General features: G+C 42.6%; 7 protein-coding genes across 12 annotated transcripts in view; 2 read left to right on the forward strand and 5 right to left on the reverse strand.

Moving 5' to 3' along the window:
• Window positions 1-3,327: 3,327 nt before the first annotated feature.
• On the reverse strand, window positions 3,328-18,112 carry amfra (autocrine motility factor receptor a). The gene is made up of 13 exons (XM_020456445.2): window positions 16,971-18,112; window positions 10,885-10,977; window positions 10,309-10,473; window positions 9,933-10,085; window positions 9,609-9,649; window positions 8,749-8,881; window positions 8,401-8,534; window positions 8,090-8,200; window positions 7,713-7,912; window positions 5,338-5,444; window positions 5,021-5,155; window positions 4,596-4,786; window positions 3,328-3,730 (listed from the first exon to the last, which is right to left on the reverse strand). The coding sequence occupies exons 1-13, from the start codon at window positions 17,217-17,219 to the stop codon at window positions 3,550-3,552; spliced, it is 1,893 nt and encodes a 630-aa protein (XP_020312034.1). The 5' UTR covers window positions 17,220-18,112; the 3' UTR covers window positions 3,328-3,549.
• Window positions 18,113-31,648: 13,536 nt separating this feature from the next.
• On the reverse strand, window positions 31,649-53,530 carry nfatc3b (nuclear factor of activated T cells 3b). Of its 3 annotated transcripts, XM_031801073.1 has the most exons (10): window positions 53,069-53,174; window positions 49,299-49,387; window positions 47,825-49,010; window positions 47,239-47,401; window positions 44,369-44,568; window positions 40,859-41,031; window positions 39,907-40,047; window positions 39,774-39,829; window positions 38,602-39,664; window positions 31,649-33,232 (listed from the first exon to the last, which is right to left on the reverse strand). In XM_031801073.1, the coding sequence occupies exons 3-10, from the start codon at window positions 48,583-48,585 to the stop codon at window positions 33,123-33,125; spliced, it is 2,667 nt and encodes an 888-aa protein (XP_031656933.1). In that variant the 5' UTR covers window positions 48,586-49,010; window positions 49,299-49,387; window positions 53,069-53,174; the 3' UTR covers window positions 31,649-33,122. The 3 variants fall into 3 exon arrangements, with proteins under 3 accessions (XP_031656933.1, XP_031656932.1, XP_031656934.1); XM_031801072.1 differs by lacking the exon at window positions 49,299-49,387 and having other exon boundaries at window positions 53,069-53,530; XM_031801074.1 differs by lacking the exon at window positions 49,299-49,387 and having other exon boundaries at window positions 53,073-53,520.
• Window positions 53,531-53,665: 135 nt separating this feature from the next.
• dus2 (dihydrouridine synthase 2) lies at window positions 53,666-61,732 on the reverse strand. Its single transcript, XM_020456167.2, has 16 exons — window positions 61,600-61,732; window positions 61,131-61,274; window positions 60,960-61,005; window positions 60,764-60,855; window positions 60,589-60,632; window positions 58,682-58,742; window positions 58,506-58,553; window positions 58,348-58,413; window positions 58,113-58,183; window positions 56,802-56,888; window positions 56,543-56,711; window positions 56,131-56,252; window positions 55,795-55,938; window positions 55,144-55,231; window positions 54,965-55,038; window positions 53,666-54,721 (listed from the first exon to the last, which is right to left on the reverse strand). The coding sequence occupies exons 1-16, from the start codon at window positions 61,603-61,605 to the stop codon at window positions 54,487-54,489; spliced, it is 1,497 nt and encodes a 498-aa protein (XP_020311756.1). The 5' UTR covers window positions 61,606-61,732; the 3' UTR covers window positions 53,666-54,486.
• Window positions 61,733-62,164: 432 nt separating this feature from the next.
• slc7a10b (solute carrier family 7 member 10b) lies at window positions 62,165-83,333 on the reverse strand. The gene is made up of 11 exons (XM_020456166.2): window positions 82,631-83,333; window positions 77,189-77,393; window positions 76,786-76,937; window positions 67,971-68,096; window positions 67,540-67,693; window positions 66,860-66,983; window positions 66,546-66,649; window positions 66,284-66,380; window positions 65,899-66,048; window positions 63,957-64,134; window positions 62,165-63,693 (listed from the first exon to the last, which is right to left on the reverse strand). Exons 1-11 carry the CDS (start codon window positions 82,800-82,802, stop codon window positions 63,569-63,571), a joined length of 1,587 nt encoding a protein of 528 aa, XP_020311755.1. The 5' UTR covers window positions 82,803-83,333; the 3' UTR covers window positions 62,165-63,568.
• A 1,724-nt stretch (window positions 83,334-85,057) lies between these two features.
• Window positions 85,058-87,166, reverse strand: LOC109867595 (FA core complex associated protein 24). The gene is made up of 4 exons (XM_020456836.2): window positions 86,981-87,166; window positions 86,406-86,551; window positions 86,085-86,240; window positions 85,058-85,795 (listed from the first exon to the last, which is right to left on the reverse strand). Exons 1-4 carry the CDS (start codon window positions 87,081-87,083, stop codon window positions 85,553-85,555), a joined length of 648 nt encoding a protein of 215 aa, XP_020312425.1. The 5' UTR covers window positions 87,084-87,166; the 3' UTR covers window positions 85,058-85,552.
• An 8,313-nt stretch (window positions 87,167-95,479) lies between these two features.
• Window positions 95,480-121,914, forward strand: tdrd12 (tudor domain containing 12). Its single transcript, XM_020455931.2, has 34 exons — window positions 95,480-95,530; window positions 95,678-95,845; window positions 96,110-96,246; window positions 96,420-96,542; window positions 96,682-96,737; window positions 96,871-96,956; window positions 97,054-97,276; window positions 97,432-97,505; window positions 97,616-97,728; window positions 97,849-97,920; window positions 98,015-98,069; window positions 98,273-98,397; window positions 99,660-99,804; window positions 99,979-100,086; window positions 100,467-100,652; window positions 101,026-101,179; window positions 101,274-101,401; window positions 101,864-102,055; window positions 102,717-102,845; window positions 103,097-103,214; window positions 103,392-103,531; window positions 103,754-103,974; window positions 104,234-104,315; window positions 104,419-104,600; window positions 104,828-105,035; window positions 109,553-109,645; window positions 109,902-110,077; window positions 110,386-110,901; window positions 111,267-111,334; window positions 113,597-113,675; window positions 113,859-113,972; window positions 114,224-114,377; window positions 114,635-114,695; window positions 119,934-121,914. The coding sequence occupies exons 1-34, from the start codon at window positions 95,507-95,509 to the stop codon at window positions 119,999-120,001; spliced, it is 4,578 nt and encodes a 1,525-aa protein (XP_020311520.2). The 5' UTR covers window positions 95,480-95,506; the 3' UTR covers window positions 120,002-121,914.
• A 6,001-nt stretch (window positions 121,915-127,915) lies between these two features.
• Window positions 127,916-143,396, forward strand: part of ankrd27 (ankyrin repeat domain 27 (VPS9 domain)) — a 34,888-nt gene continuing 19,407 nt past the window's right edge. For 3 of the 4 annotated variants that reach the window (XM_020456975.2, XM_020456978.2, XM_020456979.2), the window contains exons 1-18: window positions 127,916-128,066; window positions 137,186-137,305; window positions 138,160-138,270; window positions 138,615-138,771; window positions 138,896-139,050; window positions 139,355-139,414; window positions 139,527-139,580; window positions 139,762-139,827; window positions 139,936-140,012; window positions 140,326-140,447; window positions 141,152-141,230; window positions 141,398-141,536; window positions 141,811-141,903; window positions 142,116-142,234; window positions 142,424-142,506; window positions 142,681-142,796; window positions 143,008-143,100; window positions 143,387-143,396. The exon at window positions 143,387-143,396 is cut by the window's right edge and continues 188 nt beyond it. In XM_020456975.2, the coding sequence (XP_020312564.1) occupies window positions 137,204-137,305; window positions 138,160-138,270; window positions 138,615-138,771; window positions 138,896-139,050; window positions 139,355-139,414; window positions 139,527-139,580; window positions 139,762-139,827; window positions 139,936-140,012; window positions 140,326-140,447; window positions 141,152-141,230; window positions 141,398-141,536; window positions 141,811-141,903; window positions 142,116-142,234; window positions 142,424-142,506; window positions 142,681-142,796; window positions 143,008-143,100; window positions 143,387-143,396 (1,636 nt within the window). In that variant the 5' untranslated portion in view covers window positions 127,916-128,066; window positions 137,186-137,203. The remainder of the gene's footprint in view (window positions 128,067-137,185; window positions 137,306-138,159; window positions 138,271-138,614; window positions 138,772-138,895; window positions 139,051-139,354; window positions 139,415-139,526; window positions 139,581-139,761; window positions 139,828-139,935; window positions 140,013-140,325; window positions 140,448-141,151; window positions 141,231-141,397; window positions 141,537-141,810; window positions 141,904-142,115; window positions 142,235-142,423; window positions 142,507-142,680; window positions 142,797-143,007; window positions 143,101-143,386) is intronic. The other variant, XM_020456977.2, reaches the window with a different exon arrangement.

The raw sequence follows: 143,396 nt of genomic DNA on the forward strand, positions 1-143,396 counted from the left end.
TATATATATATCTATATATATATATATATATATATATATATCTATCTCTAATATATATCTATCTCTATATATATATCTATCTCTATATATAATATATCTTATATATAATATATCTATCTCTAATATATATATCTATCTCTATATATATCTATCTCATATATATATATAGAGAGATAGATAGATAGATATATATATATATATATAGATATATAGATAGATATATATATATATATATAGATTATATATATATCTATATAGATTATATATATCTATCTATATATCTATATATATATATATATATATATATATAATATCAAGAAATACTGTTTCAAGGTGCAAATGTGCAACCAAAACAAAACACAAACGTCATAGTATAGTCAAGGTCTACAAAGACCAAGCCTAACATTTTGTGACACGTAAAAAGCTGTTCATCTCAGGAGAGTTGTAACTACAAAACACAAGTCCCAAACTTCCCTGGCGTTCCAGAAAAAAAACTTTGCAACTCTACTAGGGATTACTAGGAAGAGAAGCCTCGGGCAGATCATGATGATCCAGATGCATGCATAGAGAGACATAAAAAAATGTTTTTTTTTAAAGGACAACACCGCATGAATTCAATAAAATATCACTACAAATACTTCTCGCAATGCAAAATAAAATGAGTAACACGTAGATGTCTATGTACAGGTATGAAGATGTTATGGCAACGTTTCCTAAACGCATTCCTCGGGACCCCATGGGGTGCAAGATTTGTTTTGACGTAACACTATACAGCTTATTCAAAATATAAAATCTTTATGATTAGTTGAATCAGCTGTGAAGTACTAGGGTAAAAAACAAAATGGGCACCACTTGGGACCCCCGAGGACCGAGTTTGGGAAACCCTGTATTATGAAATCCTTACATGCAGTGCCTTTGGAAAGTATTCAGACCCCTTGACTTTTTAAAATGGATTAAATAAACAAATCCTCAGCAATCTACACACAATACCCCATAATGATGATGCAAAAAACAGGTTTTTAGAAATGTTTGCAAATGTATAAAAACATTTAAACAGAAATACCTTATTTACTTAAGTATTCAGACCCTTTGCTATGAGACTCAAAATTGAGCTCAGGTGCATCCTGTTTCCAATGATAATCCTTGAGATGTTTCTAGAACTTGATTGAAGTCCACCTTTGGTAAATTCAATTGATTGGACATGATTTGGAAAGTCACACCTGTCTATATAAGGACCTATAGTTGACAGTGCATATCAGAGCAAAAACCAAGTCTTGAGGTCGAAAGAATTGTGTCGAGGCACAGATCTGGGGAAAGGTACCAAAATATTTCTGCAGCATTGAAGCTCCCCAAGAACACAGCGGCCTCCATCATTCTTAAATGGAAGAAGTTTGGAACTAACAAGACTGTTACCCGATGGTCACTCTGACAGACTTCCTTTGTGGAGATGGGAGAACCTTCCAGAAGGACAACCATCTCTGCAGCACTCCACCAATCAGGCCTTTATGGTAGAGCGGCCAGATGGAAGCCACTGCTCAGTAAAAGGCACATGACAGCTCGCTTAGAGTTTCTCAAAAGGCACCTAAAAGACTCTCAGACCATGAGAAATAAGATTAGTGTGGAAGAAACCTGGAGGAAACCTGGCAGCATGGTGGTGGCAGCATCATGCTGTGGTGATATTTTTCAGCGGTTGGGACTGGGAGACTAGTCAGGATCGAGGCAAAGATGAACAGATCAAGGTACAGAGAGATCCTTGATGAAAACCTGCTCCAGAGCGCTAAGGACCTCAGACTGGGGCGAAGGTTCACCTTCCAACAGGACAACGACCCATAAGCACACAGCCAAGACAATGCAGGAGTGACTTCGGAACAAGTCTCTGAATATCCATGAATGGCCCAAAAAGAGCCTGGATTTGAACCCAGTTGAACATCTCTGGAGAGACCTGAAAATAGCTGTGCGGCAACACTTCATCCAACCTGACAGAGCTTGAGAGGAATGGGAGAAACTCCCCAAATACAGGTGTGTCAAGCTTTTAGCGTCCTACCCAAGAAGACTCAGGGCTATAATTGCTGCCAAAAGTGCTTCAACAAAGTACTTAGTAAACTGTCTGGATACTTATGTAAAGGTGATATCTGTTATTTGGGGCATTGTGTATAAATTGACGAGGGAAAAAACAATTGAATAAATTTTATAATAAGGCTGTAAAATAACAAAATGTGGAAAAAGTGAAAGGGTCTGAATACTTTCCGAAGGCCCTGTAGGTCAGTAACATTCAAATAAAGTGTGATCCAGCTAAAGCCTTTACCCAAGGTTTTGAAGAATCATGTAGACAATCTAAATGCTACTTATGCCATCTACGCATGTACACAAATAAAGAATCAATTCATATTTCAACTCCTTATAATACAAATTCAAATGTGGCTTTTAGCTATGAATCATAGTGGTACACTATCAATACACAAGGCAATGGAACTGAACGTTTTTCTTGAAAAGTGAAGAGTACGTGCGCCTATATATGTATTCAGGACAGAAAATAGATCTTTCCTACATCAAACTGTACTAGACTCTGCAGTATCAGAAAGTAGATGGAGACTGTCTGTTCAATGTTTCTTCATGGTAGAGATAAGAGCAGAAATGTGGACAATACAATATCTCCCGTCTCAGTACTAACCAGGCCTGACCCTGAAACAGGCGTGTTCTGGGTGTTATGGCCACAAGCAGTTTTTAAAAAACATAGTTTTCTCCCCGAATTAGGTCCCTTGGCATCTCTGCAACTCCTCAATGGGCTCGGGAGAGGCAAAGGCCAAGTCATGGGTCCTCCGAAACATGACCCGCCTGGCTGGCTGCATTCTTACCACACCGCCTGCTTGAGCTGGATGTCAGCCACACCAATATGTTCAATTGACGACGGGATTCAGCTTGCAGGTGCCCGGCCCTATCACAAGGAGTTGCTAGAGCATGATGAGCCAAGGAAAGCCCCACCGGCCAAACCCTCCCCTACCCCAGACAGTGCTGGGCCAATTGTGCGCCCTCCTATGGGGCTCCCGGTCACGGTCCATTGTGACAAAGCCTGGGATCTCATGTTTAAAACACAGCGTGGGGAAAAAATGTAATCATGCACATTTCTCAGGTTAATTTAACAGATAGACAGTCCATTCAGTAGTAGGTTATTTACTCCGGCCCTAGATGGACTGTAGAGGGGCAGGTTTGGTGGTACAGTGAGACCTGTCGTAACCAGTATAAATCTTACTGGTTCCCACTAGGGCTGTAACAATACCAGTATCACAAAAGAATGTCCATGACCAAAATTAAAACACGAAGCAGATCTAACTCTGGTCCTTTAATAACCTGCTGTATGCAAGATATTGTTTGCTACAGCTTGGAAAATAAATACATGTGACTCTGGATGACAACATAATTTCATTTGATTCCAACATTAGGGATGTTTTCCTAAAGTTAATTCCGCTTTGTGTTTGGTTTCCTTGCCATGATACTAACGAGTATGGTAATACTGGTATCATCCCGGCCCTAGTTCCCAGTCCAGCCTCTTCACTGGTAAGTGTGCATGCGGCGCTCAGCAGCTGCCGCTAACTTTCTGCGTCGCAGGGTCATAGAGTCTAAAACTGAACCTGCTGGGATGTCATCCTCAAGAGAGGGCAGACCTTCATCGTACTCATCGTCGTCGTTCATAGCAGCAGCGTTTTCCTCTGGGCTCTTGCTCAGATATCTCCTGAGAGGGGCGCAGGAAGAGCAGGTTTTAGTTTAAGACCTCTGCTGAGTTCTTAGGGTTACAGTTGAGCCAGGATGTGGACATGAAGCTAGGGTTAGGGTTGAGCCGGGACGTGGACATGAAGCTAGGGTTAGGGTTGAGGCTACGGTTGAGCAGGGACGTGGACATGAAGCTAAGGTTAGGGTTGAGGCTAGAGTTAGGGTTGTGGTTGAGGCTAGTGTTGAGGCTAGAGTTAGGGTTGAGGCTAGGGTTAAGGTTGAGCCGGGATGTGGACATGAAGCTAGGGTGGTATTTAATATTTGCTTATTTTAAAAAAATACTTTGGCTCAGCTTGATTTAGCTTGCCTGGTGCAATGGAACCAATAGAATACTCCCAAAAGTGCAACTGCAGACCCTGCCCATCTAACAAACTGTATTTGAAAGAAGACAAGTACTATTTAAAGCCAGGCATGTTAATGTCCTGGTGCCGGGGGACATGTCTATCGGTGAGCTAATGGGGTCAGTGCTGCTCAGAGCCTCACGACCAGGTCGTATTATTAGCCATCGCTGACAATAGAGATCAGTACCATTAATAGGAGCATGAGAAACACAATGAGCTGAATGGAATAGAGCAGTATGAAAAGGTGAAAAGCACAGGGTACGACCCCTTTAGCATACAATACCAAATATTCTAACAAAAACACCAATAGACAAGTGGGCACAAACAGAGCATAGAAAGGTAGTAAATATGATAAAATAGACAATTTGCTTCATTTGCAACATCCATAATAGATTAATTTGAAATCCAGGCTAGCAGGTTAGGAACTGGAAGTGTTCCATTGAAGTCAGTGCTTTCTTTTTAACTTTAAATAAGCAGATCCAGTACCTCTGTGCTCGTAGCAGTAGCTCATCTTTCCTCTGTAGCAGTATCTTCTGTCTCTCCTCGGCTGACTTGGAGAAGCGGCTGCCTCTGACCTCAAAGTCCTCCACCTCGGGGGTCACGAACTCTGAACTCCCGCTGGCCCCACCCACATCTTGTGGGGAGGGGTTGACCTGGGAGGCAGAGTGATCCACAGGCTGGAGAGGGAGACAGCAGACATTTTAAGCAGACCTGGAAGTCAGGTATGCTCTAAACTTACTGTGGAAGTCAAGTGTCCCAAGAAGGCTTTTCTCAAGTAATTTTGGGTATCGGCTCATGGGATGAATTGACCCTGAACTCTATTTTAGCCCTTCCTTATGTTAATGTCACATCCAAGGAGACCACATAAGCACCCACACAACCAGCGTGTGGAGTAGCAGTGTTGGACTGACCTGTATGGGGAAAGGAACCACGATGCGTCCGTCCAGGATGTTGTCAGTGGTGACCTCTACAGAGTGGGTCAGCTGCAGATCCTGCAGCACAAGATGGTAGGGAACCTCCGGAAACATCTCCCCGATTTGATGGGCCTAAAGATAGCGAGAGAGGAGATGTAGCATTATTTCAAACATCTAATGTAGCCTCCTTTCTTTACCTCCTTATCTTCATTGTTACTGACATGAGAGAATAGCACAGGTGAAAGTTAACAAGAATATAATGAGACACTGGTAAAAAGAAAAACAAGTAATGGATGGACCCCACAAACACTGACCATGGCATTGAGCTGGGAGTTGTTGGCCTGTTGTACGATTCCCAGGATGTTGGTTGTGTGCATCACTTCCACAGAGAAACTGGGCAGCCAGCTGGCAATGCGAGAACCTAGTAGGGGTGAAATACATGCACGGTCAAGCTCATTTGATATTCATGGAGAGGTGTCCTCTCTAATCTGTATATGGATTTAGAGTGGTGAGAGAAAAGCCTGAATAGTCGCCAACTGTGTCAGATTAACCACTGAGAGGATGTCTATCTGCATATTTTATGGGTGTTACTCTTGGCCCTAAAGATACTGAGGCCTGATCCAGAAAACAACAAAACTAATAGGGACTACAGATGTAATTTAGTTTCATAGCCAACACTGACATTTACATTGATGAGTAAAGAATTTGACAGGATATTAACTACTGTAATCAAAAATATCCTGTCAATGGGGCTGAGGCCTGAAATAGTCCCATGGGTTTGGGACTTTCTCTCTGACAGGAGACAACAGGTCATTATGGTGCCACATCTGAATGCGAGTCCCTCATGTGGGGAGCCCAGGGGACCCTCCTTGGCCCGGTCCTTTTCCTTGCCTCAATGACGCTGAACATGAAGCTGCCAACCCTGTGTGGAAATATGTATTTTCTAGATATGTGGTAGTAGAGTAGTGGCCTGAGGAAACACACTGAATGTATTGTGTAAAGTGTTATGAAATGTAATGTAATATTTTAAGTTGTATATAACGGCCTTAATGTTGCTGGACCCCAGGAAGAGTAACTGGCAGGAACTAAATGGGGATCCTTAATAAATACAAATACAAAGCTGCCACCCACACCATGTCTTTATAGTATTGTTGTTTGTATACAAAACATTAAGAACACCTGCTCTTTCCATGACATAGACTGACCAATGGCTGCACCATTGAGAGCATCCCGACTAGCTGCATCACCGCCTGGTATGGCAACTGCTCGGCATCCAACCGCAACATGCTACAGAGGGTAATGTGTATGGCCCATTACATCACTGGGGCCGAGATCCCTGCCATCCAGGACCTCTATACCAGGTGGTGTCAGAGGAAGGCCCTAAAAATTGTCAAAGACTCCAGCCACCCAAGTCGTAGACGGTTCACTCGGTTACCGCACGGCAAGCAGTACCGGAAAGCCCAGTCTGGTACCAAAAGGCTTAACAGCTTCAACCCCCAAGCCATAAGACTGCTGAACAGTTAATCAAATGGCTACACGGACTATTTACATTGACACCCTTATTTTATTATTACTTGTAGCACTGACTCTTGCACAGGCTTGATGTACACTCAGTGGAATCCACACACACAAACTACTCTGTTATTATCTATGCCTAGTCACTTTACCCCAACCTACATGTACATATTACCTCTACGTCGTACCCCCGCCTATTGACTATATAGCCTAGTTATTGCTATTTTATTGTGTGTTACTATTTTTCCTTTAGTTTATTTTGATTTTTTTTCACGGTAAGGTTGTATTTGGTGCATGTGACAAATAACATTTGATGTCACTTGTTGAATCCACTTCAATCAGTGTAGATGATGGGGAGGAGACAGGTTAAAGAAGGATTTTTAAACCTTGAGACAATTGAGAGATGGATGGTGTATGTGTGCCATTCAGAGACAAAAGATTGAAGTGTTTTTGAACGGGGTAGGGTAGTAGCTGGCAGGCAACCCGGTTTGTGACAAGAACTGCAACACTGCCAGGTTCAAACTCAACAAGTATCCTGTGTATCAAGAAGGGTCCAGCATCCCATCGAGTCTACTCCCTGATGAATTGAGGCTGTTCTGAGGGCAAAGGTGGGGTGCAACTCAATATTAGGAATGCGCTCTTAATGTTTTGTACACTCAGCGTATATTGCATATTTTAACATTGTATTATATTAAGTGTTTTACTGGTTTAGGATTTTAATATTTGATAATGATTTAATTATTCATATTATGAATGTAAATTGGTGTACAATTCAGTCTGACTGAGAGAAACCAATAAAACCTACTACTTATTTACATACTTTTAAAGCACCAAAACATGTATGCAAAGCAATGTTCTAGAATATTGGACCGTTGGCTATGATACTTTTTGAATTCTCAGCACGGCTCAAGCAATTTCTCCAACTGTCAACACACTCAAATGAATATAGAGGACACATACCGGAGATACGTTGGTTGGGAATTTAGTGCGTCCCCCGCAGACGGTGGTCTCAGAAACGCATAGCTATGTCACAATGGGATGCGGGACTATGATTTACACTTAAGCCTAAATGTTGATTAATGTCTCCTGTCCCTGTGAAATAAATTGGTTCTGATTCTGGGTGCTAGTAAAAAAGTAGAAAAGTGAGTATACTGGGTGAGTGTTGGGGCCTCACCATCAAAGTGGAAGAAGTGGTTGTGTTGGTTGAGGTGTTGCCTTGCATCTGGCCCGGGGCCTCCAGGGCCCATGTTGTCTTCCAGCATGGGCTCCCTCTGCCTCTCCTCTCTCTCTCCTCCAGCCCCCTCGCTGATGTTCAGAGACATACGGCATGTGGGACACGACGTGTCCTGCTCCAACCAGGAACGCAGGCAAGAGCTGGGCACACAAAAACACACTGTTAATAGTGACCATAATAATGCTTTAATTTTATGTAGCACTAGGCACAATGTTCAATCATGATAATGGACTGGAGTTATGTATAGCAGAATAGATAGTTGTGGTTGCTGAAATGCACACTGCATGGGGGTTAAGCGTTTTTGCATATCTGCTCACTTGTGGAAGAGATGTCCACAGGGCAGCTTGCGTGCTGTCAACATGGAGTCCCAGCAGATAGCACAGTCATCATTGTTCGCTACCAGCTCATCAGAGGTGGCCACAGCAAACCTGCAATCAACAATATACTTCGAAGAACAATACTTTGCCCATGTTCTTTTCAGATCATGGAAATTAATATTTTGCTTTCAACCTTTTGCCTTCAAATATCCCTCAGAGCATAGATGGATACAGCTATAACACAATGTAATGTAAATAAATACAGGTACTGTTCAGTATGTAGAAAGATAAAGCTTGACTGAGCAACAAACCTGGCCTCCATGTTGTTGATGACACGGAGGTAGTTCTTGTGGCGACGGATTCTCTTCTGCACCTCATGGAACAGGTAACGCAGCTGCATGAAAATCACCAGGCTGGCCATAGAGAGCCAGATGTTACCAAACAGCTGAGAGGAGAAGGGGAGAAGAGGGAGAGAAAGAGGAGAAAAGAGCAGAGGAGAGGATAGGAGAAAGAGTTGGTAGAAAGAAGACATTCTGGTTACAACATGAAGGGAACTAAAGATAAATGGACACTAGTAACAAGTCAAATAGGAACATGCCGCTCTTGTGCAGTTGTTTTGTGTGAAAGTGAGTGGATGTGAGGATGGGTGTTGAACTCACCAGCATGTGGATGTGGTGCATAAGGTCCAGCCCCAGCAGCGCCAGCTCCATCACAAAGTCAGTGTAGTAAACGTAGGATCCTTTACTCTCCCAGGTGCCCTCATGGTTCAAGTCCCACAGGTGGATAAAGTACCTGGAGGAAGCAGGAACAGGTGTTCAGTGCGTGCGTGCAGCCTTTTCAGATTGTTACAGGCTTTTCCATTTATATTTAGAGGTTTGACGTTAGCACGTGGGGCGCACAGACTGGTGTCACTTTGTTAGTCAGCTTGTGTTACACCTGTGCTGGTTTGTCATCTTGTTAGTGGGAAGGTGTTTCAAATAAAATCAAATGTATTTATATAGCCCTTCGTACATCAGCTGATATCTCAAATATGGCCCAGGTGATGGCCCAGGTGATTTTTAAGAGTGGCTGGCCCAGTGCCCCAGTTGTCTGGAGAGATGTGGAAGGTCAACTCCCTATTCGATTTCTAGAAAAACAATCCGTTATCTGATCTTCCCCGTTTTTGTTTTGCTCCAACATTTTGGTTTGCTTCCTGTCTTTGAGTTTGGTGTGGGTTTTTATTTTATTTGTCTCTTAGTGGGCACATTTAGTGGGTGCTCATGGTGGGTGTCGTTTAGGTTCCAGTTGTTGTTGCTATGCAACTTTCAGTGGACAGCCCCAAGAGTATCTTTCAGAACCCTTCCTAAAACCCCACCTCTTTAATTTTGTTTGATGTCAGTGACTATTTGTTAGATACCCCTTCTGTTTGAGTACCATGTTTGATTTTCATGCTGGGGAACCTTAACAAGATGTACCACCAGTTGGTAATGGTTTATACAAGATATACAATATTTTGGCAATTGCCTGCACAATCACTTACCGGATAATGACATGTCCAGTTCTAACGGACACCAGCATACACTGAAAGAAAACATAAGAGAACAATGGTCTGGTTAGATAATGGGGAGCATCATCAGATAAGACCATGATGTATACATTAAAAACAGGCAGATAAGCACTACACCGCAAATGTTTATCCATATAGAATAGAGAAACAAAGGCAAGAGGACCCAAAATACTTTTTAAATGTCGACTCCATCTCAAAATGCATTGGAGAAACATTCCTCTCCTGAGGCGAGGAGACACGATGAATCAAGGAAAAACAGTTGAGATCCACCTGGGGAGCGGGCTCCAGGCATCCTACCTCAGCGGCCATGAAGGTGACGGTGTGTACGCCGTGGGGGTTTCCCAGGAGCCCACAGAGCAGAGCCAAGCCACAGCAGGTCAGCAGCATACCCACCAGCAGGGTCAGAACCCTCACATGGCTGTCCATAGGAGTGGTGGGTGAGAATGCCAGCTGTAACAACACACACAAGACTCAATGATAAAGTACGATACTGCCGTGGATGATAATAGAATATCATAACATTAAAAACCCTATTCATGAACCGGGGAAATTAGAGTTTGTTTTACAAAACAAAGACACTATTGATTAGCCTTACAGATATTGGCTAAATACAAATGATGAAACAATATTGTGAGAAGAGGATAACTCCTATATAGGACTATTGGAAACGAACATATTCAAAGCGGTCCTTGCAGAGCTGGACCATGAGGTGCATGAAGACGAGGACAGCAAACCACAGACACCACATCACCACCTCCTCCACCGTCTGAACGTTGAGCACCCCGAAGATGAAGATAAACTTGTAGAAGATGAAGTTCCAGAACTTGTCCTTTAGGTGCTGTTTCGACAGAGAAAGCAGCCAGGGCAGATAAGGCATTACAACATTTGATTTAGTCGCAATAGCTTTTTTGTTTTGAGGAAGGATTGTTGACATATTTTACAGTTGTATCTAAAAGCATAATTGAGCAATGATTTATCAAAGATTGGCATATTTATTACATTTTGGCCTTATCCAGGCATCTCATCTGGGTTTCGTGAGGATTTAATTCAGCTGCATAATAAAATGTTTATGATAGTGGCCTCGATCTTAGCATGCATATCTCAATGACTACTAATGAAATTACATTCCCATTATACCCCAGTTACAGGGGACCTGGCAGTTTGCAGTAAGTGTTTCAAAGAAAAACATTAGGCTACCTGGTTAATGAATGACATTACCTAGAAAAACACCAAACACATTCCTACTTACCTGTTTTTCACTGACACGGAGTGGCCCAAAGACAATGCACTGGATCACCTTTGCAATCAGCATCAGGACACAGCAGGCTGTATTCACCATCACCTGATCAACATGACATATTGAATTGAAAGTTAAATCAGCCACCAAATGAAACAGCAAATTGACACTATCCCAAATCCATTATTTCAATATCAAGGTAAAAGTTTGTCCCGGGTTACGAAAGTCTCAATTGCAATATCAGCACAATATCTAGCGGACTAATCTCCACGGTACAGGACGTTTCTGATGAACTTCACCAACAGTGTGGAGCCAAGACCAAGCTTTCTGGAATATACTGTACAAAGTCAAAAGTTTGGACAATCCTGATGAATTTACTGTGTTAAATGAGGCCTCACCTCCTGGTTACACTAGTGACCATATCCCCCGTGCATCCCGCAAAGGCGGGGGTGTTGCTAACATTTACGATAGCAAATTTCAATATAGAAATCTATGCAGCCTACTCAATCACTTTATATAGCTACTGTTTACAGGCCTCCTGGGCCATATACAGCATTCCTCATTGAGTTCCCTGAATTCCTATCGGACCTTGTAGTCATAGCAGATAATATTCTAATTATTGGTGACTTTAATATTCACATGGAAAAGTCCACAGACCCACTCCAAAAGGCTTTTCGGAGCCATCATCGACTCAGTGGGTTTTGTCCAACATGTCTCTGGACCTACTCACTGTCATACTCTGGACCTAGTTTTGTCCCATGGAATAAATGTTGTGGATCTTAATGTTTTTCCTCATAATCCTGGACTATCGGACCACCATTTTATGACATTTGCAAATGCAACAAATAATCTGCTCAGACCCCAACCAAGGAGCATCAAAAGTCGTGCTATAAATTCACAGACAACACAAAGATTCCTTGATGCCCTTCCAGACTCCCTCTGCCTACCCAAGGACGTCAGAGGACAAAAATCAGTTAACCACCTAACCGAGGAACTCAATTTAACCTTGCGCAATAGCCTAGATGCAGTTGCACCCCTAAAAACTAAAAACATTTCTCATAAGAAACTAGCTCCCTGATATACAGAAAATACCTGAGCTCTGAAGCAAGCTTCCAGAAAATTGGAACAGAAATGGCGCCACACCAAACTGGAAGTCTTCCGACTAGCTTGGAAAGACAGTACCGTGCAGTATCGAAGAGCCCTCACTGCTGCTCGATCATCCTATTTTTCCAACTTAATTGAGGAAAATAAGAACAATCCTAAATTTATTTTTGATACTGTCGCAAAGCTAACTAAAATACAGCATTCCCCAAGTGAGGATGGCTTTCACTTCAGCAGTAATAAATTCATGAACTTCTTTGAGGAAAAGATCATGATTATTAGAAAGCAAATTACGGACTCCTCTTTAAATCTGCGTATTCCTTCAAAGCTCAGTTGTCCTGAGTCTGCACAACTCTGCCAGGACCTAGGATCAAGAGAGACGCTCAAGTGTTTTAGTACTATATCTCTTGACACAATGATGAAAATAATCATGGCCTCTAAACCGTCAAGCTGCATACTGGACCCTAATCCAACTAAACTACTGAAAGAGCTGCTTCCTGTGATTAGCCCTCCTATGCTGAACATAATAAACGGCTCTCTATCCACCGGATGTGTACCAAACTCACTAAAAGTGGCAGTAATAAAGCCTCTCTTGAAAAAGCCAAACCTTGACCCAGAAAATATTTAAAAAACTATCGGCCTATATCGAATCTTCCATTCCTCTCAAATTTTAGAAAAGGCTGTTGCGCAGCAACTCACTGCCTTCCTGATGACTAACAATGTATACGAAATGCTTCAGTCTGGTTTTAGACACCATCATAGCACTGAGACTGCACTTGTGAAGGTGGTAAATTACCTTTTAATGGCATCAGACCGAGGCTCTGCATCTGTCCTCGTGCTCCTAGACCTTAGTGCTGCTTTTGATACCATCGATCACCACATTCTTTTGGAGAGATTGGAAACCCAAATTGGTCTACACGAACAAGTTCTGGCCTGGTTTAGATCTTATCTGTCGGAAAGATATCAGTTTGTCTCTGTGAATGGTTTGTCCTCTGACAAATCAACTATAAATGTAGGTGTTCCTCAAGGTTCCATTTTAGGACCACTATTGTTTTCACTATATATTTTACCTCTTGGGGATGTCATTCGAAAACATAATGTTAACTTTCACTGCTATGCGGATGACACACAGCTGTACATTTCAATGAAACATAGTGAAGCCCCAAAATTACCCACGCTAGAAGTCTGTGTTTCAGACATAAGGAAGTGGACGGCTGCAAACGTTCTACTTTTAAACTCGGACAAAACAGAGATGCTTGTTCTAGGTCCCAAGAAACAAAGAGATCTTCTGTTGAATCTGACAATTAATCTTAATGGTTGTACAGTCGTCTCAAATAAAACTGAAGGACCTTGGTGTTACTCAGGACCCTGATCTCTCTTTTGACAAACATATCAAGACTGTTTCAAGGACAGCTTTTTTCCATCTACGTAACATTGCAAAAATATGAAACTTTCTGTCCAAAAATGATGCAGAAAAATGTATCCATGCTTTTGCTACTTCTAGGTTAGACTACTGCAATGCTCTACTTTCCGGCTACCTGGATAAAGCACGAAATAAACTTCAGTTAGTGTTAAATACGGCTGCTAGAATCCTGACTAGAACCAAAAAATGTGATCATATTACTCCAGTGCTAGCCTCCCTACACTGGCTTCCTGTTAAGGCAAGGGCTGATTTGAAGGTTTTACTGCTAACCTACAAAGCATTACATGGACTTGCTCCTATCTATCTCTCTCATTTGGTCCTGCCGTATATACCTACACGTACGCTACGGTCACAAGACGCAGGCCTCCTAATTGTCCCTAGAATTTCTAAGCAAACAGCTGGAGGCAGGGCTTTCTCCTACAGAGCTCCATTTTTATGGAATGGTCTGCCTACCCATGTGAGAGATGCAGACTCGGTCTCAACCTTTAAGTCTTTACTGAAGACTCATCTCTTCAGTGGGTCATATGATTGAGTGTAGTCTGGCCCAGGAGTGTGAAGGTGAACGGAAAGGATCTGGAGCAACGAACCGCCCTTGCTGTCTCTCCCTGGCCGGTTCCCCTCTTTCCACTGGGATTCTCTGCCTCTAACCCTATTACAGGGGCTGAGTCACTGGCTTACTGGTGCTCTTTCATGCCATCACTTGAGTGGGTTGAGTCACTGATGTGATCTTCCTGTCTGGGTTGGGCCGTGGAGGAGATCTTTGTGGGCTATACTCCGGCCTTGTCTCAGGATGGTAAGTTGATGGTTGAAGATATCCCTCTAGTGTACTGGGGGCCGTGCTTTGGCAAAGTGGGTGGGGTTATACCCTTCCTGTTTGGCCCTGTCCGGGGGTATCATCAGATGGGGCCACAGTGTCTCCTGACCCCTCCTGTCTCAGCCTCTAGTATTTATGCTGCAGTAGTTTGTATCGGGGGGCTAGGTTCAGTTTGTTATATCTGGAGTACTTCTCATGTCTTATCCGGTGTCCTGTGTGAATTTAAGTATGCCCTCTCTAATTCTCTCTTTCTCTCTCTCAGAGGACCTGAGCCCTAGGACCATGCCTCAGGACTACCTGGCATGAGGACTCCTTGCTGTCCCCAGTCCACCTGGCCGTGCTGCTGCTCCAGTTTCAACTGTTCTGCCTGCGGCTATGGAATCCTGACCTGTTCACTGGATGTGCTACCTGTCCCAGACCTGCTGTTTTAAACTCTCTAGACACAGCAGGAGTGGTAGAGATACTCTTAATGATCGGCTATGAAAAGCCAACTGACATTTACTCCTGAGGTGCTGACTTGCTGCACCCTTGACAACTACTGTGATTATTATTATTTGACCATGCTGGTCATTTATTAACATTTGAACATCTTGGCCATGTTCTGTTATAATCTCCACTCGGCACAGCAAGAAGAGAACTGGCCACCCCTCATAGCCTGGTTCCTCTCTAGGTTTTTCTTTATTTTTTACTATTTTCTACATTGTAGAATAATAGTGAAGACATCAAAACTATGAAATAACACATGGAATCATGTAGTAACCAACAACAACAAAAAAGTGTTAAACAACCCAAAATATATTTTATATTTGAGATTCTTCAAAGTAGCCACCCTTTACCTTGATGACAGCTTTGTACACTCCTGCCATTCTCTCAACCAGCTTCTTTAGGTAGTCACCTTGAATGCATTTCAGTTAAAAAGGTGTGCATTGTTAAAGATATGTTGTGGAATTTCTTTCCTTCTTAATGTGTTTGAGCCAATCAGTTGTGTTGTGACAAGGTGGGGTTGGTATACAGAAGATAGCCCTATTTGTTAAAAGACGAAGTCCATATTTTAGCAAGAACAGCTCAAATAAGCATAGAGAAACGACTGTGCATCATTACTTTAAGACATGAAGGTCAGTCAATCTGGAAAATGTCAAGAACTTGAAAATTTCTTCAAGTGCAGTTGCAAAAACCATCAAGGGCTATAATGAAACTGGTTCTCATGAGAACCGCCACAGGAAAGGAAGATCCATAGTTACTTCTGCTGCAAAGGATAAGTTCATTAGAGTTACCAGCCTCAGAAATAAGCAATTAACTTGACCTCAGAATGCAGCCCAAATAAATGCTTCAGAGTTCAAGTAACAGACATCAACTGTTCAGAGGAGACTGCGTGAATCAGGCCATCATGGTCGAATTCCTGATAAGAAACCACTACTAAAGGACAACAATAATAATAAGAAACTTGCTTGGGCCAAGAAACATGAGCAATGGACATTAGACCGGTAGAAATCTGTCCTTTGGTCTGATGAGTACAAATTTGAGATTTTTGGTTCCAACCGCCATGTCTTTGTGAGACGCAAAGTACGTGAATGGATGATCTCCGCATGTGTGGTTCCCACCGTGAAGCATGGAAGTGTGATGGTCTGTGATTTATTTAGAATTCAAGGCACACTTAACCAGCATAGCTACCACAGCATTTTGCAGCTGACACATCATCCCATCTGGGTTGCGCTTAGTGGGACTATGATTTGTTTTTCAACAGAACAATGACCCAAAACACACCTCCTGGATGTGTAAGGGCTATTTGACCAAGGAGAGTGATGGAGTGCTGCATCAGATTACTTGGCCTCCAAAATCACCCAACCTCAAGCCAATTGAGATGGTATGGGATGAGTTGGACCGCAGAATGAAGGAAAAGCAGACAACAAGTGCTCAGCATATGTGGGAACTCATTCAAGACTGTTTGAAAAGCATTCCAGGTGACTACCTCATGAAGCTGGTTTCAGAGAATGCCAAGAGTGTACAAAGCTGTCACCAAGGCAAAGGGTGGCTACATTGAAGAATCTCAAATATATTTTGATTTGTTTAACACTTTTTTGGTTACTACATGATTCCATGGTGTGGTATTTCATAGCTTTGATGTCTTCATTATTATTATACAATGTAGAAAATTGTTTAAAAAATAAAGAAAATCCCTTAAATAAGTAGGTGTCCAAACGTTTGAATTGTACTGTAGCTCGGACTATATCGATTCACCCAAGGTTAATACTTCAAAAAATATTAAAAACACCCACCGTGTACCTGTGTTTGTCCTCTGTAGATGGTTGCCTTTATTTACTGAAATGTATACTTTTTCAATAAACATTAATCAAATACCACCACTGATTATTTAATTGTTGAAATTCAATAGGCACATGCACATTTACACTGAGTTGCCATCTTAGAGCAACACCGATGAGCAAACAGTCGGTAGTTGTATGTGATTAACCCTTCATTGAAAAAGTATGGATTTCAGCAAACAAAGAAAGGCACGCAACTACAGAGGATAAACATGGGCCGTTTCATAATTTATATTTAAGTATTGACCTCAGGCAAATCGATGTGGTCGGAGCTAGATTCCACAAAGCCTGTTCTCAGCTCCACGCCGTTGGTGAAGTATATCATTAAACATCCTTTACCATGTAGTGGAGTTTAGTCCGCTACACAATATTCAGATAGTCATGCTTTGAATTGTACTGAATTATCAACAAACCACAGGAGCAGAGTTCATGAACTTACCCAAACAAAAACAGTGTCTGAGACCAGGTACAACCGGACAGTGGCTGCCACATCGGTAAGGCTGGTGATTGGGTCCTCATCAACATCATCACTTTCTACAGGAGAACTGCTCTGTGTCTGTGTGTACTCTACTGGCTCTGGGACAGTACAGTAGCCACTCAATATTGACCCAGCGAGAAATACAGCACTCAGAGCTGTGTATGTCTGCAAACTGGGCCATGGAAATCTCTCCAAAAACAGCAAAGGCATATTGACTGGTGCAAGGTTTGCCACTTTGGAAAGTTCCGAAAAATACGTATTGAGTGAACACCTATTTCGAGATTCTTGTATCAACTAGTGATTTCAAGATGAAATGTCACTTTTTGGAAGACCCCACCAAAATACACATAGAAATTTAAGTAATAGATATGTAATTCGCAAGTCCAAGAAACGGTAGATATGTTGTGTGCGCTATATCTTTCCTTCCCGTTTTAAATTTTCTCTTTTACTTTCAGTTCAATACACCAGCTTCAAACAGATAAATACTATATTTTTGGTTATTGAAAATATATTTATCGACGGTTTATATGGTACACTGATTCTGATTTTATCACAAACTGAAATTAGGCGAACTATTAGAATTTTAGCAAGCAAGCAGGAAATGGCGCAGCGATTTATGCGTAGTGCACATTTAATTTAGCGTTATTTAGAAAACGTTAACTTAATTATCTCGTTTGTAGCTAATACCGTGGTAACATTTGATATGTATCCTCCTTGGCTAGCTAGCTAGCTAGGTACATGGACGACTGGTAAATCAACAACAACAGTTTAGCTAGCTAGTAACCAGGATTAAAAACTCTTGACATTTCGTCCACGCTGATAACTATGTACGATGTCGCCAAATACCAACTGTATATCGGCGTCTCTGAAAAAACCCGTCAAAGGCTTAACTGTGTCGACCCTCCTATTGCATGTTGCTGTAGCAATATCTCTGAGTTTCCACTTTATTGCCTCTATTTCGGTGTACTTCCGGTTTTGGAGCATCTGGATTCCTCTCTAGATTGGCTGGATCAGAGAGCGCTCTAGTTACATAAAAAATATCAGAATTTGTCTGCCTGTGTGAACGCAGCCATGTTGTCTCAGCAAGGGACCTCATTCGGAGTAAGGCATCATACCTACAGTGCCTTCAGAAAGTATTCATACCCCTTTACTTATTCCACATTTTGTTATGTTACAGCCTGAATTCAAAATGGATTAAATATATGTTCTTCTCACCCATCTACACACAATACGCACAATACAATAATGACAAAGTGAAAACATGTTTTTAGAACTTTTAACACATTTATTGAAAATTAAATACAGAAATATCTCATTTACATAAGTTTTCACACCCCTGAGTCAATACATGTTAGAATCACCTTTGACAGCGATTACAGCTGTGAATGTTTCTGGGTACATCACTAAGAGCTTTGCACACATGAATTGTACAATATTTTCACATTATTATTTTAAAAAATGTTCAAGCTCTGTCAAATTGGTTGTTGATCATTGCTAGACAGCCATTTTCAAGTCTTGCCATAGATTTTCAAGCAGATTTTATTCAAAACTGTAACTAGGCCACTCAGGAACCTTCAATGTCCTCTTGGTAAGCAGCAGTATAGTTGGCCTTGTGTTTTAGGTTATTGTCCTGCTGAAAGGTGAATTTATCTCCCAGTGTCTGTGGAAAAAAGACTGAACCAGGTTTTCCTTTAAGATTTTGCCTCTGCTTAGCTCTATTCTGTTTATTTTTATCCTAAAAAAAACTCCCTAGTCCTTGCCAATGACAAGTATACCCATAACATGATGCAGCCACCACCATGCTTGAAAATATGAAGAGTGTGTTGTGTTGGATTTGCACCAAACATAACACTTTATATTCAATCAAATCAAATGTATTTATGAAGCTTTTTTTTTACAACAGCAGATGTCACAAAGTGCTTATACAGAAACCCAGCCTGAAACCCCAAACAGCAAGCAATGCAGATCTAGAAGCATGGTGGCTAGGAAAAACTCCCTAGAAAGGCAGAAACCTAGGAAGAAACCTAGAGAGGAACCAGACCCTGAGGGGTGGCCATTCCTCTTCTGGCTGTGCTGGGTGGAGATTATAAGCGTACATGGCCATTAAGGCCAGATCTTACTTCAAGATGTTCAAACGTTCATAGATGACCAGCAGGGTCAAATAATAATCACAGTGGTTGTAGAGGGTGCAACAGGTCAGCACCTCAGGATTAAATAGCCACAGTCAAAACAGCAGAAACTGGATCAGCAGCACGACCAGGTGAACTGGGGACAGACACAGCCAGGAGTCATCAGGTCAGGTAGTCCTGAGGCATGGTCCTAAGGCTCAGGTTCTCTGGGAGGGGAGAGAGAGAGAGATGGGTGCATACTTAAGTTTATACAGGACATCAGATAAGACAGGATAATTACACCAGATAGGACAGACTGACCCTAGACCACCAGCACATAGACTATTGCAGCATAGATACTGGATGCTGAGAATGGGGGGGTGGGGGACACTGTGGCCCTGTCCGACGATACCCCCGGACAGGGCCAACCAGGCTCCCGGCTAGCCCGAAGAGGTCCACCAGCTAATTCTTGGGCTCCAATAGCTCTTTTGCCAATTGGCCTGGACCCTTTATTTCCGACACGGAGCCCCGTCGATCCATCACGACTGGTCTGCCGATGTCATCATCCAAGATGGTTTCAAAAGGCTCTTCCGTTGCGACGTCACCGAAGGACCATCTGCCAGGCCCCGGCCCGCTAGCTGTCTGAATCGTCATGTCTCCAGCTTGCCTACCGTAGTAGCGACTACCGAACGGCTCCCTGACTCACCTATTGCTGCTCATTGGACCCTGTGATCACTTGGCTACACATGCCTCTCCCTAATATCAATATGCCTTGTCTATTGCTGTTTTGGTTAGTTATTATTGTCTTATTTCACTGTAGAGCCCCCCTGCCCTACATGCCTTAGATAGCTCATTTGTTCCACCCCCCACACATGCGGTGACCTCACCTGGCTTAACTGGTGCCTCTAGACAAAACCTCTCTCATCATTACTCAATGCATAGGATTAACTCCACTGTACTCAGATCCTACCATACCCTTGTCTGTACATTATGCCTTGAATCTATTCTTCTAAGACCAGAAATCTTATCCTTTTACTCTCTGTTCCGAACGCACTAGACATCCTTTTCTTATAGCCTTTAGGCGTACCTTTATCCTACTCCTCCTATGTTCCTCTGGTGATGTAGAGGTTAACCCAGGCCCTGCAGCCCCCAGCATCACTCCTATTCCCCAGGTGTTCTCATTTGTTGACTTCTGTAACCGTAAAAGCTTGGTTTAATGCATGTTAACATCAGAAGCCTCCTCCCTACGCTTGTTTTATTCACTGCTTTAGCACACTTCGCCAACCCTGATGTCCTAGCCGTGTCTGAATCCTGGCTTAGGAAGGCCACCAAAAATTCTGAAATTTTCATCCCCAACTACAACATTTTCCAACAAGATATAACTGTCAAAGGGGGCGGAGTTGCAATCTACTGCAGAGATAGCCTGCAGAGTTCTGTCATACTATCCAGGTCTGTGCCTAAACAATTCAAGCTTCTACTTTCAAAAATCCACCTCTCCAGAAACAACCGTTGCCACTTGTTATAGAGCCCCCTCAGCCCCCAGCTGTGCCCTGGACACCATATGTGAATTGATTGCCCCCCATCTATCTTCAGAGTTCGTACTGTTAGGTGACCTAAACTGGGAATTGCTTAACACCCCGGCTGTCCTACAATCTAAGCTAGATGCCCTCAATCTCACACAAATGATCAAGGAACCTACCAGGTACAACCCTAAATCCGTAACCATAGGCACCCTCTTAGATATCATCCTGACCAACTTTCCCTCTAAATACACCTCTGCTGTCTTCAACCAGGATCTCAGGGATCACTGCCTCATTGTCTGTGTCTGTAACGGGTCCGGAGTCAAACGACCACCCCTCATCAATGTCAAAAGCTCCCTAAAACACTTCAGTGAGCAGGCCTTTCTAATCGACCTGGCCTTGATATCCTGGAAGGAAGGACCTCATCCCGTCAGTAGAGGATGCCTGGTTGCTCTTTTAAAAGTGCTTTCCTCACCATCTTACATAAGCATGCCCCATTCAAAAAATGTAGAACTATGAACCGATATAGCCCTTGGTTCACCCCAGACTTCACTACCCTTGACCAGCACAAAAACATCTTGTGGCATTCAGCATTAGCATCGAATAGCCCCCGCGATATGCAACTTTTCAGGGAAGTCAGGAAACAATATACACAGTCAGTTAAGAAAGCTAAGGCTAGCTTTTTCAAACAGAAATGTGCATCCTGTAACACAAACTCCAAAAAGTTCTGGGACACTGTAAAGTCCATGGAGAATAAGAGCACCGCCTCCCAGCTGTCCACTGCACTGAGGCTAGGAAACACTGTCAAAACCGATAAATCTACGATAATCGATCATTTCAATAAGCATTTTTCTACGGCTGGCCATGCTTTCCACCTGGCTACCCCTACCCCGGCCACACCTCTGCACCCCTGCAGCAACTTGCCCAAGCCCCCCTCCCCATTTCTCCTTCACCCAAATCCAGACAGCTGATGTTCTGAAAAACCTGGATCCCTACAAATCAGCTGGGCTAGACAATCTGGACCCACTCTTTTTAAAATGATCGGCCAAAATTGTTGTAACCCCCATTACTAGCCTGTTCAACCTCTCTTTCGCATCGTCTGAGATCCCCAAAGATTGGAAAGCTGCCGTGGTCATACCCCTCTTCAAAGGGGGAGACACTCTCGACCCAAACTGCTGTAGACCTATATCCATCCTGCCCTGCCTTTCTAAAATCTTCAAAAGCCAAGTTAACAAACAGATCATCGACCATTTCGAATCCCAACATACCTTCTCCACTATGCAATCTGGTTTCCGAGCTGGTCATGGGTGCACCTAAGCCACGCTCAAGGTCCTAAATGATATCATAACCGCCATCGATAAAAGAAAGTACTGTGCAGCCGTCTTCATTGACCTGGCCAAGGCTTTCGACTCTGTCAATCACCGCATTCTTATCGGCAGACTCAATAACCTTGGTTTCTCAAATGACTGCCTCGCCTGGTTCACCAACTACTTCTCAGATAGAGTTCAGTGTGTCAAATCAGAGGGCCTGTTGTCCGGACCTCTGTCAGTCTCTATCGGGGTGCCACAGGGTTCAATTCTCGGACCGACTCTTTTCTCTGTATATATTAATGATGTCGCTCTTGCTGCTGGTGATTCTCTGATCCACCTCTACGCATACGACACCATTCTGTATACATCTGGCCCTTCTTTGGACACTGTGTTAACAAATCTCCAAACGAGCTTCAATGCCATACAACTCTCCTTCCATGGCCTCCAACTGCTTTTAAATGCTAGTTAAACTAAATGCATGCTCTTCAACCGATTGCTGCCTGCACCCGCTCGCCTAACTAGCATCACTACTCTGGACGGTTCTGACTTAGAATATGTGGACAACTACCTCTCAACTACCTCTGCTACCTCTGGCGAGCACATGGAGGGCTGTGCGGCCCCCCAAATAAATGCCACCCCACACCATGACTGACCCACCGCCAAACCGGTCATGCTGGAGGATGTTGCAGGCAGCAGAACGTTCTCCACGGCGTCTCCAGACTCTGTCACGTCTGTCACATGTGCTCAGTGTGAACCTGCTTTCATCTGTGAAGAGCACAGGGCGCCAGTGGCGAATTTGCCAATCTTGGTGTTCTCTGGCAAATGCCAAACGTCCTGCACGGTGTTGGGCTGTAAGCACAATCCCCACCTGTGGATGTCGGGCCCTCATACCACCCTCATGGAGTCTGTTTCTGACCATTTGAGCAGACACATGCACATTTGTGGCCTGCTGGAGGTCATATTGCAGGGCTCTGGCAGTGCTCCTCCTTGCACAAAGGCGGAGGTAGCGGTCCTGCTGCTGGGTTGTTGCCCTCTTACGTCTCCTGATGTACTGGCCTGTCTCCTGGTAGTGCCTCCATGCTCTGGACACTACGCTGACAGACACAGCAAACCTTCTTGCCACAGCTCGCATTGATGTTCCATCCTGGATGAGCTGCACTACCTGAGCCACTTGTGTGGGTTGTAGACTCCGTCTCATGCTACCACTAGAGTGAAAGCACTGACAGCATTCAAAAGTGACCAAAGCATCAGCCAGGAAGCATAGGAACTGAGAAGTGGTCTGTGGTCCCCACCTGCAGAACCACTCCTTTATTGGTGGGTGTCTTGCTAATTGCCTATAATTTCCACCTGTTGTCTATTCCATTTGCACAACAGCATGTGAAATTTATTGTCAATCAGTGTTGCTTCCTAAGTAGACATTTTGATTTCACAGAAGTGTGATTGACTTGGAGTTACATTGTGTTGTTTAAGTGTTCCCTTTATTTTTTTGAGCAGTGTATAACTTAGCCAAATACATTTCAACTCAGTTTTTCACAATTACTGAAATGTAATCCTCATAAAAATTCCCTGTCTTAGGTCAGTTAGGATCACCACTTTATTTTAAGAATGTGAAATGTCAGAATAATAGTAGAGAGAGTGATTTCTTTCATCACATTCCCAGTGGGTCAGAAGTTTACATACACTCAATTAGTATTTGGAATCATTGCCTTTAAATTGTTTATCTTGGGTCAAACGTTTCAGGTAACCTTCCACAAGCGTCCCACAATAAGTTGGGTGAATTTTGGCCCATTCCTCCCGACAGAGCTGGTGTAACTGAGTCAGGTTTGTAGGCCTCCTTGCACGCACACGCTTTTTCAGTTCTGCCCACAGATTTTCTATAGGTTTGAGGTCACTCGAATACCTTGACTTTGTTTCCCTTAAGCCATTTTGCTACAACTTTGGAAGTATGCTTGGGGTCATTGTCGATTTCAAAGACCAAACAGTTCTATTTTTATTTCATCATACCAGAGGACATGATGAAAAAAAAGTATGATCTTTGTCCCCATGTGCAGTTGCAAACCATAGTCTGGCTTTTTTATGGTGGTTTTGGAGCAATGGCTTCTTCATTGCTAAGCAGCCTGTCAGGTTAGGTCGATATAGGACTCGTTTTACTGTGGATATAGATACTTTGGTACCCGTTTCCTCCAGCATTTTCACAAGGTCCTTTGCTGTTGTTCTGGGATTGATTTGCACTTTTCGCACCAAAGTACATTCATCTCTAAGAGACAGAACGCGCCTCCTTCCTGAGCGGTATGACGGCTGCGTGGTCCCATGGTGTTTATACTTACTATTGTTTGTACAGATGAACGTGGTACTTTCAGGCATTTGGAAATTGCTCCCAAGGATGAACCAGCCTTGTGGAGGTCTACACTTGATTTCTGAGGTGTTGGCTGATTTCCCCATGATGTCAAGCAAAGAGGCACTGAGTTTGAAGGTAGGCCTTGAAATACATCCACAGGTACACCTCCAATTGACTCAAATTATGTCAATTAGCCTATCAGAAGCTTCTAAAGCCATGACATAATTTTCGGGAATTTTCCAAGCTGTTTGAAGTCACAGTCAACTTAGTGTATGTAAACTTCTGACCCACTGGAATTGTGATACAGTGAATTATAAGTGAAATAATCTGTCTGTAAACAATTGTTGGAAAAATGACTTGTGTCATGCACAAAGTAGATGTCCTAACCAACAAACTATAGTTTGTTAACAATACATTTGTGGAGTGGTTGAAAAACTAGTTTTAATGACTCCAACCTAAGTGTATATAAACTTTTGACTTCAACTGTACCTAGGTGTCTGGTTAGACTGTAAACTCTCCTTCCAGACTAACATGAAGCATCTCCAATCCAAAATTAAATCTAGAATTAGCTTCCTATTTTGCAACAAAGCCTCCTTCACTCATGCTGCCAAACATACCCTCATAAATCTGACTTTGGCGATGTCATTTACAAAATAGCCTCCAACTCTCTACAAACTGGATGTAGTCTATCACAAGGGCAGCATGGGTGGCAGGTAGCGTAGTGGTTAGAGCGTTGGACTAGTAACCGAAAGGCTGCAAGATCGAGTCCCCGAGCTGACAAGGTAAAAAATCTGTCGTCGTTGAAAATAAGAATTTGTTCTTAACTGAGTTGTCTAGTTAAATAAAGGTAAAAAATAAACGATGCCATCCATTTTGTCACCAAAGCCCCATATACTACCCACCACTGTGACCTGTATGCCCTCGTTGGCTGGCCCTTGCTACATAGTCATCGAAAACCCACTTGCTCCAGGTCATCTATAAGTTTTTGCTAGGGAAAGCCCCGCCTTATCTCAGCTCATTGGTCACAATAGCAACACCCACCGGTAGCACGCGCTCCAGGAGGTATATTTCACTGGTCCTCCCCAAGCCAACACCTGCTTTGGCCCGCCTTTCCTTCCAGTTCTCTGCTGCCTATGACTGGAACGAATGACAAAAATCACTAAAGCTGGAGACTTATATCTCCCTCTCTAACTTTAAGCATCAGCTGTCAGAGCAGCTTACCGATCACTGTGCCTGTACACAGCCAATCTGCAAGTAGCACACCCAACTACCTCATTCCCATATTCTTATTTATCTTTTTGCTCTTTTGCACCCCAGTATCTCTACTTGCACATCATCATCTGCACATCTTCACTCCAGTGGTAATGCTAGTGTAATTATTTTGCCTCTATGGCCTATTTATTGCCTTACTTCTGACGTGGCCCTTTCTGGGTATAGAGCGTGGCATCCCCCTCTCTCTCCTCTCCTACACCCAGGTTCTGTTATCTCAGGTTGTAAATTCCTGGAGGAGACTCTCTCCTCCTGGCCACACAGTATAGAGAGAGTTTCACAATAGAACAAAGGAACTTCTTCTACATCACAGAACTTGAGAACTGAACAATATCCATGTTTTGGAGAATGTGTAAACGGTCGGTGGAGAAGCCAGCTACGACCCGGTCCGTTTTGTTTCATGTTTGTGACCTCATGATAGACAATACAGCCACATTACAATAACTATGTTTATACAGGAGCCTCCATTATGAGGTTTGCGTCCAATTATTGTATAACATGAATGAGTAAAGATGAAACTATTTGTGAAATGATGTGATGCTGTGTTAAACCATTAATGTGAGAGAATTGTATTCCCTTTAAAGTTGAACTAAGTCCTTGGCCCGCCCCCAGGAGCACAGACATTATCTGGCTCATGGGACAGCCCTTTTCTACTGTTACAAATAAAAAACCCACCTGAAGAAATCCTCTTCAGATCATGCGTACCTCGATCACCGAGGGGGCAAAGGTTGGAGTAGAGACCACAAAAACCTCAGTATAAGCTAAGGTTGTAATGGTTGTTGAATTCCCAACCATACCACGTTGAGCATTGGCTACACAGGTGGTAATGGTTCAACTCTGAGACTATCGATCCCAACAAAATATGAGCAAATCTTCGATACTAATTACTAGTCTGCAGCTAGAAATTATATCGACCTGGAATGCAAAGACTGACAACCGCCGAAACATCTATACAACAACATTCTATAAGAACATTTCTGAATGGTACTCTGAAGTATCCATTCTAACCACGAAAGACTCCAGGGAAGCAGAGAGATGCTTGGATGAACATTCCAACAGAAAGACAGACGATTCCAACAGAGATCACAGCGACAGACTGAGCGTAAATATATATTGATTGCAATTATTCCCGAATGAGTGAGCGTTCATGTGCAAAGGATTAGGATTTCAATTAATATAATTATCAACTGTTTTAGTGACTCTTTTGTCTTTCGCACACTTCTCAGTCCACACCCACTTCCCTTTGTCCGCCAAGCCAATGATTAAGGCACTTCAGGATTTTAATCCATGACGGCGTAGTGTGTTACTAATGGTTTTCTTTGAGACTGTGGTCCTAGCTCTCTTCAGGTCATTGACCAGGTCTTGTCATGTAGTTCTGGGCTGATCCCTCACCTTCCTCATGATCATTGATGCCCCAGGAGGTGAGATCTTGCATGGAGCCCCAGACCGAGGGTGATTGACCGTCATCTTGAACTTTTTCCATTTTCTAATAATTGCGCCAACAGTTGTTGCCTTCTCACCAAGCTGCTTGCCTATTGTCCTGTAGCCAGTCCCAGCCTTGTGCAGGTCTACAATTTACCCCTGATGTCCTTACACATCTATCTGGGACTTGGCCATTGTGGAGAGGTTGGAGTCTGTTTGATTGAGTGTGTGGACAGGTGTCTTTTATACAGGTAACGAGTTCAAACAGGTGCAGTTAATACAGGTAATGAGTGGGGAACAGGAGAGAACAGGAGGGATTCTTAACAGGTCTGTGAGAGCTGGAATTCTTACTGGTTGGTAGGTGATCAAATACTTACAGTATGTCATGCAATAAAATGCAAATTAATTACTTAAAAATCATACAATGTGATTATCTGGATTTTTGTTTTAGATTCCGTCTCTCACAGTTGAAGTGTACCTATGATTTAAAAAAATTATAGACCTCTACATGCTTTGTAAGTAGGAAACACTGCCGATTTTGCAGGTTATCAAATACTTGTTCTCCCCACTATATATTCCTCCATAGAATCCCCATACTTTAATGAAGACAGCTCCAACCTGGAGGGGGAAATCAATCATTTCCAGGCCCAGGGACATGTACTAGTCTCTGGCAACCTAAATGCCAGAACCGGACAAGAACCTGACACCCTCAGCACACAAGGGGACCAAACACCTGCCTGGAGGTGACAGCATTCCCTCCCCCATATGCCCCGCTAAGCACAACTATGACAACATAACCAACAAAAACGGGTCACAACTCGGGTCACAAAATGGTTTGATGAAGAATTCAAAAATCTAAGAAAGAAATTGAGAAACCTGTCCAACCAAAAACATAGAGGCCCGGAAAACCGGAGTCTACGCCTTCCCTACGGTGAATCACTAAAACAATACAGAAATCCACTACGGAAAAAGAAAGAACAGCACGTCAGAAATCAGCTCAATGTAATTGAAGAATCCATAGACTCTAACCACTTCTGGGAAAATTGGAAAACACTAAACAAACAACAACACGAATAATTATCTATCCAAAATGGAGATGTATGGGTAAACCACTTCTCCAATCTTTTGGCTCTATAACAAAGAACAAACAGCAAAAACATATACATGATCAAATACAAATCTTAGAATAAACTATTAAAAACTAGCAGAACCCACTGGATTCTCCAATTAACTTGAATGAGCTACAGGACAAAATAAAAACCCTCCAACCCAAAAAGGCTTGTGGTGTTGATGGTGTCCTCAATGAAATGATCAAATATACAGACAACAAATTCCAATTGGCTATACTAAAGCTCTTTAACATCATCCTTAGCTCTGGCATGTTCCCCAATATTTGGAACCAAGGACTGATCACCCCAATCCACAAAAGTGGAAACAAATTTGACCCCAAAAACTACCTTGGGATATGCGTCAACAGCAACCTTGGGACAATCCTCTGCATTATCATTAACAGCAGACTCGTACATTTCCTCAGTGAAAACAATGAACTAAGCAAATGTCAAACTGGCTTTTCACCAAATTACTGTACAACAGACCACGTATTCACCTTGCACACCCTAATTGACAAACAAACAAACCAAAGGCAAAGTCTTCTCATGCTTTGTTGATTTCAAAAAAGTCTTCGACTCAGAGGGTCTGCTATATAAATTGATGGTAAGTGGTGTTGGGGGAAAAACATACGACATTATAAAATCCATGTACACAAACAACAAGTGTGCTGTTAAAATAGGCAAACACACACACATTTCTAGGGTGAGACACGGATGCAGCTTAAGCCCCACCCTCTTCAACATATATATCAACGAATTGGAATGGGCACTAGAAAGGTTTGCAGCATCCGGCCTCACCCTACTAGATCCTGAAGTCAAATGTCTACTGTTTGCTGATGATTTGGTGCTTTTGTCACCAACCAAGGAGGGCCTACAGCAGCACCTAGATATTCTGCACAGATTCTGCCAGACCTGGGCCCAGACAGTAAATCTCAGTAAGACCAAAATAATGCTGTTCCAAAAAAGGTCCAGTTGCCATGACCACAAATACAAATTCCATCTAGACACCGTTGCTTTAGAGCACACAAAAAACTATACATACCTTGGCCTAAACATCAGCGCCACAGGTAACTTCCACAAAGCTGTGAACAATCTGAGAGACAAGGCAAGAAGGGCATTCTATGCCATCAAAAGGAACATAAAATTCAACATACCAATTAGGATCTGGTCAAAAATACTTGAATCAGTTATAGAACCCATTGCCCTTTATGGTTGTGAGGTCTGGGGTCCGCTCACCAAGAATTCACAAAATGGGACAATCACCAAATTGAGTCTGCATGCAGAATTCTGCAAAAAATATCCTCTGTGTACAACGTTGAACACCAAATAATGCATGCAGAGCAGAATTAGGCTGATACCTTCCATAACAAAGCCATCACCTACAGAGAGATGAACCTGGAGAAGAGTCCCCTAAGCAAGCTGGTGGGTCTCTGTTCACAAACACAAACACACCCCACAGAGCCCCAGGACAGCAACACAATTAGAACCAACCAAGTCATGAGAAAACAAAAAGATAATTACTTGACACATTGGAAAGAGTTACCAAAAAAACAGAGCAAACTAGAATGCTATTTGGCCCTAAACAGAGAGTACACAGTGGCAAAATACCTGACCACTGTGACTGACCCAAACTTAAGGAAAGCTTTGACTATGTACAGACTCAGTGAGCATAGCCTTGCTATTGAGAAAGGCCGCCGTAGGCAGACCTAGCTCTCAAGAGAAGACAGGCTATGTGCCCACTGCCCACAAAATTAGGTGGAAACTGAGCTGCCCTTCCTCCTGCCCAATGTATGACCATATTAGAGACACATATTTCCCTCAGATTACACAGATCCACAAAGAATTCAAAAACAAAAACGATTTTGATGAACTCCCATATCTACTGGGTGAAATACCACAGTGTGCCATCACAGCAACAAGATTTGTGACCTATTGCCTCAAGAAAAGGTCCACCAGTGAAGAACAAACACCATTGTAAATACAACTGATATTTATGCTTATTTATTTTCCCTTTTGTACTTTAACCATTTGTACATTGTCGCAACACTGTATATATACATTATATGACATTTGTAATGTCTTTATTATTTTGGAACTTCTGTGAGTGTAATGTTTACTGTTAATTTTGATTGTTTATTTCACTTTTGTATATTATCTACCTCACTTGCTTTGGCAATGTTAACATATATTTCTGTTAAGGGAATTTTTATCAATAATGACTAATTATGTATACATTTCAATCAGGACTGACTAATCAGAATACTATTATGTTACTGTATATGTACTAATCAGAATACTATTATGTTACTGTATATGTACTAATCAGAATACTCTTATGTTACTGTATATGTATGAATTTTCTTTTAAATCCTAGTACTGAATATAATGTGTGTAAATATAATCAAGAATTAGAACAATGACTGTCTGTTCCTTGGTAGAAATGAATTAACTATATCGCCAGACTGGCTAGAATGCTTATCTACACTGGCTGACCTTGGCTCTAGCAAGGCTAGAGGGAAGGCTTGAGAACTATAGAGCCTTTCTACCAGTGTCAAGAAGAGACAGAACATTTAGAAAACGCTGATGTCACTTTCAGTTTATAACCTGTGGTAAAATGTGTAAGGAGCAGTACTCTCGTGAATAAAAGCTGCTGTTTGACTTTAAGACTAGGCTCTGTCCATTTTTATAAAATAAGGGTCATACAAATCCTTATGAATTGACAGAGTGTTTAATTTTAATTGGGTATTAAAACAGAGGAATTTAATTCCTGCAACAGTTTCCCATGCCAATAAAGCCCCTTGAATTGAATTGAGAGGGGAGCCGGCCAGGCAGAGACAGGAAGGGCAGTTCATCAATCCTTGCCGTCCACCTTCGCTGCCATGGGCCAAACAACACTCAATCATAGGATCTACTGAAGAGATGTGTCCTCAGTAAAGACTTAGAGGTCGAGACTGAGTCTCGCGTCTCTCACATGGATCGGCAAACCATTCCATCAAAATTAAGCTCTATAGGAGAAAGCCCTGCCTCCAGCTGCTTGTGTAGAAATTCTAGGGACAATAAGGAGGCCTGCATCTTGTGACCATAGCATAGTCTCCAAATCGGAGAGATAGGTAGGAGAAAGTCCATGAAATGCTTTGTAGGTTAGCAGTAAAACCTTGAAATAAGCCCGAGCCTTAACAGGATGGCAGGCTACCACTGGAGTAAAATTATCACATTTTTGGGTTCTCGTCAAGATTCTAGCAGTCGTATTTAACACGGACTGAAGTACCTTAAGAAGGATGCCTGTATCTTTGTAGTGAATGGGTGAATGTGATTTTTTTTACCCATCTACCAATAGGTGCCCTTCTTTGCATGTCATTCGAAAACCTCCCAGGTATTTCTGTTTGAGTCTGTGTTTGAAATCCACTGCTCGACTGTGGGACCTTACATATAATTGTATGTGTGGGGTACAGAGATGAGATAGTCATTCCAAAATCATGTTAAACACAATTGTTGCACACAGTGTCCATGCAACTTATTATGTGACTTGTTAAGCTTTCCATAACAAAGGGGTTGAATACTTATTGACTCAAGATATTTCAGATTTTAATTTGAAAATAATTTACAAAAATTTCTAAAAACATAATTCCACTTTGACATTATGGGCTATTGTGTAGGCCAGTGACACAAAATCTGAATTTAATCAATTTTAAAAAAGTCAAGGGGTGTGAATACTTTCTGAAAACACTGTACATGTTGTCCCATTCCTGTGGTCGCAACATCATGCATATGTTGACTGAGTGGGAAAAAAGGAGAAAGTGTAACCACCTACACCCACGACCCACCTGTTGTAGGCCTATATCATTTTGATACCACTCATAGATACAGCTAACAAGATTTTTAAAAATCTGTTTTCTTTTAATTGAACAAAACCACCTGATGAAGAAACTTTGACTTTGAAATAGCTGCTTCACACCTGACATATTGCCAAAGAGTGTCATATAATTCTTTATTATATTGTACATTCTTTGGAAAGTAAAATCTTAAAACAGAAAATGGGCATACAATACCAGGCCGGGAATACAAGGCTATGAAAATTTATCATTATTCTAAAGAATCATACAACTGCAAGAGCTACAGTATAAAAAAATAGATTAAAATCTAATGTATTTTGCCAATAAATATTACATTAATACAGCATTTACTATTTGGCCTTCTTCAGCCTCTTCATTGACATCAATGTTCTTTCAACAGCAAATTAGTCATTTTTATGCATTTATAGACATTTTAGCTGTGACATATTTTAGCTGTGCCTCCATCTGCTCTTTTTCAAAAGGCAGCAGGAAAATCTTTGGTATGAGAGACATAGCCATCTTTTTTCCTGAAAGATACTTAGTTTGACTAGAAAATCGTGATCTGTTAAACAGGCATAACTTCTCTACAACCTAACCACCTGTATGAATTACCAGTGACTGGGTTGGTAATTGCACCAGTTAAAGACATGCTTGGGAACTTTGGTGACTACTAATTATTTGTTCAACCTCCCGCTTTGGGATGTATGTGTCAATGTGTAGTTCATACATGCATAATCTATGAGCAGAATTACTGTCTTATCTCAATTAGTTACGAAATCCCTAGTTTGAAAGCGACTGTTTTTTGTGAAGCTGTGCTGTGCCATTTTTGCCACATTTTCCCCCACATGGGCCAGCCCCCTAGCAATTCAAGTTCTAGCCAATGAGCTTCAGCCCCTCACCATTTGACAGCTAGCAAGATGCACACACAGCAGAGCGACAGAGAGAGCAATGACTTGGTGCACATATGTGATATAATATGCAATTTCCAGGGACAACTTTTGGCTTGTAAGCGCTACTTTCAAAACTACTGGCTAAAAAGTATACAAAAGGACAGGAAAATCTCTTTAAGCCACCACAGTTTTGCCATCAAAATTGTGATCAGTTAATAATAGAACTGCCAAATGCATTGATAGCACCAGTCAACTCATGTCCTGAGTAATGATGATTAGAAAATGAATGAAAGACAAAGAATGGAAGAACATTATCACTGGAGAATCACAGAATCCCATTCATAAGGATCCTGTCCTGGTTGGCTGGACTCTGCTGCACTACCACCAATGAGCTGAGATATGTCTCTGTCGATGATCTCATTCACTGCAAAAGAGAGACACACAGGGGTTTAGTTTCAAGTCTCTTGTTGTTGGTATCTTTATAGTTGATTCAGCCATCTGAGGGCAGCATTGCCCATCTCCTAAATATAAACCAAATCACAAATGTAAAAAAAAATGTAAAATGTAAAAGTAAGTAAATGATACTATTTTATGCAATACAACACTGACACATACAGATGTAGGATCTTAATTTGAGCCAGTTTGCTACAGCTGGAAAATAATCATGCAGCAACAGGAAATGTGAATTATTATGTTGATTATAATTCATAAATTTTTTTTGTAAGGGATGATACACATTACGTTAGGGCAAATCAGGTTTAAATTTTAAAGTGGGAATTACAAACTTTAGAAGTATTTGCATTTCTTGCTGTGCAGGAAAACTCTCATCAACAAAAGACTGATCAAATTAAGATCCTACATCTGTACATTGTATTATTTTAATGACACTCTCCATCTACAGATGTCACGCATTATGAAAAACGACCAAGCATTGAGGCCTGGTCTAAAGGTTAGAATTGGCTGTATGGTGAAACATATTTTGGAGCTTTATCAAATGGTGTGATCCATGTCGATGGCTGAGGCTCCGGTCTGTATTTGTGATGTCTATTTATATTCCCCACAGTGCAACAAAAACACATGGATTATAAGGCCACATATACACTGTCTATTCATAGCCTGCCCATGAAAATGTGATGTGTATGAAACCCGAGCTGTGTATGAGGGTAGATGAAAGACCACATGTAAAAAAGCAAGGAAAAAAACATGTTTAATTGTCACATACACTGGACAGGTGCAGTGAAATGTGTTGTTTTACAGGGTCAGCCATAGTAGTACGGCACCCATGAAGCAAATTGGGGTTAAATCCCTTGCTGAAGGGCACAGCGACAGATGTTTCACCTTGTCGGCTCGGATATTCAAATTATCAGGCCTTTTGGTTACTGGCCCAACGCTCTAACTGCTTACCTGCCGCCCAAACAAACATATGTAAACAAACACACAGCACCAGGCTAGCACTGTTGGGACCGAAATAACAAGTCCCTGGCTTTCCCAACCAACAGACTGACGGGAACTCAAGACAGCTTGACTGCACCAGCTCCCTTCCTCCAAGACCAGTTACAAGACACTGTAAGGGCCTTAAACTATTTTATGCTTTAAGCAAAACAAAATTACTAAACCTAAAAGATCCCAGCACTGTAAATCAATGAAATCACTGTCATTTGAAATTAAAATGAATTAAATCATTTGAATTAAATCATTATCACCTAATGTGGCATAAGCTTGCTGTACCCTAATTTATGTATCAGAGTCGCAGAAACCCTGCAGGGTGAAAGTCCAAGTTCAAAGAGGACCCTTCCACCAAACTCAGACCAGGGGTCTTATTTCCAAGCCATATGTAGTGAGGGGGTTGTGGGGTTGTTATGAATACCTGTCATCACTGCACTGTGACAGCTGTGCCACAGACGGTAACTGAAGAAGATTAGCATGCAAAGTACCTTTAGTCTCTTCTGTGTGATTATAGTGTCTATGCTATACCAATCACAGTTAAAAGTGTTATCTCCTCAACTAGCAACCAGGGCCCCTGCCTATAATTAACCTAGATCAGCATTCTTCAACTCTGTTCCTGGAGAGCTTACCTGGTAATAGGTTTTCACTCCAACCCCAGTTGTGACTAACCTGATGCAGCTGATCAACCAGCTAATTATTAGAATCAGGTATGCTAGATAACCTACGGGACAGTAGCTCTCCAGGAACAGGGTTGGAGAGCCCTGACCTAGATCATATTGTACGCAAACACACATAGACATATGTGCACAAGCGTGCACACACACATACATGGGCAGGCAGCCATGCAGCCCTGTAGGACAGCAAACAAAGACCCAGTGGGCATATGCCTATGGTGACAAGAAAACTGGGCAACAGTGACTGACTGTGTGGTTGGGACAAACACAGTCCGTCCAGCGAGAGGTGATTCATTAAAATATCTGGTCGGCATGGTGAGAGCCTGAGAGCTTAATGGTTCATTGCCTGGCCCCTGAAGGCTTGTAATTACAGCCAGCCCTACTGCTGCCTATCACCTACCCCACAGTGCAATGGCATCCATTGATTCCTGCACTGTAATGTTCTTTATTTTTGCTTTCTAACCGATTTCTTTAAAGTAACTCCCCTGAGAATAAAATAAATAAGACCGATCAGATAGGGAAAAATCATCTATTCTACCCCTTCATTCATAACTAATGGCCCAGTAATAACTGTGCTCTAAATACCCAAGATCAAACATTTTATAGTCCCGTACCCCTTTAAACATTCAACCTCCAGCTACATACCCCCTCTAGCACAAGGGTCAGCGCACTCTCAAATGTTGTTTTTTGTCATCATTGTAAGTCTGCCACACACACACTATACGATACATTTATTAAACATAAGAATAAGTGTGAGCTTTTGTCACATGGCAGGTCGTGGGAAGTGACAAAGAGCTCTTATAGGACCAGGTCACAAATAAAATAATAATAATAACTTTGCTCTTTATTTTGCCATCTTACATATAAAACTTTATTTGTTAATTGAAAATTGTGAATAACTCACCACAGGTTAATGAGAAGGGTGTGAATAACTCACCACAGGTTAATGAGAAGGGTGTGAATAACTCACCACAGGTTAATGAGAAGGGTGTGAATAACTCACCACAGGTTAATGAGAAGGGTGTGAATAACTCACCACAGCTTAATGAGAAGGGTGTGAATAACTCACCACAGGTTAATGAGAAGGGTGTGAATAACTCACCACAGGTTAATGAGAAGGGTGTGAATAACTCACCACAGGTTAATGAGAAGGGTGTGAATAACTCACCACAGGTTAATGAGAAGGGTGTGCTTAAAATTATGCACATAACTCTGCAATTTTGTTTTGTATTGGACAGAGTCTCAGTCTTAAATCATTTTCCACACACAGTCTGTGCCTGTATTTATTTTTTCATGCTAGTGAGGGCCGAGAATCCACTCTCACATAGGTACGTGGTTGCAAAAGACATCAGTGTCTTAACAGTGCGATTTTCCAATGCAGGATAGAAATCTGCCCATGGCTTCTGATTAAATTACATTTTCACAGAACCGCTTGTTTCAATTTCGATGAGGCTCTCTTGTTCAGATATCGGTAAGTGGACTGGAGGCAGGGCATGAAAGGGATAACGAATCCAGTTGTTTGTGTCATCTGTTTCGGGAATGTAACTGCGTAATTGCACACCCAACTCACTCAGGTGCTTCGCTATATCACATTTGATGTTGTCCATTTGCACACAAAAAAATCATACAATGATGGAAAGACCTGTGTGTTGTCCTTGTTAATGCAGACCGAGAAGAGCTCCAACTTCTTAATCATATCCTCAATTTTGTCCCGCTCATTGAATATAGTTGCAGACAGTCCATTGAATATAGTTCCTGTAATCCTAGTTTCAGATCATTCAGGTGAGAAAAAACATCCCCCAGATAGGCCAGTCGTGTGAGAAACCCGTCATCATGCAAGCGGTCAGACAAGTGACTATTATGGTCAGTAAAGAAAACTTTAAGCTCGTCTCTCAATTCAAAAAACGTGTCAATACATCGCCCCTTGATAACCAGCTTCGGTAAGTTGTAAAAGTGTTACATGGTCGCTGCCCATATCATTGTATAGTGCAGAAATTACACGAGAGTTCAGGGGCCTTGCGTTAACAAAGTTAACCATTTTTACTGTAGTGTCCAAAACGTCTTTCAAGCTGTCAGACATTCCTTTGGCAGCAAGAGCCTCTCCGTGGATGCTGCAGTGTACCCAAGTGGCGTCTGGAGCAACTGCTTGCACGCTCGTTACCACTCCGTTATGTCTCCCTGTCATTTTGCGGCATCAGTACAGATACCAACACATCTTGACCACCAAAGTCCATTTGATGTCACAAAGCTGTCCAGTACTTAAAAAATATCCTCTCCTGTTGTCCTAGTTTCCAGTGGTTTGCAGACGAGGATTTCTTCCTTAATTGACCCCCCCATAAATGTAACAGACATATACCAGGAGCTGTGTCAGGTCCACCATGTCTGTTGACTCATCCAGCTGTAACGCATAGAATTCACTGGCTTTTATGCGAAGAAGTAATTGTTTCAAAACATCTCCTGCCATATCACTGATGCGTCCTGAAACAGTGTTGTTTGATAAAGCCATTGTCTGTATTGCTTTTTTGGCCTTTTCCCCCAGCCATATATATATTTTTTTACCTTCATTTAACTAGGCAAGTCAGTTAAGAACAAATTATTATTTTCAATGACAGCCTAGGAACAGTGGGTTAACTGCCTGTTTAGGGGCAGAATGACAGATTTGTACCTTGTCAGCTCAGGGGTTTGAACTTGCAACATTCCAGTTACTAGTCCAATGTTCAAACCACTAGGCTACCCTGCCGCCGATATCTGCAGCAGCAGGAAGAATGAAGTCCTCCACAATAGTATGGGGCTTGCCTGTCCTCATCACTTGGTAGCTCACCATATAAGACTCTTCCCAGCCCCTTCTTATTAATGGTATCTGCTTTTATACATAAAAGTAGCCTTAATTCTCGCTCAAAAAACGTATTTTTCAAATGGCCGTGTTTTGTTTCTAAATGTCTGCGCAAGAGTGATGGTCTCATCAAGTTGTGAGATAGTACTTTTGCACATATAGCTGTGGATGAGGAAAGGCACTACTCCCAATATAAGTGAACCCCAAATCAATGTAGTTCTCATCATATTTGTGTCTCTTCGATGGTCCAACGTCCCTGTCTGTTGTTAGGTGCTTTCCTGGGTAAGGGGGCAGTAGCTCTTCGGCTGCATCAGATTCACAACGGTCAGTGTCCATGCTAGCTGGGCTAACAACAAATGTAGAATTACTGATGTGCTTGTGGAAGCAGAACAACTTGTGTCTTTTTTTTATTTTTACCATTTAACTATTTTTGAGCAAACGGAATGAGCAGCAGCTACGTATGACTACATTAGTGGAATTCCCGAAAGAGTAACGGTTAATGTAATTGGATGTTCATTATTTGACTAGGCTACCTGTATTTGACATTGTGTTGTTATTTTGCTGAACACCAGATTGTTTAATTTTATCTTTGGCAGTAAAACGAGGATACTCAGGCGAGAAAAAAACCTCACACAAATGTATAGCGCCATTGAAAAATATACTGTTTGAAAATGTTAGAATATTTAAATGTTTTATATAAATGTTTTTAATAATAAAAAATAAATATTTTTATATTAATCACATGTTTATTTGCCGTATCCTCAACAGCATTGCGCATACCCCAGTACCCCAGTTTGGGAATACCTGCCCTAGAGAACATTTATCATCTGAGCCTCTTACCATCATCCAATGTGATCTCCTGGAGCCCCATGTTGCCGAGAGGCAGCTTCTCCTCTGGTTCCTGCTTGATGTTCACTTTCCCTTGGTCGTTTGAGAAATGGAAATGGGGGGCCGGGGGCCACTCCTGGGGGTCACTACTAGAGGCCAGGCCCTGGGCTCTGCTGGGGGACAGTTGCCTCAGAGGACCCCCAGAGGAGGCTGATGCTGACGGGGAGGTGGAGCAGGTTGCTTGTGCTCCAGGGGTGGGGGAATACGAGGCAGGCAAGTTTCTTGCAGAGTGATAGCTCAGATTATACTCAGCCTGTAGGGCTGCCAGATCAGAGTCTGATTGAGAGCAGTGGTAGCTTAGAGAGTGCAGCTGGGTTGTATTCTGGGTGTGGTTTCCCGCAGACTGGAGAGTGGTGCCAGAGAGATCATGTCCAACGAGGCTCTGGTACATTTCCCTGTGAGGGCTGGAGGCAGCTGGTCTGGTCTGGGCAGACTGAGGTCGATTGACCTGGGGTGCGGCAGGGCCAGGTCTCATGGGAGAGCTGGCCTGGCCACTGTAAGGCACATTGTGTTGTGTGACCTGATAGACAGGCCTTGTCCGAATGGGTGGCATGGGGTCAGGTGTATGCACAAGGCTTATCTGCTGGTATCCCATACGGGGGCTGTAGCTGTGGAGGTGAGGGGAGTGCTGAAGAGGCGAGGAGCCAGAGGGAGTGTATGCTGCCTGGGAGGGTGGATCACAAGGCACTGGGTGACCACCAGAGGAACCATACAAGGGCTTGTCCTGAGAGAAGGCCCCGTCAGGAGAAGTCAGCTGGCTGCTGGTTGGATATAGGCCAGGGAGATTGGTGCAGGTAGACAGATAGGCTGAGTCTCCGTGCTCTTGCTTCACCCGAGTAGCCACAACTGCACAGTCAATGGCAGTGGGATAATGGTGTGGAGAAGCACCAGCCAAGTATGTGAAGTTTTGTGTCTGGCTTCTTCTCCTCTTCCCGTTACACACATAGAACTGCACCTGGACTGCAGAGCTCACAGTTGTGTTGTGGTAGGTAGGAATCTCAACCACGATTCTGGACTACAAAGAGAGTGTTTCAAAATGATTTATTATCTATTCAAGTGATTCACGGTTTCTGTGAGGTCCATTTCATGTAACTTTTATTAACGTAATGTACATTACTACTTACTATTTTACTCTTTTCACCAATAACTTTTCCATCAACTTCCCATTGTGTGTGTCCATCTGGAGAGATAAAACATCACAATTAATAACACGTTAATAAACCTCTGCTAAAGTTGGGCAGCATCACCATCTCTTACCCGGGCTTTTCTCCAGGAAGATGACCTTTGACTCTGGGGATATGTTGGAGCCGGTGATGACCATCTCCTCCCCCCCACTGACCAAGCAGCTGACGGGACTGCAGCTCTCCATCTGGGGAAGGTCTGTGGCCGAGCGCTGGGCTGCAAGCCAATTACATTTAACTATTAAATATACTATACAGTAAAACAACATTATGTAAGCTACTGTATAAAATAAATTCAAGGGGAAACCTCTGACTTCTAGTTATAGCTTTGCCTAATTATTATAGCCAATAACTTACTACAGGTTACATAAATAAAGAGTATCCCTGGTCAAGTCGGCAGGGTAGCCTAGTGGTTAGAGCGTTGGACTAGTAACCAAAAGGTTGCAAGATCGAATCCCCGAGCTGACAAGGTAAAAATGTGTTGTTCTGCCCCCGAACAAGGCAGTTAACCCACTGATCCTAAGCTGTCATTGAAAATAAGAATTTGTTCTTAACTGACTTGTTAAATAAAGGTAAAAAAGAAAATGTAAAGTCCCATAATGGAGAAAAACTCAGGACTCTATGAATCATGTACATGTATCTTTGAATGTATGTACATACCATATACCAGGGACCATCAACTAGAGGATGGACAGGGGGCCGGTACATAATTACAGATCATTTGTGGACCAGATATATTTAACTAAAACATAATCATTTCAAACCTTGCTACATTTGTATACGATCATATATATTTCTCTATTATGCATGGGAATACTTTGGAACAGATTTCCAAAATTATGATATGCTGGTGTTTTTAGTCTTTTATGTCCAACAATCTATAAAAAATATATCTTAAAAAAAAATATATATATATTATTATTTTTTGCTCAGAAAAATAAAATCCAGAGCGGGCCAAATTTGGCCTGTGGGCCGCCAGTTGGGGAACCCTGCCATATACAATATGTAGCCCTACTGAAGATACTCACAGCACTCCACAGGAATAGAGGCAGCTTGCAAACACATGACCTTTCCACTGGGCTGAGGGATATACACACGGAATGCCACTCGCACACGCGTGTTCTTCCTCCCGATGTCTGTCTCCCCCTTCCTGAGCTCAATGTCAGAGTTCCTCAGCTTCAAGATGCCTGCACAGTCAATACTATAGAGGGGGACATACAAGTACAAGACAACATTATATAAAGGCCATGTGAATATAAAAGCTAATAATTGAATATACACTAAAGGGAACACTAAAATAACATCCTAGATCTGAATGAATGAAATGTTCTTATTAAATACTTTTTCCTTTACATAGATGAATGTGCTGACAACAATATCACACCAAAATGATCAATGGAAATCAAATTTATCAACCCATGGAGGTCTGGATTTGGAGTCACACTCAAAATTAAAGTGGAAAACCACACTACAGGCTGATCCAACTTTGATGTAATGTCCTTAAAACAAGTCAAAATGAGGCTCAGTTGTGTGTGTGGCCTCCACATGCCTGTATGACCTCCCTACAACCCCTGGGCATGCTCCTGATGAGGTGGCGGATGGTCTCCTGAGGGATCTCCTCCCAGACCTGGACTAAAGCATCCGCCAACTCCTGGACAGTCTGTGGTGCAACGTGGTGTTGGTGGATGGAGCGAGACATGATGTCCCTGATGTGTTCAATTGGATTCAGGTCTGGGGAACGGGCGGGCCAGTCCATAGCATTAATGCCTTCCTCTTGCAGGAACTGCTGACACACTCCAGCCACATGAGTTCTAGCATTGTCTTGCATTAGGAGGAACCCAGGGCCAACCGCACCCGCATATGTTCTCACAAGGGGTCTGAGGATCTCATCTCGGTACCTAATGGCAGTCAGGCTACGTCTGGCGAGCACATGGAGGGCTTTGCCAATCTTGGTGTTCTCTGGCAAATGCCAAACGTCCTGCACGGTGTTGGGCTGTAAAGCACAACACCCACCTGTGGACGTCGGGCCCTCATACCACCCTCATGGAGTCTGAGCAGACACATGCACATTTGTGGCCTGCTGGAGGTCATTTTGCAGGGCTCTGGCAGTGCTCCTCCTTGCACAAAGGCGGAGGTAGCGGTCCTGCTGCTGGGTTGTTGCCCTCCTACGGCCTCCTCCACATCTCCTGATGTACTGGCCTGTCTCCTGGTAGCGCCTCCATGCTCTGGACACTACGCTGACAGACACAGCAAACCTTCTTGCCACAGCTCGCATTGATGTGCCATCCTGGATGAACTGCACTACCTGAGCCACTTGTGTGGGTTGTAGACTCCGTCTCATGCTACCACTAGAGTGAAAGCACCGCCAGCATTCAAAAGTGACCAAAACATCAGCCAGGAAGCATAAGAACTGAGAAGTGGTCTGTGGTCACCACCTGCAGAACCACTCCTTTATTGGGGGTGTCTTGCTAATTGCCTATAATTTCCACTTGTTGTCTATTCCATTTGCACAACAGCATGTAAAATGTATTGTCAATCAGTGTTGCTTCCTAAGTGGACAGTTTTGATTTCACAGAAGTGTGATTGACTTGGAGTTACATTGTGTTGTTTAAGTGTTCCCTTTGAGCAGTGTAGTAAGCTAATAAAATAGGCCCATAATGCTATGAATAGTTCAAGTTTTTCATGTGTAATTTGATGGTGTTATGCAGTTTGTTGATTAGTCACAACATGTATCAGATAGTGTGAGAGAGATCTAGTTTTGAGACAAAATAATACCTGGATTTTTCTACTATGGAAGGCAGCCACATTTCCATGACAAAATAAACTCAGCAAAAAAGGAAACCTCCCCTTTTCAGGACCCTGTCTTCCAAAGATAATTCGTAAAAATCCAAATAACTTCACAGATCTTCATTGTAAAGGGTTTAAACACGGTTTCCCATGCTTGTTCAATGAACCATAACCAATTAATGAACATGCATCTATGGAATGGTCGTTAAGACACTAACAGCTTACAGACAGTAGGCAATGAAAGTCACAGAAAACTTAGGACACTAAAGAGGCCTTTCTACTGACTCTGAAAAACACCAAAAGAAAGATGCCCAGGATCCCTGCTTATCTGCGTGAACGTGCCTTAGGCATGCTGCAAGGAGGCATGAGGACTGCAGATGTGGCCAGGGCATAAAATTGCAATGTCCGTACTGTGAGACGCCTAAGACTGCAATACAGGGAGACAGGATGGACAGCTGATCGTCCTCGCAGTGGCAGACCACGTATAACAACACCTGCACAGGATCGGTACATCCGAACATCACACCTGCGGGACAGGTACAGGATGGCAACAACAACTCTCCGAGTTACACCAGGAATGCACAATCCCTCCATCAGTGCTCAGATTGTCCGCAATAGGCTGAGAGAAGCGGGACTGAGGGCTTGTAGGCCTGTTGTAAGGCAGGTCCTCACCAAACTTTACCGGCAACAACGGGCACAAACCCGCCGTCACTGGACCAGACAGGACTGGCAAAAAGTGCTCCTCACTGCTGAGTCGCGGTTTTGTCTCACCGGGGGTGATGGTCAGATTCGAGTTTATCGTCGAAAGAATGAGCGTTACACCCAGGCCTGTACTCTGGAGTGGGAACGATTTGGAGATGTAGGGTCCGTCATGGTCTGGGGCGGTGTGTCACAGCATCATCGGACTGAGCTTGTTGTCATTGCAGGCAATCTCAATGCTGTGCATTACAGGGAAGACATCCTCCTCCCTCATGTGGTATCCTTCCTGCAGGCTCATCCTGATATGACCCTCCAGCATGACAATGCCATCAGCCACACTGCTCGTTCTGTGCGTGATTTCCTGCAAGACAGGAATGTCAGTGTTCTGCCATGGCCAGCGAAGAGCCCGGATCTCAATCCCATTGAGCACGTCTGGGACCTGTTGGATCGGAGGATGAGGGCTTGGGCCATTCCCCCCAGAAATGTCTGGAAACTTGCAGGTGCCTTGGTGGAAGAGTGGGGTAACAACTCACAGCAAGAACTGGCAAATCTGGTGCAGTCCATGAGGATGAGATGCACTGCAGTACTTAATGCAGCTGGTGGCCCCACCAGATACTGACTGTTACTTTTGATTTTGACCCCCCTTTGTTCAGGGACACATTATTCCATTTCTATAAGTCACATGTCTGTGGAACTTGTCCAGTTTATGTCTCAGTTGTTGAATCTTGTTATGTTCATGCAAATATTTACACATGTTAAGTTTGCTGAAAATAAACGGAGTTGACAGTGAGAGGACATTTCTTTTTTTGCTGAGTTTAGCAAAGCTATGGTCTGTTTAAAAAAAAAATCACTATGTAGAAATATGCTTATTCTTCAGATGACAATCCATTCCCATCTTTACATGCTATGGTCTGTTCTAAATCTTAAAAAAGGAATAGAATTCACAGTGGAAACCATTTTACATTTTAGATCATAAAACCAATAAATCAGAAGCACAAATGTTATATTTTTAGCATTTGAAAACATAAATCTTGCATGGTTATGACCAGTACCTGCTGGACATATTGTTTTCGGGGAGCAGAGGTATTTCCAGAACCTTTGTACTGCTTATTACACTTTCCTGGCAAGCAGTAGCCACCGTTTTCCCTGTTACTCTGTGCACCTGGTAGAAGGCATGTGGTCTCAAGTAGCGATCGTCTGCCGTTCCAATGAAAATCTGCAGGTTGACTGGCTTCTCGTTGTATCCAATGAGCTGAAAATGAAACCAATCCATAGAGATATTAATAAGCATACGATTGAAACATACTAGAGCATTTGATTTACAAAGCTATAAATACACTGTTTCACTTCTTCTTATGAGCACTATTTTTCTGAGCTGTTTTCTAAGAAGACCTGATTATAATGTGATTATAATGACAACATGAACTGAATAATGTATATTTCACTACATATGCATAACTCTGTTCATCATGTTTGGGTCTATATATAAACAGTATGCCAAAACAATACCAAAGCTCTGTACAGATAGCATTACACTCAGAGAACATCTAAAATGTGACCTGAAGGATGAGCACTATTTAGTTTACTTATGGAGGGTTTGTAGTGCGCTTTCCCTACAGGAGTCCTGTAAGGAATATCCAGAATTGCCCGCAATGAAATGTCCAAATTGAAACCAATTGAGGTCACCACAAATTTGTTGTGCCATAAAGGAGCATGAGATTGAGGAATGTTGAACCCGCCTATGTGATGTAATGTACGGGGAAACACTGTTAGTGGCATTACAGAGGACTAGAGAGTGAAGCTGTGTGGCTTTAACACCAGAGTAATGAAGCCCCTCCCCCCCCAAAAAAATAAACCAGCTGGTGTACATTACATGAGGGCCTTGGTAAAGCTTTGTTTATCTCAACTTTCATCTGTTCCAGAATGGCTGCACCCTGATCCAGAGTAGTAGTCCAGTCCCACTGCAGCCCACTGGCAAAAAGTGCTCTGCTAGACGTTAGGTGATACAGTCCCACTGTAGCCCACTGGCAAAAAGTGCTCTGCTAGACGTTAGGTGATGCAGTCCCACTGCAGCCCACTGGCAAAAAGGCTGTCTGTCTGAGGGTTACCATGTATCAATCATTTACATAATGCAATGTCAATAAACTGAGAGGGGGAGAGACAGAGAGAGACAGAGAGAGAGGGTGGAGAGAGAGACAGACAGAGAGAGATGGGGGAGAGAGATATAGTGGGGAGGGAGAGAGAGGGAGGAGAGAGAAACAAAGAGAGAGAGAGACAGAGAGAGAGGGGGGAGAGAGAGAGAGAGAGAGAGAGAGAGAGAGAGAGAGAGAGAGAGAGAGAGAGAGAGAGAGAGAAAGAGAGAGACAAAGAGATACAGAGAGATACAGAGAGAGACAGAGAGAGAGAGAGGGGGGAGAGATATAGGGAGAGGGAGGGGGGAGAGAAAGAGAGAGGGAGAGAGAGAGGGAGAGAGAGATATAGGGGGAGAGGGAGAGAGAGAGGGGAGATAGAGCGAGAGGGAGAGACAAAGAGAGAGCAACTGAGAGACAGAGAGAGAGGGGGGAGAGCGAGTGAGACAGAGAGAGACAGAGAGAGAGGGGGGATGTAGGGGGGGAGAGGGAGAGAGAGGCGGGAGAGAGAGAGAGTCTAGTCCATTTTTATTGTTTATTTCAATTTTGTATATTATCTACTTCACTTGCTTTGGCAATGTTAAAATATGTTTCCCATACCAATAAAGCCCCTTGAATTGAATTGAGAGAGGGGGGGAGAGAGAAAGGGGGAGAGAAAGAGAGAGGGGGAGAGAGAGAGAGAGAGAGAGAGAGAGAGAGAGGGCGGAGGGGGGAGCTCTGTATATTTTTGCTATTGGGGACTTGGCTATCATACAGTATGAGATTAGTGCTTTTGTGGTTGGTAGAATTTGAATACGCTACCCCCATATTTACTGAACCTAATATACTGTATATCAACAAGCTTCACAAACCTCTGATAAACCTGATTGTTATATAAATGTCTGATTCAAGCAACAGCAGTGAGTAATTGCACAAAATGCCAACTCAATTCCAACTCATAGTCAATTATGAGCACTCTTTTTCTGAGCTGTTTTCTAAGAAGACCTGATTATAATGTGATTATAATGACAACATGAACTGAATAATGTATATTTCACTACATATGCATAACTGTGTTCATCATGTTTGGGTCTATTTATAAACCGTATGCCAAAACAATACCAAAGCTCTGTATAGATATTACATTACACTCAGAGAACGTCTAAAATGTGACCTGAAGGATGAGCACTATTTAGTTTACTTATGGAGGGTTTGTAGTGCGCTTTCCCTACAGGAGTCCAGTAAGGAATATCCAGAATTGCCCACAATGAAATGTCCAAATTGAAACCAATTGAGGTCACCACAAATTTGTTGTGCCATAAAGGAGCATGAGATTGAGGTATGTTGAACCCGCCTATGTGATGTAATGTACGGGGAAACACTGTTAGTGGCATTACAGAGGACTAGAGAGTGAAGCTGTGTGGCTTTAGCACCAGAGTCAATTCAATGTAACACTTCCTTTGATATCTCAGGATATAACAAGTTGATTGACACTTCAAGGCTACAACTGAACTGCAAACAGCAGCTAATCAAAACACAATTTATGCGAACCAGGCATAAAGTTTGAACCATTTTCTGTTTTGCTTTGATCTCTTAGAGACCCTCAAAGTTTGCATTGTATCAATAGCACAATCATATTGATATTCTAGTTGAGAGCCTGACACTGACCCTCTATAGATACATTTGTCATGTTGACTTGGATTTACATAGAAGGTGTCTAAATACTTTAGCTGTGCTAGATTGAGCTTGCCAAGTTAAAATACTAATTGAATCCAGGTCTGGTGTCATGATTTTGTGTAAGTCTTGCTTTTTACCTTGACTAAAGGGTGTCCACCTGAGGCAGCTTTGATGGCCCCCCGACTGCCCTCTGTCTCATAGTGGGCCCTGTGGTGGCCCCGCGGCTGCACATCCACCTTCAGCTCACACTGGCCAAACTGGCTGGGCAGGGGCCAGTCCAGAGGGGGCAGGGACGAGGTTCTGGGTGGGGGAGGCAACACAGGGCTGTATTAATTAGGCAGCAAATGGAAGAAAACAGACTGAAACAGGGAGGGAACTACCTGAACTTGTCCAATAAGCAATGCTCATTTTAAATTGAATTTTTTTTGTTACGTTTTGGTCAATTTTGCTACAGTGTGTCCGCTAATGAATATGACCCAGCAGTTCTTTCTCATAAACATACAGTCATTCAGATTTGGTGTTAAAAATACCATGGGGGTCTGTGTTTTGTTCTTCACCTTTAGTTAAGCTGTGCTGACCCTTTGCCTTGCTAGGATTCTATGGTAGTACAATGTCTGCACCATGCTGAGTGATCGGGGAAATGAGAGCACGTTTTCAACCAGTGGTTGGCATTATGAAGCACGCATGTGAGTATTGATGCCAATGTGATTATGAATAACAAACCTGAAAAGGGGTGTGTTGCCAAGTTTGGGTTTGCTCCAGGTGAAGTGTGAGGGAACCGAGAGAAAAAGTTCTTCAAAAAGACCATCCTGTTTTAGATTAGACCCAGACTCCTCTGCAGGTGAATCCAGGTTAGGCAAAGCCGCTCTGTGGTCTTCCAGCCTCTGCCCGGAATCTCCCTGTGCTTGCAATAGACCCATGTGATGAGAGGTCCTCCTGGTCTTGGACGGAACGTCTACCTCAGGGAAGCTGTACAGGAGGGCCCCCATGGCACCAGGGCTTCCAACCACCCAGGTATCCTCTGTCACACTGCCCCTGGGAGAGTGGCCCGGTGTGGGGCTGGGGGAGTGGTGTGGCGAGGGGGAGGGGGAGGCTAAGTGGACGTCGGCACTGGAGTGCCTTCTTTTCCCACAAGGGGATGTGGGTCTTGAGCCAGACCTGGAGGTGGGATGCAGGTTCAGCCAGTTCTCATCTGTGACGCTGTTGCGTGGGGAGTGACAGGGTGACTGGCGGGGCGATTGGCGAGGGGACTGGTGGGGGGACCCGCGAGGGGACTGTCGGGGTGAGAGTGAGTAGGTGCTCATGAAGTACTGCTGCTGCCACAGCTCTACCCCAAATCCCCCTGCGGCCTGGCCCTGTGGCGAGCAGACAGGGGAGACCAGGGGAGAGGCCAGAGGGGAGCCCAGGGTGAAGCGGGCGGCCGCCTCGTTTAGCTCAGCCTCCACGTCGTCATACACATGGGAGAAGGACTCGCAGGAAGACATGTCAGACAGCCAGCTCCTGGAGGACAGGCTGCTGCAGGGGCTGGGGTTCAGGGAGGATGAGTCCCTGTAACAGGGGTCCAGGGACAGGTAGAGGTGGTCCGTGGACAAGGAACGCTCGTGGCTGCACTCCTCCCCGCCATCTGCCCCGCTGATGAGCACGGCATCCTGGCTGGAGACCAGCTCTTGGTGACTAATGGATGTGATTTGGATGCTTGGGCAGTCAAATGCCTTGGGGATGTGTCCAGTGGCACTGTATCTGGAACCGTGATCTTCATAGCTGGAGCTAGGGTGGTAGTTACCATGGGCCTGCAGAGGCGCCTGGTTAGAGACAGCTTGATGGCGCTGGTGACTCTGTTGTACGTCCTGGGCCTGGCCAATAAGCTGGGTGGTGTAGTATTGCGTGCTGTCATCAGGGTCTGGACCAGCTGGGTATAGAAAGAAAGTAGGCCAATTGAGAGGGTTGTTCATTTGCAATGAAAAGTGTCGACTCTTTAGAGCGTAGCAGATAAAAACAGTGCCACTGCGCCCTGTATTAATCCGGAGTCCAGACAAAGGAACAGACAAACAAATTATAATTCTCTGATCTATTACGCTCTATTTGCATCTCTCCGACAACAGCCTAGACTAGTCATCTATAGGTTAACCCACTGGGAAAGGTTTGTCATAAATGTCATTGCAGTCTCTACAAAATGTGGGGAAGACTAGAGACTGACCTGTTTAGCAGGGGCCACTGTGGAATGGCGATATATAGATTAACAGCAGCACTCGCCAGGCTAATTCGCATAACTGTATGTGCTCACAGCTGTCAACAGAGCAGAAGCAGCAGCATTAGAAGTGGCCTACTACTAATAAACAGTTTCACACAGGACACATGCCCACACACACTGTTTCTCTTTGGCCTGGTCTGGTCTGCATGCAAAATGCAAAGAGGGTGAAAGGTCAAATGGCTGATTGTGCCTTGATATGGAGCACATAAAATAATTGCCTTTGGCCTTGACTTATTTGCAAATGCAATGAATGTAATGAATATAAATATTATCTGATGCAACATGGGCTCAGCAACCCCTCTGGCTGAGTGGTAGAGTGTGGCGCCTGAATGAGCTGCGGGTGCCATTTACAACCGTTAGAAATAAGGAAGGAAACAGACAAGAGAAGGGCTTATGGCAAGAAGGGAGTGGGCGGCTGTTATTATGATTTATGCTCTTATATTACAGTAGACATCACCTTTCACTTTTCATACCCCAATGTCGCTGGCATTTGACCCCTTTGAGTACATTTCTACTGAAATCTTTATCTAAAATGGCAAAATGGGCAGTTGTCAGTAAAATAGTATTTTATCCTACAAAGTACATAGTTATACACTGAGTACACCAAACCTTAAGAACACCTTCGTAATATTGAGTTGCACCCCCCCCCCCCCCTGAATGGCACACATACACAATCCATGTCTCAATTGTCTCTAGGCTTAAAATTCCTTCTTTACCTTTCTCCTCCCCTTCATCTACACTGATTGAAGTGGATTTAAAGTTGCACTATGCAGAACCCGCTACACCATTTCCTGGTTGCTATAACTCTAGTTCGCCTATTTTCAGTTTTTGTAACAAAATAAGCTGGTATAGTGTAAAGAATCCTTGTACCATCTAAACCTCTGTGAAATATATTTTCGATAATCAAAAATATTGTATTTTCAGCTGGTGACAAAACCAAAAGTAAAAGAGCAAAAACACAACTTAAGAACAGGAAGCATAGAAATAGCGCACATAGAACAGATCTACAACTTCTTAGACTTACTTTCAAGTAGAATGATAGATCTATAACTCACATTTCTGTGAATTTGGTCAGGTTGCCCAAAAAGTTACATATTGCCATTTTAACAAGTGACATCAATAAGGGATCATAGCTTTCACCTGTATTCACCTGGTCAGTCTATGTCATGGAAAGAGCAGGTGTTCATAATGTGTTGTGCACTCAGCGTATATTGAGCCACTGGGATTTTGCATGTCAGTGCTGTCCAAATTTCAACTGGACCAGGCTCTGATTAGATATAATCCAATGTATCAGTGCAATTTATAACTGTGTAATAAACTCAGTGGTGGAAAATTGCCCAATTGTCATACTTGAGTATAAATAAAGATACTGTAATAGAAAATGAAGTGAAAGTCTCCCAGTAAAATACTACTTGAGAAAGAGTCTAAAAAGTATTTGGTTTTAAATATAATGAAGTATGTAATTCCTTATATTAAAGCAAACCAGATGGCAAAATTGTCTTGTTTTATTTTTACAGATAGCCACTCAGACATTATTTACAATAAAGCATTTGTGTTTAGTGAGGTAGGCCAGAACAGAGGCAGTAGGGATGACAATGGGATGTTCTCTTGATAAGTGCATGAATTGGACCATTTTCCTGTACTGCTAATGAGTACTTTTGGGTGTCGGGGAAAATGTTTGGAGTAAAAATTATACTGACCTAAAATATAAACGCAACATGTAAAGTGTTGGTCCCATGTTTCATGAGCTGAAATAAAACATCCCAGAAATTTGCCGCATGCACAAAAAGCTTATTTATCTCAAATTGTGTGCACAAATTTGCTTACATCCCTGAAAGTGAGCAGTACATCCAACCGGCCTCACAACCACAGACCACGTGTAACCATGCTAGCCCAGGATCTCCACATCCAGCTTCACCTGCAGGATTGTCTGAGACCAGCCATCCGGACAGCTGATGAAACTGTGGGTTTGCACAATCAAAGAATTTCTGCACAAACTGTCAGAAAACGTCTCAGGGAAGCTTATCTGCATGCTCGTCGTCCTCTCCAGGGTCTTGACCTGACTGCAGTTTGTCGTATTAACCGACATCAGTGGGCAAATGCTCACCTTCGATGGCCACTGGCACACTGGAGAAGTGTGCTCTTCATGGATGCATCCTGATTTCAACTGTACCGGGCAGGTGGCAGACGTATGGCAACGTGTTGGTGAGCAGTTTGCTGATGTCAACGTTGTGAACAGAGTGCCCCATGGTGGAGGTGGGGTTATGGTATAGGCAGGGATAAGCTACAGACAATAAACACAATTGGATTTTATTGATGGCAATTTGAAAGCACAGAGATACCGTTACGAGATCCTGTGTTTTGGATCATTGTCTTGCTGCATGACCCAGCTGCATTTCAGCTTCAGCGCACAGATGCGCTCCAGGTCCTGAGGAAAATAAGAAAATCATCCCCAAACCATCACACTACCACCACCATGCTTGACTGTTGGTATAAGGTTCTTACTGTGGAATACAGAGCTTGGTTTTCGCCAGGCATAATGGGACCCATGTTGTCCAAAAAAGTTATACTTTTGACTCATCTGTCCATAGAACATTCCTCCAAGAGTCTTGATGATCATCCAGGTGATTTTTGGCAAACTTCAGTCAACTTTTTGGACGAGATTAGTCCCATTGGGACGGCAGGAAGCCTAGTGGTTGGAGTGTTGGGCCAGTAACCGAAAGGTTGCTGGATCGAATCCCTGAGCTGACAAGGTAAAAATCTGTCATTGTGCCCCTGAACAAGGCAGTTAACCCACTGATCCCTGGTAGGCTGTCATTGTAAATAAGAATTTGTTCTTAACGGACTTGCCTAGTTAAATAAATTGTCTGGTACAGATACCCAAAAAAACGACTTAAGTAGTACTGTCAAGTATTTTTCCGTAAGTACTTTACACCACTGAATAAACTCCACATCATTCAGAATGGCTGGTGTATTATGCAGTGTGATCGTAAAACACTGGTCTAGTATTTTACATGTGTGTTATACGTTTTAGAACTTTCAAAATATTCATGTTGCCTAAGTAAGCTACACATTTAAAGTCATGTTGCCTAAGTAAGCTACACATTTAAAGATATAACAAGTAAATGCTTATTTAACTGAATCTGACAGTCTAGGTTTATTAAGCTACAATTGATACCTTACAACGGGGATAATTAACTAGATTCAGCAGCGGGACGATTTTTTCTTGAGCGGGTGGTTTAGGGGGCCAGAACATAATTACAAATCATTTGTAGACCAGATATATTTGATTAAAACACAATTTCAAACCTTGTTTACATTTGTGTACAATCACATATCTCTTTATTATGCGTACTTTGGAACAGATTTCAAACATTTAAATCACTTGGGAGATGATTTGCTGGTGTTTTTACAGTATTTTATGTTCAACAAATAAAAATAAAAACATTTGGGGTTTTTTGTTCCAGAAAATCTTGGGGCCAAATAAAATCACCCGTGAGCCAAATTCGGTCCGTGGGCCGCCAGTTCGTGAACCCTGCCCTACAAGACAGTAGCGACACATATAGGTCAATGACTGCAGCCTACATTCGTAGTTCTTCTACTTTCGCTCCAGGACCAGGTAGCCAAGGCAAATTGGCATCGAATGGTTAACTTTATAACATTCTATTACGGCTTTGGCGAATACATTGTTGCATCAAAAAAAGAAGAGAACTCACCTACGGGGCCTAGCTGTTGTTGCGCCTCCTCCCCGAAAATAAGTCTGAAGTCCAGCTCCTCATTGCCGCTAAAATTTACAGTACTCATTCGGTCTGACGAGTCGTTTTTTTTTTGCCGTTGTTTCAGAACTGCATTCAAGATTTTAACGATGTAAGGAGGAAATACTTTTTGTTTTTACTATTAACAGCAAGAAGCCTATCCGAAGTTGTAAATAGTTAAAACGACTCCAAAATGCGTGTTCCCTCCAGACGACATTTATAACGACGTTATAATCTCTCGATACTTTACCAGTTCAGTTATGCAAATAAAAAAGACGCATAGACAATAGTTTGTCCGTACTTATTCTCGATTACCCTTGAAGAAGCAGTCGGTCTACTCACTAAACTTCCATATTACAAACAAAGCATTGACAGACAGCTCCGTTCATGACGTCAGCTAAATCCACCACAGGCATCAGCCTGCGTACAAGTACAGTAGCTGGTGAGAGATTATTAGAGTGTCAAATCACCTGACACGGCAGTGTCTCTGGATACGAATAAAGATAATTAGAATCAAACTGTTTAATTAAAAACAATTGATTCAATAGCAGCCAACTGTCAATGTATACAATCAACAAAAACGTTTATTGTTTAACGTGAAAGAGCAACAACCAATTAATTTAGGATGAAAACATAAAAAGCAAGTTTTCCTAATTTTCTAAAGTCCCATGTGAGACAATGGTGCAATAAATACTGCCTGAGAAAATGAACTCTCTTTATACAGCTCCTGTGCCGCCCTCCTCTGGCAGATTTCATTACACTGTACATACACTCCTGTCAAGAATTATAAAATAAAAACTTGCTTCTGGTCAATATGAGTAGTGCAGAAAGTTGATAAGTGGTTTTCTATTGTGACTTTACAGAAGAAACATTTGAATATTGCAAGAGTAAGCAGAATGCATGATTTCAAGTAGCCTGACAAACTGTCTTGTTACACATTTGGACCGGTTTCTTTGTAAACTAATCCGATTACCAGTTTGGTTTATCAAAAAATAAAATAATAATAGGGCCATTAAATCATCCCATGCGGAGCATGTTTTCTGCAAACCAACACCAAACAGGCTTGTTGTCACTAAACAAAATAATCCAGGAGAAAAAATAAATAGCATTGAACACCGCATGCTGATGTCTGTTTGACTATTTGGGGGGGGGGGTGACAGAATATCTCAGACACTGTACACTACTCGTTGCCATGTCTCAATCTCACAATAATATGGCCGCTACTGTATCAATCATTCCCCATGGTAAGAGCTGACACCTGCTGCAAAACAGTCACCATTTAATATAAAAGGTACATGCTGTCTTATTGCGGTCGTAAAGCAATCATTTTACAGTTGTTACAGTGTAGTAGTCAGGCTGTGCATGTCTTGTGCAGTACACTATTTGGAATAGTTGGTGACCCGTTGCTTTTCTGGGTTTTCAGACAGGTGTCTTTTCCTGGCTCCAAAGTATGTAGTGGTGTCCTCCTCATCTGGCGTCTCGTTGCTCTTCTCCTCCCTCTTCCTCTTGCCCACCAACCCAGAGTACTCTTCACCAGCCCGCCCCTCTGGTAGCCCCAAAACACGTAGACATACTATAGCAGAAGCCTGCTCTGCATATTTCTTTGACTTCTCCCTGCATGGTTATAAAAGATAATGTGTTTTTATGTGTGATACAGTGTACTTTAGCATTTGTATGGGTAAATAACACTGTTTTAAGCATTGTGTGTTATAACAGTGTTATCAAGCTTTAACTTCCCAGGGTTTAACTTGGTCATAAATATAAATAAAAATGAATTAAGCCTTTTGTGAACTAACACTGGCATCTGCTAAATGACTAACATTTAAAATGTCTATAACACTTTCACTATTAACTCACCACAGAGTGGATCTGTACTTTTTCCCTGTCATCGTTACCATGGATTGGAAGGCCCGGTCTTGAGAGCGCTGTACCTGAAAACATCATACACAATGCACATAGGCACACTACACATGAATGCACTCTGGTTTTGACATGTATGTTGAATGACCATGTCTAATCTAAAGTGGTCATCTTACTGTCTCATATCGTGGTTGCTCTAAGTTCTCCTTGCGGCTCCACTCCAGCAGGAACATCTTAGGGCTGAATTCTCCAGGGTACTCCCTCCTGACACACCAACATCACATGTCCATCATACTATGTACAGTCATAATAATATGTGCAATATGTAATATTCACAGTAATATATTACAGGACTTCCCACTACCTGCCTACACAACTCAACTAGTGACTTACTAGACATAAACCAATGGTCTTAAAGGTGCACTATGCAGAAATCGCTCCGCCGTTTCCTGGTTGCTGAAATTCTAAGAGTTCGCCTAATTTCAGATTGTGACAAAACCACCAGTCATTGTGTAGAGAATCATTGTACCATCTAAACCGCTGTGACATATCTTTTCCATAACCAAAAATATAGTAGCTGGTGTACAAAACTAACAGTACAAGATGCAAAAACTAAACTTAAGAACAGGGAGCATAGAAATAATGCACATAGAACAGATCTACAGCTTCTTAGTATTGCTTTCAATTAGAGTAACAATCTGTAAATTACATTTCTATGCAAATTTGGTCAGGTCATCCCTTAAACATTATCCACCAGACAGAGTAGAGCTGCTGTAACCCGATGAGAGAGATGTGTAAGAGGAGTTCCAAATGGCCTTAGAACAAACCGTTCAAATTTGACATGCATTGTGGTGACATCACCATCTAGAACAGGCTGGTTGGGGTGATTGTGGTTGGTTTGTATGGCTTCCCTTCTGGCTTGTAGTTCTGCCTGGGTCTTCTTATAGTACTCCTGCAGCCCATATCCCTCACTGGAAAACACAGGTGTAGAGTTAAATACCCAAACATCAAACTTGAGTACCAATACTACAATTTTTGAGTACTTATTACCAAAAAGGTTCACCAATAGAATAATATATGAAATAGAACTACATTTACTAGGAAATTAAATAGAATACTGGAATTCTGAAGTTCTCTGACATCATGATTCAAAAGACATGTACCAGATCTCTTTGTTGGTTTGGGCAGATTTGAGTTGCTTCCCCAGTGGAGACTCCACCTTATCCCTCAGCATCTGACAGAGGCAGTACTTGGTGTTGAAGGCATGGTTGTCGTAGCGGATGGCCTACAAATAAAAAAAGCACAAATGTTTCTTAATTGGCCTCTAACATGACACAATGTATTTTATGCTTGGTAAAGTTGGCATATAGAAAGTCATCTTTGATTAACTTCCCTGTAGTTTGTGATTGCGTCATTATCAGATCAAAAAACAAGCCTTGGATTACCTAGGTAACTTTCCTATGTCATACCACAATATGTCAATCAACAATATGAAAGTGACAGTTGAGTTTGGCATTTTAACACAGTGGGTCTCCTGCAGAGTGAGGTAAAGTGGACGGAGGGCGGTAGACTCACGTATTTGAGGTATTCCTCCATGACCTCCTCCACAGACAGCAGTCCCTGACTGCGGAACACTGAGGGGTTCCACATAGCCGCCCTGGCAACCATCACAGAGGACGCCCCGGTGACCTTCCGGAACTCCTCGATGTCAGCGTGGGCTTTGACCCGGTCCAGAGAACCTCCGCTACACAAAATACAGTCAGGACAGTCAGTCACATAATAATTTATTTATCTCCGTGTTCACAACACCTTTGAGAGAGACAGAGAGACTCACTTAGCGATGACAGGAATGGACACCGCCTCAGCTATAGCCTGGATGAAGTCACAGTGAACAGGGTGTCTTGGTCTTTCATCTTTTAACCTGAGGAAGTAGAGGCAGTCACAAATCAATATGCAAAACGCCAAAAAAGAAAATGAGCCACAAAAAGGTTTGGGTCTCTATAAATCACTAGCTTTACACAAAATCAAGCATCTAAAATCAGATGAATGTAAAATACAATATATATACAAAAGTATGTGGACACCCTTTCAAATGAGTGGATTTGGCTATTTCAGCCACACCTGTTGCTGACAGGTGTATGAAATCGAGCACACAGCCATGCAATCTCCACAGATAATTATTGGCAGTAGAATGGCCTTACTATAGAGCCTAGTGACTTTCAACGTGGCACCGTCATAGAATGCCACCTTTCTAGCAAGTCAGTTCGTTAAAATTCTGCCCTGCTAGAGCTGCCCTGGTCAACTATAAGTTCTGTTATTGTGAAGTGAATACTTCTAGGAGCAACAACGGCTCAGCCTCAAAGTGGTAGGCTACACAAGCTCAAAGAACTGGACCGCTGATTGCTGAAGCATGTAAAAATCATCTGTCATCGGTTGTAACACTCACTACCGAGTTCCAATCTGCCTCTGGAAGCAACGTCGGCACAATAATTGTTCGCTGGGAGCATCATGGCCAAGCAGCCGCACACAAGCCTAAGATCACCATGAGCAATGCCAAGCGTCGGCTCAGGAGCCGTGGCAAAGCGTTCTCTGGAGTGATGAATCACGCTTCACCATCTGGCAGTCTGACGGACAAATCTGGGTTTGGCGGATGCTAGGAGAACGCTACCTGCCCCAATGCATAGTGCCAACTGTAAAGTTTTGTGGAGGAGGAATAATGGTCTGGGGCCCCTTTGTTTCAGTTTCCTGTTTCAGCATTACAATGCCCCCATGCACAAAGAAAGGTCCATACAGAAATGGTTTGTCGAGATCAGTGTGGAAGAACTTGACTGGCCTGCACAGAGCCCTGACCTCAACCCCATCGAACACCTTTGGGATGAACGCCAACTGCGAGCCTGGCCTAATCACCCAACATCAGTGCCCGACCTCACTAATGCTTGTGGCTGAATGGAACCAAGTCCCCGCAGCAACGTTCCAACATCTAGTGGAAAGCCTTCCCAGAAGAGTGGAGGCTGTTATAGAAGCAAAGGGGGGACCAAATCAATATTAATGCCCATGATTTTGAAATGAGATGTTCGACGAGCAGGTGTCCACAAACTTTTGATCATGTAGTGTAACAAAGGGTATGATAAGAACAGGACTTTACCTGCCATGAACGGCAATAGCTGCCACACCTGTGTTCTCAATTCTCTTTACCAGACTAACAGTATCTTCCAGCTGAACACACACATAAACACAGGGGTCAGTCAGTCTGCCTCACAAGTACAATTTTAATGGCGAATGTAATCTTTAAGTGAGGTCAAAAGACTAATGAATTTGGCTCAAAACACATGACACCCATCTAATTGCTGTAGAAAAGGCATTGTCCTTTTAAAACTTACTGTGGGCAATATTCTGATTTTACATGTCACTGGTTTGGACACTCCTTTCACAAGTGTTCTAAGAATCTAGAAAAAGAGAGATGACAAAAATATAGATATTATTTCATAAGTGCTCTATTCAATTAGCTTTCTGATGGGGGAGAAGATTGACGACTCACCGCTTCGATTTTGTCGGGGTCTGAGAGCAGAGCAGCTCCCATCCCACCCTACAGGAGATACAGAAAAGTGAGGGGTCAGCAGACAGTCACCTTAGTGTGAACATTATATTAGGTCTGAACTGACTGACCATTCATTGACTATTTGTTGGCTGCTGACTGTGTCACTCATAGCCCACCTTAGTAGAGTATTCCTTAGGACAGCCCATGTTCACATCGATGGCAGCCACATCATTCTCCCTACACATTACAAAGAGGAATATATAAAAACAGGTGCCAAGGGGCAATAAGGCTTTTCTTTTCACTTGTGAGGTAGACCATAGAACAGACTGTAGTGCCACTCAACCTAGACCTCAGTTGCTGACAAAATATGCTTACATGTTCTTCCTATATACCAGTAGAAATGGAACAGAAAGAATAGATGGACAACAGAAATACAGTGCCTTGCGAAAGTATTCGGCCCCCTTGAACTTTGTGACCTTTTGACACATTTCAGGCTTCAAACATAAAGATATAAAACTGTATTTTTTTGTGAAGAATCAACAACAAGTGGGACACAATCATGAAGTGGAACGACATTTATTGGATATTTCAAACTTTTTTAACAAATCAAAAACTGAAAAATTGGGTGTGCAAAATTATTCAGCCCCTTTACTTTCAGTGCAGCAAACTCTCTCCAGAAGTTCAGTGAGGATCTCTGAATGATCCAATGTTGACCTAAATGACTAATGATGATAAATACAATCCACCTGTGTGTAATCAAGTCTCCGTATAAATGCACCTGCACTGTGATAGTCTCAGAGGTCCGTTAAAAGCGCAGAGAGCATCATGAAGAACAAGGAACACACCAGGCAGGTCCGAGATACTGTTGTGAAGAAGTTTAAAGCCGGATTTGGATACAAAAAGATTTCCCAAGCTTTAAACATCCCAAGGAGCACTGTGCAAGCGATAATATTGAAATGGAAGGAGTATCAGACCACTGCAAATCTACCAAGACCTGGCCGTCCCTCTAAACTTTCAGCTCATACAAGGAGAAGACTGATCAGAGATGCAGCCAAGAGGCCCATGATCACCCTGGATGAACTGCAGAGATCTACAGCTGAGGTGGGAGACTCTGTCCATAGGACAACAATCAGTCGTATATTGCACAAATCTGGCCTTTATGGAAGAGTGGCAAGAAGAAAGCCATTTCTTAAAGATATCCATAAAAAGTGTCGTTTAAAGTTTGCCACAAGCCACCTGGGAGACACACCAAACATGTGGAAGAAGGTGCTCTGGTCAGATGAAACTAAAATTGAACTTTTTGGCAACAATGCAAAACGTTATGTTTGGCGTAAAAGCAACACAGCTCATCACCCTGAACACCCTATCCCCACTGTCAAACATGGTGGTGGCAGCATCATGGTTTGGGCCTGCTTTTCTTCAGCAGGGACAGGGAAGATGGTTAAAATTGATGGGAAGATGGATGGAGCCAAATACAGGACCATTCTGGAAGAAAACCTGATGGAGTCTGCAAAAGACCTGAGACTGGGACGGAGATTTGTCTTCCAACAAGACAATGATCCAAAACATAAAGCAAAATCTACAATGGAATGGTTAAAAAATAAACATATCCAGGTGTTAGAATGGCCAAGTCAAAGTCCAGACCTGAATCCAATCGAGAATCTGTGGAAAGAACTGAAAACTGCTGTTCACAAATGCTCTCCATCCAACCTCACTGAGCTCGAGCTGTTTTGCAAGGAGGAATGGGAAAAAATGTCAGTCTCTCGATGTGCAAAACTGATAGAGACATACCCCAAGCGACTTACAGCTGTAATCGCAGCAAAAGGTGGCGCTACAAAGTATTAACTGAAGGGGGCTGAATAATTTTACACGCCCAATTTTTCAGTTTTTGATTTGTTAAAAAAGTTTGAAATATCCAATAAATGTCGTTCCACTTCATGATTGTGTCCCACTTGTTGTTGATTCTTCACAAAAAAATACAGTTTTATATCTTTATGTTTGAAGCCTGAAATGTGGCAAAAGGTCACAAAGTTCAAGGGGGCCGAATACTTTCGCAAGGCACTGTACAATGTTCAAGACTCACACTAGTCGTGCCACAATCAGTGCTCTGTCTGGGTCCGCAGTTCCCTGCAGAAACAGTAAAAGGCATAGTCATGTTGGTCCCATCTTTGACATGTTGAATAAATAAGGACATGAGTCCCCCCCCAATTCCTCTAATGAAACATTGCAGACAGTGAAGGCTCTCATGTATAGCCTACCATCTGGAAGACAACACGGTCTTTCTCCTTTTCGCAGGTCCTGAACATTACTCTCTCATCAGGAGCCACGAAATCCACCGTCTCCAAGACCTCTGCAAATCACAGCGCGTGCACACACACACACACACCTCACAGTGACAGTTGTTACAACAACAGTAATCAAAGGACTGTAGTTGGGTAGGTGAGACAAACTTACCATTGACAACTCTCTGACACTGTGCCATTTTGATGTCAATCAACTCCTACAAAACATACAATAAAATGGATTGAACACAGTAATCAAAGACAATAGTTTCAAAAGATAGATTGACAGGCAATTGCCCCAAATCCATCAAATGAAGCGCACCTTCTCCACTGACAGACTTACCTCAGAGTACACAATATCAGCACCATAATCCAGGGACAGCAGTCTCGTTGGTAAGGTGCCAACACGCACCATAGGTGCCAGTGCATTTACATTGCGGAAACACAGTCTACCCACTGTATTGGCCGTCATATTTTCTTTATTCGCCTGGTTCGAATGGAAACAGAAAACAGGCAAAGCTATTACAACAAGCTGTCCATGTCCTGAGTCTCTTCTTGGTGAAGAGGTTAGGTTATGTGAAGTAATCAACAACGAATGCTGGGTGTAATTCTATACGAATCAGGGTTAATAACAGCATTGCTTTAGCCAAAGACAGTTTTAGCTGCGTTGACAAACATGTTTGGTGTCGCTGTTCGCTTGCGTACAACCAGAGAAACGTGGCAGATATAACGTATTGCTGGTAATATAATTGGAGGACACACATCTGGCACTTACGATATGCTGTTTTTACTCCATAATCAAAATAACTCACCGTCATTTACAGAAAGTACATTATAGTTGTCTTCATTTGATACCCCGGAACGCGTGTTGACTCTACTTCCTGTTTGAAATCTTGCATCATCAAACCTCGCCGATTTGGAATAGAAATTACTGCATAGAACAGACAAATTCACTACGAGTAACGTTGTCCTAAAGTGGTCCTTTGTGTGTTGTGTGCTGCATACCTAACTGTACCGGTGGTGTAAACCTGATGAATGTAAAACACACTATAAGCTACAATATTTTAAAGCCACATATTTTTTTTACATTTTCTCTCTGGCTGGCAGTTACTGGTACATTATTGGCAAATTTAAACAGTTGAATACTTTATAGTGAGTGCAACATTATGATAAATTATGATGGCAATGAAACAAAGCAGACAAAGCATGAAGTCATTCATTTCCGATAGGTATTTGATTTATTGTGGTATTATTGTCATTTTCTCATTTACAAAAAAGTGCACTAAAATACATTCCAGTTAACATTCCAAGTACTGAACCCATTGTAAACACCTGATGCTTTACAAATAATTTACAGTGTAAAAGCTCTTCATATCAAGACTGCTCTAGAAATCTGAACTAAAATGGATATAAAGTAGTAATAAATCTTGCATAAGCACTGTGTTTTACCTGACTGGCTTAATGATCATGGCAGCTGTTGGAGAGACAACTCAAACTCTCGTAGTACTAACAAACTACATAATGATATCCTAAACCTACATCATTATCTGGTTATTGGCATTAAATATGTTCCTTGAGTAATGTGTGGTATCAAGTACAGTATCCATATATCTACTACAATACAGTATATATATCTATACATCTAGGCTACTTAAAATGTATGTTAATTTCAAAAGAAATGCAACATATCATCTTTTTTTTTTTTTTTTTTACAGTAACAGTCAAGGGCCTGGTCATATGAAGAGCACAATATCAGTTAAAGAGCTCTGTTTAGGGAACATAAATGGAATGGCAGTACAGTGCACCACAGGAAAAGCAAAGGCCTTTTGTATGTTTTTGTCAGGTTACCAGCACAGCATTTAGTTTTAAGTGTGGTAGAGAATAGAAAATAAAATAAGTTAACTTGATATTAGAATCTTAGTTTAGAAACAAGCATTAGAAAAGTCCAGCAAGCATTTTGTGAGCAGTTTTACTTCCACATAACATCGGTATAAATTGGTGTTTGGGTCATTATGTCAGCTGTGAAGATTACAGTTGTTGTGTATTTACAGTATATGAAATATAATCAGTAGTGTTAAAGGCAATGGCAAAAGTTAAACAAACTAATTACTGTAAAAACATAGTGACACTCAACTATCAACTACAACCATCTATCCTTCAGCAGTATACAATCAGAACACATCTATGTTGTTGGCTGTTGCTGGCTAAAGAGATTCATTTCCAAAGGATTCCAGTCAAAGGCTCTGAGGTCTTTGTTCAGATACTTTTCAATATGTTCACAAATCTGAGGAAGTCATGACATGTGGCAAATTAACAACTGGCAAGAAGCAGAACATGGAAGACCACAGTGCTTTTCAAATTCTCATAAGGAACACACAAAGCAAAGCAAATTCCAAATTCAAATAATAGGTAAGGTACATTTTTGTTAATAAGGTACACAATTTCCCCTAAAAGGCACAATGATGCACAGTAAATCTTAGGTCAATTAAAACCCAAAGGCTCAAATACTTCCTTAGGGCATATGAAGTCTGTTTCAAAATGTGATACTGTTGCCATTAGCTTGTTGTCCTTGACGACTTAGTACAAAAAGAGAATACATTTTTTTGCAAGTGGCCCATGCATCAAAACGCAGGCAATTCCACCTAGCTGTAAAGAAATGGATATGAGTCTGAGGTTACCAGAGACCAGACAAGGGGCTCCACTATAAGGAACGGGCCGTGTCTGTACTCATACAGTGACAGAATATACAAAAAGAAAAATACTTCAGAAGGCAAAAAGAGTTTAAGACTTCCTAGATAGAGTGTCAGAAGATTTGTCGGGCCATTCTTCGATTGGACTGATCTCGATGGGGTCGAACTGAGGGAAGACCACGAAACACAGCCTCTGTGCCACGTAGGTTGCTGACTCTGTGAGAAAACAGGTCCCATGTTTAGCATCACAAAAAAGTGTCTGACCAGACCACTAACGTAGTATTCCTTTTAAATGCCATATATCTGGGTCTCCTTAAATATAGAATGGTTTGATACTTGTTATATATAGGGTTTAGGGAGTTTGAATACCATTAAAAATATGTGGTTGAATTCAGAAATTCAGATATAATGGGGGGCAAAGAAAGAGGCCAGGATTACTAAAACAAGCATGTATTTGCAGGACTCAAGAGGACACTCACCGATGAAGTCATAGATACACTTGGGCTTGGCTTTCCAGTGCACCCCCAGGAAGTAGACTGGTACACCAGTGAGCATGATGACCAGCCCAACACCACACACTACAGGCTCAGAGTACAGGCTGAAGCCCAGTAACAGGGCCCAGAACATCAGGTAGGTGATAGGAACAAGTAGGTTTACCTGATGAGAAGGGATTTATTTTCATTTAATTTTATTTAACCTTTATTTAACCAGGTAGGCTAGTTGAGAACAAGTTGTCATTTGCAACTGCGACCTGACCAAGATAAAGCAAAGCAGTGTGACACAGACAACAACACAGAGTTACACATGGAGTAAACAATAAACAAGCCAATAACACAATAAACAAGTCAATGACACAGTAGTAAAACTAAAGTCTATATACAGTGTGTGCAAAATGCATGAGGAGGTAGGCAATAAATAGGCCATAGGAGCGAATAATTACAATTTAGCAGATTAACACTGGAGTGATAAATGAGAAGATGATGATGTGCAAGTAGAGATACTGGTGTGCAAAAGAGCAGAAAAATAAATCAAATAAAAACAGTATGGGGATGAGGTAGGTAGATTGGATGGGCTATTTACAGAGGGACTATGTACAGCTGCAGCAATTGGTTAGCTGCTCAGATAGTTGATGTTTAAAGTTGGTGAGGGAAATAAAAGTCTCCAACTTCAGCGATTTTTGCAATTCGTTCAAGTCACTGGCAGCAGAGAACTGGAAGGAAAGGCGGCCAAATGAGGTGTTGGCTTTGGGGATGATCAGTGAGATATACCTGCTGGAACGTGTGCTACTGGTGGGTGTTGTTATCATGACCAGTGAACTGAGATAAGGCGGAGCTTTACCTAGCATACACTTATAGATGACCTGGAGCCAGTGGGTTTGGCGACAAATATGTAGCGAGGGCCAGGCGACTAGAGCATACAGGTCGCAGTGGTGGGTGGTATAAGGTGCTTTAGTAACAAAACGGATGGCACTGTGATAAACTCCATCCAGTTTGCCGAGTAGAGTATTGGAAGCTATTTTGTAGATGACATCGCCGAGGATCGGTAGGATAGTCAGTTTTACATGGTAAGTTTGGCGGCGTAAGTGAAGGAGGCTTTGTTGCAAAATAGAAAGCAGATTCTAGATTTGATTTTGGATTGGAGATGTTTGATATGAGTCTGGAAGGAGAGTTTACAGGCTAGCCAGACACCTAGGTATTTATCGTTGTCCACATATTCTAGGTCGGAACCGTCCAGGGTGGTGCTAGTCGGGCGAGCGAATGTGGCCAGCGACGGGTTGAAAAGCATGCATTTTGTTTTACTAGCGTTTAAGAGCAGTTGGAGGCCACGGAAGGAGTGTTGTATGGCATTGAAGCTTGTTTGGAGGTTAGATAGCAGTGTCCAAGGACGGGCCGGAAGTATACAGAATGGTGTCGTCTGCATAGGTGTGGATCAGAGAATCGTGCGCAGCAAGAGCGACATCATTGATATATACAGAGAAAAGAGTTGGCCTGAGAATTGAACCCTGTGGTACCCCCATAGAGACTGCCAGAGGTCCGGACAACATGCCCTCCGATTTGACACACTGAACTCTGTCTGCAAAGTAGTTGGTGAACCAGGTGAGGCAGTCATTAGAAAAACCAAGGCTATTGAGGCTAATAGAAAAACCAAGGCTAATACGGTGATTGACAGAGTCGAAAGCCTTGGCCAGGTCGATGAGAACAGATTGTGTTTTTATAATGAAGAGAGAGTCAACATGACGTCTCACCTTCCAATGAATCACCCGAGTGAAGAGGACAGAGGAAAATAGCTGCTTCTACTCTGTTTTCAACAGGTGATGAGAACAGGTTCACTGTGTTGCTGTAGTTTGTTATTTTTTGTCAATTACTGTGTCAATCATTTATCTGAGGGGCCATGATTGAACCATGCCTGTATTAATAATACCTTAATTGGTCTGTAAAGTTTGGGCTTCTTCCATCGGTAATAGAGCAGGCCTGCGATGGTGACTCCATAGGAGAGGTAGTTGATGAAGGACACATAGTTGATCAAGTTGTGTGTCTCTCCTATACACAGGATTACAATGGTGGCAGTACACTGCAAGACAGAGAGAGATGGAGAGAAGGGAGAGAGACAGAGGGAGAGAGAGAGAGAGAGAGAGAGAGAGAGAGAGAGAGAGAGAGAGAGAGAGAGAGAGAGAGAGAGAGAGAGGCCGTTATTGAAGACATAAGGTAGAGGGATATAGGACCTGCATGTTGGCCACTGAGTATCGTTTAAGAAAAAAAACATACAGTAGACCTAGTAGAGACGTAGTAGTGTTAGGTAGTCTTACGCAGCAGAGGAGAGCAGGGATAGGGGTGCAGTTCTTAAAGTGGATCATAGCCAGCAGGCTGGGTAGATGTCCCTCTCTGGCCCCAGAGAAACACAATCTAGAAAGACAAATAAAAACCTAGAGGGCTTATAAACATTTAATTTACTTAAAAAACACACACACGCCTCTGTTTCTATGGCTGTGTCTCAATCAAAGGCTGCATCCTTATGGATTGAGACAAAGCCAGTCTAGAGGACACCATCCACCGGGGTTGACCTCTCACCTAGAAGATGTGAAGAGGTAGCCGTTGATGCCTCCAAACGTAGACAAGGCTACAGAGATGGGCATAATGACAGAGAACATCCCCAGCAGCTTCTCTCCAAATGTCTGCAGCAGAACAAGAAGGTTTACATTTAAGACACAATTCAAGCCAGGGATAACTCTTGATGTACAGCAAGTTAAAGGTCATCTCTATGTAAACATGCATTATGTTGAACATTCATTAAAGGTCAATAAATCAAATAAGGGCACCATTAAAGTACAGTACGCAACGCAGTTTTTGTCATTTTGCAAAGCAAAGCGAACAGCGTTACTCACAACAGCCACAGCATTGGATGACAGCAGCTCCTCGGGTGACATGGCGGAGAAGTAGGCGATGTTGGTGAGCGTGTACACAAAGGTCACCAATGGGATAGAGATGTAAATGGCACGAGGTAGGTTCCTGATGAGGTAATCCACACGGTACACAAACTACCGATGAGGTCATCCACACGGTACACAAACTACCGATGAGGTCATCCACACGGTACACAAACTACCGATGAGGTCATCCACACGGTACACAAACCATTGATGAGGTAATCTACACTGTATACAAACCATGCAATCAACACACAGTCTCATATATCATGCACTGTTAGAGAAATAAGAAGGCAGCGGATATGCAAAATATAACTCTATAGAATGTAAAAGCATCCAATGCTGTGTACTGAATATGCAGTCCGGATGTGAATGCATGAACGCAAGCATTGTGGAGTGATGCACAGTTGTATGTTGTGATGTTATATCAATGAACATGTTGCTAAGGAAAAAAAAGTGATATCCTGCAATTTTACATTCTATAGAGTTATATTTTGCATATCAGCTGCCTTCTTATTTCTCTAACAGTGCATGATATATGAGACTGTGTGTTGATTGCATGGTAAACAGAATAGAATAGATAAACAGAATAGAATAGAATGCAAAGGAAAATAATGTTTGGTGAACCAGAAGCTCACCGTCGCGGTTCAACCACTTCCTCTGTGACATAGTTCAGGAAGTTCCATCCACTGAAGGCGAATGAGGCCTGAAGGAAAGCCAGAGCGATCTGCCCAACCGAGGGAGTCGTGCTGAACTCAAAGGCCACCTGAGGCGTCAGTCCCTCGTAGTTACCTGGAGAAGTACAAATTCACCATCAATGTCTGGGTGGCTGTTTTAGGGAAATAGCTTGATAGTCTCTTTGACCATTAAAAGGTGCTATTGACCTTCGGCACCTGGGTCATGTTCAGTAGACACAAAACCGAAGAAAGCAATCCGAAACGGGGAGGTACTATCTGAACTTGCTAAATAAGAAACCTACTACTCATTTTCAGTTGCAAAACGTCTTGCATGTCCCAGGATTGCTATAATGAAAACCAATCTAGAGAGAGGGTGAGTGTGTGTGTCTCACCCTTGCAGATCTGCACCAGGCCGACTACTATGATGAGACCCAGGGCCGCCAGCTTCCCCACCGTGAACACATCCTGGATCCTGGTGGCCAGACGTACACTGGAACAGTTCACCCAGGTCAGGAACACTGCAGACACACACACACACACACACACACACACACACACACACACACACACACACACACACACACACACACACACACACACACACACACACACACACACACACACACACACACACACACACACACACACACACATATACACACACATATACACACACACACACACACACAAATACTTTCATGTAATTGTCCAGTGAAAATCGGACTTTTGAAACTTCTGTTAACTCATACACAAATAACGTTGTTGACTCGTCCTATACTCGTATTTGTGGCCAAAGCATAAATTGGAGAAAAAAACAGTAAAAAAAAACACCTCAAGCTTGTATCTCAAACAGAATGTTTAAAATTGCTTGCTATTTCTCATAGAGGCTGGCCAATCAGCAGTCGACTTGCATTAATATTTTTTATGATCAGTATACGCCCACACCATTCTGTTGTTGGGGTACGCCCACACCATTCTGTTGTTGGGGTAAGCCCACACCATTCTGTTGTTGGTTTACGACCACACCATTCTGTTGTTGAGGTATGCCCACACCATTCTGTTGTTGAGGTATGCCCACACCATTCTGTTGTTGAGGTACGCCCACACCATTCTGTTGTTGGGGTACGCCCACACCATTCTGTGGTTGGGGTAAGCCCACACCATTCTGTTGTTGGGGTAAGCCCACACCATTCTGTTGTTGGGGTACGCCCACACCATTCTGTTGTTGAGGTATGCCCACACCATTCTGTTGTTGAGGTATGCCCACACCATTCTGTTGTTGAGGTACGCCCACACCATTCTGTTGTTGGGGTATGCCCACACCATTCTGTTGTTGGGGTAATCCCACACCATTCTGTTGTTGGGGTAAGCCCACACCATTCTGTTGTTGAGGTATGCCCACACCATTCTGTTGTTGAGGTATGCCCACACCATTCTGTTGTTGGGGTAATCCCACACCATTCTGTTGTTGGGGTACGCCCACACCATTCTGTTGTTGGGGTAATCCCACACCATTCTGTTGTTGGGGTACGCCCACACCATTCTGTTGTTGGGGTAATCCCACACCATTCTGTTGTTGGGGTACGCCCACACCATTCTGTTGTTGGGGTAATCCCACACCATTCTGTTGTTGGGGTAAGCCCACACCATTCTGTTGTTGGGGTAATCCCACACCATTCTGTTGTTGGGGTACGCCCACACCATTCTGTTGTTGGGGTAATCCCACACCATTCTGTTGTTGGGGTACGCCCACACCATTCTGTTGTTGGGGTAAACCCACACCATTCTGTTGTTGGGGTAATCCCACACCATTCTGTTGTTGGGGTAATCCCACACCATTCTGTTGTTGGGGTAATCCCACACCATTCTGTTGTTGGGGTAATCCCACACCATTCTGTTGTTGGGGTACGCCCACACCATTCTGTTGTTGGGGTACGCCCACACCATTCTGTTGTTGGGGTACGCCCACACCATTCTGTTGTTGGGGTAATCCCACACCATTCTGTTGTTGGGGTACGCCCACACCATTCTGTTGTTGGGGTACGCCCACACCATTCTGTTGTTGGGGTAATCCCACACCATTCTGTTGTTGGGGTATGCCCACACCATTCTGTTGTTGGGGTACGCCCACACCATTCTGTTGTTGGGGTAATCCCACACCATTCTGTTGTTGGGGTAATCCCACACCATTCTGTTGTTGGGGTACGCCCACACCATTCTGTTGTTGGGGTACGCCCACACCATTCTGTTGTTGGGGTAATCCCACACCATTCTGTTGTTGGGGTATGCCCACACCATTCTGTTGTTGGGGTACGCCCACACCATTCTGTTGTTGGGGTAATCCCACACCATTCTGTTGTTGGGGTAATCCCACACCATTCTGTTGTTGGGGTATGCCCACACCATTCTGTTGTTGGGGTAATCCCACACCATTCTGTTGTTGAGGTATGCCCACACCATTCTGTTGTTGGGGTAATCCCACACCATTCTGTTGTTGGGGTAATCCCACACCATTCTGTTGTTGGGGTAATCCCACACCATTCTGTTGTTGGGGTAATCCCACACCATTCTGTTGTTGGGGTAATCCCACACCATTCTGTTGTTGGGGTAATCCCACACCATTCTGTTGTTGGGGTAATCCCACACCATTCTGTTGTTGGGGTAATCCCACACCATTCTGTTGTTGGGGTAATCCCACACCATTCTGTTGTTGGGGTAATCCCACACCATTCTGTTGTTGGGGTAATCCCACACCATTCTGTTGTTGGGGTACGCCCACACCATTCTGTTGTTGGGGTAATCCCACACCATTCTGTTGTTGGGGTAATCCCACACCATTCTGTTGTTGGGGTATGCCCACACCATTCTGTTGTTGGGGTAATCCCACACCATTCTGTTGTTGAGGTATGCCCACACCATTCTGTTGTTGGGGTAATCCCACACCATTCTGTTGTTGGGGTAATCCCACACCATTCTGTTGTTGGGGTAATCCCACACCATTCTGTTGTTGGGGTAATCCCACACCATTCTGTTGTTGGGGTAATCCCACACCATTCTGTTGTTGGGGTAATCCCACACCATTCTGTTGTTGGGGTAATCCCACACCATTCTGTTGTTGGGGTAATCCCACACCATTCTGTTGTTGGGGTAATCCCACACCATTCTGTTGTTGGGGTAATCCCACACCATTCTGTTGTTGGGGTAATCCCACACCATTCTGTTGTTGGGGTACGCCCACACCATTCTGTTGTTGGGGTACGCCCACACCATTCTGTTGTTGGGGTAATCCCACACCATTCTGTTGTTGAGGTATGCCCACACCATTCTGTTGTTGGGGTATGCCCACACCATTCTGTTGTTGGGGTAATCCCACACCATTCTGTTGTTGGGGTAAGCCCACACCATTCTGTTGTTGGGGTACGCCCACACCATTCTGTTGTTGGGGTAATCCCACACCATTCTGTTGTTGGGGTAAGCCCACACCATTCTGTTGTTGGGGTACGCCCACACCATTCTGTTGTTGGGGTAATCCCACACCATTCTGTTGTTGGGGTAATCCCACACCATTCTGTTGTTGGGGTAATCCCACACCATTCTGTTGTTGGGGTACGCCCACACCATTCTGTTGTTGGGGTAATCCCACACCATTCTGTTGTTGGGGTACGCCCACACCATTCTGTTGTTGGGGTACGCCCACACCATTCTGTTGTTGGGGTACGCCCACACCATTCTGTTGTTGGGGTAATCCCACACCATTCTGTTGTTGGGGTAATCCCACACCATTCTGTTGTTGGGGTAAGCCCACACCATTCTGTTGTTGGGGTAATCCCACACCATTCTGTTGTTGGGGTAATCCCACACCATTCTGTTGTTGGGGTAAGCCCACACCATTCTGTTGTTGGGGTAAGCCCACACCATTCTGTTGTTGGGGTATGCCCACACCATTCTGTTGTTGGGGTACGCCCACACCATTCTGTTGTTGGGGTAAGCCCACACCATTCTGTTGTTGGGGTACGCCCACACCATTCTGTTGTTGGGGTACGCCCACACCATTCTGTTGTTGGGGTACGCCCACACCATTCTGTTGTTGGGGTACGCCCACACCATTCTGTTGTTGGGGTACGCCCACACCATTCTGTTGTTGGGGTAATCCCACACCATTCTGTTGTTGGGGTATGCCCACACCATTCTGTTGTTGGGGTAATCCCACACCATTCTGTTGTTGGGGTACGCCCATACCATTCTGTTGTTGGGGTAATCCCACACCATTCTGTTGTTGGGGTAATCCCACACCATTCTGTTGTTGGGGTATGCCCACACCATTCTGTTGTTGGGGTAATCCCACACCATTCTGTTGTTGGGGTATGCCCACACCATTCTGTTGTTGGGGTACGCCCACACCATTCTGTTGTTGAGGTATGCCCACACCATTCTGTTGTTGGGGTACGCCCACACCATTCTGTTGTTGGGGTACGCCCACACCATTCTGTTGTTGGGGTACGCCCACACCATTCTGTTGTTGGGGTAATCCCACACCATTCTGTTGTTGGGGTATGCCCACACCATTCTGTTGTTGGGGTACGCCCACACCATTCTGTTGTTGGGGTACGCCCACACCATTCTGTTGTTGGGGTAATCCCACACCATTCTGTTGTTGGGGTATGCCCACACCATTCTGTTGTTGGGGTACGCCCACACCATTCTGTTGTTGGGGTACGCCCACACCATTCTGTTGTTGGGGTACGCCCACACCATTCTGTTGTTGGGGTACGCCCACACCATTCTGTTGTTGGGGTAATCCCACACCATTCTGTTGTTGGGGTATGCCCACACCATTCTGTTGTTGGGGTACGCCCACACCATTCTGTTGTTGGGGTACGCCCACACCATTCTGTTGTTGGGGTAATCCCACACCATTCTGTTGTTGGGGTATGCCCACACCATTCTGTTGTTGGGGTAATCCCACACCATTCTGTTGTTGGGGTATGCCCACACCATTCTGTTGTTGGGGTACGCCCACACCATTCTGTTGTTGGGGTACACCCACACCATTCTGTTGTTGGGGTACGCCCACACCATTCTGTTGTTGGGGTACACCCACACCATTCTGTTGTTGGGGTACGCCCACACCATTCTGTTGTTGGGGTAATCCCACACCATTCTGTTGTTGGGGTATGCCCACACCATTCTGTTGTTGGGGTACGCCCACACCATTCTGTTGTTGGGGTACGCCCACACCATTCTGTTGTTGGGGTAATCCCACACCATTCTGTTGTTGGGGTAATCCCACACCATTCTGTTGTTGGGGTAATCCCACACCATTCTGTTGTTGGGGTAATCCCACACCATTCTGTTGTTGGGGTAATCCCACACCATTCTGTTGTTGGGGTACGCCCACACCATTCTGTTGTTGGGGTAATCCCACACCATTCTGTTGTTGGGGTACGCCCACACCATTCTGTTGTTGGGGTAATCCCACACCATTCTGTTGTTGGGGTACGCCCACACCATTCTGTTGTTGGGGTACGCCCACACCATTCTGTTGTTGGGGTACGCCCACACCATTCTGTTGTTGGGGTACGCCCACACCATTCTGTTGTTGGGGTACGCCCACACCATTCTGTTGTTGGGGTATGCCCACACCATTCTGTTGTTGGGGTAATCCCACACCATTCTGTTGTTGGGGTACGCCCACACCATTCTGTTGTTGGGGTAAGCCCACACCATTCTGTTGTTGGGGTATGCCCACACCATTCTGTTGTTGGGGTATGCCCACACCATTCTGTTGTTGGGGTAAGCCCACACCATTCTGTTGTTGGGGTACGCCCACACCATTCTGTTGTTGGGGTAAGCCCACACCATTCTGTTGTTGGGGTACGCCCACACCATTCTGTTGTTGGGGTATGCCCACACCATTCTGTTGTTGGGGTAATCCCACACCATTCTGTTGTTGGGGTACGCCCACACCATTCTGTTGTTGGGGTATGCCCACACCATTCTGTTGTTGGGGTACGCCCACACCATTCTGTTGTTGGGGTAATCCCACACCATTCTGTTGTTGGGGTACGCCCACACCATTCTGTTGTTGGGGTATGCCCACACCATTCTGTTGTTGGGGTACGCCCACACCATTCTGTTGTTGGGGTACGCCCACACCATTCTGTTGTTGGGGTACGCCCACACCATTCTGTTGTTGGGGTATGCCCACACCATTCTGTTGTTGGGGTAATCCCACACCATTCTGTTGTTGGGGTAATCCCACACCATTCTGTTGTTGGGGTAAGCCCACACCATTCTGTTGTTGGGGTACGCCCACACCATTCTGTTGTTGGGGTAATCCCACACCATTCTGTTGTTGGGGTACGCCCACACCATTCTGTTGTTGGGGTATGCCCACACCATTCTGTTGTTGGGGTAATCCCACACCATTCTGTTGTTGGGGTATGCCCACACCATTCTGTTGTTGGGGTATGCCCACACCATTCTGTTGTTGGGGTACGCCCACACCATTCTGTTGTTGGGGTAATCCCACACCATTCTGTTGTTGGGGTAATCCCACACCATTCTGTTGTTGGGGTAATCCCACACCATTCTGTTGTTGGGGTAATCCCACACCATTCTGTTGTTGGGGTAATCCCACACCATTCTGTTGTTGGGGTAATCCCACACCATTCTGTTGTTGGGGTAATCCCACACCATTCTGTTGTTGGGGTAATCCCACACCATTCTTACACAGAAAAGCTGCTTTTTAGCATACTTAAATAATAAAAACATTGTAAAGAAAACTATTTCACTCATATTATAATTAATTATAGGTCATATTTCATAGAAATCTGGAAACACTGGACAGTTACTTTAAGGCAAGCATTTATTGAGAAAACAAAATACAATTTAAACCCAGGTATAGAATATGGTAGCCTAAGAATGTTACCAACAATGATTAGTCAAAAGTCATGTTTGTCCTCACATAGGGGAGCTATCGCCCAATCGGAATGTGGCATTAGGGATGCCAGGCAAGCCGTGAGGTGCACAGTAATGTGACATGTTCTCTCCCAGTCAGTCAGGGCTCACTCCTGGGCACATGGTGTTGGTCGGGCGGCAGCGGCCTAGCAGTTGCCATGGCAGACTGGAATGTGGGAAATGGTAAGGCAAAGGGGTGGACACGATTGTTTCACCTCGTCCATCACTGTCATTGGCTTGCCTCTCTTTCTCATGGTGGCCTGGCTCTCACAAACAAAGGCTAGGTGTCAAGGCCCCCAAAACAAACCGCTTCCGATGCAACAGAACAAAACCCAGAGAGGACAGGCGGGCAGGTCCCTGAAGAGGCTGAGAGAAAGCTCACGTTTTCTCCAGATCCTTGGCATCCAGTCCCCCAAAAAACAAGTGAGAATAATGGCCCCTAAAAGCAAGGAACACAATAAAAAAAACATGGGCCACAATGCTGTTGGCTTGTTGGCTTTTCCGCAGCTCAATCATGGTACAATGGGGATTTTTTTTTCTCTACTTCATGGGGTTCAGTGGAGGTACAGTGGAGGTCCCCTCAGGCTTGTTGCCAAGTAATTAGTAATACTAGCATGTCCAAATTGTAGACAGAGTGAGGGGTGCAACCCTGTGAAAAGCAATACACAAATCACAGGCGACAAAAATGGCTCTAACTTTGGCGGATGGGACAGACACTGTACATGACATTGAATTTAAGTCCAAGTTCCTTCAGGTTCACAAAAATGGTTGCAGTGACGTCATTCGAATGTCTTTTGTGGCGTCACAGTCAACTTCGTTGTAAAAGGATGTTTTTAGATGTATTTTTAGCGACCAATAAAAGGATGTCTATAACCACCTAAAAACCAAATGTTTCCTTGATAAAGAACTTAAAACTAATTTACAACCAGAGAATTAGGCCACTAGGACATCCCATGGCATATTTTGCCCATTGAGATGATTTTATATATACTTTAGAAACTGTACTCTTCATCAGTCTTTGTTTCCCTAACTTTCCGGCTCACTCTTCCCCCTCCTGTCTCCCCCTTCCATTTTCTATTTGATAAACCATGCATGTTAATATCCCTGTCTCCCCCTTCCATTTTCTATTTGATACACCATGCATGTTAATATCCCTGTCACCCCCTTCCATTTTCTATTTGATACACCATGCATGTTAATATCCCTGTCTCCCCCTTCCATTTTCTATTTGATACACCATGCATGTTAATATCCCTGTCTCCCCCTTCCATTTTCTATTTGATACACCATGCATGTTAATATCCCTGTCTCCCCTTACATTCTGTAAATGATACACCATGCATGTTAATATCCCTGTCTCCCCCTTCCATTTTCTATTTGATACACCATGCATGTTAATATCCCTGTCTCCCCCTTCCATTTTCTATTTGATACACCATGCATGTTAATATCCCTGTCTCCCCCTTCCATTTTCTATTTGATACACCATGCATGTTAATATCCCTGTCTCCCCCTTCCATTTTCTATTTGATACACCATGCATGTTAATATCCCTGCCTCCCCCTTCCATTTTCTATTTGATACACCATGCATGTTAATATCCCTGTCTCCCCCTTCCATTTTCTATTTGATACACCATGCATGTTAATATCCCTGTCTCCTCCTTCCATTTTCTATTTGATACACCATGCATGTTAATATCCCTGTCTCCCCCTTCCATTTTCTATTTGATACACCATGCATGTTAATATCCCTGTCTCCCCCTTCCATTTTCTATTTGATACACCATGCATGTTAATATCCCTGTCTCCCCCTTCCATTCTCTATTTGATACACCATGCATGTTAATATCCCTGTCTCCCCCTTCCATTTTCTATTTGATACACCATGCATGTTAATATCCCTGTCTCCCCCTTCCATTTTCTATTTGATACACCATTCATGTTAATATCCCTGTCTCCCCCTTCCATGTTCTATTTGATACACCATGCATGTTAAGATCCCTGTCTCCCCCTTCCATTTTCTATTTGATACACCATGCATGTTAATATTCGTCTCCCCCTTCCATTTTCTATTTGATACACCATGCATGTTAATATTCCTGCCTCCTCTCTGAGAGTTTTAAAAGGCTTAGAGGCAAATGTTACATAAGATATATTTTACTCTGTTGCACCAGATAAACTTCCCATAAAACATAACACAAGCAAGCATGCACACACACAGTCAGACACACGGTGCAGTACTCACATAGACAGACTGTTGACAGCAAGCGTGTGGCCATGTAGGGAGGGACACAGTCTGGGAAGACAGGCTGTAGGACATAGTTAGAAAAGGTCAGGGCGATGACAGCCAGGGTGGTAGGGTACATGATGAGCACTGCACTCCACAGCAGAAGGAACCTAGGATGGGAAAGAAACAGAATTGAACAGAATTGTATTTGGGGTAAAAAGTTATGCATAGGCTACATCAACAACATGTGAATTTCATTACAGAGAAAAGCACATGAAAGTATTAATTAAAAATGTATTCCCAAAGTAGTCTGCATAGTCTGCATTGATCCAACCTAATGTTACATATTTCATAATCAGCTTGCAAACTATACACATTGGGTGTGAAATAAACTGTAGGTGTGGGAGACAGAGGTACCTACCCAACAAGGCCTCCAAATATTTCTGTGACGTAGGAGTAGTCCCCCCCTGACTTGGGGATGGTGACCCCCAGCTCAGCATAGCAGAGGGATCCCAGGGCAGCTATACATCCCCCTAGTATCCACACAATCAGGGCTAGACCCACTGAACCCGAGTGCTCTAGAACCCCTTTAGGAGATATGAAGATTCCAGAACCTATGATGTTCCCTGTGGAGAGGGAGAAGGTATTACTAGAATGCATATACACAAAAACAAGCAATGTAAATATTGTTTAAAAATGTACACTACCGTTCAAAAGTTTGGGGTCGCTTAGATTTTCCTTGTTTTTTAAAGAAAATCACATTTATTTGCCCCTTAAAATAACATCAAATTGATCAGAAATACAGTGCAGACATTGTTAATGTTGTAAATGACTATTGTAGCTGAAAACGGCCGATTTTTATGGAATATCAACATATGCGTATAGAGGCCTATTATCAGCAACCATCACCAATGGCATGTTGTGTTAGATAATCCAAGTCTAGCATTTTAAAAGGCTAATTGAACATTAGAAAACCCTTTTGCAATTATGTTAGCACAGTAGAAAACTGGTGTTCTGATTTAAGAAGCAATAAAACTGGCCTTCTTTAGACTAGTTGTGTATCTGGAGTATCAGCATTTGTGGGTTCGATTACAGGCTCAAAATGGCCAGAAGCAAAGAACTTTCTTCTGAAACTCGTCAGTCTATTCTTGTTCTGAGAAATGAAGGCTATTCCATGCAAGAAATTGCCAAGAAACTGAAGATCTCTTGCAACCCTGTGTACTACTCCCTTCACAGGACAGCACAAACTGGCCCTAAACAGAATAGAAAGAGGCGTGGGAGGCCCCGGTGCACAACTGAGCAAGAAGATAAGTACATTAGAGTCTCTAGTTTAAGAAACAGATGCCTCCAAGTCCTCAACTGGCAGTTTCAATAAATAGTACCCGCAAAACACCAGTCTCAACGTCAACAGTGAAGAGGCAACTCCGGAATGCTGGCCTTCTAGGCAGAGCTGCAAAGAAAAGGTCATGTCTCAGACTGGCCAATAAAAAGAAAAGATTAAGATGGGCAAAAAAACACAGTCACTGTACAGAGGAACTCTGCCTAGAAGGCCAGCATCCCGGAGTTGCCTCTTCACTGTTGACGTTGAGACTGGTGTTTTGTGGCCAGATGAGGACTTGTGAGGCGTCTGTTTCTCAAACTAGACACTCTAAAGTACTTGTCTTCTTGCTCAATTGTGCACCGGGGCCTCCCACTCCTCTTTCTATTCTGGTTAGGGCCAGTTTGCGCTGTTCTGTGAAGGGAGTACTATACAGCGTTGTACAAGATCTTCAGTTTCTTGGAAATGTCTCGCATGGAATTGCCTTCCTTTCTCAAAACAAGAATAAACTGACGAGTTTCAGAAGAGTTCTTTGCTTCTGGCCATTTTGAGCCTGTAATCGAACCCACAAATGCTGATGCTCCAGATACTCAACTAGTTTAAAGAAGGCCAGTTTTATTCCTTCTGTAAATCAGAACAACAGTTTTATACTGTGCTAACATAATTGCAAAAGGGTTTTATAATGATCAATTAGCCTTCTAAAATGATAAACTTGGATTAGCTAACACAACGTCCCATTGGAACACAGGAGTGATGGTTGCCGATAGTGGGCCTCTGTATGCCTATGTAGATATTCCATTACAAAAATCTGCCGTTTCCAGCTACAAGGTTTTAGAACACCTACTCATTCAAGGGTTTTTCTTTATTTTTACTATTTTCTACATTGTGGAATAATAGTGAAGATATTAAAACTATGAAATAACACATTTGGAATCATGTAGTAACCAAAGAAAGTGTTTAACAAATCAAAATATACTTCAATTAGTCACCCTTTGCCTAGATGACAGCTTTGCACACTCTTGGCATCTCTCAACTAGCTTAACTTGGAATGCTTTCCCAACTGTCTTGAAGGAGTTCCCACATATGCTGAGAACTTGTTGGCTGCTTTTCCTTCACTCGGCAGTCCGACTAATCCCAAACCATTTCAATTTGTTTGAGGTCGGGGGGTTGTGGAGGCCGGGTCATCTCATGCAGCACTCCATCACTCTCCTTCTTGGTCAAATAGCCCTTACACAGCCTGGAGGTGTGTTTTTGCTTATTGTCCTGTTGAAAAACAAATGATAGTCCCACAAAGTGCAAACCAGAAGGGATGGCGTATCGCTGAAGAATGCTCTGGTAGCTATGCTGGTGAAGTGTGCATTGAATTCTAAATAAATCCCAGACAGTGTCACCAGCAAAGCACCCGCACACCATCACACCTCCTCCTCCATGCTTCAAAGTGGGAACCACACATGCGGAGATCATATGTTCACCTACTTGGCGTCTCACAACGACACAGCGGTTGGAACCAAAAATCGCAAATTTGGACTCATCAGACTAAAGGACAGATTTCCACCAGTCTAATGTCCATTGCTCGTGTTTCTTGGCCCAAGCAAGTCTCTTCTTATTATTGGTGACCTTTAGTAGTGTTTCTTTGCAGAATTTTTACCATGAAGGCCTGATTCACGCAGTCTCCACTGAACAGTTGATGTTGAGATGTGTCTGATACTTTAACCCTTTTAAGCTTTTATTTGAGCTGTAGTCTGAGGTGCAGTTAACTCTGGGTATTCCTTTCCTGTGGCGAGCCAGTTTCATCATAGCGCTTGATGGTTTTTGCGACTGCACTTGAAGAAACCTTCAAAGTTCTTGAAATGTTCCGTATTGACTGACCTTCATGTCTTAAAGTAATGATGGACTATTGTTTCTCTTTGCATTAAGAAGGACGTAAATTCCACAAATTAACTTCTAACAAGGCACACCTGTTAATTGAAATGCATTCCAGGTGACTACCTCATGAAGCTGGTTGAGAGAATTCCAAGAGTGTTCAAAGCTGTCATCAAAGCAAAGGGTGACTACTTTGAAGAATCTCAAATATAAAATATATTTTGATTTGTTTAACACTTTTTTGGTTACTACATGACTCAACGTGTTATTTCATAGTTTTGATGTCTTCAAAAATATTCTACAATGTAGAAAATAAATACAAACCCTTGAATGAGTAGGTGTGTCCAAACCTTTAACTGGTACTGTATATATTTATATGACTATTATAAAATCTGATAGAACTGTATCATGTGTTTGGAAACAAAGAAAAACACTAAACAATACATTGAGATCTAAACAACAGATATATTGCAGTGTGTAGAAAGTGGGGATATTATATATTCTGGTCTATACACTTCCGATTGAGCTAGCTAAAGGGTACTCACTGATTTATCCTCACATCAACCCTGAAATGATATGGCTCTCTCTCTCTTCAGATATACTTGAGAAAAATATCCTCTCTGACGATCATTACAAGTTAACACATCGTCCACAGCGGACCTCAGAAATGGAACAATTATACTGTTGATATGAGTGAACAGAGCTTTAGACAGGAGATCAAGCAGTCAAAGTAGGAAGTGCTACCATCTAACTCAAGAGGCTTGCTTCAACATCAACCACACTCATTGAAGTAATAAAATGAGCTGGGTTCCAATATGGCTGTACCATGTTCAAGGGAAATGGCCCCGTTGAAAAGTAGTGCCATTATGGAATTGGGTGCCATTTTAGACGCAGACCAAGTGTATCCCAACCAACACATTCAGGGTAGAGCACTCAGAGTAGCACAGCAGAAGGCAGCCAAGTGGCACAGACCTCCATTACATAACTGGACATAAATTATTTACTCTTAACTGTCGAGCTCAGGCATGAGCCATCCGCAAGAATTGAATTCAACTCATCTCCTGCATTATTTCTAGACTCTACACGGCCGGCTTTCATTTAGGTTTGTGCCCCTGTCAGAAATGCTAATACTGGGATGTATAACTTTTAAACAACAGGGTGGATGCCAGCATAGACTTCCTGGTCTGGATTGCTCAATTTGTCCAATCACAGTTGGTGGTCTGTACTGTGTTTCTCTTCCACACACGCATTGGTGCATCAATTTGTGTACTATTTTCTATGATTGTGATTTGCTTTTCGTGTTTTGATGTGCATAATATGGTGTATAGTGATGTGTGTAGTGCATATTGATGTGTATACAGGGCTCATCTGTGAAAAGAGACCGTGGTCTCAGCATGACTCCCTGTCAAAATAAAGGTTAAATAAAAAATATCTGCATTCTGTGGTGGAACAGACCTTCCAGGAGTCAAAGGGATTTTCACTTTTTTCTCCAGGACCGATCTTGATGAAAAAAAGTTTAATTAATGTAACTTATCAAAAGCCACTAGAGTAGGTTGGGGCCTGCTGTGAGGAAATGTAATTGAAAAACATAACTGTCAGTAGAAATGGCATAGAGCATAGGCCTATTCTTTACACTTTAGACTTTCAGTTTAATAACCATTTTACAGTAACTCTAAAACAAATGTAAACAATCAAGTCAGAACATATGTAATAATGGCAACAGAGCATGCTGAAATCTTCAGCATATGTATCATTAGTCTGAAAACCAAAACCACCTAAAATGGACTTTATGATACATATGCATCTTCCAGACTGTATAGTGGGATTTACTTTACTGTAAATCAGTAGCGATATTTTGGGATTACCCCAAATCAGTCATGTAACCTGATTACTTTGGCCTGATGAGGATCCATCTAACACATGTGGTGTGTCATTGTAGTGGCCTCTGACTTATGGACTCCCTCAGGTGGAACAAATGTAAATTTGCTATTTTTTTTCCAATGCTGAATTGAATGTCATTGCGAAAACAGAAAGGTGTGGTAATGTATTTTTTGCAAACATCTTGAACATTTCTGAATTTAAAAGTAATCCATCTAGTTTTTCAAAAGTATCTGTAATCTGATTACAATATTTCTTCCTAGTAATGTAACTGGGTAGTTCGTTTTTTTGTAATCAGATTACATGTCAGTTATTTTACTCTCCAATCCTGTGTAGGTGACACTTGGGTTTATATCTTAATTTGCACCCTTCAACAAGCAGATTAGATTTATTAAAGCAGTCCCTGCAATTTCTTCTGCTTCAGCAGAAAATTTGCTTCTGCTTGACAACCAATGTGCTACTTGACTGACTTAATATATTTTGGCCACGTAAGCATTGAGGTAGATATTTAATGCACATATTTATTTGTCATGTTACCACACGATCAGATCAAATAGTACCATATTCTTAGCATCACAGGTGAGAAGATGGGCCTATTTCTAAACATTAAACTTGTGACTAAATATAGGATATTAACTTGAATAATAGGCCTACATAATCCATCGTTGGAAAACTTCATTCAGTAAGGGCAAATGTTGTCAATAGCAAATTTACAACGTTATTTTATAAAGTGCGCATTCAAATAAAACAATGAACAAACACCCCCTAAGTCTCTAAAATGCAATACATTTTTACCAACCTTACCTATGATTATTGTACAGGCGCTTAAAAGTCCTATTTCTTTTTTCAGAGTCACTCTATCGGGGATTTCGTCACGCTTGTTGTTCCCATCTTTCAAGATCTTCAGTGCAGCCAACGGCTCTTGCCGTGAGCAGATACTTCTTTTCCGCTTTCCTCCATCCATGTCTGCAACCATATCAAAGGCTTTCTCGAATCCCTCTCTTGAACTCACACACGGTATTGATGCACACTGAATAGGGTGCGCTTGCGCAATAATCTGCCGCTGTCCAGGGTAGAATGCTAACTACCCCACTCTCGTGCCATGGCCCATCAAGTACTTGAGCGTCGCTGCGCAGGACTTTTCGTACAATCACTCAACCTCACTCGAAGATCCCCTCGAACTTCGAAGTCCATAGTTTCACCATACATGGTTATACCAAATGTTCTGTTTCAATACCGGACATTATAGGATGGCATGCTTTTTAGCTGAGGCTTGCAAACATCATAGTTTGGTGAACTCTCCAATTTGAGTAAACCCCCCATCTTGAACACAACTGTGTGCATAATCTCGACTGCTCAGTGTTCATGCCCTCCTTTCAGAGTACACACATTCTCTTCATCAATGTCCTCAACTATCAGAGTATTACATCTTGTGAATTGCAAACAGTCATAGAAAATACATGTTAAATAAAACTATACAACTGTGAACACAGTGAACATAAGCACTCCATTATGGAGTAATAGAGTATACTAAATTATTGACCAACTGATCAATATTTTATAGGGGATGAAAGAGCAAATGCAATAATGAATTTAACAAGCATACACACCACCTACTATGCCTTATCTACTACTACAGTACAAACGGACCCCAAATAAAAGTAGCCTAATCATCCTCAACATAATTACTATTTTCAATTCTAGGGGAAAAAAAGAGCATAAATAGATTACAAAACATATGGATGAAAGGGACCCCCCCCCCCAAAAAAAAATCATAAAAATCATGTACCAGCTTTATAATTTACTTGTGAACATATTTTACCAAATACTCTCCTCTGTGTACATTTCATGCCAGATACACTCCCATTCACACAACTCTGCCCCTCTGTTGTCTTGTTTCTAAAATTAGCCTGTCATGTTACATTGATGCAACTCTGAACAGCCTCCTGATGAGAGAGCCCACATTTGAACTGTCCGGGAGAGGAAACCCAAAGAGGAGGGCTCACGCCTCTGCTCCACCAGCGCACGCATCCCAAAGGCGGCCTTCTTCATGCTTCCCTTCCTCTCTAAAGGACCCTAGTGGAATTTAGGAAGTCAAGTTGTGCAGTCGTACCAGGTCTTTTCTCTGCCTCTCTCGCTAACACCACAGACTGCACAATAAAGGGCCTGGATTCAGCTGATCCTGTTAGAAGGCCAATAAAACGGCCAGCTGCTTTGTGTGCAGGCAGGGAGGGAGGAAAGACGAACACTGCCAGCAGTGTGCTGCGACGCTTAAAGGAGGAAGCCGAGCAGAAAACCAATACGTCACAGGAGCCACTCTGGATAACTGGATGGTGGACAGAGGGAAGGAGTGATAAAAACAAAGAGAAGACTTCTTCAACCAAATGCCTTTTAACTGCCAGCAGGGTATTATCTCATTGTGAAACGCAAACGTTCACAGCATCACACTGGGTCAAAAGTTTAGATGAAGCACAACATTGAAATAGATATTTTATTTAACCCTTAAATAGGCAAGTCAGTTAAGAACAAATTCTTATTTACAGTGACAGCCTACCCCTGCCAAACCCTAACGACGCTGGGTTAATTGTGTGCCGCCAAATGGGACTCCCAATCACAGCCGGTTGTGATACAGCTTGGAATCGAACCAGGGTCTGTAGTGACACCTCTAGCACTAAGATGCAGTGCCTTAGACCGCTGCACCACTGAGGAGCCCATATCAATAAACAAGCAAACAAAGTTTGTCCTGTCCAAACGCATTAACACTCATAAGATCCCAAAATGAGTAAAGTATTTTTTTTTGTTGAAGAAATGTAGTTCCAGTTCTTAAGAATGGGGGAGCTGAGGTAGGAGTCAATTCATTCAGTCAATTCATGCTTTGGCCAGCATGCCAGTGTTAGTTCCTGTTGGATTTGGAAGGGATGGAATGGCATCACAGAGAGAAGTCACTGGCCAGGGAAAGCTCCACGCAGCCAACCCAGGTCACATGGACAGAATGGTATAAAAGGCAGTCCTGACTGTGGTTGGGAAAGAAGGCCTTTGACAGCTGTGCCAAGAAAGTGTGCCTTCATTGAGGCGGAATGCTTTAGTGCAAATGGATTGGATTGAACTAAGCCAGGGGATCTGCCATTTCATTGAAGTTATAAGGTTTCCCTGTAGGCTCTAACCTCAGTTGGAAAAGGTACCCATATTGTATTACCATTTGCACCTGCAATCAGTTCAAGTAAAACAGTCCTTGGTTAAGGTTGATTTATTCCAATGGAAGTTTATGAATTGTTCTGGATGAGGAAAGAGCATCTTCTACTCCATCTTGTGGTCAGTTACACATACACTTTCAATGTAGCTCTATGATGTCTTGTGCAACACATGATATTGAGGATCCTTGGGACCCCTTCATTGAAGTTTCAATTTACAATGGTTAGGTAAGGGTTAGGGTTAAGGGTAGGGATATCCCAAGGATCCCTATTAGCACTGACCCATATTATAGGCCCATGGGTCACAAGAACTGCAATACATTTTTTCATTACACAGAGAGGCAAAGCATTCTGTTTGTATAAACTTGTATCATAGAGATGTGAAGAACAAACAAACTATAAATTCCACTAGATTTCCAACTAAGGAAGTCTCTCTTGCTTTACAGCATTGTGTCAGGTTCACTGTTGCCCTCCTTACACACTTGAACATAAAACAAGTATTGATTTGTCAATGAGCTGTGGCGTTTGGTCAGAGTCAGACCAATGGGTCGTGGAAGAATTTGCGTATGTGCTGAGCCGTGGCCTGGCCCACGATGTGTTCCAGTTCGTGCGTTCCTGCGTTGCACAGCTGGTGGATACTGGAGTAGTGCTGGAGCAGGGCCATGGCTTTGACCTTCCCTACCCCAGGGATCTGCTGAACCAGGGACATGATCAAGGGGTCTAGCAGCCAAGACACACTCCTCCTGCGGAACGGGTTGTCTTTACTTTCTCCGTGCACCTGCAGAGGAGAGGACAACTCATTAGTCAACTGTCATCATACATGGTTAGACTATTATCATTTTTAAACTGCATTGTTGGGAAGGGCTCATAACCAAGCATTTCACTGTGAAGTCCACACCTGTTGTATTTGGCACATGTGACAAATTAAATTTGATTTATTGAGTTCTAAATGGCTGTATGCCAGTTTGAGTTTAATGCGCATTTATGTAACCAGGAAAACACTTGTAAAGTGACAATTCTAAACAAAACTCTTCACTCGTTTTCTCTCGTGTGAAAGTATGACTTACTATTTGTGTGAGTAGCTGGGAGGCTTCAAGCTGGCTGGCAACAGGTAGCAGTGTCAGACCAAGCTCAAACACCACAAACTTCTGCATGGCAGAAAAGTACTGTTCGCTGAGCTGGGTCTTCTCCACCAGCACTATGCCCTGGAGGCTGCTGTTGGCCTGCAACAGAGAGGGGAGAAGATTAGAACATCACCAAGGAAAAATGGAAGACGTAGCATGTACATTAAAATATTATATCAGTCATTCTATACATTAGAATGTAGCAGCATAATCAAGTGTGTAGTAGTGTAATAGTGTAGTGCCGAACACCAAAAGTAGACTTACATTTCTAAACCTAACAAGTTTTCTTTTGTAGTTGTTTCCAGCCACAATGTCAGTTTCAGAGACATACAATATGCAGCTCTTGTTAGATAGATGAAAGTCCACCACGCCAAGTTCTTCTTCAAATATTGTTTTCACATTTCCAGTTCCTGAAATCAGGAATTCAACGACACCATGTTCAGAATGTAACAAACGAGAAGAGACTTTATTTACAATCACTCAGTATTTACTATCTAATCGTCATGTCTTATATTAAAACAGACATGAAGCGACATTGTGCGCTAGCACTGACAATGGGGTGTCCGCTGATAATATCGATTGTTTGTTCCTACTGGTAGCTAGTGTATCGATTGTTTGTTTAAACTAGTCTGTAAAATGTATTTCAGTTGTAATGTAACGTAACTTCAATGACATGTGTAACTAATAAAGTAAATACAGACTGACTGAAGTTGGGCTGGCTAAGTTGTTTGTTTACAATGTTAGCTAGCCAACCCTTAGCCACAGGTTAGTTAATATAATAACTTTAGTTGCCTTAGCTACTGTAGCTACTCTCTGGCAAGAGACTTCGCTACTGTTACCTTTCAAACTTTGCACGAGGACTGAGCTTCTCCACTTCTCGTTGGCAATAACATGCCCATACGGGGGAACGGCGTTCATAAGAACGGGAGGTTTTATCGCCATTTTGACAACGATATGTCAGCTCTTCATTCAAAGCAAAGTTAGCTTTCCTCCAAATTTTCAATATTTAACTCTTCTTCGATGAGGTTTAACGGCGGTTGGCATCCAATAAATGTTGCATTACCGCCACCTACTAGACTGGAGTACAACTCCCTTATACTCCCTTAAACAAATACCATAACACAATACTTTAAAATAAATAAACACCACCCTACTCCACTATTTAAATCTATTTAGTCCTATCTCAGGTCAACAACCTGAAAGGATGGGACACCCCCACTTAACACACCCTGTAACTCTTCTGATTTTATTTTATTTGTTTATTGAACCTTTATTTAACTAGGCAAATCAGTTAAGAACAAATTATTATTTACAATGACAGCCTACCAAAAGGCAAAATAACGGGTGTTGTATGTGGAGGATGAGGGCTGCAGTAGATCTCTCAGATAGGGGGGAGTGAGGCCTAAAGGCTTTATAAATCAGCATCAACCAGTGGGTCTTGCGACAGGTATACAGAGATGACCAGTTTACAGAGGAGTATAGAGTGCAGTGATGAGTCCTATAAGGAGCATTGGTGGCAAATCTGATGGCCGAATGGTAAAAAACATCTAGCCACTCGAGAGCACCCTTTCCTGACGATCTATAAATTACGTCTCTGTAATCTAGAATTGGTAGAATGGTTATCTGAATCAGGGTTAGTTTGGAAGCTTGAGGAAACCAAGTTTAGATTTAACTTCAGTCCGCATCTTTGATATGTGCTGAGAAAAGGACAGTGTTCCGTCTAGCCATACTCCCAAGTACTTGAATGAGGTGACTACCTCAAGCTCTAAACTCTCCGAAGTAGTAATCACACCTGTGGGGAGAGTGGCATTCTTCTTACCAAACCACATTACCTTTGTTTTGGAGGTGTTCAGAACAAGGTTAAGGGCAGAGAAAGCTTGTTGGACACTAAGAAAGCTTTGTTGTAGAGCTTTTAACACAAAATCTTGGGAGGGGCCAGCTGAGTATAAGACTGTATCATCTGCGTATAAATGGATAAGAGAACTTCCTACCGCCTGAGCTATGTTGTTGATGTAAATTGTGAAGAACGTGGGGCCTAGGATCGAGCCTTGGGGTACTCCCTTGGTGACAGGCAGTGGCTGATACAGCAGATGTTCTGACTTTATACGCTGCACTCTTTGAGAGAGGAAGTTAGCAAACCAGGCCCTCAGACACCAATTCTACTTAGCTGGCCCACAAGAATGTTCGCTGAGCTGGATATGGTCTACCTTATCAAAAGCTTCGGTCAAGTCAATAAAAATAGCAGCACAACATTTCTTAGAATCATGGGCAATGGTGACATCTTGAGGACCTTTAAGGTTGCAGTGACACATCCGTAACCTGAGCGGAAACCAGATTGCATACAAGAGAGAATACTATAGACATCAAGAAAGCCAGTCAGTTGATTATTGACAGGTTTTCCAACACTTTTGATAAACAGGGCAAAATAGAATTAAGCCTATAACAGTTTAATTCAAGGACTAACCTTGGCTACCTTCTAAGCAAAGTGAACCTCCCCAGAGAGGAAAGATAGGCTTGGTGATTATAGGGACAGCAACCTTAAAGAAGAAAGGGTCTAAACCATTTGACCCATATGTTTTTTTGTGGTCAAGTTTAAGGAGCTCTTTTAGCACCTCAGACTCAGTGACTCAGGGAGAAACTTTATATCAGGGCAGGGGAAAAAGAGGGAGGAGCATCGAGGTTAGTTATATTAGAAGGTGTGGGAGATTAGGAAATGTTTGATGGGCAAGGAGGCATGGCTGAGCCAAATAGGAATCCTGACTTAATGAAGTGGTGATTAAAAAGCTCAGCCATGTGCTTCTTGTCAGTAACAACCACATCATCAACTTTAAGGGACAAGGGCAGCTGTGAGCTACCATGCTGTGTTGTTGCCTTTGGTCTCTATTTATGTAGTGTTGTCTGTCTTGTCATGATGTGTGTTTTGTCCTATATTTACTAAAACATATATAACATATTTGTATCCCAGCCCCGGAGACCTTTTGACTTTTGGTAGGCCGTCATTGTAAATAAGAAATAGTTCTTAACTGACGTGCCTAGTTAAATAAAAGTTAAATAAATACAATAAATAGCGCCATCCTGTGGACTAGCAAGTACATTGAACTGTATACTTTTTTTTCTCGATCCATCACCACGTTGCGGTCGTGATGATGCGCGGTCTCGACAACTACACGCTCACGCTCGGAATCAGTTGAAACAGGTAAGAAACATAGCTACCCAAAACCTCGGACTGAATGCGATACTGTACCAAATACTATATATATTATTGTCTAGGCTTCGCTCTTCCTCATGACAGTGATGTTGGGTAAAATAGTGTGAGCTCGATATGTTTGAACCTGAACCTCATTGATTTGACCGACCATGAATTTATGTAGTAATGACTTTCAGCTGATAAGTTAATTCAGTTTCAAAACAAGGTAGCAGCTAATACCAATTGTTTGTCATGCACGACAGCCACCATGTCACTAAATGTTTGTAAGCGATCATTCAAATACCTTTTTTAGATCATTACAGTGGTCTTTGGCACTGCAAAGTTGATCATTATTAACAATTACTTTTTTGTAACTACTCAGACTGCATTTCCCGATACACTTTCAAATCATTCAGCTTTCTAGCTAAGTTAGCTTAATCAGAGAAATGCACAACTAACTACCAAAAGCAGACTTTTAAATGTGAAGTAAAATGTCAATTTAAGTTGCTAGTGTAAGTAAAGTTGCTACTATAACTTAGCTAGCTAAACTAACAAGGTGAGCTAGCTAGCTACTTTGCAGTAAATATATGCGTGTCATTGGATGGCGCGCAAGATGGCGATCATTGCAGATAATTTGTTTTGGTAGCTGAAGGAATTATTGGATTTCCTTACCCAATTATGACCATTGGATTAGTTCTACGGTCATAAAACCCTGTATGAATATGGTTTAGTTTATTTACCAAAGTAATTCATTACTTTCTGCAAGTTATTCACCTCTAAAACTTAAGTTTGCGACAACACTAGCTAGCTCAAAAACTAGCTTGTCAAACGTACATGGAAACTGCCACGATTTGAAAGAAATGGAGAGATCTTAAGATGGACAATTAACCACAAAAGAGTGATTTTGGGTACTCCTCTTCAGAATGTAACTGTAGGGGGAAATACTGCAATGGGTGATGAAAATGTGGTGAGCACAGACAACATTGCTCACAACTTGCGCCCCTCCAGTCCCCAGCTCAGGCCTTTACCTTTTGACCCCGGAACTTCAGTCAAGCCCCAGGGGAAAAAGATGAGGCCAAGAGGGTATGTCACTTATTGAGATACAAAACCATATCGCAATGCTTTTGACAGCAAAGATAGATGAAAGGGCAAATGTCTTGGAGGTCATGGTTAGGGAGAATACAATGAAAATTGAGGCCATTAAAAAATCTGACTGTCTTTGGAGAAGTGAAAACCCTCAAGTGACATGAAGAAAGTGGAAGTTATCAGCCAGGAAAATGAAAAGAAGCTGCTGAACTCAAGCAAAAGGGGAATGAGGCAGATAGATACCAGCGCAGGTAGAACCTGAGGCTCCATGGAATTCCAGAGCAGGCGGAGGACATCAAATGCAGAGTTGACATCTGTGGAGCTGTCATTCCCGACTCAAAAGCCAAACTTCAGGAAAATGTAGACATCGTTTGGGAAGACTTATGGATCAAGACAAGAGACCGAGGACAACCATCGTCCCGTTCACCAACAGATCTACACCGGATCTTTGGAGGCGAGCTAAGAATTGTGAATTCCTCATCAAGCAAAAATTGAGGTTCACGGAGGATCTGACCTCAGCATACAAAGTGATGAGAGAAACTGTGGCTGCAGCTCGAAAGGCAGGGAAAATTGCAGTTTTTTTTACCGGTACAAGAGTGATGGGTAAAGAAATGTGGCCAAATCAGAACATTTCAGTGAAAGCCAGAGTCTAACTCAGACAGAACTGTCAGGCCAAAAAACGGATTACCAGGTGAAAAGCAGCCTTTTATTATAAAAATGTACACAAACACTTGAATGAGATAAGGCTGACCTGAGAACTGGTCAACTAAACACTAACTGTAGATGAATAACTGCTTATTGTAAAGTCTACACAATGTCTCCCCCTTGTGGGAGTAAGAATACTTTGGTAACTTCATGACCTATATTTGTTAGTTTTTTTGTTGGAGAGGTTAATAATGTGATGGAAATCCTTTTGAGTTACATATCCTTAGGAAAAGCTTGTATTAGCATAACAAGGTTGTTGGTTGAAGTTTGTCTATCTCTTTGTTCAATTAATGTCAGGGGTATTTGTAATTTACTCAAGGGTAAGGCTATTTTCCTGTATTGCAAATGGTTTAATGCAGACTTTTACAAGAGACTCATGCTTATTCTTCCGATCTATCTTTTTGGAAAAATCAATGGGCCGATATCTGGTTATCATATGGCAACAACCACTCTGCAGGTGTAGCAGTTTTAAGAGGTGCATTTAAAGGGAAGGTCATCAGTAGTAAGACTCACCACTCTGGACGTTGGTTAATTTTAACAGTAAATTTCAACAGTGAAATGTTTTTTTAGGGAATATTTATGCATCCAAACAAAACAACAGGATATTATTTCAAGAATTTGAAGAAATTAAGAGTTAGGTGTATTTCAGGATATGAAAATTATCTTAGTTGGAGATTTTAATTCTGTATTTAATGTGATGATTTGACAGATATCCCTTCCTAACAGATCCAGCATAGGTTATTGGTCGATATTTGGAGATGTAAATATCCTGATAAAAAGGAATTCACTTGGCATAACAAGGACATGTCCAGACAGTCAAGAATAGACTCTGGTTGATTTCTAATTCATTAGATAATTCTGTACTCAAGGTATCAATTGAACCATAAATTCTTCCTGATCATAAAGTTATATTCTTATCTTTTTAAATATGAATGGATTTGAAGTTAAACCGAATCGAAGTTATTGGAAACTCAATAGTAGACTGTTGGAAGATGATAATTTCAAGATGGATGCCAAATATATTATACAAGACAATTGGAGGAAAGCCCAACTATTTTAGTCTTGTGGAAAATATTGGGAACTAATGAAGTATGAAATAAGACAAACAGCCATGAGAGGTAAAGAAATTGCTGAACTTAAAATATTGAGGGAAGATGAACTTATTCATAAGCTCAATATAGATAGCAAAGAAAATGAAAACCCCAAAGATGGTTCAGAATTCTATGGTAACCTTTATACCAGTAATGCCTGTCCTACTAGTGACACATCTGCCTTTCTTGACTCTGTCAAAGCCTGTGCAAAATTCATAGATGAAGACTTCCAAAAGTCTTGTGATGAAATTATTTCTATTAATGAAAAAAAAAAATGTAAGCAAGTTAAAAGATAACAAATCTCCAGGGAATGATGGCATTATCAGTAAATTCTATAAATATGTTCAGGAGGATATTTTTTATATTTAATGTTTTTAAGGAAGCAATTGATTTAGGGATCCTCCCTATTTCTATGACACGGGGCCTAATTTCTGTAATACCCAAACCAAACAAAGATTTTATGATGATAGAAAATTGGAGACCAATCACAATGATGGAAAGCTACTTGCATCCATCTTTGCAGGAAGACTTAAATGTCTTGACCAAATCATTGATGATACCCAGTCTGTTTTTATGAAGGGCAGACATATGTAATAATATTAGACTAGTGTTGGACTTGATAGACAACAATGAGGACATTATGGAAGATAGCTTTATTTTATTTGTTGACTTTTACAAGGCATTTGATACAGTCAAACATTATTTTCTTTTTGAGACTTCGATTTTTTTTCTTTTTTTTTTGTCAATATTTTCAAAGTGTAATTAAGACACTTTAGAATAATAGTAACAGCTCTGTTAAATTATCCCATGGAACTTCACAAAGATTCGACATTAGACGTGCAATTAAATAAAGATGCCCAATTTCTCCTTTCTTATTTTTATTGGTCACACAAGTTGTGGCACTTCATAAATAAGAATCGTTTTAGGGGTATTCAGATACAAGACAAAGAGATAAAATGTTCACAATTGGCTGACGACACCACCATTTTTATGAAAGATCATAATGAAGTCAAGAAAGCTATTGAGTGTATTAATGCCTTCACACATGTATCAGGTTTATCTCTGAATCTTAGGAAATGTGAATTATTTGCGTTGAAAAGATGTGACTTAAACTCAGTATGTGATCACATATCTTGGCATTACAGTTAGCAAAGATCAGAAAGATAGGGCCAACTTAAATTTCTCTCCTATTGTAGAGAAAAATGGAAAGAGATTTAACTCCTGGGTATTAAGAGATCTTTCTTTATCTGGACGTGTACTTTAATCACAATCTGAAGGTCCAGATGAGTTTATACCTCCCTTGCCTTGGATGTTCCTCTGTCAGTAACTAAAATGGTTGATACTAAATTATTTAACTTCATATGGAGGAATAAACCTCATTATTTAAGAAAAGCGGTAATATGTAGCGCCCAAGGTGAGGCAGGGTTGAATGCTCTGGATTTGAAAACCTCTTAATATAATATTTAAGATTAAATGGATACAAAACTATTTAAGAAATAAGGATTGCATCTGGAATATCATCCCTAATTTAATATTCCAACAAATGCGTGGTCTAGAATTCTTACTCAAATGCAACTTTGATATGGGTAAAATCCCTATTAGGCTTGCAAACTTTACCTCTAACTTGGAACCTCATGTACAAACACAATTTTTCTCCTCATAGGTATACAATCTGGAATAATAAAGACATAAAATACAAAAACAAGTCTTTGTTTTTCAAGAACTGGTTTGACAACAACATTATTTGGGTTAAACAATTATTGAATAGTGATGGACTATTCAACTAACTATATGATTATCCAGAACTTATTAGAACACACAATGTTACATTCACTCCTGAGGAGTATCAAATTGTTGTTAGAGCTGTCCCTAAAGGTGTTGTTAGAGCTGTCCCTAAAGGTGCTGTTAGAGCTGTCCCTAAAGGTGTTGTTAGAGCTGTCCCTAAAGGTGCTGTTAGAGCTGTCCCTAAAGGTGCTGTTAGAGCTGTCCCTAAAGGTGCTGTTAGAGCTGTCCCTAAAGGTGTTGTTAGAGCTGTCCCTAAAGGTGTTGTTAGAGCTGTCCCTAAAGGTGCTGTTAGAGCTGTCCCTAAAGGTGCTGTTAGAGCTGTCCCTAAAGGTGCTGTTAGAGCTGTCCCTAAAGGTGTTGTTAGAGCTGTCCCTAAAGGTGTTGTTAGAGCTGTCCCTAAAGGTGCTGTTAGAGCTGTCCCTAAAGGTGCTGTTAGAGCTGTCCCTAAAGGTGCTGTTAGAGCTGTCCCTAAAGGTGCTGTTAGAGCTGTCCCTAAAGGTGCTATTCTTCTTTCAGGAGAATATAACAATACTCCAAGTGCAACTGTTGAGGATGTTGTAGCCTCAATACAATTAGAAGGAATTTACATTTTAAACTATAATGTAATAACAGGTATATAAGGAAACTATGTCAATATGTTACTATTCCCTCTGCTAAAATGTACTGGAATGCAGCCCTAAGACAAGTGAACTGGAATGCAGCCCTAAGACAAGTGAACTGGAATGCAGCCCTAAGACAAGTGAACTGGAATGCAGCCCTAAGACAAGTGAACTGGTATGCAGCCCTAAGACAAGTGAACTGGAACAAAGTTTAGTTATCTGGTAAATATTGTATATCTAATAAGGTGAAAGAAGTATCATACAAACACATTCATAGAATTTACCCTGGAAAGACCTTTTTATTGTACACAGATTTAAAATAGCTATTGATAACAAATGTGTATTTTGTGATTGTGACCCAGAGACTTTACCATTTATTTTGGGACTGTTCATATGTCAGAAGATTTTGGAGTGAGTTAGAAGATTTAATTTGGAAAGAAACGACTATTAATGTTAATATGAGAGACTGATATTATGTTTTGTTTTGAACCAAATGCTATGGACCCTGATTTAACTTTCATTGTTAATTTGTTTATTTTTCATGGAAGATTCTTTGTCAATAAAATGAAGTAGGCAGAGAACAATCCTTCTTCACATTATTTAAGATAGAATTGATATATTATTTTGAAATGATCAGTAAATGTAAAAGCAATACGCACCATGAAAGTATTTAACAAATAGAAAATGAATCTTGATATGTAATACCCCTGTCGGGTAGGTTTATGTACTCTTGTTTGTAAAAAATTTTTTTTGTATTTGTTCATAATAAAACATTCAAAAATAATTTAAAAAAAGTAACTATATGCGTGTAGCACGTTCAGATAAATGATGTACATTTGCTAGCTACAGTAGTTATCTGAATTTGAACCCCATGTCTTGCAGGTGACCAAACTGTCAGTGACGGTTGAAATCATGCTTGAAATAAATTTGTTGAAAGTAAGTAGCTATCTATGCGTGCTATTCCACACAACATTGCAACTAACATATCTATCTAGATTGCCAATGGGCTGTCTTCGTTACCTTGCACATGTGTTGTTGCTTTACAAATTGAAAACGGTTTCACCACCATGTTTTCTTTGACAGGTGGAGAACCCGTCCTGTCTGTGGGGTCGGTTTGTGAAGGGTCCAGGGATAGAAGCGGTCGAGAATAAAAAAGAATATGATGATCTGCAAATGAAAATGAACCTTTTCTATCATGAGGTCAACCTACATGTGCAGAAGATCAAACTCTCAACTATAGAGTCGGGACAGGTAATAATCTGTGGAGAGAGTGAAGGATGATTAGAGCTCAATGTAATCTGTGGAATGTTTGTTTTAGTATCTTGAGTTTAGTGTAATCAACTTGAGTATATGGCACATGATGAAAGACATTTCTTGTTTTTGAAAGTGAATGTGCATTTACAGCTCTGCCTGACTGGCATAGCTCATGAATGATAAATTAATCTATTAGTCGACTGACTAGTTACTACACTGCTATATGAAAAAATTGAGCATCATCATTGTAGTGTTCCCCAGGTGTGTGTGGTGTACTGGTCTGCCCTAAGGAGCTGGTGCCGAGCCATCGTTGAGTCTCTTTTTCTGGGCACCGTTGGAACCCAGGCCATGTGTTTCCTAGTTGACCACGGAGAGCGCGTCATCGTCAGCTCAGATGAGTATGTCCTAATTCACTTACTCACACATCCCCATTGTGCCAGCTGATGCAAAGGGCAACCAAAAAGGCTCTCGACTTCTGACAGTCTTTGGCCGTCTTCTTGGTTTTGCACTTGATTAATGTATGTCATGAAATGTAATTGGCTGATCATGGAGCCCTTCCATTCTTCCCCAGGATTCGGGCTCTGTTAGATACGTTTTTGCAGCTGCCCTTCTGGGTGAGGAAGTTTCAGCTCGCTGGTGTTCATCCCATGACGCTGCATGTGTCTGGAGACTGCCTGGAGAAAGCTGAGCTCATGTAAGGGTGGACTGCAGTGCTGAATAAATTGATGTACTAAAATATGCATCAAAATTACTGTAATTATTTTGTACTATTAAAGTCACCTTTGTTAGTAGTTATTACTACTCACCCTATAGAGCTCTTGTTTTCATTCTAGACCATCAACGCAATGGGACAGCTCTGCCACACGCTATTTGCACAATCTCTTACAAGGTACGTAATCCTCTCCTGCAAGGTCAGTTTCAATAGAGATCACTGAATTGAGAAAGCACAGTTCGTAGTGCTGGAGTCTCATTGCTTTATATCAGTCCTAACTGTGCTCTCTGTTCGATTCTCTGATCTGAAGCTTCTACTGAGATGGAGGCAGTGTTGTGTGAAACACAGGCAGATTGCACTGCCATTGAGCTCTACTTGACCGTCAAAAATGTCAAGGTATTGTACAACATACAATCAGTGGTGATGCCTCCCATAACTAGCAATCACAGTTTTTCTATACAACTTTGAAGCTAAAAGATGGTTATCTCTCTAGATCTGTGTGAACGACGATCTGGTCTCAAAGAAGTTTGCGTACTTCACAAGCCAGAAGACCCATCAAACCAGTGGAAAAAATGGTGTTGTTGATAGATCCCCAGCCGTCTTGGCTTGTGACATCTTTTCTGAAACTAAGAACTTCCTGGCTACTGATGGCTGTACCGTACGATCACTTTCAGATTTCCGGCTCCGGCAGCAGGACCCAATCGTTCATAATCAAGGTGAATGCACCTTCAGTTATTGTGAAGTCTTCATTAAGAACAGTTTATTATATGTCTTTCAAAAAGTTCCCGTTGGAAAATATCACTGCATGAACTTGAGGGGGAAACTCTTAGTAAGATTTTCTTAATTGAACCTTCTTTATTGATCTCTTTAGTGTCTGATCAGTGCCAGCTAACGGCATCTGTGAAAGAGGCATCGAAGACTTCCAATGAGATATCAAATCCAAAGGTGACTGACTATTTTACCCTCAACAAAGTGCAGCAGTTGGAATCATGGCACAAACAAACAGTTATATCCTGTGAAATCAACACTTATGTTATTTACTTGTTGTTTTACAGAAAAGCCCAGAAAATGGAAGAAATCCCTTAGAGGGAGGAAAAAAGAAGGCAGCGCAGCCGCAGAACAAGAAATTCAAGACATTTTCAGAGATTGATGGCGACGAAGTTGAGAGGTTTGTTATATAGCTTTAGTTATTGTTTTTATTGCTCAACAGGTCATTTGGCAGTGGGGCTGCCTTTTGTAGTACGATAATGTCACATTGTTGTTTTTAATCATAGCGTTCTTCTTTCAGGGACGACGAGCCCGGAGAGGAAACCGACATGTCTCTTGACTCAGAACTGTTCAGAAATCTGAATCTGTTAAGGTGAGAATGCTTTAGTCTTCTACTTTTATGCTACGGTTCTAATCTGCTTTGAATGACATTTAATACAATTCTTACTTGTTCTGGATCTCGACAGATTCAAGAAGTTTCTGAATCCTACTTCGAGCACTCAAAGGGCTGCTATTCCCAATGTGAGTTTCTGGATGATCTCAATAGCCGTTTTTGTAAAAATTCACTTGCACAAGAACTCGGCTTCTACATGTTTCTAAGTCGGAGATTCCATTTTGGTTCACATAGTGCAAAAGTTTGGGAACTTTTGCACTATGTGAACCAAAATGGAATCTCCGCAGTGAATCTTGGGTCAAAAAGAGACCACCTTTTGTTTAATTGTCAGACTGAGCTTATTGAACAGAAGGAGGAACGTGGTGTTCAGAGGATCTCTGCGGTCACGGAGAAAGCAGAGGAAGAGCCGGTCACTGCACCTCAACAGATCGGACAACAGACTGAAACGGCTGTATGGTATGAACACAACCCTCCTGCCACTACCACTCACTTTCTCTGTTCTAATTAGAGGACCTAATGGGAAAAAAGTATTGTGACTTTAATCCTCAACTATTTTGGCATGTGTATCTTTGCTATGTGTATTTTAAATGGTCAAATAAACTGCTGCCATCCTTTCAACCATTCTAATGCTACCTCCCTTTCAACCATGACTTTGCCCATATGTAAGTTAGTGAATTTGTTAGTGAGTTGTTTTAAAGCGCCATCTGCTGAATGCTTTCATAGTAACGGTGAAAGTCAACCTGTGGATCAAAAATGCAGTGAACAAAAGTATATCACATTAAAAGCTAAGACAAGTGATATGTGTGTGTTTTCTCACAATTAAACTTTGTTGAATTTCTTGGGTGAAAGTTTTTCTAGATTTAAATACTGAACATAATCGGAACATGCAACAATTTTCAAAGATTTTTCTGAGTTACAGTTCATATGAGGAAATCAGTCAATTTGAAATGAAATTCATTAGGCCCTAATCTATGGATTTCACATGACTACAGAATACAGATATGTATCTGTCTGTCACAGAACTTTAAATAATGAGCCTCATGATCTTGTCACAGTATTTCTGTGCATTCAAATTGCCATTGATAAAATGCAATTGTGCTCGTTGTCCGTCCATAGTTTATGCCTGCCCATACTATAACCCCACCACCACCATGGGGCACTCTGTTCACACCGTTGACATCAGCAAACCGCTCAGCCACATGATGCCATGCACGTGGTCTGCGGTTGTGAGGCCAGTTGAACGTACTGCTAAATTCTCTAAAATGACATTGGAGGCGGCTTATGGTAGAGAAATTAACATTACATTCTCTGGCAACCGCTCTGGTGGACATTACTGCAGTTAGCATGCCAACTGCATGCTCCCTCAACTTGAGACATCTGTGGCATTGTCTGACACAACTGCACATTTTAGAGTAGACTTTTCTTGTCCCCCAGCACGAGGTGCACCTGTGTAATGATCGTGCTGTTTAATCAGCTTCTTGATATGCCACACCTGTAAGGTGGATGGATTATCTTAACAAAGGAGAAATGCTCACTAACAGGAATGTAAACACATTTGTGCACAAAATTTGAGAGTAGTAAGCTTTTTGAGCATATGGAAAGTGTCTGGGATTTTTTATTTCAGGTCATGAAACATGGGACCAACACTTTTATATGTTTCATTTATATTTTTGTTATTAATGTGAATCTCTGTACTAAAGTGTAATCTGTGTTTCCAGTACTCCTAGTGACCTAGTAGACCGGACACAAGAGTTTGTCTTCACAGAGCAGCCAACCATTGAGGAGGAGCTTGTCTGCGCTCGGTTGTTGCAGTTGCTAAACCCTGACCCTCTGAACACAGATGTAGGCTCATCAGAAGTCACTGTAAGTATCGAATCAACCTTAATTTTTTCAAAAAAGTTCAAATAATCATCAATGGACTGGATGCAGATATACTCTTCACTTCCTTGGGTAGCTGTCACCAAATGTATTGACATGTTTTGTGCACATACAATAATATCTACTGTCCATGACTGACTTAAGTGTTCCTCATGTCAGATCGTCCATACTGATCCAAGCAGGAGTGGGATAATGGTGCATTCTGCCTTTACTCTGGACCCCTGCACCAGTCTGGCCAATGCTCCAATCACTGACACCTTCCGGAGGGTTGGTTTGCTTTCAACTATGTTCTACCTTTCGAATGGAACGTATTTTGAATGCACTGAGTGCTGTACATTGCTCTGGATAAGAGCTCCTGCTATATGACTATAGTCGATGTATTTACAACTGTGAAAATGTAAGTTGAGATTGTTCAGTATAAATGTAATTAGTTGAACATTTGAAATGACTGTTCAACATTTTACCCTGAAGATCTTAGGCAATAATAATGTCCTGTCGCATGGGCAGCAGGTAGCCTAGGTTAAGAGCACTGGGCCAATAACTGAAGGTCGCTGGTTCTAATCCCCAAGCTGACTAGGTGAAAAATCTGTAAATGTCTAGACTAGTATGTCATGAAGATTGGTAATGTGCATTGTGTTTCTTTTCAGATCTTGATGAGGAATAAGTATGCCGGCCCGTCTGTGGCTGAGAGTTACTGCTGGCCGGCGGTGGCCAGGGGCTGTGACACGGTCCTCATCTCCCACAGCGGAGACCAGCCCCTCACCTACATTCCCCCGTTCCTGGCCCACATGCAGCTCTCCTCTGTCTTCAGCGCCCTCTCTGCTCGCACCGGGGTGAGTTGAGCAAGTAGAGCACTAGACAGGAATGGTGTGATTTCCAGTGTTTCCCCTGCTATTATTGTGCTGGATAACTATCTCTGTTTGCCCCCTACTAAAATTGTCTGGCTTCAATTAGACAATTGAAAATCTTAGTTTTGGTACAGGCCTCTGCAGCGCCGTTCATTGTGATACCACTCTATGTAGACAAAGTAGTATGTAGAAATCTGGGTGTTTAATTGGTTTGTTAGGGTTCAATGGCAAACAGCAGTAACCTACCTAACTATGTTCAGTAAGTCAGGCATGGTTTTCTGCTGACATCTGCATTTAAAGGATCCATTTGTGTTTATTCCGTTTTATCTAATACCACATTATGTGCGGTCTCCTTCAGCCCATAGCAGTGATCCTGTGCCCGGGGTGGGAGAAAGCCCAGACTGTGATTGACCTGCTGGAGGAGAGCCAGACCTTCCAAGTCCTCCACCCCATGGTCATACTGTTGGGACTGGGAAAGGACGAGGCAAAGACTGTTAAGATCCAGAACAACTGTAAGACCATTATTCACAGGATCAGGACAGTTTGGTTTGACAGACAGGAGTATTACTACATTCCTCTCCTGCTGTGCTTTGTGTGTCTCTCCAGGCCAGGTGGTGGTGACCACTCCGTTCAGCCTTGTGCGTCTGCTGCGTTTGCACTGTTTCCTGTTCCTGCGGCTGTGTCACCTGGCGCTGGACGAAGTGGACCTGCTCTTTTCTAGAGCCCCGGACGAGGTGAGAGACACTGACTGTTCTTCAACTGTAGTGATAAGACTGTACAAAAGGAGAGAACGGGAGATACACATGGTAAAGGGGCACAGACCGGCAAATAGCCAAGATGGGACTCAAACCCACGTCACCAGGGGGTGATACAACTAGACCAGACTCCAGTGCTTTCAACTGCTTAAAGCAGTAATCCCGGTCATCTGCGCTTCAAAGGCAACACCTCACTGCACACCGCCTCTCCCCTATTTGACCTTGATATTTTGTGTGTATGTACTGATATGTAGGCTGTGTGAGCTGTTCTTGTCTATTAATGTTCTGTATTATTTCATGTTCTGTGGACCCCAGGAAGAGTAGTTGTGGCTTTTGCAATAGCTAATGGGGGTCCTAATAAAATACCCCTGTCTCGTCTGTTTTCCTCCCTCGCCACTGTCTCCTCAGCAGTTTGTCTGACTGTTCTCCCCCTTTCCTCAGATGACCATCATCCTGCAGCACTTCCAGAGGGTGACAGCCAGCGAGGAGCGTGTGTCGTGCCCCAGACAGATCATCGCAGTGGGAAAGCGCTGGAGCCGCCCCCTGGAGGGCCTGCTCCTCAACCACATGAGCAACCCCACCGTTGTCGTCACGGTGATGGAGGAGGCCGCACTCTACGGCAATGTGCACCAGGTCAGTTTTGAGAGGACTGACAACAAAATAAATCTGAAAACCTACAAAGGTTGGAGGGTCTCCACCATCAGAGAGCTGGTTAAATGGATAGTTCAGGCAAAATCTATATTTAAGTGGAATTACCCTTACTTTGAGTTGTCTGAAGGCCCATATTGACAGAATCCGCAATAATCCATTGTTTACTTCTGCCGCAGCCAGGATCAAGCATAATTAGCCTCGTCCAAATTCATGAATGTAAACAGCCGGACCGATGTTAGCAAAGCTGCATCGCAAGCAGAAACTTCCTCAAACACTTTCAACTAAAGTAATGGATTATTGTGGATTCTGCCACTTTGTGCCTTCAGACACAACTCAAGTTAAGGGTAATTCCACTCAAATATAGATTTTGTCTGAACTATCCCTTTAAGTGTGTAGCTGTCTCTGATTTGAAGGGCCTGTTGGTTGGATTTGTGATTGATTAAAACTATGTAATGGGGCAGTAAACCTGCTTTCATCGTATCTCATTTAGACTAGTCATTACTTTTAGTAAGGGAAGAAGGGTCCAAGAGTCAAACAAGGTCTAAAAGTCTCTCAAAGCAAAGTTTCACTCATGTATATGTTCTTCAATAAAAAGTTTAAAAAAATAGAAAGCCTTCTCTCATCTCTCTTCTGCCTCCCCAAGATTATCCTGTTGTGTCTGGACTGCACTAAGATCTCTGTCCTGCTCGGGGCGCTGGACTTCACCCCCGACGTGGCCCAGAAGACCCTCGTCATCACCAACTCTGCTGAGGAGGCCGAAAATGTCTTCAAGGTAACTACAGCAATCTATATCTCTCTATATCTCTTATTTTGGCAACCTTGTTTTTGGACGTCCTGTCCCCTGCTGGTACGGGGTACTATAGAAAGAAAAAGACATTGCTACATTTCAAAACTTGTACGATTTGCATTTTGCAACCTTATTTTTGGACATCTTACCATGTGTACAGCACTAGAAAAACAAAAAATACATTGTTCATGTATATTTAGTCAACTAAATGTTTGTTTCTTGTATCTGTCATTCAGGCTGTTTCAAACACATCAGCCTTCTCCCTGAAGGTCCACGAGGAGTTAACCTACCAGTTTGACTTTGTGACTGAGCAGTGGAAGAAGCCCATTGGACCTGGCACTCATGTCATTCTGGGTGAACTGATGCACAATTGCATTTTCTTAGGAGTTGACCGTTTCAATGAATAAAAAATCACACATCTTTCCATTTTATGGCATAGTCTGCCAGGTCAGCTCTTTGCCCTTTGCCCTTTGTCCTTTGCCCTTTGTCCAATCTGACCTGTTTTTCTTTCCTTGTCTTTCTGTCTACCAGTCACCACCAATGAGTGTATGAAGTCTTTGGGTATCTGTGATGCAACGTGTGTTGTGCACTACGGCTTCCCAAGCTCACCAAAGCTGTTTGGCAGCCGTCTGTTTTGCATGTCCCAGAACTTCCAGAACCTTTCAGACAAGGTAACGTTAGGACAAACTAATATGTTCTTTCTCTTGCTCAGCCCTGGATTCAGAGCTTTTTCTGGGAGACGTCTAGTTTAGCGGGCAGATCTCAAGTCAGAAGATGGCCCTGAGTGGCCTCGTTTTACATCATTTATTCAGATGGCACCTGTGTATCTTCTTTGACTGTATGAGGATAGTCTACTTTGAATTCCTTTTCATATTGGATTCTGTGATTGACAGGAGCGTGCTGCAGAGAGCACGTCTCACCCTGCCAAGTCAGTGCTGCTGCTATCTGAGAGGAATGCCCGTCACGTAATCGGGGTCCTGCGCTACCTAAAGCGTACTGAGGCCTCGCTGCCTCCAGAGCTGCTGCACTTCGCCCAGGGAGTCCTGCGGGCCAAGGAGGAACAGAAGTTAGACAGGCCTCTGTGCAGATACCTCAAGAGCTTTGGCTTCTGCAGGTCAGTGCAGCTGAGATGCAGACAATACTCTTGTCAAGAGCGTTTCTTCATGGGACAATAAAGCTAGATTTGATTTGCTGTTGTGCATGTTACAATACTCAGACATGAGCTGAACCTTGAATTTGGGTACTTGTTCTATGCACTTAAGAATAGAACTTTATAGTTATGTAATTCATTGCTTTGCTCAAGGGCACAGCAGCAATAGGTGGCACCTGATATTCTTTATGTAGTGCTTAATGTGACTCTTGCTGTATTGCAGGGACAGCAGTGTTTGTTCTTATCGACACAGCATCAGCCCCATAACAGACCAGCCACTGCAACCAGACTCTGGAACTATTGTGGTGAGTCAGCATATTATATGATAACACTTGTTTCAGGGGTGTATGCTATCCGAATGTATTCAAATGAATATATATATTTTTTTTTCACTCTTATGTTTGAAAGGTTCTGCCCTTGTTCATCAAGACTGCTTCCGTCTACTACGGACGCATTGTGAGTAAGAAGGAGGACCATTATGAGAGCATGGCAGCAGCAATGACTACATACTATGCCGCTGAGAAGCTGGGTGCTAAGGAGGTTCTGGAGGGAGGGCTGTACGGAGTACAAGAGGATGAGGTCTACCACAGGTCAGAAAACAAACAACATTAATTCAGTCACTTTCATAACTGATGTTGTATGTTATATGGCCATGAAGCAGGTTTAAACAACATGCCAAGTAATGGTTACATGCAGTGAAGTGTAGTCCAAATCCTCTGGGTGGGTCAAATGCTTTTGTCACATATCAACCCAATGCCACTCTACCTCACGTTCCTTAACAACTCCTCCCACTGCTCCTCTCCTACCTGTCTTGCAGGGTGCGGGTGACTTCGGTGCCGGACAAGCGTGAGTGGATGTTCTGCAGCGTGAGGGCTCTTTTCCTGGATGAGGGGCGTGAGCAGGAGGTGAAATCCCACCAGTTACTGCAGCTGCCGGCCCAGTTCCACACACTGCCGCCCCAGGCTTTGGAAATCATCGTCTGCAGGGCCATGCCCATCGACGCTGAGGTCAAATGGAACCCCAAGGTCTCTTACACCAGGCTACACTCACTGGGCTCTTTCTCACTCACTTTTTGGGAGCTCATCTTTAGCAATAGAACATTTAAAGTCAAGGATCAGTTTTACGAGGGAATGTTTAGCAGCATAAGTGAAGGAGGCTTTGTTGAGAAATAGGAAGCCGATTTATAGATTTCATTTTGGATTAGAGATGCTTAATGTGAGTCTGAAAGGAGAGTTTACAGTCTAGCCAGACACCTAGGTATTTATAGTGTTCCACAAGTCCGAACAGTCCAGAGTAGTGATGCTAGACGGGCGGGCGTGTGCGAGCAGCGATCGGTTGAAGAGCATGCATTTAGTTTTACTTGCATTTAAGAGCAGTTGGAGGCCACGGAAGGAGTGTTGTATTGCATCAAAGCTTGTCTGGAGGTTTGTTAACACAATGTCCAAAGGGCCAGATGTATACAGAGGTGGATCAGAGAATCACCAGCAGCAAGAGCGACATCATAGATATATACAGAGAAGAGAGTCGGCCTGAGAATTTAACCCTGTAGAACCCCCAGAGACTGCCAGAGACTGCCAGAGTTTCGGACAACAGGCCCTCCGATTTGACACTGAATTCAATCTGAGAAGTAGTTGGTGTACCAGGCATGGCAGTCTTTTGAGAAACCTAGGCTGTTGAGTCTGCTGATAAGAATGACGAAGATGGCTGCACAGCACTGTACCTTGAGCGTACCTTGAGCGTGGCTGAGGTGCACCAAGCGTGGCTTGAGCGTACCTTGAGCGTGGCTGAGGTGCACCAATGACCAGCTCGGAAACCAGATAGCCTAGCAGAGAAGGTACGGTGGGATTCTAAATGGTAGGTCATCTGTTTGTTAACTTGGCTTTCAAAGACTTTAGAAAGACAGGGTAAGATAGATATAGGTCTGTAACAGTTTGGGTCTAGAGTAGAGGTCGACCGATTAATCGGAATGGCCGATTTAATTAGGGACGATTTCCGAACAATCGGAAATCTGTATTTTTCGGCGCCAATTTAAAAAAATAATAATAATAATATATATTTTTTTTACAATATATATACCTTTATTTAACTAGGCAAGTCAGTTAAGAACACATTCTTATTTTCAATGACAGCCTAGGAATGGTGGGTTAATGTTAGAGGAATTCTAAATTCCTATATGTTTTGTAGCCAAAACCAAATTCACACTATCTATTTCATAATAAGTTGTAAATGTATTATTTTCATGAAATAGAAAGGGACCAGTCTTAAAAACAAGTTCAGCATTTATTCTTGATGAGTACTGACCCAAAATACAAAGAACATTACATTTTAAAGAGAGAACATAAAATGACGTCTTCAGGTTCACACACTCTCTCCGATCCACACAATAGCGCAGTGTCTTCAGGTCTGGAGATCTTCTTCTACTCCCCTCATAAAACAAACATTCCATTCTCCTCCACTAATGGAACATCAAAGATCATTCTTATCTGTCAGAAAATAGATACCATCCCTCTCCCTTAAACCCGCAAGGTACAGACAATTAATTCTTTTTACCTACATTTTCGGTCCTAGTTTAACCAAAAATCCAGACATTTCATACCATAACATAATAGTATTAAAACTTAATGGTTCTAATAAAAATGTATACATAATTAATCATTTCAACTATAATTTCCTCCAACAGTTAACTGCCTTGTTCAGGGGCAGAACGACAGATTTTCACATTGTCAGCTCGGGGGATCCAGTCTTGCAACCGTACAGTTAACTAGTTCAACGCAATAACGACCTGCCTCTCTCGTTGTACTCCACAAGGATACTGCCTGTTACGCGAATGCAGTAAGCCAAGGTAAGTTGCTAGCTAGCATTAAACTTATCATATAAAAAACAATCAGTCATAATCACTAGTTAACTACACATGGTTGATATTACTAGATATTATCTAGCGTGTCCTGCGTTGCATATAATCTGACTGAGCATACAAGTATCTAAGTATCTGACTGAGCGGTGGTAGGCAGAAGCAGGCGCGTAAACATTCATACAAACAGCACTTTAGTGCGTTTTTCTAGCAGCTCTTCGTTGTGCGTCAAGCATTGCGCATTTTATGACTTCAAGCCTATCAACTCCCGAGATGAGGCTGGTGTAAACGAAGTGAAATGGCTAGCTAGTTAGCGCACGCTAATAGCGTTTCAAACGTCACTCGCTCTGAGCCTTCTAGTAGTTGTTCCCCTTGCTCTGCAACGCTGCTTTGATGGTGACTGTTGGGAGGAGAGGGACGGAAGCTATACTGTTACACTGGCAATACTAAAGTGCCTATAAGAACATCCAATAGTCAAAGGTTAATGAAATACAAATGGTATAGAGACAGAGTCCTATAATAACTACAACCTAAAACTTCTTACCTGGGAATATTGAAGACTCGTGTTAAAAGGAACCACCAGCTTTCATATGTTCTCATGTTCTGAGCAAGGAACTGAAACGTTAGCTTTCTTACATAGCACATATTGCACTTTTATTTTCTTCTCCAACACTTTGTTTTTGCATTATTTAAACCAAATTGAACATGTTCCATTATTTACTTGAGGCTAAATAGATTTTATTGATGGATTATATTAAGTTAAAATAAGTGTTCAGTCAGTATTGTTGTAATTGTCATTATTACAAATAAATTGAAAAAGAAATCGGACGATTTTAATCGGTATCGGCTTTTTTGGTCCTCCAATAATCTGTATCGGCGTTGAAAAATCATAATCGGTCGACCTCTAGTCTAGAGTGTCTTCCCCTTTTGAAGAGGGGGATGACCGCGCGTCTTTCCAATCTTTAGGGATCTGTGACAATACGAATGAGAGGTTGAACAGGCTAGTAATAGGGGTTGCAACAATTTAGAGAGGGTCCAGATTGTCTAGCCCAGCTGATTTGTAGGGGTCCAGATTTTGCAGCTCTTTCAGAACATCAGCTATCTGGATTTGGGTGAAGGAGAATTGTGGGAGGCTTGGGCAAGTTGCTGTGGGGGGTGCAGAGCTGTTGTCTGGGGTAGGGGTAGCTAGGTGGAAAGCATGGCCAGCCGTAGAAAAATGGTTATATTCTCAATTATAGTGGATTTGTCGGGGATGACAGTGTTTCCTATCCTCAGTGCAGTGGGCAGCTGTGAGGAGGTGTTCTTATTCTCCATGGACTTTACAGTGTCCCAGAACGTTTTGGAGTTTGTTACAGGATGCACATTTTTGTTTGAAAAAGCTAGCTTTTGCTTTCCTAACTGCCTGTGTATATTGGTTCCTGTCTTCCCTTAAAAGTTGCATATCGCGGGGGCTATTCGATGCTAATGCAGTACGCCACAGGATGTTTTTGTTCTGGTCAAGTCTGGAGTGAACCAAGGGCTATAAGTGTTCCTAGTTCAATTTTTTTTGAACGGGGCATGCTTTTTTAAGGTGGTGAGGAAAGCACTTTTAAAGAATAACCAGGCATCCTCTACTGATGAGATGAGGTTAATATCATTCCAGGATACCCGGGCCACTTAGATCAGAAAGGCCTGCTCGCTGAAGTGTTTTAGGGAGCGTTTGACAGTGATTAGGTGTGGTTGTTGCCCGCGGACCCATTACGGACGCAGGCAATTGAATCAGTGATCACTGAGATCCTGGTTGAATACAGCAGAGGTGTATTTAGAGGGCAAGTTGGTCAGGATGATATCTATGAACGTGCCCGTGTTTACGGATTTAGTGTTGTACCTGGTAGGTTCCTTGATGATTTGATTGTAGGATGGCCGGGGTGTTAAGCATATCCCAGTTTAGGTCACCTAACAGTACGAACTCCGAAGATAAATGGGGGGCAATTATTTTACATATTGTGTCCAGGGCACAGCTGGGGGCTGAGGGGGGGCCTATAACAAGCGGCAACAGTGAGAGACTTATTTCTGGAAAGGTGGATTTAAAAGTAGAATCTCGAACTGTTTGGGCACAGATCTGGATAGCATGACAGAACTCTGCAGACTATCTCTGTAGAAGATTGCAACTCCACCCCTTTTGGCAGTTCTATCTTGTTGGAAAAAATGTTGTAGTTGGATGGAAATTTCTGAATTGTTGGTGGCCTTCCTAAGCCAGGATTCAGACACTGCTAGGACCTCAGGTTTGGTGGAGTGTGCTAAAGCAGTGAATAAAACAAACTTAGAGAGGAGGCTTCTGTTGTTAACATGCATGAAACCAAGGCTTTTACGGTTACAGAAGTCAACAAATGATGGCGCCTGGGGAATAGGAGTGGAACTGGGGGCTACAGGGCCTGGTTAACCTCTACATCACCAGAGGAGAAGTAGGAAAAGGTTATGGCTGAAGGCTATAAGAACTGGTCGTCTAGTGCGTTGGGAACAGAGAATAAAAGGAACAGATTTCTGGGCGTGGTGGAATAGATTCATTTCTGGGCGTGGTGGAATGTGATTGCTGAGACTCATATTGTGAATGCCAATTGCTATTGTTGGACCTTAACCTTTTCAAAGTGTATAACTAATGACTCTAGAACAACAAGTTACAATGACATTATTCTAATGGTGTGGTTTCAGGTCACCAGGGCCATCAGTCAGAAGATCAAAGGCCTGCAGCACCAAGCCAAGGTTGTTCTGTGTTTGGGAAACACGGTCTTCGTAGATCCCATGGTAGGTTATTCTACTACAACTACAGACAGCTGAATTTCAACAAATCTTCAACACAAACACTTAATCCTTGTGCGGCAGGCAGCCTAGCGGTTAAGAGCGTTAGGCCAGTAAACGAAAGTTTGCTGGTTCTAATCCTAGAGCCGACTAGGTCTAAAATCTGTGTGCAAGGCATTTAACCCTAATTGCTCCAGTAAATGGCTCTGGATAAGAGTGTCTGCAAAATTTCTCAAATTTTAAAAATGTGCTTTGTTCTCAGGTGCGGATGACACGACTACCAGGCCTGAAGACCTTCATAAATGAATACAACGTCCACGCTGAGATCCTGAGCACGGGGATGGGCACCAGCAACCCTCAGCACCTGGACCTGCTGAATGAGCTCTGCCAGTGGGCTGGGCCTGGAGCCAGTGCTGGGGATGCCCCGCTCACCACAGTGTGAGTTCAGTCCTCTATGCCCATGGGTAACCAGGCTTTGGTGCACCATGGGACCTCCATAACACAAGACACTGTACACTGACATCCAACAGCATTCTCCACTTATAATACGGCACAATGTAATACAGCATGTTAAAATGGATGCTGCTACACCAGGGGCTATGTACAGATATGGGAGTTACGTCAGATAGGACATGGCGGTCAATCCTACATTTTTTAAAATCCTCAGTACTTAATGAGAGCACTGCATTACCAACCTATTACGATTGTGTGTCGTGACTCGTCTGCTTGGTTTGTTTGTTTGTTAGGCCGGATGGCTCTGGGGTGACCTTGGAGGACAAGGTGCAGGCTGCAGAGGAGGCCCTGGTCCACAGGATGAGGGCAGCTGTCGAGCGCTTACACTGTGGCCAGGAGGTTTCTGTAGACCAGACCCAAACGTCTGTGCTTCATGCCCAGACAGACTTGTCCCAGTGCCATATGAAGGCCTCAGCAGATCTGCACCAGATGGACCAGAAAGTCTTTGCTCATGCACCCCAGCCTCGGATGAACGATGTCTTTATATACCCGTCCCAGCTCTCGCCCAAGCCACAGGAGGCCCCATTAGCAGCAGTTCCTGATCCGAGCGAGGCTCAACTACCAAAACTCATGGACAGGACCCAGATACCTTCCCCTCTCCCAACACCTAGCGAAGCCCAGATATCTTCCCCACTCCCATCAACTAGCGAGTCACCGTTACCTGCCCCAACAACTGAGCACAACGACCCCAAAATGGAGCAGTGGAGGAGCCTCATAGCTAACCTCCAAGGCGCCACACAAACACGGAGGTTGGTGTTCTTCATTTTCACTGGGAAACAGGGGCTTCTTCTTTGCTGCTCGCTTACTGTTCTTAGTATTGTTTTTCTTTGATGCAGTCGGTCAATAAAAATACATTTTCTGATGTTTGATTCTTTCACTATACAGTGCAGCTCTGCACCCGACCTGTGATATCCCACTGGCCACAGACGTCAATTTAACGTCTATTACACATTGGTTCAACATAATTTCATTGACATGATGTGGAAAAAATGTTGATTTAGCTAGTGTTCTTAGGCTTACAACTGTGCTGAGTGCTCTAAATGGGATCAATGGCTAGTGTTGCATTGATCTCACTTCAACATGTGATGTTCACAAGACTTGTGTTGTCATGCAGGCATACAGCTCTACAAGGATTCACCCCCAAAGACTGGATTTCTGCAGTTCCCCGCCCCATTGAAAATGGTATGAAAACTATTTTAGTTTGATAGTGATCAACAATGTACAAAAAGTACATTTACTGTATGTCTGACTGAACCATGACATTCACTATTGTTGAAAACAGAAGTTGATAATGATCAACAAAGATGTATAAAGACTCAAATATTTTGAGTAGTCTAATATGCCACTCACCATTGTTGTACCTCATAAGGCTGGCTCTTCATACTACTCCAAGCATGTCACATGTGCAACCAGAGGAAAAGAACTCTAGACCACCTTTACTCCACACACAGAGATGCATACAAAGCTCTCCCCCACCTTCCATTTGGCAAATCTGACTATAATTATATCCTCCTGCTTACAAGCAAAAACTAAAGCTGGAAGTATCAGTGACTCGCTCAATACGGAAGTGGTCAGATGACGCGGATGCTACGCTACAGGACTGTTTTGATTGCACAGACTGGAATATGTTCTGGGATTCATCCAATGGCATTGAGGAATTTTCCACCTCAGTTGTCGGCTTCATCAATAAGTGCATTTACGGCGTCGTCCCCACAGTGACCGTACGTACATATCCCAACCAGAAGCCATGGATTACAGGCAACATCCGCATCGAGCTAAAGGCTAGAGCTGCTGCTTTCGAGGAGTGGGACATTAATCCGGACGCCTATAAGAAATCCCGCTATGCCCTCAGACTACCCATCAAACAAGTAAAGCGTCACTACAGGATTAAGATTGAATCCTACTACACCGGCTCTGATGCTCGTCGGATGTGGCAGGGCTCGAAAACTATTGCGGACTATAAAGGGAAACCCAGACGCGAGCTGCCCAATAGCGCGAGCCAACCAAACAAGCTAAATGCCTTTTATGCTCGATTCGAGGCAAGCAACACTGAAGCATGCACGAGAGCACCAGCTGTTCTGGGTAATAACGCTCTCGGTAGCCTGTGAGCGAGAATTTTAGACAGGTCAACATTCACAAAGCCAAGCAGACCACCATAGTCCCTGTGCCCAAGGAAGCGAAGGTAACCTGCCAAAATGATTACCACCCCGTAGCACTCACGTCAGTAGCCATGAAGTGCTTTTAAAGTCTGGTCATGGCTTACATCAACAGCATCCTCCCGGATACCCTAGACCCACTCCAATTTGCATACCACCCCAACAGATCCACAGATGAGGCAATCTCAATAGCACTCCACACTGACCTTTCCCACCAGGACAAAAGGAACACCTATGTGAGAATGCTGTTCATTGACTACAGCTCAGTGTTCAACACCACAGTGCCCATGTAACAGTCTAGCTTCTGTCCCTCTCCTCGCCCCTACCTGGACTTGAACCAGGGACCCTCTGCACACATTGACAACAGCCACCCTCGACGCATCGTTACCCATTGCTCCACAAAAGCCGGCGCCCTTGCAGTGCAAGGGGAACAACTACTTCAAGGTCTCAGAGCGAGTGACGTCACCGAAACACTATTAGCGCGCACCCTGCTAACTAGCTAGCCATTTCACTCCGGTTACACCCACAAAGCTCATCACTAAACGAAGGACCCTGGAGCTAAACACCTCCCTCTGCAACTGGATCTTGGACTTCCTGACAGGCAGCCCCCAGGTGGTAAGGGTAGGCAACGACACGTCTGCCATGCTGATCCTCAACACTGGGGCCCCTCAGGGGTGTGTACTTAGTCCCCTCCTGTACTCCCTGTTCACCCACAACTGGGTGGCAGAGGGTAGTGCGGACGACCCAGTACATCACTGGGGCCAAGCTTCCTGCAATCCAGGACATATATAATGGGCGTGTTAGAGGAAAGCCCATAACATTTTCAGAGACTCCAGTTACCCAAGTCTTAGACTGTTTTCTCTGCTACTGCACGGCAAGCGGTACCAGAGCGCCAAGTCTAGGACCAAAAAGCTCCTTAACAGCTTCTACCCTCAAGCCGTAAGACTGCTGAACAATTAATCAAATGGCCACCATACTATTACATTGACCCCCCCCCCCCCCCTCCATTTGTTGCAACCCGCTGTTTATGATCTATGCATTGTCACTTCACCCCTACCTACATGTACAAATTACCTCTAAGCTGTACCCCCGCACACTGACTCGGTACAGGTACCCTCTGTATATAGCCTCGTTATTGTGTTTTTATTTTTTTATTTTTTTGGTAAATATTTTCTTAACTCTTCTTGAACTGCACTGTTGGTTAAGGGCTTGTAATTAAGCATTTCACGGGAAGGTCTACACTTGTTGTATTCGGCGCATGTGACAAAGTTTGATTTGTCTTATTCAGGTCATTTGATCGATGCGAAGCAAGTCAACGGTGAGAAAGTCATCAGTGTTGTCAAGGTTGATGTGGATGCACCAAAAAGGTATTTGAGGTACACCCTTATATTTCTGAATAGTCAAATTAAGCTGATTTTCGATTTACGTATTGCGCATCAGTGTTGCATGGGGTCAATTCCATTTTTAAATGCAGTTTACTTAATAAATATATGAATTGACTGAACTGACTCTAATCCATCGCAGATTTACATTTAGTTAGTATTTTTCAGTTTCCATCCACAGATCAAGTGGTTCCAGAGAGATGACACAGTCACACTGAACATAAAGCTCAGAGAACCAGTGGATCAGAGATGTGAATTCTTCCCTGACAGAGTGGTGTACAGGTCTGTCATGTGTCCTTTCAACCACCTGGACATACATTTAAAAAAAACAAAAAACAAATCTTAAGTAGCTTGAGGCAAGTGCTGAGCTGTTAATGTTTCTATTCTATGTCAAATCTTTTTTTTTTAAATAACTCCCAGTGCAAGGTAACATTGTGTGTACAGGATGAAGTCAACATTGGGGCTGTAATTCCCTGCATCACAAATGAGAGAAGCATTTAATTTGATATTACATCTCTAACTTTTGCCTATAGTGCGTGTGTGAATGACAGGCCTTATCGTGCTGACCTGGAGCTCCACAGTAACATCACTGCAGAGAGGTGCTCCTGGGAGATGAAGTGCAATGAGCCAGTTATCAGGCTCGTCAAACAGGAGAGGGGAGACTGGAAGATGCTCCTCAAGCAAAAGGTAGTGCTTTTCATTAGAGGGAAAAATATAGTATGTTTATCTCCTAACCTCCTTTGTGCAGCTAGCAATACCTGTAGGTAAACATACTTTGGATATTTTGTCCTTTTGGCATTTGAGAACTAAAAAATACAAGACATGGCCTTTCAGATGAGGAGTTGTCAGAGTTTTGCTTACAGTAACAGAATGTTCTAGTAGATGTCATGCCTCGTTCTTTATTCATAATGAATATTGATTAAGGTGAATTGTGATGTCCTCAGAGTGCTTTTGTTAGTTTGGATTTCGACCGATTTGAGGAAGATGAAAAGAAGACTTCAAATGGTAAGATTTTAGAACCATTTGCACTAAATTCCAGAAGCTAGAGTTATTTGCAGTCAGTTACAGTGGGGAGAACAAGTATTTGATACACTGCCGATTTTGCAGGTTTTCCTATTTACAAAGCATGTAGAGGTCTGTCATTTTTATCATAGGTAGTACACTTCAACTGTGAGAGACGGAATCTAAAACAAAAATCCAGATAATCACATTGTATGAGTTTTAAGTAATTCATTTTCATTTTATTGCATGACATAAGTATTTGATCACCTACCAACCAGTAAGAATTCCGTCTCTCACAGACCTGTTAGTTTTTCTTTAAGAATCCCTCCTGTTCTCCATTCATTACCTGTATTAACTGCACCTGTTTGAACTCGTTACCTGTATAAAAGACACCTTTCCACACACTCAATCAAACAGACTCCAACCTCTCCACAATGGCCAAGACCAGAGAGTTGTGTAAGGACATCAGGGATAAAATTGTAGACATGCACAAGGCTGGGATGGGCTACAGGACAATAGGCAAGCAGCTTGGTGAGAAGGCAACAACTGTTGGTGCAATTATTAGAAAATGGGAGAAGTTCAAGATGACGGTCAATCACCCTCGGTCTGGGGCTCCATGCAAGATCTCACCTCCTGGGGCATCAATGATCATGAGGAAGGTGAGGGATCAGCCCAGAACTACACAGCAGAACCTGGTCAATGACCTGAAGAGAGCTGGGACCACAGTCTCAAAGAAAATCATTAGAAACACACTACGCGGTCATGGATTAAAATCCTGCCGTGCACGCTAGGTCCCCCTGCTCAAGCCAGTGCATGTCCAAGCCCGTCTGAAGTTTGCCAATGACCATCTGGATGATCCAGAGGAGGAATGGGAGACGGTCATGTGGTCTGCTGAAAAAAAAATAGAGCTTTTTGGTCTAAACTACACTCGCCGTGTTTGGAGGAAGAAGGATGAATACAACCCCAAGAACACCATCCCAACCGTGAAGCATGGTGGTGGAAACATCATTCTTTGGGGATGCTTTTATGCAAAGGGGACAGGACGACTGCACCGTAATGAGGGGAGGATGGATGGGGTCATGTGTCGCGAGATCTTGGCCAACAACCTCCTTCCCTCAGTAAGAGCATTGAAGATGGGTCGTGGCTGGGTCTTCCAGCATGACAACAACCCGAAACACACAGCCAGGGCAACTGAGTGGCGCCGTAAGAAGCATCTCAAGGTCTTGGAGTGGCCTATGCCATACAACACTCCTTCCGTGGCCTCCAACTGCTTTTAAATGCATAAATAAAACTAAGTGCGTGCTCTTCAACCGATTGCTGCCCAACTAGCATCACTACTCTGGACGGTTCTGACTTAGAATATGTGGACAGCTTCAAATAACTAGGTGTCTGGTTAGACTGTAAACTCTCCTTCCAGACTCGCATTAAGCATCTCCAATCCAAAATTAAATCTAGAATCGGCTTCCTATCTCGCAACAAAGCCTCCTTCACTCATGGCTGCCAAAACATACCCTCGTAAAACTGACTATCCTACCGATCCATGATTTCGGCGATGTCATTTACAAAATAGCCTCCAACACTCTTCTCAGCAAATTGGACGTAGTCTATCACAGTGCCATCCGTTTTGTCACCAAAGCTCCATATACTACCCACCACTGTGACCTTTATGCTCTCGTTGGCTGGCCCTCACTACATATTCGTCGCCAAACCCACTTGCTCCAGGTCAACTATAAGTCTTTGCTAGGTAAAGCCTCACCTTATCTCAGCTCACTGGTCATAGCAACACCCACCCGTAGCACGCGCTCCAGCAGGTGCAGTTGAAGTTTACATACACTTAGGTGGCAGTCATTAACTTGTTTTTCAACCACTGCACAAATTTCTTGTTAACAAAACATAGTTTTGGCAAGTCTGTTAGGACATCTACTTTGTGCATGACACAAGTAATTTTTCCAACAATTATTTACAGACAGATTATTTCACTTATAATTCACTGTATCATAATTCCAGTGGGTCAGAAGTTTACAAACGCTAAGTTGACTGTGCCTTTTTAAAGAGCTTGGAAAATTCCAGTAAATTATGTTGTGGCTTTAGAAGCTTCTGATAGGCTAATTGACACCATTTGAATCAATTGGAGGTGTACCTGTGGATGTATTTCAAGGCCTACCTTCAAACTCAGTGCCTCTTTGCTTGCCTTTTTGCTCCTCTTTGACCTCAGAAAATAAAATAAAATAAATTGTAGACCTCCACAAGTCTTGTTCATCCTTGGGAGAAATTTCCAAACACCTGAACGTACCATGTTCATCTGTACAAACAATAGCACGGAAGTATAAACACCTATGACGGCTGCGCTTTTTGGTGTGAAAAGTGCAAATCAATCCCAGAACAACAGAAAATTACCTTGTGAAGATGCTGGAGGAAACCGGTACAACAATATCTGTATCCACAGTAAAACAAGTCCTATATCGACATAACCTGAAAGGCCACTCAGCACGGAAGAAGCCCCTGCTCCAAAACCGCTATAAAATGTGCCAGACTACGGTTTGCAACTCCACATGGGTACAAAGATCGTACTTTTTGGAGAAATGTCCTCTGGTCTGATGAAACAAAAAATAGAACTGTTTGGTCATAATGACCATTGTTATGTTAGGAGGAAAAAGGGGATGCTTGCAAGCTGAAGAACACCATCCCAACCGTGAAGCACGGGGTGGCAGCATCATGTTGTGGGAGTGCTTTGCTGCAGGAGGGACTGGTGCACTTCACAAAATAGATGGCATCATGAGGTTGGAAAATATGTGGATATATTGAAGCAACATCTCAAGACATCAGTCAGGAAGTTAATGCTTGGTCGCAAATGGGTCTTCCAAATGGACATTAACCCCAAGCATACTTCCAAAGTTGTGGCAAAATGGCTTAAGGACAACAAAGTCAAGGTATTGGAGTGGCCATCACAAAGCCCTTACCTCAATCATGTAGAAAATTTGTGGGCAGAACTGAAAAGGTGTGTGCGAGCAAGGAGGCCTACAAACCTGACTTGGTTACACCAGCTCTGTCAGGAGGAATGGGCCAAAATTCACCCAACTTAATGTGGTAAGCTAGTGGAAGGCCAACTGAAACGTTTGACCCATGTTAAGCAATTTTAAAGGCATTGCTACCAAATACTAATTGAGTGTATGTAATCTTCTGACCCACTGGGAATGTGATGTAAGAAAGAAAAGTTGAAATAAATCCTTATCTCTGTTATTACATTTCACAGTCTTAAAATAAAGTGGTGATCCTAAGACGGGGAATTTTTACTAGGATTAAATGTCAGGAATTGTGAAACAGAGTTAACATGTATTTGGCTAAAGGTTATGTTATCTTCCGTATCTTCTGTATATTTCACTGGTCATCCCCAAAGCCAACACTTGCTTTGGCCGCCTTTCCTTCCAGTTCTCTGCTGCCAATGACTGGAACGAATTGCAACAATCACTGATGCTGGAGTCTTATATCTCCCTCTCTAACTTTAAGCAACAGCTGTCAGAGCAGTTTACCTATACACAACCAATCTGTAAATAGCATACCCAACTTCCTCATCCCCATATTATTACTTACCCTCTTGCTCTTTTGCAACCCAAAATCTCTACTTTGACATCATCATCTGCACATCTATCACTCAAGTGTTAAAGCTAAATTGTAATTGTTTCGCCTCTATGGCCTATTGCCTTGCCTCCCTACTCTTCTACATTTGCACACACTGTACATATATTTTTCTATTGTGTTATTAACTATACATTTGTTTGTTGCTCTGTGTTGTTTTTGTCACTTTGCTTTATCTTTATCACGTCGCAGTTTTAAATGAGAACTTGTTCTCAACTTGCCTACCTGGTTAAATAAAGGTGAAATAAAAATTTGCCATAGAGAGAACAAAATACTCTACATTTTCAAAGTATGTGGACACGTTAAACATCGCATTCCAAACTCATGGGCATTAATATGGAGTTGCCCCCCCCCCCCCCCCCCCCTTTGCTGTTATAACAGCCTCTACTCTTCTGGGAAGGCTTTCCACTAGATGTTGGAACATTGCTCCAGGGATTTGCTTCCATTCAGCCACGAGTTCTCTGACATTTTTACAACTCATTCAAACTCTGAAAATAAATACATGGGCAAATGTTACCAAACATGATGATGATAATAGGCCTGCATTATGGTAGGCAGCTAATTTGTTAAATTACACTTTCCATCCTTACCTTGGAAGGTCACTGTCTCTGCTCTGATCGCCTGTGAGTGAGAGAACTCTAGCTAGCCAATGGGAGCGTAGTAGAACGCCTCTGATTAACGGGGCGTGGTTTAGGATTAACTGTGTTGGTGTAAAAGAAAGACGCCATTTGGGCAGGTAGCGTTCTCCTGGCATATGCTGTAGCGTTGACTTCCCTTCACTGGATGTAAGGTGCCTAGTCTGGACCATGAAAAACTGGCCAGGTTTACACCACTCCTGCCGATGCTTGGCATTGCACATGGGGATCTTAGGCTTGTGTGTGCGGCTGCTCGGCCATGGAAACCCATATCAGGAAACTCCCGATGAACAGGGCTTGTGCTGACGTTGCTTCCAGAGGCAGTTTGGAACTCAGTAAGTGTTGCAACCAAGGACAGACAATTTTTACGCGCTTCAGCACTCAGTGGTCCTGTTCTGTGGGCTTGTGTAGCCTACCAATTCGCGGCTGAGCCGTTGTTGCTCCTAGATGTTTCCACTTCACAATAACTGCAGTTACAGTTGACTGGGGAAGCTCTAGCAAGGTAGAAATTTGATGAACTGACTTGTTGGAAAGGTGGCATCCTATGACGGTGCCACGGTGAAAGTCACTTAGCTCTTCAGTAAGGCCATTCTACTGCCAATGTTTGACTATAGCGATTGCATGGCTGTGTGCTCAATTGTATACACCTGTCAGCAACGGTGTGGCTGAAATATCCAAATTCACTCATTTGAAGGGGTGTCCACATTCTTTTAATTTATTTTTTATTTTTTTACCTTTTATTTAACTAGGTAAGTCAGTTAAGAACAAATTCTTATTTTCAATGACGGCCTAGGAACAGTGGGTTAACTGCCTGTTCAGGGGCAGAACGACAGATTTGTACCTTGTCAGCTCGGGGATTTGAACTTGCAACCTTCCGGTTACTAGTCCAACGCAGGAGGACCCCCACAAACTTTTGCATATACAGTGTAGTTCTGACTGACCACCTTGTTCTGTTGCTGGTGTTCCCCAGGTCTCTGCTTTGTGGGGCACACTGGGGAGGAAGGCTGCTACGTGAGCTCAGACAGTAGCAGTGACTGACTGCAGACAGACGGCCCTCATCGATCCTCCCTCCAATCATCAACTGAGAAGAACCTAGTGCCAATCCCCCCAAAATACATAAATTCAGCCAGTTAATTATTATACACTTTTCGTTCATGTCTGCTTGAAGGACACATCTCTTTGTCTATTTTAGCACATTTCATATGACAATTCCATGTTTTCAGGTTTATTGTTTAAAGATTTTTTGATGTTATGCTATCAGACTCAACAGAAGTGAATTGAGAATAATGATGGAGTATTCAAATCTGTTACGACAATAGTACATCAAAGTACTTGCTACTTAGGAATTGACAAACTAGCAGATACCCATGACGTCCAGTCATTGTGTTAACGCTAGTTAGAATTGGCTTGCGAAACACCCTTTAACTTCCTTCATACTGGACACAGATATAACAATGATATCCTCCAGTTCATATGACTGGGGAAGTAGTTAAAGGGCCCCATTGCCAAAATCCTGAAGTAAAAAAAAAAAAGTATGTTAAAAAGCAGCTTTCCTGTGTTAGAATGATGTGGGCTTACCTCAACAACAGAATGGTGTGGGCGTTTACCCGTCATAAAAAATATTCAAGCAAGTAGACTGCTGATTGGCCAGCTCATCATCCTATATGAAGAAATGGAAGGCATTTCTGAAACTGTCTGAAGTGTCCCCCCTCCAATTTATGCTTTGGCCACATGAGTATAGGATGAGTTAACAAAATTATTTGGGTAAGAGTTAACTGAACTTTTAAGTGAGATTTTGACTGGACAATTACAATAAGCGTTTTCACACATAGTTGTTAGCTAAAACGGAAATCCGTTTTATTATAGGTTTAAGTTACGTTCAATTTCAAGAAAACAAAAATTTGTGAACCAGTCCTTGTTTTCAAGCATGTGTCTACTTGACATAAATGTACAAGTCGAAGCTACATTCTGGGATTCGAAAAACTGCTGCCATGTCACTTGTTTTGGCATACAGCTGAGGGATGGGGCTAGTAAAATGTAACCCCTCAAATTCATAGACTGCGTTCAAGGTGCAAGGACTAACAGTATATATGCTATTTACCAGACGCTTTTCTCCACAGCGACGTAGTCATGCATGCTTCGTGCGTCATTATTTTACATATGAGTGGTCCTAGGAATTGAACCAACTAGCCTGGTGTTGTAAGAGACATGCTCTACCAACTGAGAGGACCAGTCCATGACATCCAAGCTATACATTGTTTACATTATTGTCATTTGTAAACAATGGTGTAATAAAAACCAAATATTTTAGTTATGATAAAGACCGATGGTTGTTCTTTGCTCATGAGGCGTTTTAAAGCTCCATTATGGAACTTTATTTATTTTTTCAAGAATCTTAATTACCATTAATCAACTTTCAGACGAACGTTCTTCCAGACTACCTGCATTTTTGCTGTGATTTTTCAATTAAAGTGCAATGGTTTTGGAATAGTTGCTTTGTAAACTAATATAAATGATTTTACTTTCAATACATGGACTAATGCGGTATGACCCAAATCCCGCCAGAAGAACCGAAAGATTAACTTCGGTCTTAATAAAGCCTTCAAAATAAAAGTTAACAAAACAGCTACACTATCAGTAGTCTTCTATGCTAGAAATGAACCTTTCAGCAGTACATTGAAGTTCCAAGCTAAATATGAAAACACCCGTACGAAGTGTGGAGTGGGTTGTGTAGTAAAAAAAATGTAAACACTTGGAATTTCTCTAAATTAAATGGATAGTTTATCTAATCAAGCTAGCTGTAGCAAAAGTAAACAATGGATTATCGTGGATGCTGTCACTTCAGAGAGGTATAGAACGATTGATGTTATATTATACTCAAGGTTTTCTTGAGCTCATTCATCCTCCTCTCCCCTGTAACTATTCCCCAGTTGTTGTTTTTTTTTGGGGGGGTGGGTTCCATTCTTGTCTGCAAATCATCTCAAGCTCTGTCAGATTGGATGGGGAGCGTCGCTGCACAGCTATTTTCAGGTCTCTCCAGAGATGTTAGATCGTGTTCAAGTCCAGGCTCTGGCTGGGCAACTCAAGGACATTCAGACTTCTCCCAAAGCCACTCCTGCGTTGTCTTGGCTGTGTGCTTAGGGTCATTGTCCTGTTGGAAGGTGAACCTTCGCCCCAGTCTGAAGTCCTCAGTGCTCTGGAGCAGGTTTTCATCAAGGATCTCTCTGTACTTTGCTCCGTTCCTCTTTCCCTCGATCCTGACTAGTCTCCCTGTCCCTGCCGCTGAAAAACATCCCCACAGTATGATGAAGCCACCACCATGCTTCACCATAGGGTTTGTGCCAGGTTTCCTCCAGACGTGATGCTTGGCATTCAGGCCAAAGAGTTCAATCTTAGTTTCATCAGACCAGAGAATCTTGTTTCTCATGGTCTGAGAGTCTTTAGGTGCCTTTTGGTAAACTCCAAGCGGGCTGTCATTGTGCCTTTTAACTGAGTGGCTGAAGAAAAAAAAGATTAAAAAAAAGAAGGTCAATACAATTTTAGAATAAGGCTGTAACGTAACAAAATGTGGAAAAAGTCAAGGGGTCTGAATACTTTCTGAATGCACTGTAATTGTGCATTAAACTAAATTGGTCTGCCTGTATAAACGCAGCCATTGTAAACATTTATATAACCTCAAAACATGGTTAAACTATAATGTTAATATCATGGCTGGTCAGTCCTTGCATCAATAGCTCTATGAATTTGAGTGGTTGCATTTTTCCATGCCCATTCCTGAGCTTTTCACCGAAACTGGTGGGGCTTAGATTTTGTTTCTCCTGCTGATGGCAGCTTTAAAAGATGGTTCTGTTAGTGTTTTTGCCATTGTTTGATTCCTCTCAAGGTTTCTTCCATCTGGGTGTTTTTCCTTGCCTCTGTGCTTCTGCTTGTTCTTTGGAGGATTAGACTGTGTCACTGTGAAGCACTTGTTGTAAAAAGTGCTTTCATTTTAGCATTTGTGGCACAAATCCCCTGCAAGTCATGGTACCTAAATTAGCATTTTTAGTGCATCAGGTCAAAATCATCTAAGTAAATTAGTGGAGCTGCACAATCAATGTTTGATAATTTAGTATAATTTTGATATAATGTGCCATAAAAATGCTAATATAAGTACTATGACTTGAATGGGATTTGTGCCACAAATGCTAAAACATTACCATTTGAAAACTGTGCCAAGGAAACTAAATCTTGGATTGCTGTCATACCTTGTCCATAGACTGCTTACAGGGAAAGAAACTAATGTTATTTTCTAATTTGGGACTTGCGACGGATTTCCTTCATATGGATTCTGTTTTTTGTTGGTCAAACTCAGTTTCACCTGTTAGTCTCAGCCCTGTGTAAGGGGGGGGGGGGTTCTGCTAAACTATATAGAATTATTTAGAGAAGGTCATACCAAGGATAATTTTGCAATTTGATTTAGAATTTTAAGAGCCCTTGAAGTATAAAAAAAAAATACATGAAAAAATGATTTATTTGGCTTTGCTGCTATTAGCCCATACAAATGAATTGAATAACAGGTCAACTACATGGAACAATGGATATCCCCCCCAAAAAAAATCAAAAGGAAGTTTGTTCTGAAGTGTCTGTCCTATATCTGAGAGCTACAGTAAAAGAAAGATCAGGAAACATTTTTATTTGTCCATGTATTTAACCCCTTATTTCTGGCACTAAACTGTTAACATAGTCGTGGCCAAAAGTTTTGAATGACACATTCATTTTCACAAAGTTTGCTGCTTCAGTGTCTTTAGATATGTGTCAGTATAAAGTATAATTACAAGCATTTCATAAGTGTCAAAGGCTTTTATTGACAATTACATGAAGTTGATGCAAAGAGTCAATATTTGCAGTGTTAACCCTTTTTCAAGACCTCTGCAATCTGCCCTGGCATGCTGTCAATTAACTCCTGGGCTACATCCTGACTGATGGCAGCCCATTCTTGCATAATCAATGCTTGGAGTTTGTCAGAATTTGTGGGTTGTTTGTTTGTCCACCCGCCTGTTGAGGATCGACCACAAGTTCTCAATGGGAGTACGGTCTGGGGAGTTTCCTGGCCATGGACCCAAAATATCGATGTTTTGTTCCCCGAGCTACTTAGTTATCACTTTTGCCTTATGGCAAAGTGCTCCATCATGCTGGAAAAGGCGTTGTTCGTCACCAAACTTTTCCTGGATCGTTTGGAGAAGTTGCTCTCGGAGGATGTGTTGGTACCATTCTTTATTCATGGCTGTTCTTAGGCAAAATTGTGAGTGAGCCCACTCCCTAGGCTGAGAAGCAACCCCACACATGAATGGTCTCAGGATGCTTTACTGTTGGCATGACACAGGACTGATGGTAGCGCTCACCTTGTCTTCTCCAGACAAGCTTTTTTCCGGATGCCCCAAACAATCGTAAAGGGGATTCATCAGAGTAAATGACTTTACCCCAGTCCTCAGCAGTCCAATCCCTGTACCTTTTGCAGAATATCAGTCTGTCCCCAATGTTCTTCCTGGAGAGAAGTGGCTTCTTTGCTGCCCTTGACACCAGGCCATCCTCAAAGTCTTTGCCTCACTGTGCGTGCAGATGCACTCACACCTGCCTGTTGCCATTCCTGAGCAAGCTCTGTACTGGTGGTTGCGCCGATCTCGCAGCTGAATCGACTTTAGGACACAGTCCCGGAGCTTGCTGGAATTTTTTTGCGCCCTGAAGCCTTCACAACAATTGAACCGCTCTCCTTGAAGTTCTTGATGATGCGATAAATGGTTTATTTAGGTGCAATCTTACTGGCAGCAATATCCTTGCCTGTGAAGCCCTTTTTGTGCAAAGCTATGATGACTGCACGTGTTTCCTTGCAGAGGAAGAACAATGATTCCAAGCACCACCCTCCTTTTTGAAGCTTCCAGTTTGAACTCAACCAGCATGACAGAGGGATCTCCAGCCTTGTCCTCGTCAACACTCTCACCTGTGTTGATCAGAGAATCACTGACATGTCAGCTGGTCCTTTTGTGGCAGGGCTGAAATGCAGTGGAAATGTTTTTTGTGGATTCAGTTAATTTACATGGCAAAGAAGGACTTTGCAATTCATCTGATCACTCTTCATAGCATTCTGGAGTATATGCAAATTGCCATCATGCAAACTGATGCAGCAGACTTCTAAAATGTATATTTGTGTCATTCTCAAAACCCTTAGCCACGACTGTATATAGTTCCTTTCAATTTTTTAACTGGTCCTGGGGGGACCTTCAGAGGTCTTGTGAGGCCTGTGTTCGTGAGAGTCACCTTTTCACAGAATGGTCATATTTGTGTGTAGTCCAAACTTGCGTTTGTTGATTACTGAAGAGGCATTTGTTAAATTTTGAAGAGGGTGCTGATGTTCTGGCAAAAATCTATCACGGAAACCTATACCCATGTAGCTTGTGTGATCTTGTTAATTAACATGTATTATATTGTTTTTTTTGTCTCAAAATCCATGTAAAAGCTTTGTCTTTTGGTTAAATTAAAGTTATTTTGTTTCTTGAATTTCCCTGTTTATAATTTGTTTATTACTTAGAACTGGATCACCCTAGTAACTACTGGAACACCAAACATGTAACATTTCTACTCATTACAATGCCTGTAAAGAGATGAACGGGGTATGGTCGGTAAACATTGGTGGGCTCTCATGAATGGACATGCTTCAAAATCTAATAGCTGCTTTCCTACTTCCTCTTCACTAACACACATTTCAACATTGTACCTTTATCAGCAGGTGGCAGTGTAAGTCTGATATAGAGTGTTCATATCCCTTGACTTATTTTGCATTTTGTTGTAACAGCCTGAATTAAAAATGTATTAAATCGATGTTTTTTTTTCATAATGACAAAGTTAAAACACTTCTTAAAAAAAAAAAATGTTTTGTTAATTTATTGACAATGAAATACAAAAATCTCATTTACATAAGTATTGACTCAGGGGTGTGAATACATGTTAGAATTTCAAGACTATTTTAGTCAACTGTAACTAGGCCACTCCGGCACATTCAATGTCGTCTTGGTAAGCAACTCCAGTGTATACCCAGTCCTCCGTTTTAGGTTGTTGTCTTGCTGAAAGGTGAATTTGTTTCCCAGTGTCTGTTGGAAAGCAGACTGAACCAGGTTTTCCTCTACGATTTTTGCCTGTGCTTAGCTTTATTTTGTTTCCTTTTATCCTAAAACACTCCCTACCTATAATATGATGCAGCCACCACCATGCTTGAAAATATGAAGTGGTACCCAGTGATGTGTTGGATATGCCCCAAACATGTGCCAACTTCCTTCTTTTCACTTTGTCAATTAGGTTAGTATTGTGGTGTAACTACAATGTAGTTGATCCATCCTCAGTTTTCTCCTATCACAGCCAATAAACTCTTAACTGTTTTAGTCACTGAGTGGTTTCCTTCCTCTCCGGCAACTGAGTTAGGAAGGACGCCTGTATCTTTGTATTGACTGGGTGTATTGATACACCATCCAAAGTGTAATTAATTACTTCACCATGCTCAAAGAGCTATTCAATGTCTGCTTTTTTAAATATTTACCCATCTACCAATAGGTGACCTTTGCGAGGCATTGGAAAACCTCTGAAATTCACTGCTCGTCTGAGGGACCTTACAATTATCTGTATATGTGGGGTACAGAGATGAGGGAATAATTCAAAAATCATGTTAAACTTATTGCGCAGAATGAGCCCATGCAATTTGTAAGTTCAACAAATGGGTTGAATACTTATTGACTCAAAACATTTCAGATTTGTATTCATTTGTAAAAAAAAATATATAATTTCACTGACATTTTGGTGTATTGTATGTAGGCCAGTGACACAATCTAAATAAAATATATTTGAAATTCAGGCTGTCACTCCAAAATGTGCAAATAGTCAAGGGATGTGAATACTTTCTGAAGGTACTGTACATGCCTAATTTGGGCCCATTTTAAATATATTGAAAGGGCCCTCTATTACAAACTAATTGTTTACCACGGGTAGGTAAGGGACCTGTGACATTTGCTCCCAGTGGTTCCCAGCGCCTATGCAATTGAGGCCTAAACTTTCACTGTGTTGCTGATTTAAAGCCCTGTTTCATGTTAGAATATAAAATACAAATCACAGCCCTTTCTGAATAAGTGATGGATAAGAAAAGAGTAAAAGGTCACGTACACATTTAAGTATCCCGGTTGCACACATTGCAACATTTTATTACATTACACTGTGAAAGAAACACTTAAACCTATGTTATTCTGCAAATCAAGTTCAAGAACGTGTTATAGAGCAGTAGAGGCTTCTTTAGTATTATACTGTATGTATACAGTGTAACTTGGCTTCATTATGCGCAGTGGAGTGTCATCCTTTCGGTTGATGATTTGAGCCAGGCCGCTGAACAATTTGTCCCGGAGTAGCGGGATTGGTTTGCTGTAAATCGGCGAACCCTCACCTGATTGGTTGACAAAACCGAACTCGCGTTTATTTCCCTCATCAAATGAGGGATTTACCGTTCTCCATGCAGCAGGATATGATGCTGGCATCACGATCGCGGATTTGTTTTTATCTCAAAATAAGAGTCCCCTTACAAAGACATGCTGAATTTGGGTGTAGTAAAAGGTCAACAACACGTCGTATTTTTCACTGCCCCATGAAATTACAACATATCTACAGACCATACCGAGCACTCCAAACCCCACTTTTACATCAGCACAATATATTTTTTCCTTATAATCCCATTATTATCAACATACCAGTTTTAACATTTTATTTTTCAGGAGTGGGCTTAATAATTTAAAATATATATAAATTCCTTCTTGCATTTGCTTACAAACACAATGCATATCGATGTTGATTAAAATATATATTTTGAATGAGTTAACCATGCAATGGATTGAAATATGGGCTTTAATTTGGAAGGGTTCATCATTACGATAGTGACGTCACCTTTATTGCTGCTTGCAGAATAGTAGTAAATTATGGAGACTGGTGTTAGTGTTGACAGACACCGGTGGATCAGATGGTGACTTCTGTTTATTGCAAGTCTTTTGAAGAAGAGCATTTTGGAATGCGAGTCCTCGGGGTTTAGCAAATAGAGGTAAGTTAGATGGACATATTGTGTTTGTATGAATGTAACGTTAAATGCAAGCCGACGTCGTTGTTGCTGTGAGCTAGTTAGCTAACTACTGCAGCTGGATAGCTGAACGATAAGCAGCGTGTTATCCCTTGATCATGACTCAGTTCCATTAACACATAAATCATTGGACGAATGCGACTTCTGTACGGGGGAGTTTTGTTAAAAGCTCTGATCCTCGGTCTGAACATGTACACGCATTGCTTGCGGTACGGTTTTGGAAGCATAAGGATATTTCATATCACCAATTAATCATTTTATGAAAACAAAAGGTTAAATTGATACACATTTTATATGGTTAGTGTTGCCACACAGCCATATCGCCATGTTATGGGTTGTGTTTACGAAAGAGAGACCACCTGTGCTATCTAGCGTGCTCCGAACACCTGTGTAACGGGAGAAGGCCGCCAGAAACTTGTCACTGAAAAATGTCAGCTGCAACTGTGATAAACCCATTTAAAAGAGTGTTTGAAGTGTTTCATTTTGCATTTGTGAAGTTATTTTGATGTGATCTGAAAATAAATAGCTTTTAAATTTATTTTTATAGAAAAGTTTCTCAATTGAGAATCTATTCACGTTTACAGTATACAAGCATTTCGTTACACACGCAATTACATCTACTAAATATGTGTATGTGTCCAATAACATTTTATTTGTCTGTTTTGGCTGCCAAGTCTACCTTTGCAAATAACATACGTTACATTTAAGGAGTAACCGTAGGCTCCTTTTAGAGTACATCTTGGGCTAACTAACGTGTTAATGTAGTTAAGAATACAGAAACCTGGCACTGAAATCTCTGCCCATTTAGCTTGTGCAGTCCACTTACTAAGTCTCTATTTGCAGGGAATGATCGATGTCCAATTGACAGAACATTGCTAGAGTACTGCCCCTTGATCTGGCCAGCTATTATGGATTTCAATGCTGTCTTGTGAGCATTGTTCCAGGCCATATTTTTGTCCACTTCCAAAGCAAGTATTTGTATGATATTGAACTTTTGACTGTCTCTTACAGCCTGAAAATTGCAAACACATGACACCCCTTACCTGCAATATATCAAGTGTAATTTTGCAGTATATATATCTATAATATAACCTATTCCTGGAATTTTTCAACCTGTGCACTATTGTACCCCTGGGGGTGCAATGGTGATTGCGTTGTCTGTGGATTAGTTGGCGGGGTATGCAAATTGTAGTGGGTTTAGGGTGTCGGGTAAGGTGGAGATGATATGATCCTTAACTAACCTCTCAAAGCATTTCATGATTATGATACAGTGGAAACAACATCCTCTATGAACGCCCTGATGAACTACCCAAACATTTCCCAGTCCTCATGATCAAAACAGTCTTGAAGCATAGATTTCTGATTGGTCAGACTAACATTGAACAGTGCTTACCACGGGTGCTTCCTGCTTAAGTTTCTGCCTATAGGTGGGGAGGAGCAAAAATAAACAATGCTTTGTCACATATACCAGATAGGTACAGTGAAATGTATTGTTGTACAGGGTCAGCCATAGTAGTATGGCCGCCCTGGAGCAAATTGGGGTTAAGTGCCTCGCTCAAGGGCACATCGACATATTTTTCACCGTGTTGGCTCAGTTATGCAAACCGGGACTTGTCATCCCGGAAGGTAGAGTAGCAATGATCCAGAGTCTTTGATTTGCGTGTAGTACAGGAGATGTGTTTGATAAAATTTCGGTAGCATTTTCCTCATGTTTATTTGATTAATGTCCCCAGCTACTATAAAGGCAGCCTCAAGATATGCGTTTTCCAGTTTGTACAAAGTCTAGTGTAGTTCCTTGAGCTGTCTGGGTGTCTGCTTGTTGTGGAATATACATGGCAGTGACGATTAATTATTTTGGGAGGTAATGCAGTCTGCATTTGATGGTGAGGTATTCCAGATCGGGAAAACCGAAGGACTTGAGTTCCTGTATGTTATCACAGCATCATGAACCATACACCTCCACCTTTCTATTCTGGAGAGTTTCTTCCTAGCTACGTGATGGATGGCGAACTAACTATATGCTGGTAAGCTCTATTCCTGACCATGAGGTCAGTCATGCATCATACCGGCAAGCCTATGCATTCAAGACGCCATGGTTTTACAGTGCCTTTGATGAGCACATTTTAAGACTGTTGTCCATGAAATCTGATTTGTGGGGACATCAAATTGTATACAGTTTTGGCTTGTTATCCATGGGATACTAAATTAGTGAACTGTAAATTGGCCTAGTACATTAAATCAATTGCATTTATTTTTTTCTGTTGGACAAGCACATGATCATACGATGCAGTGTCCATTTCAGTTAACTTTGGGGCTGACACAATGTTTCAAATTTACTCCAGTAATCTATGATAGGCCTATGTTGTCGACGTATGTGCTTTTGCCTGGGTACACTTCTTTCCATGGAAACAACAGAATGGATGTTAGCTGTGTTGTGGAATTAAAACCAGAGTCCAACTCTGCAAACATTGCCATGGCTTTGGCAGAGGAAATGATGGGCCTATTAATTTCAAGTGCAATTGAAGCAGTACGTTGTTAAAACCTTCTTGTTTGAATTGCAATCATTGTTACTGCTCGTCTTGAAGGAGTCTATTGATCAGTGTGTTACAACATGGGACCTTCTATTGTAACATGTCGCCTTAGGTAGTGGACCAACCTGGTTATGTGCTCCACTTGGTATCATTTCCCTAGGATTTGATTGTTTAGGCTGGCCTATGTTTTGTCTCCAACATTTGTCATTTCTGGTAGCTAGGCATGGGATTGCCTCCAGTCTATTTGTAAAGTGTACTTGACTGTTCTCACAAGTGTCTTTCATTATAGATAAAACAGGTTGAAGGCACTTGTTATCAAGATGAGATCTGGCACGATAAGTCTAATCCAATAGACTACTAACCTAAAACAGGCCTATTTTTTTAACTTTGTTTAACTTTGTTTATTCTAGAGCTAGTCAAAACACAGGCAAGAAAGTTAGACAAGTGTTGTGTTCAGGGTGCCTCTTCAAATTAGGTGATCCAGTTGTTCTTTACTGGCTAGAGGTCAGTCTGTTTTTAACAGAGAAGTACTATACGCTGACAACCGTGTGAAATCGATGTGCACTACATGACAAAGTATGTGGACACATGCTCGTCTAACATCTCATTCCTAAATTATGGGCATTAATATGGAGTTGGTCCCTTTGTTGCTGCTATTGTATAAAAGCCTCTACTGCTCTAGGAAGGCTTTCCACTAGATGTTGGAACATGCTTTGGGGACTTGATCCCATTCAGCCTCGAGCATTAGTGAGGTTGGGCTATTAGGCCTGGCTCGCAGTTAGCGTTCCAATTCATCCTTAAGGTGGTTGAGGTCAGGGCTCTGTGTGGGCCTGTCAAGTTCTTCCACACCAATCTTGACAAACCATTTTTTTATATGGCCCTCGCTTTGTGCGCAGGGGAATTGTTATGCTGAAACTGTAAAGGCCCTTCCCCAAAATGCCACAAAGTTGGAAGCACAGAATCGTATAGCATGTCAGTGTATGCTGTAGTGTTGACTTCCCTTCACTGGATCTAAGGTGCCTAGACTGAACCATGAAAAACTGCCGCAGACCATTATTCCTCCTCCAACAAACTTCAGCACTCAGCGGTACGGTTCTGTGAGCTTGGGTGGCCTACCACTTCGCGGCTGAGCCGTTGTCACTTCTAGGTTAGACTACTGCAATGCTCTACTTTCCGGCTACCCGGATAAAGCACTAAATAAACTTCAGTTAGTGCTAAATACGGCTGCTAGAATCCTGACTAGAACCAAAAAATGTGATCATATTACTCCAGTGCTAGCCTCCCTACACTGGCTTCCTGTCAAAGCAAAGGCTGATTTCAAGGTTTTACTGCTAACCTACAAAGCATTACATGGGCTTGCTCCTACCTATCTCTCTGATTTGTTCCTGCCGTACATGCCTACACATACGCTATGGTCACAAGACGCAGGCCTCCTAATTGTCCCTAGAATTTCTAAGCAAACAGCTGGAGGCAGGGCTTTTTCCTATAGAGCTCCATATTTATGGAACGGTCTGCCTACCCATGTCAGAGACGCAAACTCGGTCTCAACCTTTAAGTCTTTACTGAAGACTCATCTCTTCAGTGGGTCATATGATTGAGTGTAGTCTGGCCCAGGGGTGGGAAGGTGAACGGAAAGGCTCTGGAGCAACGAACCGCCCTTGCTGTCTCTGCCTGGCCGGTTCCCCTCTTTCCACTGGGATTCTCTGCCTCTAACCCTATTACAGGGGCTGAGTCACTGGCTTACTGGGGCTCTCTCATACCGTCCCTGGGAGGGGTGCGTCACCTGAGTGGGTTGAGTCACTGATGTGATCGTCTTGTCCCCCTTGGGTTGTGCCGTGGCGGAAATCCAGAGTGGGCTATACTCAGCCTTGTCTCAGGATGGTAAGTTGGTGGTTGAAGATATCCCTCTAGTAGTGTGGGGGCTGTGCTTTGGCAAAGTGGGTGGGGTTATATCCTTCCTGTTTGGCCCTGTCCGGGGGTGTCCTCGGATGGGGCCACAGTGTCTCCTGACCCCTCCTGTCTCAGCTTCCAGTATTTATGCTGCAGTAGTTTGTGTCGGGGACTAGGGTCAGTTTGTTATATCTGGAGTACTTCTCCTGTCCTATTCGGTGTCCTGTGAATTTAAGTGTGCTCTCTCTAATTCTCTCTTTCTCTCTCTCGGAGGACCTGAGCCCTAGGACCATTCCTCAGGACTACCTGACATGATGACTCCTTGCTGTCCCCAGTCCACCTGGCTGTGCTGCTGCTCCAGTTTCAACTGTTCTGCCTTATTATTATTGGACCATGCTGGTGATTTATGAACATTTGAACATCTTGGCCACGTTCTGTTATAATCTCCACCCGACACAGCCAGAAGAGGACTGGCCACCCCACATAACCTGGTTCCTCTCTAGGTTTCTTCCTAGGTTTTGGCCTTTCTAGGGAGTTTTTCCTAGCCACTGTGCTTCTACACCTGCATTGCTTGCTGTTTGGGGTTTTAGGCTGGGTTTCTGAAGGGTGTACGATGTACGAAGGGCTATATAAATAGATTTGATTTGTTGCGCCTAGATGTTTCCACTTCACAATAACTGCACTTACAGTTGACTGGGGAAGCTCTAATGGGGAAGAAATTTGACAAACTGACTTGTTGGAAAGGTGGCATCCTATGACAGTTCAGTGAGGCCATTCTACTGTAAATGTTTGTCTATGGAGACTTCATGGATGTACTCGATTGTATACACCTGTCAGCAACAGTGTGGCTGAAATGGCTGAATGCCCTAATTTTGAAGGGTTGTCCACATACCTTTTGTACAAACAGTGCATTTGAAAAATATTCAGATCCCTTGACTTTTTCCACATTTTTGTTATGTTACAGCCTTATGTTTTTTCCTTCATCCATCTACACCGCATGCCCTATAAACATAAAGCAAAAAGTTGTATTTTTAATTCTTATATAGCTAATGTCAGGTCTGTCCAGAGATGTTCAACTCTGGGATCTGGCTGGGCCACTAAAGGACATTCTGAGACTTGTCCCGAAGCCACTCCTGCGTTGTCTTGGCTGTGTGCTTATGGTCGTTGTCCTGTTGGAAGGTGAACCTTCGCCCCAGTCTGAGGTCCTGAATCTTGTTTCTCATGGTCTGAGAGTCTTTTGGAAAAATCTAAGCGTGCTGTCATGCCTTTTACTGAGGAGTGGCTTCCGTCTGGCCACTCTACCATAAAGGCCTGATTGGTGCTACAGAGATGTCCTTCTGGAAGGTTCTCCCATCTCCACAGAAGAGCTCTGTCAGAGTGACCATTGGGTTCTTGGTCACTTCCCTGACCAAGGCCCTTCTCCCCTGATTCTCCCCTCAGTTTGGCCAGGTGGCCAGCTCTAGGAAGAGTCTAGGTGGTTCCAAACTTCTTCCATTTAAGAATGATGGAGGCCATTGTGTTCTTGGGGACCTTCAATGCTGCAGAAATATTTTGGTACCCTTCCCCAGATCTGTGCCTCGACACAATCCTATCTCGGAGCGCTATGGACAATTCCTTCGACCTCGTGGCTTGCTATTTGCTCTGACATGCACTGTCTACTTTGGGACCTTTTTTATATAGATGGGTACAGTGCCTTGCAAAGGTATTCACCCCCTTTGTGTTTTTTCCTATTTTGTTGCATTACAACCTGTAATTTTAAATTTATCTGGATTTCATGTAATGGACATACACAAAATAGTCCAAATTGGTGAAGTGAACTGAATAAAATAACTTGTCTTCACCCCCTTTGTTATGAAGCCCCTAAATAAGATCTGGTGCAACCAAATTACCTTTTTGTCACATAATTAGATTGCACACAGATTGACTTTAAGTGTCACATGGTGTGTATATATATATATATATATATATATATTAGGGAGGACCAGGGACAACGTTTTGGAGAAGTACAGATCAGGGTTGGGTTATATAAAACTTTGAACATTCCACGGAGCACCAATTTTTAAATCCATTATTAAAAAATGGAAAGAATATGGCACCACAACAAACCTGCCAGGGGAAGGCTGCCCACAGATTTGCGGACCAGGCAAGGAGGGCATTCATCAGAGAGGCAACAAAGAGACCAAAGATAACCTTGAAGGAGCTGCAAAGCTCCGATCTCCGCTGTGGAGCATCTGTCCATAGGACCACTTTAAGCCGTACACGCCACAGAGCTGGGCTTTATGGAAGAGTGGTCAGAAAAAAGCCATTGCTTAAAGAAAAAATAAGTAAACACGTCTGGTGTTGGCCAAAAGGCATGTGGGAGACTCCCCAAACATATGGAAGAAGATACTCTGGTCAGATGAGACTAAAATGTAGCTTTTTGGGCATCAAGGAAAATGCTATGTTCGGCGTGAACCCAATACCGCTCATCACCCTGAGAACCATCCCCACAGTGAAGCGTGGGGGCAGCATCATGCTGTGGAGACGTTTTTCATTGGCAGGGACTGGGGAAACTGGTCAGAATTGAAGGGAAATGCTTGAGGGAAACCTGTTTGAGAGATTTGAGACTGGGATGGAGGTTCACCTTCCAGCAGGACAATGAACCTAAGCATACTGCTAAAGCAACACTCGTTGTTTAAGGGGAAACATTTACATGTCTTGGAATGGCCTAACCAAAGCCCAGACCTCAATCCAATTGAGAATCTGTGGTATGACAGATTGCTGTACACCAGCGGAACCCATCCAACTTGAAGGAGCTGGAGCAGGTTTGACTTTCCGAATGCACGGTATAGTGTATATAGTAGACAAAAGGACTTCCATCAGAAGATGTCTCAATGTAATATAGATATACGGTATAGCTTGACCAAACAGCATGAAAGGTCAGATGAAGGAAAATACTTTGTCCATTATCTTGAAGAAAACAGATGTGTCTTTATGCTTACAGTTCACTGGTCACAAGTGTGAAGGAAGTTTTCCACAAACCAGGCTGGTTCAGACCCTGCAGACAGGTCACACGGCACATTCTTCAGGGTTTCAGGCCATCAGGCAGCGTCTATCTGATAGCCTACCAGGCAGGGAGCACACAGGGAGATGAGGGTGGAAGTTGATAGTGCTCCTGTCTTCACACTGAGCCTGAGCTACTGCTGATCTACTATGAAGCCTTGTCCGACTCCGAAAGAGGCTGGTTTAGTTTAAGATGAGTCCTCCCAGTCCCACTCTGCTGTTGTGAATGACCCCCCCCCCTCAATGGCGTTATCTTTCCTGCGATTCGTAAAGATGATGTTGAGCTCAGCATCTCAAGTCCGCTTTACTCGGCGCAAACAAGTGAGTAGCCTGATCTATTCTATCAGATGAGACTTTAAATGGATTTCATATTCAGGTGTTCTCCATTTTGGGGATGATGCTCACATGATGTATTTATGATGTTCCAATGGAATGTTTGGAGTTTTATATCCGAAGGAGGCAAGGGAAGATGTGATACCACGGCATCATATGACCTGGCTAAATCTCATCTTTTTTTTTAATAGTTTCAACAGGAGATGAGGCTTCTGTCTGAACATTTGAGGCTTGGGGGAACATTTTGTAAAGGCTCGGTGCAGTCAAATGTGATTTTGTATTTATTTATTTCTACATTGAGGTTGCAATAGTGTGAATTTGAAGATGCTGATGCCCTTTTAGTGTTAGAGCTATTTGAAAATAGAGATTTCAGGCCAACCTTTTTTGGTGGGATGGAGTTTTGCCCTGCCTGGTGACATCACTTTTCGGTAAATTAGTCAATAGACACAACCTCTCTGCCAATAATGACTTGTTTTAAGTTTTCCCTCCCCACTCAGACCACTTCAAGACAGTCATAGCTAAATTCTTGCTCGAAAGTGCTCTTGCTAAGAAGCTATTTATTTATAATAAAGTAAGTTACTTAATTGTTACCCAGAAAGGGTTTGATATTGAGAGAGAGAGAATGCTGCATTGAGCCCTTAACAACCTGTTGGTTCGATCCTTCCTGCTGTGTGTCTCTGAGAGACTGACTGCTTTAATAAAGGTTGATGTTTCATGAAGTTCTTCTAAACATGTCATATACACATACAGAATCTCTGGCCCTGGAGATGCACTTATGTGGGGAACCAGCTTTTGTAATGTAATTTCCGAGAATGTTAACGAGCTCAGCTGAGAGGCAGCTGGCTAGGGAGAGGGAGGAGGAGAGCAACCCTGGAGACAGGAACAATATTCTTGTTGTTCCTGTTGTGGTTTCAGACGCTTCAGGAAAGAGGACTCTCTCTGGACTTAGCTGCTTCTGTCTGTTTGTCTTCTTTGGCAAACCCTTAACCTCGCCCCCAGGATAATTGCTACCATAAATAGCCAACATATACTGCATGTTCGACAGAGATTTGGCTGGTGGACTAAACCCCTAGCTAACCAGCCACTTAGCTCTTACCTAGGCTACTTCATGTCAACAACTCTAACATGTTCTCTGTCCAGCCTGGCCTGAGTCTTCGTCCTTATGGAGCAACATGACAGCATTTTGTTGTTGTAATTGTCAGCCAGACAAAGTCGCCTAATATGGAATCCTTCCCTCCTACCACATATTTACTGTTAACTGTCCACCTCTTTTCCTCCCCCCTGGAGCCAGAGATCCAGATCCTTATGGCTGTGTATGATGAGAACCTCCTGAAGAACCCTTTTTACCTGGCACTGGAGAAGCAGAGACCCGACCTGTGCAGCAGAGTGGCAGAGCTACATGGCATTGTGAGTGACTGACAGCTGTGGCTGAGGGGCCATACTATAGTACTCAGCCCTTTTTATATTGTGTATGTTACCAAGCTCAGCAGAATAAAACGATTGTGTTCAGGCTTGCATGATCATATACAGTAAATATTCCAGCTATAAAGCACTACTCCCCTCTGTCTGAAAATGCAGGATTTAAGAGAGTGACATTTCTTCTTTGTGAGCTGTGTGTAGACTTGGACCAGAATCAAACCATGTAAAGGTTCAACATAATGGGGCTAGGCCAGCGCGACTGTCCAGAAAATGCAGGACAATTTGGTACCACACAGGCTGAAGATTCTCTTTATGGCAAGTCAGCTGCTAGGTTGAGATGTAGGGCACGAGAGCATCCATTTATGCAGAGATAAAGGAAAATAGTCAATTTTTCATATTTGAGGAAGGCCATGTTATTGCTTTGGAAAATAGTTTTATCTTGCCATTTGTAGAAAATGGCCACTTAGAAGGTTCTCAGCCTACTTGGTGGTTAGCAAAGGAATATCAAGAGGATAATATCTGGACCATTACTATGACTCACCACTGTTAGTGTTCTGGGAAGTTCTCAAAGGAGAGCGCTGTCTAGTAACCACCTCCTACAGTGCGAGAAGGAGCGGGGGCGAGAGAAAGCTCATGCAGACACTACTGTCATAGGTGTTGAATCGCATGTGGGTGGTAGGCCGTACCAGAGAAATAAATGCTACTGTCTTAAATGTGAAGTAGCATTTTTTACAGTTGGCTCAGGTGCTTTTTATTGTGGGTACTTCACCAATAAACCTTTTGATGAATCCATTCTGTCAGTCACGAGAAGCATTGTTGATGATGGTGTGGTTGTGCCCCAGGTTTTGGTGCCGTGCTGTGGAAGCATAACCCTTAGTGCATACACAGCATCCCAGTTTGAAACCTACGTTTTACACCCATCTGGAGAAGGCTATCAGACTGTAGATGGAAAGGTAAGATCCATCTGCCAATGCTACAGTTCCTGTTGTATCATTGGTGCAACTACACAAAATATCATGCAGTTTCATTTTCTCTAAACCACAGGAGGTTGGTGGCACCTTAATTGGGGAGGACAGGCTTGTGGTAAAGGCTAGAATGGAATGGTGTCAAATGCATTAAACGCATGTTTCATTACATTAGCTCTGTTCCAGCCATTACTATGAGCAGTCCTCCTCTCAGCAGCCTTCACTGCTATATACCCATTTAGTTGATTGTAAACAGCCGCTATAAAGCAGAACATTCTTGGTTAAGACATCTTGGTCAACGATCTACCTGTGTTTTTTGTCCTGTCTGATAGGAGCTGACCATCCAGGACAGCTTGGTGAGACTGGGCTTAGGGTTCCAGGCCCCAGCCAATGTGCCCATCCTGTTTGAGGAGACCTTCTACAATGAGAAGGAGCAGAGCTACAGTATCCTGTGTATCGCCAGGCCCATTGACACCAACCAAAGCCCAGGTAGTACTGCTCTCCTCCAAAGTGACAAAAGTTGATTAACTTAGTGTATGGTTTAGTCCATATTGAATCAGATACAGCCACCATCTCACTCTCACCTTTCTTCTCTCCCTATTTTCTCTCACAGTGGAGGTGGCCCCCAGCCCAGCCCCGTACTATCTGAAGAATGTGGAGGATGTCAGGGAGTTCCTGGGCCGCCATGTTGAGAAACTGGACAAGTTCATCAGCAGCTTTTGCCACTCATTTAAGGAGCAGGAAAAGAAGGGACTGCGACACCACATCGTAAGTACTGACCCTAAACAACACCTATCTGATGCTAGACTGCTTTCGACACCATGTAGAGTCTATGCCCCGACCAATTGAGGCTGTTCTGAGGTCAAAAAGGGGTACAACTCAATATTAGGAAGGCGTTCATAATGTTTTGTACACTCGGTGTACAGTAATATGACACACTAATGTATAATATGAAATGGCTATACTATAGTAATGTACACTAATGTATTGTATGCTATAGATGTATAATAAGATGTTATATGACTTCTGCTGTGACGTACTGCTTTAACATGTAACTGTGCTCTCCCCTCAGGACTCTGTGAATTCTCTTTATACTAAATGTCTTCAGTGCCTGTTGAAAGACTCGCGCCTGGTGAGTAGCATGTTTTGCTAAGGAAAAACAAAACCCATTTTCAAATTTTCTGTTTCATGCGTATTGGACACATTCCTGAGAAGTAAAGCTGATTTGTTAAACCTCCTTTCAGAAATTGCTGGTCAAACAGGAGCTCCAGATGACTCTCCTCAAACAGGCGGTTGAGGTAGTTCTATCCTAGTCTCCATCCTTACACTTACTTTCAAATTTGACATGTCTGCTGCTTCTTAGGGTGCTTTTTGGACTGTTTCTTCATTCTGGTCCTCAGTGAAATTCTGTTGTGTGATGCTATAATGATGTAATATATTTTTATGTAAAGTTGTCAGTAAATATTTTTTCTCTTTTAGATGTATATACATCATGGTATCCATGATTTCATCTTTAATTTTGTGGGGACTCTTGAAGCCAGCCAGGTATGTAAATAAATACTATACAGTATTTGATAATGCTGTCATTTATAGGCCCAGAATTCTCATGCAGTGAAGGTTAATATCTATGTTTTATTATCACTGTTCCAACAGGATTCTGCCTTCAACAAAACCACCAGAGGCCTGCAGGACCTGCAGCAGAAAGACTTTGGGGTCAAATCTGAATTTAGGTTGTTTTCTTTCCACGTGGTCTCTCTTAATTTCTGCTTTTTATGATTACAACTCAATAACATGATGCACATCACATTATAATTCTGTGCTGGACAAAAAACAAGTCTACATACAACACAAACAAAAATGAACAGACACCATATTGATCTCCATAATGTCAAGCAGGTTTATAGCAGTAGATCCCTATCAGGTCATTTCACCACTACTGTTGTTGTGTCTATAGACTATAGGAGTATGTTTGTCTTTCCACTCTCGTACAGTATCAATATTAACTTATCCTGTTGTACTTCCATGTTATGTCTCCTCCTACAGTATAAATATCCCTCGGGCCAAGAGGGAGCTGAGCCAGTTGAACCGCTGCACCTCTCCTCTACACAAACTGCTCTGCCTCAGGAAGGTGTCTCTCACAATCATGCAGTCCCCCAGCCACTCGGGTATGTGTCTGTTTATTATGTCTGTCTCTGTCCATCCTACCTATGCCATTTCATGTCACATCGGCAGCAGTTTACAGTGTTACAGACTTGCATGGGACGGATTCTATTTTAAAGGCACATTTGCATTCCACTGTCAATGGGCTGATTGTTGTATCTTCAAATAAAATGTTTGCTTTCATCCAGAAATGCATAAAAAGCTGATTTACTAATGTTTTATGTAGACATGACATTATTATAAGCAGCCTACAAGTCTTTCAAGGCTGGTCATTGTAACCCAGATCAGGATTTGTTGTCTGTTCTATTCACTCCCTCCCTGGTAATATAATAACTTGGTGTGTACACACGGTCCACAGAACAGAAACTGTAGGGCCCTAATGTGTATGTCCAGTTTGTTTTGCAAATCCAACCTTGTTTACCACATAACAACCAGACCCTTTCTCTGCAGAGTGCTACAATCCGCTCCTAATTTCTGATGGCCAAACAACCAATTGACCAATTTAAAGCCTAAATGAGGACAGAGGCAGAGTGTCTGAGTGGTTACACTGACTGTGTGGACACTTTCCTGTTTTGTAGGATGACGCTGTTTTATGTCTTCATTTCTCCCTGCTGTATGCTCTAGTTGTAAACCTCACACAGTCACTGAACCTTAGACGCAACCACAGTCATTTAATAACTTCTTTCATTTCCCTTTTCTCCATATGCAGTTAGCTTAGAGGCCCTGTGTGCAGACGACCTTCTGTCTGTGATTCTGTACTTACTGGTGAAGACGGAAATCCCCAATTGGTGAGTAAGGAGTTATAACCTAGTAATACCACTGACCATTAAATGGCCTGGTGACTACTTTAACTACTCATTAAATGAATAAGTGAATAATATTGGACCTAGTAATTAAATATAGTTATTAATTAATGACTAACAGCCATGTTAAACTAACAAGCATGTTCTTCCAGGATGGCCAACCTGAGCTACATCAAGAACTTCCATTTCTGTAATTCCACCAAGGAGGAGCTGAGCTACTGCCTGACGTCATTCGAGGCCGCCGTGGAGTTCATCAGACAGGGAAACTTCGGCCTGAGCCAGGGCCGCGTGGTGAGTGCAGTACAGTAGTACACAGGGTGTCTTTTACATGACATTAGTCCTGGCCTGCTTGGCTTGGCTCAGTATTGTGAAGGGGGCTTTATACACCACAAGCACATACGTTGTTGTAGCTGATATCCTATCCAAGCATATTGTTGACTTAGATACACCAACTTATCACTGCAATTCCTGTGATAGCAGGCCACAATAATGACTGAGAAATTATATTGAGAAAAACACTCCCCTGTGCAGAGTGAGTGACTATGGCTGTGTGTGAGGTTTGCAGGGCTTAGGGGACCTGAACGACAAAGTGCATTTCACCCAGAAGATAAACCTGCTCTCCCAGAACTCTGCTACCCCCATAGACTGTCTGTTTCAGGTGAGAACCCTGTCCCCCGGCCTTAAGAAGGGGAGAAAGCTATACTGTGCATAACGTTATGCTTCATTCATCAGATGGACGTCTAATTTCATTCAGCATTTCATTTTAATATGAAATGGTTTGATTCACTTTTTTCTTTTTTTAAAATCAATTGTGTGTTGATCCATTTGATTTATCTTTGCTGATTGTGTGTGGATTGATGGATCCTGCAGCACATAGCCAATGGTAACGAGGTAGAGGTCCAGCGTGTGTTGAGTGAGAACCAGAGTGACGGTGTAAAGGGGTGCCACCCCCTCTGCTCCTGTGACCATTGTGAGCTCCGTCTCTCTGGGTGAGTACCGCTCCCACACACACACACACACAACTCCTCTATCATAAAAAAAATTATATTCTCAGTAGGAAAAGTTATTTCTTTCACTACATCTCGGGTTCTCACCTGGTACAATCATTTCCCCTTTCTGCCCATTTAATGGCTTAGGAACTGAAAATGTGATTATTCTTCAACTCTGTCTGCTTACAGGAGCCTGAATGACCCCTCCATCATATCACCCTTCTCTCGAGACGACAGGGGATACACACCACTTCACGTCGCTGCTATCTGCGGTAAGAGATACCAACAGGTTTCAGAGGTACATAAAGTTGTCCAGAAAACTGCCACCAGGCCACACAACAGGGGATTCCTGGTCTGCCACATTCTGTACTGTTCGTCCCTTTCCATCTCTCTCCCTCATTTCACACTGTCTAAATCAAATAAAAAGCCTGTCTTTGCCGTGGCAGGTCAGTCCCTGTTGATCGACCTGCTAGTGTCTAAGGGAGCTCTGGTGAATGCCACAGACTACCATGCCCTCTCACCCCTTCACCTCTCCTGCCAGAAGGGCTACCAGCGAGTCACGGTGAGCCAGGACACTAGCATGACGGCTATAGCCTGGTCCCAGATCTGTTTGTGCTGCCTTGCCTACTCCTAAACAGATCTTGAACCAGGCTAGGAGAGCTACACTAAAGATGCAAAAAGAATACTTCTGTTACAAACTGTATATTGTCTCTGACATATTTATATTTTCCTCATATTCTGTTTGTTTCCATCTGTCTTTCTCTATACTCCAGCTGCTGCTCTTGCACTATAAGGCTTACTCCGGTGCCCAGGATAACAATGGCAACACTCCTCTGCACCTGGCCTGTATGTACGGACACGAGGATGTACGTCAGTTTGGGGAGTCACTCTCCATTTAAAATCTGGATTTAAATGCACTGTTTATTCCAGCAGCCTTGACTGTGCCACTTTGTGTGGTAACCTGAGTGGTAAAGCTGAAGAAATGTAACAAGTCACAGTACATGGGATAGCAGTCACAGTATCTGTATTGATACTGCCCTAAATAAGTATATGGATGATGATTACAGGTGATGACACCCTGCATTGTCTTCTCTCTGGTAGTTCAGAGGAGATTGTTCTCAGTCTAACAGTGTTATCCCATCCGTGTCCCAGTGTGTTAAAG

This window comes from Oncorhynchus kisutch, linkage group LG22 (assembly GCF_002021735.2).
Source record: "Oncorhynchus kisutch isolate 150728-3 linkage group LG22, Okis_V2, whole genome shotgun sequence".
Taxonomy (NCBI): Eukaryota; Metazoa; Chordata; class Actinopteri; order Salmoniformes; family Salmonidae; genus Oncorhynchus; species Oncorhynchus kisutch.

What these genes read in the sequence shown, in the direction of transcription:
- amfra (XM_020456445.2), bottom strand. Translation starts at nt 17,219, where the DNA reads ATGCCTTTGCTGTTTTTGGAGAGATTTCCATGGCCCAGTTTGCAGACA. An exon ending in CCACTTCTTCCACTTTGATG is followed by an intron (nt 5,445 to 7,712) that starts GTGAGGCCCCAA and finishes CACCCCTACTAG; the next exon opens with GTTCTCGCATTGCCAGCTGG. An exon ending in CTACTGCTACGAGCACAGAG is followed by an intron (nt 3,731 to 4,595) that starts GTACTGGATCTG and finishes CGCCCCTCTCAG; the next exon opens with GAGATATCTGAGCAAGAGCC.
- nfatc3b (XM_031801072.1), bottom strand. Translation starts at nt 53,156, where the DNA reads ATGAGTACTGTAAATTTTAGCGGCAATGAGGAGCTGGACTTCAGACTT. An exon ending in GTGGACACCCTTTAGTCAAG is followed by an intron (nt 44,569 to 47,238) that starts GTAAAAAGCAAG and finishes TTTCATTTTCAG; the next exon opens with CTCATTGGATACAACGAGAA. An exon ending in GGAGATCACATTGGATGATG is followed by an intron (nt 33,233 to 38,601) that starts GTAAGAGGCTCA and finishes TCTCTTTTGCAG; the next exon opens with TGAATGAGATCATCGACAGA.
- dus2 (XM_020456167.2), bottom strand. An exon ending in CAAACCAACAAAGAGATCTG is followed by an intron (nt 55,939 to 56,130) that starts GTACATGTCTTT and finishes TGTGTTTTCCAG; the next exon opens with TGAGGGATATGGGCTGCAGG. An exon ending in AGCAACCACGATATGAGACA is followed by an intron (nt 55,039 to 55,143) that starts GTAAGATGACCA and finishes TGATGTTTTCAG; the next exon opens with GTACAGCGCTCTCAAGACCG.
- slc7a10b (XM_020456166.2), bottom strand. Translation starts at nt 82,802, where the DNA reads ATGGTTGCAGACATGGATGGAGGAAAGCGGAAAAGAAGTATCTGCTCA. An exon ending in ATATTTGGAGGCCTTGTTGG is followed by an intron (nt 76,938 to 77,188) that starts GTAGGTACCTCT and finishes TTCCCATCCTAG; the next exon opens with GTTCCTTCTGCTGTGGAGTG. An exon ending in GTGTATCTATGACTTCATCG is followed by an intron (nt 63,694 to 63,956) that starts GTGAGTGTCCTC and finishes GTTTTCTCACAG; the next exon opens with AGTCAGCAACCTACGTGGCA.
- LOC109867595 (XM_020456836.2), bottom strand. Translation starts at nt 87,083, where the DNA reads ATGGCGATAAAACCTCCCGTTCTTATGAACGCCGTTCCCCCGTATGGG. An exon ending in AACTTGTTAGGTTTAGAAAT is followed by an intron (nt 86,241 to 86,405) that starts GTAAGTCTACTT and finishes TCTCTGTTGCAG; the next exon opens with GCCAACAGCAGCCTCCAGGG. An exon ending in CCCAGCTACTCACACAAATA is followed by an intron (nt 85,796 to 86,084) that starts GTAAGTCATACT and finishes TCTCCTCTGCAG; the next exon opens with GTGCACGGAGAAAGTAAAGA.
- tdrd12 (XM_020455931.2), top strand. Translation starts at nt 95,507, where the DNA reads ATGCTTGAAATAAATTTGTTGAAA. An exon ending in CCCAATCGTTCATAATCAAG is followed by an intron (nt 97,277 to 97,431) that starts GTGAATGCACCT and finishes TGATCTCTTTAG; the next exon opens with TGTCTGATCAGTGCCAGCTA. An exon ending in AAGAGCTTTGGCTTCTGCAG is followed by an intron (nt 103,975 to 104,233) that starts GTCAGTGCAGCT and finishes GCTGTATTGCAG; the next exon opens with GGACAGCAGTGTTTGTTCTT.